The 132,781-nt window shown below is 40.9% G+C and overlaps 11 protein-coding genes across 25 annotated transcripts in view; 8 read left to right on the top strand and 3 right to left on the bottom strand.

Annotated features, from left to right (window-relative positions):
• Positions 1-1,592: 1,592 nt before the first annotated feature.
• On the top strand, positions 1,593-19,337 carry tbc1d8b (TBC1 domain family member 8B). Of its 4 annotated transcripts, none has more exons than XM_048231377.1 (21): positions 1,593-1,821; positions 4,741-4,851; positions 5,484-5,602; positions 5,834-6,059; positions 6,797-7,037; positions 8,417-8,624; positions 8,943-9,110; positions 9,493-9,624; positions 9,862-10,012; positions 10,142-10,356; positions 10,556-10,673; positions 11,125-11,410; positions 11,606-11,732; positions 11,857-11,955; positions 12,304-12,372; positions 14,063-14,303; positions 14,452-14,517; positions 14,822-14,911; positions 15,432-15,485; positions 16,309-16,406; positions 16,727-19,337. In XM_048231377.1, exons 1-21 carry the CDS (start codon positions 1,695-1,697, stop codon positions 17,297-17,299), a joined length of 3,519 nt encoding a protein of 1,172 aa, XP_048087334.1. In that variant the 5' UTR covers positions 1,593-1,694; the 3' UTR covers positions 17,300-19,337. The 4 variants fall into 4 exon arrangements, with proteins under 4 accessions (XP_048087334.1, XP_048087327.1, XP_048087342.1 ...); XM_048231370.1 differs by having other exon boundaries at positions 14,807-14,911; XM_048231385.1 differs by lacking the exon at positions 14,822-14,911.
• An 8,554-nt stretch (positions 19,338-27,891) lies between these two features.
• On the bottom strand, positions 27,892-31,815 carry gja2 (gap junction protein, alpha 2). Its single transcript, XM_048231692.1, has 4 exons — positions 31,761-31,815; positions 31,610-31,638; positions 31,434-31,511; positions 27,892-30,011 (listed from the first exon to the last, which is right to left on the bottom strand). The coding sequence occupies exon 4, from the start codon at positions 29,968-29,970 to the stop codon at positions 28,801-28,803; it is 1,170 nt and encodes a 389-aa protein (XP_048087649.1). The 5' UTR covers positions 29,971-30,011; positions 31,434-31,511; positions 31,610-31,638; positions 31,761-31,815; the 3' UTR covers positions 27,892-28,800.
• Positions 31,816-33,103: 1,288 nt separating this feature from the next.
• gjb1a (gap junction protein beta 1a) lies at positions 33,104-36,557 on the bottom strand. Of its 2 annotated transcripts, XM_048267021.1 has the most exons (3): positions 36,214-36,557; positions 34,858-35,163; positions 33,104-34,456 (listed from the first exon to the last, which is right to left on the bottom strand). In XM_048267021.1, exons 2-3 carry the CDS (start codon positions 35,033-35,035, stop codon positions 33,723-33,725), a joined length of 912 nt encoding a protein of 303 aa, XP_048122978.1. In that variant the 5' UTR covers positions 35,036-35,163; positions 36,214-36,557; the 3' UTR covers positions 33,104-33,722. The 2 variants fall into 2 exon arrangements, with proteins under 2 accessions (XP_048122978.1, XP_048122984.1); XM_048267027.1 differs by lacking the exon at positions 34,858-35,163 and having other exon boundaries at positions 36,214-36,553.
• Positions 36,558-37,132: 575 nt separating this feature from the next.
• mtmr2 (myotubularin related protein 2) lies at positions 37,133-46,157 on the top strand. Its single transcript, XM_048237907.1, has 15 exons — positions 37,133-37,454; positions 37,831-37,939; positions 38,035-38,128; positions 38,331-38,425; positions 38,526-38,630; positions 38,718-38,822; positions 38,965-39,048; positions 39,132-39,281; positions 40,359-40,547; positions 40,662-40,847; positions 40,996-41,202; positions 43,265-43,357; positions 43,637-43,750; positions 43,888-44,064; positions 44,464-46,157. The coding sequence occupies exons 1-15, from the start codon at positions 37,375-37,377 to the stop codon at positions 44,623-44,625; spliced, it is 1,950 nt and encodes a 649-aa protein (XP_048093864.1). The 5' UTR covers positions 37,133-37,374; the 3' UTR covers positions 44,626-46,157.
• A 794-nt stretch (positions 46,158-46,951) lies between these two features.
• Positions 46,952-56,384, top strand: fam76b (family with sequence similarity 76 member B). 2 transcript variants are annotated; one of them, XM_048237711.1, is made up of 10 exons: positions 46,953-47,462; positions 48,859-48,923; positions 49,028-49,082; positions 49,632-49,787; positions 50,019-50,206; positions 52,802-52,852; positions 54,114-54,191; positions 54,339-54,474; positions 54,752-54,853; positions 54,981-56,384. In XM_048237711.1, exons 1-10 carry the CDS (start codon positions 47,376-47,378, stop codon positions 55,068-55,070), a joined length of 1,008 nt encoding a protein of 335 aa, XP_048093668.1. In that variant the 5' UTR covers positions 46,953-47,375; the 3' UTR covers positions 55,071-56,384. The 2 variants fall into 2 exon arrangements, with proteins under 2 accessions (XP_048093669.1, XP_048093668.1); XM_048237712.1 differs by lacking the exon at positions 52,802-52,852 and having other exon boundaries at positions 46,952-47,462.
• Positions 56,385-59,597: 3,213 nt separating this feature from the next.
• sesn3 (sestrin 3) lies at positions 59,598-74,491 on the top strand. Of its 2 annotated transcripts, XM_048227473.1 has the most exons (10): positions 59,598-59,858; positions 66,067-66,132; positions 66,205-66,420; positions 66,697-66,879; positions 67,134-67,343; positions 67,698-67,830; positions 71,094-71,212; positions 71,322-71,512; positions 71,604-71,748; positions 72,131-74,491. In XM_048227473.1, exons 1-10 carry the CDS (start codon positions 59,778-59,780, stop codon positions 72,215-72,217), a joined length of 1,431 nt encoding a protein of 476 aa, XP_048083430.1. In that variant the 5' UTR covers positions 59,598-59,777; the 3' UTR covers positions 72,218-74,491. The 2 variants fall into 2 exon arrangements, with proteins under 2 accessions (XP_048083430.1, XP_048083422.1); XM_048227465.1 differs by having other exon boundaries at positions 66,067-66,420.
• Positions 74,492-74,900: 409 nt separating this feature from the next.
• Positions 74,901-83,089, top strand: LOC125283954 (E3 ubiquitin-protein ligase RNF4-like). 3 transcript variants are annotated; one of them, XM_048227561.1, is made up of 8 exons: positions 74,901-75,001; positions 75,948-76,037; positions 79,752-79,881; positions 80,425-80,501; positions 80,625-80,637; positions 80,876-80,981; positions 81,770-81,821; positions 82,485-83,089. In XM_048227561.1, the coding sequence occupies exons 2-8, from the start codon at positions 76,026-76,028 to the stop codon at positions 82,632-82,634; spliced, it is 540 nt and encodes a 179-aa protein (XP_048083518.1). In that variant the 5' UTR covers positions 74,901-75,001; positions 75,948-76,025; the 3' UTR covers positions 82,635-83,089. The 3 variants fall into 3 exon arrangements, with proteins under 3 accessions (XP_048083518.1, XP_048083509.1, XP_048083527.1); XM_048227552.1 differs by having other exon boundaries at positions 75,934-76,037; XM_048227570.1 differs by lacking the exon at positions 74,901-75,001 and adding an exon at positions 76,778-76,829 and having other exon boundaries at positions 75,934-76,037.
• An 815-nt stretch (positions 83,090-83,904) lies between these two features.
• On the bottom strand, positions 83,905-86,351 carry LOC125283921 (microfibrillar-associated protein 3-like). The gene is made up of 3 exons (XM_048227487.1): positions 86,087-86,351; positions 85,690-85,970; positions 83,905-85,584 (listed from the first exon to the last, which is right to left on the bottom strand). Exons 2-3 carry the CDS (start codon positions 85,952-85,954, stop codon positions 84,788-84,790), a joined length of 1,062 nt encoding a protein of 353 aa, XP_048083444.1. The 5' UTR covers positions 85,955-85,970; positions 86,087-86,351; the 3' UTR covers positions 83,905-84,787.
• Positions 86,352-99,693: 13,342 nt separating this feature from the next.
• Positions 99,694-107,333, top strand: LOC125283927 (reticulon-3-B-like). Of its 6 annotated transcripts, none has more exons than XM_048227533.1 (8): positions 99,694-99,979; positions 103,901-104,065; positions 105,228-105,504; positions 105,751-105,889; positions 106,444-106,513; positions 106,612-106,658; positions 106,845-106,903; positions 107,080-107,333. In XM_048227533.1, the coding sequence occupies exons 2-8, from the start codon at positions 103,912-103,914 to the stop codon at positions 107,126-107,128; spliced, it is 795 nt and encodes a 264-aa protein (XP_048083490.1). In that variant the 5' UTR covers positions 99,694-99,979; positions 103,901-103,911; the 3' UTR covers positions 107,129-107,333. The 6 variants fall into 6 exon arrangements, with proteins under 6 accessions (XP_048083490.1, XP_048083481.1, XP_048083474.1 ...); XM_048227524.1 differs by having other exon boundaries at positions 103,883-104,065; XM_048227517.1 differs by having other exon boundaries at positions 103,873-104,065.
• A 6,101-nt stretch (positions 107,334-113,434) lies between these two features.
• On the top strand, positions 113,435-127,158 carry oatx (organic anion transporter X). Its single transcript, XM_048266305.1, has 10 exons — positions 113,435-114,170; positions 114,330-114,433; positions 114,981-115,135; positions 118,217-118,385; positions 118,632-118,755; positions 118,949-119,064; positions 119,149-119,363; positions 120,254-120,362; positions 121,059-121,265; positions 126,078-127,158. The coding sequence occupies exons 1-10, from the start codon at positions 113,766-113,768 to the stop codon at positions 126,193-126,195; spliced, it is 1,722 nt and encodes a 573-aa protein (XP_048122262.1). The 5' UTR covers positions 113,435-113,765; the 3' UTR covers positions 126,196-127,158.
• A 3,316-nt stretch (positions 127,159-130,474) lies between these two features.
• LOC125289350 (arf-GAP with Rho-GAP domain, ANK repeat and PH domain-containing protein 1) overlaps positions 130,475-132,781 on the top strand; it is a 12,194-nt gene continuing 9,887 nt past the window's right edge. For both annotated transcript variants that reach the window (XM_048236113.1, XM_048236105.1), the window contains exons 1-3: positions 130,475-131,143; positions 132,454-132,557; positions 132,643-132,698. In XM_048236113.1, coding sequence (XP_048092070.1) covers positions 132,454-132,557; positions 132,643-132,698 — 160 coding nt within the window. In that variant the 5' untranslated portion in view covers positions 130,475-131,143. The remainder of the gene's footprint in view (positions 131,144-132,453; positions 132,558-132,642; positions 132,699-132,781) is intronic.

The raw sequence follows: 132,781 nt of genomic DNA, 5'->3' as shown, positions 1-132,781 counted from the left end.
TTAAACTTGTATGGAGTGAGTGATATGTATGTGTAGGATGTATTTCCTAATCTGACACCTTGCGAAATGTCTAAACTAACAGACCTGTGATATTCTTAGTAAAGTTTGATGGCCATGCAAATTACAGGAATTTTCTCCCCCCCCTACCCCTCACACACACACACACACACACACCTAACCTGCACCCTGCATTCATGTTACGCAGGAATCGGCAGCGGTACACAGGTTGGGCAAAAGCACAATAACTACTTTATTATTTAATTATCCTCGGCAGTATTTACATGGGCCCTGTGTTATTTGACTGAGGGGCCCCATTTCAGATATCAGGGGTGAACTAGAAATGCAATTCCGAGGAATTACATGAGGGGATGCAATCTGCTGGTTAGGGTGTTGGTGGGGCTGTTGAGCTTGCTGCTAGCTGGTTGGTAGGGTAATTGTGATACCTGCAAAGGTGCTTTTGGAGTAACCAAATTTGAATCTTGTCAAATTCTTGACATGGCATTCTTGAGATATCACACTCAAGGTGTTTTTGACCTTGACATTTGACCTTCAACCTCCAACATCAATTCATTTCACCTTTGAGTCCATAAAAACACTCGTACCAAATTTGAAGCATGTACGTCAAGCCTTTCTGGAGATATAATGCTGAATGCATGAGATATGGCTGGGATTTTTATTTTAACAAACAGGAAACACTTTAACAGGATGTGTAGTTCAGGTAGAGCTAGATTGTATGCTTAGAAGCTGAGACAGTTGGATTTCTCACAGATGACACCTGTGCCAGTGTTCTGATTAGCCTGGGAACTGCTCTGAGAACTACTTAACAAGCGCTGGCTCTATTATGACATCACAGCCCCCATTCAAGTCTATGGGGGAAAAATACACTTAATTACAAATATCTCAAAAAGTATAAACTTCTCAAAAATGAAAAATGGATGGGACGGTAAAGCCTTGGAAGATCTATGGAACGGTGTTTGAACCAAACTTGTACATTAAGCGGTTTGGGCTGAATAGCGCGCCCAAAAAGGTAAAAAGAAAAATAATAATAAGAAGAAGTCTCCGGATTTCAATAGAGGGGATGCATCCCCTCTAATAAGAAGAAGTCTCCGGATTTCAATAGAGGGAATGACATAAATAACATAGCCCATGTTACATGGTTGAGGGGCCCTTAAATGACAGGCCTACTGTACACTTACAACTGTAACTGTGTCGCAAGTTCGCAACTACTACTACTTTGTTTTTGTAGATGAAAGATGGTAGGTTAATAGGATAATGTGCTTTGTTTTTCACAAAATACTACGTCTTAATTTTTAACATTCATTTTAGTTTTCTATGGCTTGTTGCAAGTCAGAGAAGTCAGAGTTCTTGCGCGCACCCAAGCCATGAGCTGCCGAATGACCTGATCCTGGAACGGTTTTAGGAGTGTCCTCTGTCGTGAGCACAGAAAACATTATGAAAGCGTGGTGGATTATGGGTAATGCTGTTCGAAATAACACAGAGTCCGTGTTTCATAATCATTGGTTACCTCTCAGAACTACAATCCCAGAAACTCTAGGAACGTTGACATTGGCAAAATATCTGTCGACGTGGGGAATGGTTCCACGCGCAAACAAATGTCTACGGATACAGCTGCAGGAATGCAGTGCACATAGTGATATTCATGTTGCTGACAGGGTATACATTTAGATTTCAGCATGTGGCTTAAACCTGAAGAAGTGCTTTTGAAAAATGCACTGAAGTTATGGGCGACCGTGAAATCCAATGATTATTTCATACTGCAGAGACGACGGGGATACGGTGAAGGAAGTGGCGGTTTGGCAGGTAATGCTACAGTATATGCTAACATCAGCGGCAAGCTAGTCAACAGCTGGATAGTCACTTAGCCACCCCTGGAAGTTGAGCAAATTGAATATAATGAAGCCATACCACTTGGTCGATAATGCAAAGTTAAATGTGACTGTTAACGTGATGACTCCGGGTTTTGTTCATGGAGTGTAACCTCCTGTTATATGTTTCTGGAACATCTATCATAGCTTGATCGAAAAAACAGGGACGTTCACCTTAAGTACCACATCTGCACAGGCTGCACTTGACCAGTAAACACGGGCGTTTGCTCTGACAGGTTCAGATTATCTAGATCTGCTGCGGGTCAAATAGAATAATGTGTTGGCTAACCTCAGTAACGTTATGTCCAAACATTCGTTTCATGTTAGTTGTCATCAGAGTCATGCTTGGTAGTAGTGCTAACAAGTGACACGATTTGTCAACAAGTAAATGACATGTCATGCGACCTTTGACTTCATTCGACCTTTGACTTCATTCGATTTCTGACTGTTAGAGAACTTGTGTCAGAGGCGGTTGATAAAGGTAACTAGACAATCTTTGCTTATGTCCTCTCTCTTCTTGAAAATGAAGTACAAACAGAAAGAACAAATAATGTTAATGATACGGGGGAAAAACCATAGTGAAGGGGTTGATGAAGCCACAAAAAGATAGATGCCACAAAAAGATATAGGCTACTCTATCATGGGTTACATTGATTATTTCTAATCGCTATTAAGTGTCATTTAGTGCTCTCATGATCAGATGCATTATGGGATTGGGAACATGCCTTCAGAGACATTTCTTTTTCATTTCGGTGAACATTTCTGTGTGTATTATCTGTAAACGTGTGTTTTTGCCATGGCGTGGTGATTATTTTGGACATTGGCTGTACTCTGTCTGATACAAAGCATGACTGAGTTCCTCTTGCTCCAACTGTGAGGCAGAGCTATAATTGTTGTTAATGAGGGTCTTTGAAGGGAATGTTGCCCTTAATTGCTCTTCAAGCTGACAAAGTCAATGGCATCACCCGCTTACCCTTTCAGCTTGGTGTGGGCTACCCACTTGGTGTGTAGCAGCCTACATTTGGCTCTCTATCTAAAGCCCTAGATTTCTCTGAGTACTGTAATTTTTCATTCTTGGAAATCTGAAAACGGATACATAAATGTACTTGTTTCCATGTGGATTATTGTGCATCATATGATCTATCATTTTGATATCAATCAGTGAGCTGCACGGAATGGTCTAGGTCAAAACAGAGAAAATGGGCTTTCGTTTGACATTTAATCCTGACAGTTTGACTCCTGTCAATGAAGTTAGGAATGTGGCTCTGTATTTGATCATTTTCATCAGAATGTGTGTGCATTACATAGAATCTAAGTAGAGAGTCACCGGGGCCTTTATAAAGTGAAAGAATGTTATTGCTCATCTCCTTGGGTATAGTAACTTAGCGGTAATTTACTAGGCTGATCATCTCTGTTGGGCCTCTGTTTAGTTTGTGACGAGCTGATTCAATCACTCTCAATATAATTTGGATTAACAATTAGCCAACCGTAACCCCATTAGAATCCAATGGAATGTTTTCAGATCAGTCATGGCAGTAAATGTGTACTCCCTGTGCCGTCAGACAGAGCCAATGTGGGGAACCAATGCATGACATAAACAGCCTACAACCCTTTGTGCCCCGCGGACCCCTGCCTTGTACATTCCTGTCTGTGCTGGTCGGAGATATGACATTGCAATGTTTTTGAAGCGTGGAATAATTAATGAAGGGCACCTCTGGGCCTCGGTAATGTGACACACTTAGCTATGGCATCGCTGAGGCTGGAGGCTCAAATTGTTCGCATAAGCAGAATGGACCTGGTATGCTTCCCATCCCTTGTGTATCCAGCCTACCCTCTCATAACCCTCACAAAGGCAACACATTCAGCACAATATATATGACCAGTGTGCCATTGCTTCACTTCTGATAAAACCATTTGAAAGACACGTTTGTGTATTTTATTCAACATGTAAAACTTGCTGGATGGGAGGTGGTTACCTTCTAGTGATGTTCATTTGATTGATAGGACATAAGCTAGCACTAAATTGCAACCTTCACAATGATGTATTACTGATTAAAAATAGTGCCAGAATGTGTTTCCGCTGTCATGTGTATAGCCTACCCTTTTCACTTTCTCACACTCTGTCCTGGACTTCCCCCCCATTCTCATTTCCGACACTTCCCCTCAGCCTTTCTCTGTCCAGGACCAGCCCCAGACAGTTGGGCTCTGTGGTTTCAGCTGGATTAGTCAGATTTTGTTCCTTTTTGTAAGAAGGGAGTGGTTCTTGCCAGCTCTAATAAGAGAGGAGGCTAACACAGATGTTGGTAGTGAGTGATGACAAGATTCAAACAGTAAATAAATGGAGAAAGTAAGTAACACACTCTCAGAGTAGATCCTCCTTATACTCCCTCGCTAATGTGCTTGAGTGTTTGGACGTCTAGGTCTGTAGAGTACCTCGATATTTCTTTAAAGATGCTGTTAGCCATTCTGGATGACGTGACGTTTCTTGATATTTGAACAAAGCACCAAACAAAACACCACTAAACACCTCTTCCCTTACTTTCCCCAACCCCCTACCCCCTTTCGGGGACTAGCTGGAACAATTTGGTTATGGTTTTGAGGACCGGCTTGCTCCACTACAAAATCATGGATTACAGAGCGAGGGCTATGTATTTAAACCATGTTTTTGTTTTACAGTATACTGCTCAAAATGGACAGCTGAATTTCTTACAGTACCTTTAATTACAGATAAATGAAGCTGACATAACGACTGTAATGGATGGATAGACAGAACCGGGTTTGGGTATTTGAAACTCCCTCTCTCTTGTTAAATGTCAGCTTGATGAAATCTGGTTGTGGTTGTGTTGCCATGCAGGGCTCCTTGTGGGAACTCTGGATGCTGTGCTCGACTCTACGTCCAAGGTCGCACCCTTCCGCATCCTGCACCAGACCCCCGACTCGCAGGTCTACTGGATCATAGCATGTGGTGAGCAAGAGCCGGCCCTGTGTTAACTCTGCTCTGCTGCTGTTGTGGTATCTCACAGATGGCCTCACAGTTTAACAAACAAGCAAGCCATAAAGCATGTGGAGGATTACAATGATGCCATCATTCTCATTCTTCATCATTCAATGTCAGTGTATATCGCACTTAAACACACCCTGATTAGTCAATATTTATACAGCATGAAAAGGGGACTTGGAAAACCTGCACATCTAGGTATACGCTATATCTGAAGAGAAGCTTTATTTACAACCTTTCCATATTCAGTGTACTGCTCAAAGTTTCATCCATTAAAAATGTAGTTATTCCTTGCCGCCGTCGCCTTAATGCTAATGCTAGAGCAATGTTTCTCAAACTGGAGGAGTGAACACATTGCAAGTGGGATTCGAGGTCACTAACATCTCACTCGCAAAATGCATTTTTAATGACAGTAATAATAATAATAATAATAATAGTTCTTATTACATATCTGTCAAACAACTTAGTTATGGTGGGGGCGAGGTCAAATGGGGAGGTTGTATACTGTAGAAGTCGTTATATACTGTAGTCGTTATAAAAAGATTAGAGTTATCGTTGTGCTGTTGGGTTGATGTGTGTTCTGGTGTGGCTGTCCACAGGCGCTTCTGAGGAGGAGATCACTCAGCACTGGGAGTGGCTGCAGCAGAACATCATGCGAACTCTCTCCGTGTTCGACTCCAGCGATGACATCACCAGCTTCGTCCAGGGCAAGATCAGAGTAAGCCTTCGCATTCCATTGAAAAAATGGCATTTGTATTTGTATTTGTACTGATAGAACATAATAGATGTACATGATTTCACAGTGGGTTAAGGTGAATGTTTGGAAAGGCGATGTAAAGTCTACTGCGTGTAAAGAGTGGATAAGCTATCTTTGTCACACGCTTTGGTGACATGTCTGGGCAGTGCTGTGGGTGCCATCGGTCAGCGCTGTCATGTTTTGTGTGCGTAGGGTCTGATCGCTGAGGAGGGGAAAGTAAGCCTGGTGCAGGAGGAGGACCCAGAGAAGTTTCGTGAGGCGCTGCTCCGCTTCGAGTCCTGGTTTTCGCTGCCCGCCAAGGAGAAGCTGGTGACCTACTACTCGTGCAGCTACTGGAGAGGCCGCGTCCCATGCCAGGGCTGGCTCTACCTCAGCACCAACTTCCTCTGCTTCTACTCCTACCTGCTGGGCAATGAAGGTGAGAAGGAGGAGAGGGAGGACATAGCTGGGATTAGCCTAGAAATCTAGACGCACCCTAGCGGCCGCAAATGTAATTTGCTGCCAGGGTAGTCTAGCAACTCTCCGTTGGCTTGCGAGCTGGAAAAATTAAATTTCGATAAGGCCAATTACATCATGTATAGAGTCGGTAGGCGGGCTTAACATAATGATTGATGGCAGAGTTGCAACAGTTCGGCGTGAATTCCCTGCTACTTGAAAACGAAGAAGATGGATGTTGCTGTTGGCGAACAGCATGACACGAGTTAAGCTTTTTTTAAGTTGGCAAAAGTTTGAACTAGCCAACTAGCTCCGCTGGTGAGGAAACGCATGGGACTCATGAGTTGTAGCACTATCCAATTGCGTGCAGAGGGAATTTGAAAGACAATCGATTGTCCCGCCCCTCGTACTGAGCACTGCGAATGGTGAGTCCCCACACCCTACATCTTGATGTGGGTCTGGCTCGTCAGGCTAAGCTGGGACATGAATCTGGGTTCAGCATAGCAGGAAGGAAGCAAGAAGAAATTCAGAATTTTATGCAAAAAGTGCAGTTCAAACATTTCAGCTTACATTGGATTTTCCTCAAAAAGCATTGTTGTAGGCATACAACATTCAACCGTTGTTTTACTAAAATGGGTCTGTGCTGGTGCCAAGAGAATGGAGGTCCTGATGGTGTCTGTTTGTCTGTCTTTCTGTATGATTGGCTTCTTTGCCCTTCAGTGAAGCTGGTGATCTCGTGGGTGGAGATCAGCCGGCTGGAGAAGACGTCCAGCGTGCTGCTGACTGAGAGCATCCGCGTGTGCTCGGGTGGAGAGGACCACTGCTTCTCCATGTTCCTCCACCTGCAGCAGACCTTCCTCCTGATGGAGCAGCTGGCCGACTACGCTGTCAGACGGCTCATCGACAAGGAGACGTTTCCGAGCGACCACATTCTTACTGATCCACTGCAAATTACCAAAAGGTGCAAAGCCAACATGCACATACAGGACATACATGTATGTGTGCATGTAGATTGTGAGGGTGCTTTATTAACACAGCTCATAGTGGCTTCATATTTCGTGAGTTTTTTCAACAACAAAAAATCCAGAACTACCTGTCCCTTTTGTATTTGTGGAGCTACTCTAGTCATTGAGCATCTGAAAAAAAATAACCTAACCATATTGATAACCTTAGTTAAACCTTGACTCCTGTAGTTTAACAAGACAACCATAGACAGCAGTCACAGTTCCTCTTAAGAACCAGGGCTTAAAATTCATTTTTCAAAATGGGGGGGAATTCCCCCCTTAGGTTATTCATGTAGGGGGGATTTACACAATTTGGGGGGGAGGGGGGGTCGATTCTGATACCAAGTCAAGAATTGCGATTTCAATACTTTCGATACTTTTAAAAAAAAAAGTGTTTGATTTTGGGGCCCCACCACCCTGGCGTCATCAGTAATATATACTGTAGTGGGATCATTCACAACAGTGGACATCCTAGATTCTGCTTGACTCTCTCCACACACACAAACACACACTGAAAATGATAGCTTATGTGATATGTTTCTATCATATATTTTTGAATTCATATAGAGTGTATTTATTTAATAATGCATTTTTTAAAGTATAGCATTTTACTAGTAATTACTACTAGCTAAACATATTTAGTAATTTGAATGCCTCATATTGACGTTTAACCTATAACACTTAGGCATATCTTTAATGTGGTGTGTAGGTCCAATTGAGTGCACATTGGTGATGAGTAGGTGTAATTGAGTGCCTGTCACTTTAATAAAATACCTGAGAGTAATTCTATGGAGTAATTAGCCCCCTTCAACCTGGACGGTTTTAGGCTGTAGTCGCTAGTGAATAAAAGTTGTGCATAGTGCGGTATGTGTATGCAAATCAATATGTTTTCTATGTCATTAGATACAATAAATGTTGACATGTCGAAGACAATCTTTCTGGGATCAAGTGTTGACGTGACCTGAGCTAGCAGGATAGTTACCAAGGAGCTCTTTCCAGATGTAAAAGTTTGCCATGGTAGCGTAGCCTATTTGCGTAAGCACAAAGTGGTTCTCTCTCTCTCTCTCTCTCTCGTGTGTGTGTGCGTCTCTGCATGAGGCTATGTTCAATTCAACTCGGTAGTTGATCAGTCCGGTCAATAGCACCGCATTCACGCCACTTAATGATTAGGCTATATTAACGTCATCAGACAGGCTGTAAAAGTGTATGCGGGAATTTCTTGCATTATGATGGCTAGAGTTGCGGGACTTGAACAAATTATGCGCAATACCCGCAATCCCGCAGTGAAATTTAAGCCCCGAGAACCGTGGTTCCACCTTTCTTCATTCGCTTCCAGGGGACTGGAGACTCACGCCAGGAACGAGGCCTTCCGGGCGTTCTTCCGCCTCCCGCGCGAGGAGAACCTCCTGGAGGTCTACGAGAGCTTCCTGTGGGTCCCCTTCAGTCACTTCAACACGCTGGGCAAGATCTGCGTATCGGAGAACTACCTCTGCTTCGCCAGCCAGGACGGCAGCAAGTGCCACCTTATCATTGCAATGCGAGAGGTAAGCCACACATTACCACAGCGTTGAGGATTTTTCAGCCTAGGTGGTTTGTGCCAGTGCCCTATCTGAAGGAGTATGAAACGTTTTCTGTTTGGGTGAATGTTTTCAGGTTCAGTCATGAATTTGTCAGGGAGTAAATGTCACAGCCATAGCATACTGTCAGTTGAGTGCAAAAATGTCTGTGTTTGTGTGTATTTCTGTGTGTTTGTGACAATTGTGGGCTTATGCTACATTTGTCTACAATTAGTGTCTCATGGACTGTGTACGTGTGTGTGTGTGTGTGTGTGTGCGCGTGCGTGTGCCTGTGCGTTGTTTCAGATTCTGAGTGTGGAGAAGCCTGACCGCAGTAGCCGGGCCCTGACCGTGTGTATGCGGGGGAAGCGAGCGCTGCGTTTTTCCGAGGTCCGTGACTTTGAGCGTCTGGCCGGCACCATCCGCAGACAGTGTGGGAACACTGCTAGTCCCCAGCACTCCGCCTCCAGCCAGGTCACTGCTCTCCCCACGCACGCATGCTTCTGTGACTTAGCTCGGTGTCATACAATCCTAGCGTATTACAGCAGTCTCTAGGAAATGGGTGGTTATGGAATGAAACATACATAAAATGAAGGCTATGCTAAATTTATTTCATTTACATTTATTTGGAAGAGAAAACATAAATTATCTGATTGTGACAGAAACATTTATTTTTGTAAAGAAGCAAACAGCATGTACCAGTTGCATGTTTAAAAAAGGAGAAGGAAATAGCAAATGTATGGTTTGGAAACCCAATATGTAAGAGTTCTAATCACATGTTTGAAACTTCAGTGAGTCTTATTCAGTGAGGATATTCTGTGTGTGTGTGTGTGTGTGTGTGTGTGTGTGTGTATAGATGCTGCTGGAGTGTGGTGAGGATGAAGAAGGGCTGATGGTTGGCCAGAAGGACAGCAGTAAGACGGTCAGCACAGAGGCCCTAATGAATGTCTTCCATCCCCAGGATGCTGAAAACCTCGACCCGAAAATGGTATTTTGGATATCTATATACAGTAGTGTGTGTGTGTGTGTGTGCATGTTTCCTTCTGCTTTTGGAGTGTGTTAGAAGGGCACACCGTCTCTGACACTTATTTGGAATGTACTTGAATGTGTCTTGCTGCATTTAGTTTCCCATCTGACTGTACGTATTCATTGCGTCTGTCAGCTGTGAGATCTCTCTGTTCGAAGGGCATGAGATAATTTGGGCTGTAATTGCTGTGATTGACAGCTGAAAGAGAAGATGAAGGAGCAGTCTTGGCAGATCCACTTTGCGGAGTACGGACGTGGAACCAGCATGTTTTGCACAAAGAAAACCAGAGACCTTATTGTGCGGGGAGTACCAGAGTCACTACGAGGAGAGCTGTGGATGCTGTTCTCAGGTACAGCATGTGTGTGGAGAAAGATTGTGTCTCTACTTTCTACATCATTAGGTTTTCAATGTGGAATTACATGTGTGTTTGTTTCTGTGTGTGTGCGTGTGCGTGTTTGTGTGTGTGTATGTGCCTTAGGAGCAGTAAATGACATGGCGACCCACCCTGGCCATTACTCTGAGCTGGTGGAGGCGTCCCTGGGCACCAGCTCTCTGGCCACTGATGAGATTGAGCGTGACCTTCACCGCTCTCTGCCTGACCACCCAGCATTCCAGAGCGACACCGGCATATCAGCCCTACGGAGGGTCCTCACGGCGTACGCCTACCGAAACCCCAAGATAGGCTACTGCCAGGTACACACATATGTGCAGATGGACAGTCATTGACTAAACTTTATCTTTAACTTCTGTGTCTGGAAAGAGACTCCTATGGCACAACAACCCCCAACAACTCTCTCTCTCTCTCTCTCTCTGTCTAACTCTCTCTCTCTGTCTCTCTCTCTCTGTCTCTGTCTCTCTCTCTCTCTCTCTCTTTCTCTGCTCCTATATGCAGGCTATGAATATCCTAGCATCTATGTTACTGTTGTATGCCAAGGAGGAAGAAGCCTTCTGGTTACTGGTTGCTGTATGTGAACGGATGCTTCCAGACTATTTCAACCGCAGGATCATTGGTAAGACATACAAAATCTATAACATACACACATTCTCTACATGCAGTTATTCGAAGTGCATTTGAATATTTTGAGGCTGACAGATTAATCGATATTTGAACAAAATCGTAATTTGAACTAATGCAGTTAGCAATGATTGTGCTGCTCGCGACTGGGAGTATTTTGCCACTTCCTGGGGCAACATGATGAACATGTACCACCACGTTCAAAAACCCCATAGACGGCAGCACAATGAATGTACAGCAAAAAAGGCAAGCAGAAATAGTGCTGACTTTGCCCAAAAAGTCATATTTCAGAGTGATTTTTTTTTTAACATATCATATGGTGAATACTGAACAGAAGCTAGACTTTCAAAAATGATATTGCAAATTAAATCACAACGAATATAGATATTTTCCCCAAATTGATCAGCCTTATTTTGAAGAGTTGTCATTATTTTTCTTTCTTGTAGGCGCACTGGTTGACCAGGCCGTCTTTGAGGACCTGATCCGAGAGCACCTGTCCCAGCTGACGGAGCATATGACGGATCTGACGTTCCTGTCGTCGGTTTCGCTGTCCTGGTTCCTGACACTCTTCATCAGCGTGCTACCCATCGAGAGTGCGGTCAACGTGGTCGACTGCTTCTTCTTTGACGGCATCAAGGCCATCCTGCAGCTGGGACTGGCCACCCTCGACTATAACATGGAAGCTCTGCTCTGCTGCAACGACGACACAGAGGCCGTCACCATCCTCAGCAGGTGAGCTTCAGTAGACTGACCACCCCCCACACACACACACACACACCAGTGTTCTAAGTTTTTTTATCCTTGGTTGATATCATCTTGTTATCTTATCCTCGGCTGATTTATGCTGATGACTATTTTATTTCTTATTGAAGTTTATCAACTTCAAGTCAACTGTAGGTTTTCTGTGTGTCCTTTTGGCGGAGGCAGGTTTTTTGACAGTGTGGCTAATAAAGACAGTCCCCTGCCTGCCACTGTCCAGCAGGCCCCAGTGGGAAGCAACAACAGAGCGGCTCAGAGAGTGGACATCAGTGACCTCATCAGGGAAGCATATGAGGTAAACGCCCCCAACTACTCGCTCATTCTACTACAGAAATAGAAAAGGCACCTTTTTAAAGTCAAACCTACACTTACTGTACACACACAACACATAGATTTTTGCTGACTAATATTTTTTTTAGAAATATGGAGATATCAAATCCGAGGAAGTCGAGAGTATGAGGAGGAGGAACAAGCTGTACGTAATCCAAACACTAGAGGACACAACCAGACAGAATGCGGTATGTTCATCTTACACACTCGTTTTTTAAGACACAGTAAACAGCCAGGAGTAAGAAAATGTGTTAGTTAGACTTGTGGTGAAATGCAAAGCCTTTCTGGATATATTTAAAGTACCGTTGTAGGTTGTAATGGCCATTCATGTGTGTAAGATCTCAACTTTACTCTCCTTTGTAGTGCTATGTATGCTATGTGTTGTTTTACTTATCAATTTTATCTGGTTGGCGCATTTCCAAGTTTAACACTGCGTTTTGCCTTTTACTTCAAGCATAATTGTTTGTGTTGTTTTCTTGATTTGTATTGGGTGTGTATTGGTGTGAAAAACTTGTCTGATCTTTGTTTGTGTGCAGGTCAGGGTGGTGGCCCAGGAGGTCAAGTTCAGCGCTTCACACATGGATGAGCTGTATGTGCTGTTCAAGGTGGGTCAGTGGCGGAGTGTCCACTCTCAGCTCCCTCCGTCTCTCCCTGTAGAGAACACACGTCCCAATTAGCTGTCAACATTGAGCATTGAAAATAAGGGAGATTTCCCGGGTTTCTCACCCAAAATTACGGGAAAATGTCAACATCCGATGGTAGAACTAATGTTATGAGATTGTGAAAATATGGGATATTTTACAGGAAAATATTAAAACGGGAAGACAGCGGGAAACGAGTTAAAATACGTGAGAAACACGGAAAAAAAGGGAGGGTTGACAGCTATGACATCCCCATTAGCTGAAACCGCTATCTAGGCCATGAGGGCACAACGAAAGAGAAAGCAACTCCTCTCACAGACCATTAGTTTTATTCAGTGAAATTCATTTTCAAAAAGGCTGCAGTGGCTTCAGAGTGACTCTCGGCCCAGTACACTCAATAAACAAAGACCTCTGAAACAATGATGTAGCCTAGAAATCTAGACGCGCCCCTAGCGGCAGCAAATTACATTGAAGTACTGAATTACATTTGCTGCCAGGGCTAGTCTAGCAACTCTCCGTTTGCTTGTGAGCTCCAGAAATCGAAACTTAATCAGGCCATTGAAATCGTGTATAGAGTCGTTTGGTGGGCTTAACATAATGATTGATGGCTTTGATAATGATTGATGGATTGAGTTGCAACGGTTTGGCTTGAATTCCCTGCTAGTTGAAAACAAATATCCTATTGCGTCCTATTGCGTGCAGAGGGAATTTGAAAGACAACTGATTATCCCGCCCCTCGGACTGAGCACTGCGAACGGTGAGTGCCCAGACCCTACATTTTAATGTGGGTCTGGCTCGCCAGGCTAACAATGATGTACAATGAAGTGTGAAAGTCTAAAGGCCGTGGAGCTGTACAATGGCCCAGTGAGTGAGTTAGCTCTCCACTCAAAATGGAAGTTGTTGTTTAAAGAGTGATGCTTTAAGCAGGGTGAGTGGAGATGGACCAGACAGAAGCAGAGCTACACAGCACAAATAGCACAGCAACTGAATCATACAGTACTGAAGGAATGCACTGTGCGGCTTTTTTAACGCGAAGAAAGGCTGCTTTCACTTAGCTTGAGAAGGTTCACTGAAGTTGTTGAATGGAGTGATTACTAGTGGTTTAAAGAGATGGTTAGTGTGTCTGTCCAATCAGCGGTGGACCTTGTCTCCAGCGTGCACCTACCTTTTCTGGAATGTTGTTGTGTCTGGTGGTTGTGGTTTCAGTTTAGCTTTTGTCTTTTTAGATTTGACATTGTGATTCTCTGTTTGCCATTTTGGTTTGTGATTTGTGTAGTTGTATCTCCCATTTGTTGTTGTGTTTTGGACTTCAGAGCCACCATAGGGAGGCCTTTACATAAGGCAATGGTGATTCAGCACACTTTAAATAACTGAACAGTGGAACGAAGACACATGACTACTTGGTTTTACAGTGAAACTGCCTCAGCCCTAACTCCTAGAATAAGGGTTGAAATACAACAGCGTTAAACCAATCACAAGCAGTTTCTCCTTAACTTTGTGTCTTGCACTTTGTTCTAGGGTGATGTACTATTCTAAAGTGCTTCACATCATTTGGAGCAGAAATGGCTTGTGCTTTCTCTGATGTGTTGACCCCTCACAGTTCTTTTTGTTTTGCGTTTGGGTTTATTTATTTATTATTCCTTTCTTTCCACAGAGGCAGCACTTCCTGAGCTGCTACTGGACGGTGAGCAGCCCAGCGCTGCAGCACCATGACCCGAGCCTGCCCTACCTGGAGCAGTACCAGCTGGGCCGAGCCCAGTTCACCAGCCTGTTCCTGCTGCTGCAGCCCTGGAGCCCCGGCGCCTACACGCACACGCTCGCCCGCTGGACCTTCCGCCTGCTCGACGACAACAACGATGGCCTCGTCAACTTCCGCGAGTTCTGCCGAGCCCTGGGTAAGGTCGGCCAACGTGTCTTTTATCTTTCGTTCTTTTTTTTTTGCCAATACACTGATAGGAAAGAAAGGACAAATCAGGCCTTAATCAACGGTCAGATTCAGTGAGGATTCAACCCACAAATGTGTGTGTTTCTTTCCCTGTACAGATATACTCTACAGTGGTTCCTTCACAGAGAAGCTGAAATTCCTCTTCAAGATGCATCTGCCACCAGGTATGTGTAAACATGGGGGGGGTGCCTAGGGATGCTGTGTAAATGTCACAGACATGTTATTTCTCTGAACTGGCTTTCTGATGCATGTCTCAGTAATTAAGCTTGTAGAAAGGTTCTTCTGACATGCTCTACCAGCCACTCTTCTGGGTCTCTCTCTTTCCTTCCCTTTCTTTTTCTCTCTCTATTTCTCTCTCTCTCTCTCTCTCTCACTGCCTAACTTGTCTGTGGGGTTTATTAACACCTTTCCTTGTCTCTCGCATGCGGTGGGTGGCTATGTGTGTCTCAGTAGCTCCTGTTCTCTTAGCCTTCACAGACAGTGATGTCTCTAAAGCCTGCCAGCCTTCTCAGTCTGTCCCACTGGACGAAGAGCTCCCTAACTTCACCCGCCTGACTGGTCAGCTCGCCCTCTTCTCTTCTTTTCTGTTCGCTCATGTTCTCTTCTGTTCTCTTCACCCCACTTAGATTAAGTCAGCCTTGTAACCCTTTTCAGCTTTTTCTGGACGCATCTATTATTAGCGTGAGATGGAGGCTTGTGTGTGTGTGTGTGTGTGTGTGTGTGTGTCTAAGTGTCTAAGAATGCATTGGAGTGTGCCCTCACATTCATGTATGCTTCTGTGCTTTTCATACATGCATGCATTTGTGTGTGTGTGTTATATAGAGTTCATTTCATTTAAGGCATACATGCATGTCTGCTTTTGTATTTTTCATGTGTGGCGGGTGCGGGTGTGTGTGTGTGTGTGTGGTGGGTGGGTGGTGTGTGTGTGTGTGTGGGGTGTAGGTGTAGGTGTTTTGAGGTATTTGTATGCTGCCTGTTTATAACTAGAGCATTGCACAACACCGTGCTGTGTCCCTTGCTTACATCAGAACGAGGCCAGTCAAGTCCTTATCGCTGTCCTCTCCTGATCTCCTTACAGTGTGCTCTCCGGACAGTCCTGACGATGGAGTGATAAGGAAAAGCCCAGAGAAGGGTAAAACATTTCACCCTGCCTCACTGAACACACTGCTGCATAATGTTTTCCTCTTAAACTGTAATTTATGCCTTGTGTGTATCGATAATTGTAAACTTGGTATGACCCGCTGAAAAATCTCCTATGGTATGGAATCGAGTCAGGATTTGAATTGAGCCCAGTTATGCACCTGTTTATGTGCTTTATTAAAACGTTTGCTTGTATGTTACTTTGCAGGTTGCGTCATGTTTGCACCAGCAGACCTTTTGTACGATTAGGCCTTAAGGAGCTTGCACACTGCTCCAACAAACGCCAACAAACTCCAACAAACACCAACAAGTTGGGTCAGTGTGGGACGGTCGTCTGTGTTTGTTGGCGTTTGTTGGATGGAGTCGTTAAGAGTTTGACATGACAGTTGGTTTTATGAACATTCTAAAGACTACCACCAACAGCTGGTAGCTTTAGGATGTTGGAGTTTGTTGGTATTTGTTGGAGCAGTGTGCAAGCTCCTTAAAGGGTCATTCACACCAAGAACGATAACGATAACCATAACGATAAAAGCGTTCACACTGAACAACGATAAACAAAGTCTCTCCTTGTGTAAATTAATGTGACGGCTAAAATTTGATGGGTTCTGATTGGTTATTAGCCTTTTATCGTTGAGTTAGTGATTCCCAACGATATCGTTCTTCATGTCGTTATAGTTATAGTTTATGTGTGAACGTCATCATTCATATTAACAAGAACGATATTTGTTTATAGTTATCATTATCGTTATCGTTATCGCTATCGCTTTTGGTGTGAATGACCCTTAAGTGTCTTAACGGTGTCTTGTCCTGTTCAGGCCGCGGGAAGGTGGACCTGCAGGCTTATCTGAAGCAGTGGCAAGATGAGATCCAGAGGAAGGAGGAGAGCATTAAAGACTTGCCCAGAATTGATCAGGTACAGATTGTTTTACTTACTGAAAGATTGCAAGTCTTCTGTATCTTAGAAGTGTCTTTATTTCAGTGACCAAAGGCATTATCTCGAGGTGTGTTCAAATTTGCAAACCAAGACAAATGTTTGAACACTTGCAAACAGTTTGAGGAGGTAGTTCTCTGAGCATACATGAATACTGGATAGAGGATTGCCGTGGAAATAGAATAATTTGTAATATTTACATCCGTTCAAATTTAACTGTGTCCGACTCGAGCGTTCGCCTCTGTTCAGAGAATGTGAATGTGAATGCCCCTCTGGTGTGTCTGTTTGCGGTGCACCCTCAGGCCCAGTTTATCCAGCTGTCTAAGACTCTGTACAGCCTGTTCCATGGCGACCCGGAGGAGGAGGCGCTGTTCCGCGCCGTGGCCCGTGTCACCAGCCTGCTGCTCCGCATGGAGGAGGTGGGCCGCCGGCTGCAGGAGGACTTGGCACCCTCCCAGACCTCCTCCACCAGCCCACAGTCCCCCAGCCCCAGCAAGACCCCTAGCAGTGCACCGCCGCCGCAAACCGCCAGCCCTGTAGAGGGCGCTGTCGAGCAGCTACAGACCCTCCAGGTAGACCAGGACCCGTCCAGCCCTGGGCAAGTCACCTCGGACGGGGGAGCCCCCTCCTCTCCCGACGGAACCTCGGACCCCCCCTCATCCAGCACCATGGAAACAGAGCCGGCCAACACGCCCTCGGAGCACACGGCGCCGCCCAGCCCGCAGGCCATGGACTGGTCCTTCTCCTTCGAGCAGGTCCTGGCGTCGCTCCTCAACGAGCCTGTCCTGGTGCGCTTCTTCGAGAAGCCCGTGGACGTCCAGCGCCACCTGGACCGGGCCAAGAGAGACCAGCTGAAAGCACAGATCAACAAGTAAGGATCCGGCACAGACGAAGCTTCTAACTGCCCCACCTGAAAGCCATACACATGACACTCCAGCCTCAGCATTTTGGTTCCTTTTGTTCCCTTTAGCCTGGGAATGGTCGCTGTGCCCAGCTTTATTCTCTGGTAGAGAGGCATTGACATGATTAGGGTTTTTATTTTCCCACAATGACTAAAAAAGAGAATAAGAATTTAACAGTCATTGGTTTTTCATTACGTCGTGTCTTGTTGAGTACTCGTAGAATGACACCAGCCGGACTCATAACTCTGCCTCTATGTCAGTTAGCCTTAATACTCACTGCAAAGCACATGAATACACTAAAATACACACATTCACACACATATGTACAAACATTAAAACATTATCATGCTTTACATACTCTGTAGATACATACATACATACTTTGCCTCAACATCAACCTTGAACTGACCTAAACCTACTGTAAGCCTGTGTAAAGAGGGCTTGTTGTAGATGTGTCATATGTAGGTGGTGGTCGTACTGACTCTTAGGGTCTATGGTAAGTTCCTCGTCACATGATCCCTTGGTTTCGGTCATTCTTTGGTCAATAGTGACATTTCTTCAGGATTAAATCTTAGCATCACCGATCAGGTATGTATTGTTTAGTACAATAAGGGATTATTATGTGCTGTGTGTGTGTGTGATCTACGGTAAGGTTAGATGTAAATATGTGTCAATAAGGTGCTGAGTTTCTGGTTTGTTTGTTATGTTATGTTATGTTTTGTTTTGATTTGTTTTGTGTTCTGCTGTTTTGTTTACTTGTTGGCTCTGTGGCATGGGATGGTGCATGAGCATGCAAAAGGGAAAGGTCTGATTGGCCCGCTGTCATTGGACCAATCCTCTAAGTTGCCATCAGAGGCGCCGTAAACACCTTATCGGAACTCTATTATGAAAACCTGAATGCATTTACGTACATTCTTGTTAATATATTTTAATTGTATTTTATTGCGTATTGACATTGCATTCAGATGAGTGTACCTTATTTCTGTTATGTTTTTATTTGTCAGACTATAGCTTTATTGTTGATGAAAATCATTTATTTTGTTGCTAAGTGTGACCATGCGCATATGCTCATATGGGGCTGCTATAGAGTCTGCATGAGTTCAAAGGGAGTTTTGACTCTGAGTCATTATCAAAAATTATATTCCACAGTGCTTCCAATGGAGCTTGGCTCTAAGAGGACCAACTGCAAAAGTCACTCAATGCATTAAGCCATAGATGGAGTCCAGATAAAAAGACTCTCAATCAATTATTAAAGTTATAAGATGTTACAGAGATGTCTATGATATGAAGATAGATCTAATGTGGATTAATATGTAGAAATGTGTAGTTTCCATTTATTTATATGAAAATATAAAGCAGAGCCACTGAAGTTGGATCAAAGAATGCTGTTAATTGCAGTTTTTTTTTTTTATTATTATTATTTTTTTAATTAGGAAATAGACTACATGTTTTTCTAATTGAAAGGAGAACTTGAAATATGCTTTAGTGCATTACTAATACTGTTTGTATGGGGAGACCACTTACACATGTTTAGTGTAATGAACAAGTCCTTTCCTAGTGGACTGAAGGGGACATTTGATCAGATGTCCCTTTAAAATCACAAGAACAAAGTATTGTGGTAAAAACCTGATGAAGCTGTCACTTGAAAATGAAGCATTTAATTTGCGAAGGACCGTAAGATGTCTGTGGTCTTCACAATGGCTATACGGACAACACCCCACAGACTTTTGACTTAATTCAGACGTACGTGGAATATGTACTGTATATGTGTTGATAATGACACATAATTTGAAACATTCTCGTGTTTTTTTTTCTCATCAATCTGCTGTCAACATGTTTTGATTTACAGGTGCCAATTTCAGTCAACTTATCTGTGCAATGATTGTAAAATATCTGCAGACTTTGTTAAATATGTCTTAAAGGTGTTGAAATGTATCTGTTTGTGCCTATCACAGAAGTCACTTTATGTAGATGTCTCTTGTCTCTTATAAGGAAATAAATAAATACCGTCCTAAAATCATGGATTAAATTATTTCTCATATCACATAGACACTTGCATAGAGGACATATGAATAGAAGATGGGAATTTGTTCATTTCTAAGTGCGTTACCTCCACATCAGGGCTGTAGTGGAGGCTAAACGCCTCTGACATTTCAGAAATAGAGTTTATCCACCTTTTATTAGAGTTTATCCACCTCTCAAAAGAGTTTATTCACCAATTGCAACTTTTAACATTCAAAAATCACACTGTATTATCCACATTCACATGTACAATCATCAACACTAGGAACCATTTCATACCACCATCATTAAACATATTCTGAATGCCTTTTCAAATAATCCGATACCGCATGGCACAGTTCACCTCACGAGATCACAGAATTCATAGTTTACCCACCTCTTATTTTACCACTACACCCCTGCTTCACATACCACACTAAGCCTATAGTAGCAGGAGCCACAGGGTAGAGCTAGGATGGGAGGTCACCAGTAGAGGGCAGTGTCCCCCCATATCTCCCGTAGATGCCACTCTAGGCCAGCTCTGCATCCTCCTAACATAAACTGACCATCTGATGTACTCAGTTGCTCTCAAGCCATGATGGGTGGAGCCAGTGACAAACTATAAACATTGTGTGATGGACACTGAAATCCCCAGTGAAAAGAAGGCATGTGGGTATCGGAATGTGGTGAATAAAATTAATGTTTACCCTGAGCCTGCTGGCACCGGCGTCGTCCACTACTTTAGTTCTGAGCTTCATACATCTGTTAGTCATTTGTAAATCAGTCCAATAAAATGTATTAGAAATAAGTAAGCACTTTTTAATAGCAGTCAGCACGGCAGAACACACTGCTGTAATTATGCTATACATTCTTCAACTTTGCCTTCAGGGGCCAAGTATATGGACACACACACACACACACACACACAGATCAAGTGGGTTTATGTGTAATGTTCTGCAAACAAAAAAATGTTTACTGCTTTTGGAAGTTTCAGTATGTTGCCTTACTCTGAGACCACAGCTCAATTTACTTTGTTTTCTACTTAGTAAAAGTCAGAGTGGTTTTGGTAGACATGTATACGTACTACATGTCAGAATTGACTATATGCTGCATCATATATTGGGAATTCTGATAGTTGTGTATTGATACTCTAATGTAGAAAATCAAGTTAACTAACTGTATGTGCTTTAGTCCTTTTGATATTCATCAACATCTTGAAATAAGTAACCCAAATATCTGTGCTTAAATGTTTACCCATGTTTGTTGTTTTTCCAAAGTTTTTTTTTGTTTGTGTGTGTGTGTGTGTGTGTGAGGATTGTTTGAAGTGCTAAAACAAGCCATTTTTATATTTGTAACATGCTGTTTAGGCTCCTGTGGGCAGAATAACTGCAGAACCTTAGTAGGGCCTCCAGTCCATTTTCCCCTCCCCTCCTCTCCACCTCCCGAAAAAACACTCTCTTCCATCCTCTGCAAGTGTTTGATCTTACAGTTATGTCTGTTGAGCACATGATAACACAAGCAATAAATCCCTCTGACGGTCCAACAATTCAGAGAACTGAATTTCACAGTATCAGGAAGACAAATGACCAAAACAGCATGGACTATGCATCTTTAAAACTGGCATTTCTCTTAGTATTCAGGATAACCCCTTGTCTGTTACTAGCAACTGTAAGTGTTGCAATGAGATGTAAATGACTCCATGTTAAGTACTTCCTCATGGGTATTCTCCTTCTTTATCCATTGTTTCCTCGAGGCTGTTACGAGCTCCACATGTTGCCACAACCACCCAGCCTTCTTCAGACTCTTCAGCTCTTCAGATGCTTTAAGTGCTAGGAAATCAAGGCTGACGTGCAGACTGCAAACAGTATGACCTTATCAGAGTGCATGACCTTAAATACAGTTTTGAATCTGGTAAGCTACTTATCATGGTGGGTCAAGGTCAGATTATTTTATCCATTTATGAAATATTCCTCTCTCATATTTGTCAACTTCATTATCATATTTCATACTGTACATACATGCACCATTGCATGTACAATACATGCGATTCCTTGATATTGCCGTTTACTGTTTTACCATTGCTTGCAATCATTATGATCATTGCTATAAATCAACCCTTCCTCAGACATGCCACATTCTTCAGATGAATTCTACAGCTCATGTCCTTGGCTCTCTTTTCTGAGCTTTGAGTTGCATGGTGTCTTAAGGCTCTCTGATATGTCAAACTTTTCTGCCTTTCTTTTTTATTCGGAAGGCTACTTCAACCTAGAATTTGGCCATATAGAGCCGATATCTATCATATATGAACTAAGCCTCAGAACAAACGCACACACACACAAACACACACACACACATAAGCATGAACATATGCTTGGTTCAGGCTGTATAATAGGCTGTTCAAATTGTATACGTTTACAGCTTTGTCAGGTCAGTTCTCCCCTGCTGATTCCAGTGAAAATAGCGACCAGGTAAGCTTTTCTCTCTTGCCTTACACCACAGATAAAAACATACTGACATACAAGGCCTTTGATTGTGCTCCATTTACTGTAAGACAAAAGCTAAAAAATACTTTCAGAAGCAGGGGAAACTGGAAGTCAACCAGGAAGCAATTCCAAGGACTGACTTGCGCCGGCTCTACTGCATGTGTTTATTGTGTGTGTCACCTTCCCGCATGTGATGAGTATGAAGCTGTAAAGAGTATGTAGTAAGTAAAGATGGTGAAGATAAGATATGCATATACTGTCTGTATGTCATCAAGATGTGCAATGGGCAAGTACACAATGATTAACGTGATGTGATGTGCAGTGGTGGAATGTAACGTACAATTACCGTTACTGTACTTAAGTAAATTGTCCACGTATTTGTACTTTACTTAAGTAAAATTTATAGTGCATACTTTTGACTTTTACTTCGTTACATTTTACAGCAATTATCTGTACTTTTACTCCGCTACATTTCTACAACACCATCGTTCCTTTTTACGATACATTTTATGATCAGTTTTTTTTTCTCTCTGACAAACACGTTTGTTTTACCGGGGGGTTGCTACCAAAGATTCTGGAGCGCTACACTGTAACAAGATTCTGTGATTTTCACAGCATCACTGCTGTTTTTGAGAAAAATGTGTACTGTATTTGTGAATACAGTATGTTGCTGTAGTTTTGCTATGAATTATGGTCAAAAATGGTCAAACTACAGTAATAAAAATTTGCTGCGAATCATAACACAGTAATAAATCTGACTCCTCCCTCACTTGTCAGCTTTTTTGAAAATTTTGAAAACATGGCGGGAAAATCAGTTGAGTTTTCTGTTTTCTTTTGCACATAAATACAAAGTTAAGCTCCAGGATAGCAAGGTGACATTGATATTATGTTGATTTCCCATCCAAATCATCATTTTGAAAAGATATTGAAAAGTCATGGATTTATGGTTTACTGGGAAATTTTGACGTGGTGATTGAAACGTGCACCGCGCGACGACGTTTGAACTGTCCGGCGCTGGGAGATCATTTTTGAGCCACAGTTCAGTCAGTCAGACCAACGCTGTTCAGCACTCTGTCAAGTTCGCAGCTCCACCTTAATGGTAAGCAAGCATTTATTTATGTAACGTTAATGTTTCATTGTGAAATTGTACTACATTAAATTCGGCATGTGTACAGTCTATGTATGCGTTGTACTGTCTAACTTACAAACTCATCCATGCTTGTTGGATCAACTCTTTGCTAAGTAAGTAACGTTAGGCTAGCTATCATAGTTGCTGTTGCTGTGAAGGTGGCATTAACGTTAATGTTTTATGTTACGTTAACGTTTTGGCAGTCTCATTTATATTAGGCCTACCTTAGTTCTCAGTAAGTTATAGTTTATTATATTCATATAATTTATATAAAACATTCGCTAGTAGTACTAGGCCTAGTATGTTACTGTCACAATGTTAGGCTGAAGATGACTGCTGGTTAAGCTAACGGAGGTTTATGCTACCAGTTAACTCATGTAACGTTAACTCATCGTAATCAGTACATATATCTAGGCTATGTGTTGCTGCAAGCAAACATCATCAATGAGCTCACCCAGCTGGCTAACGCTTAGCAGCTAAATATACCCATGAAACTGAGTTATGCTAACACCATCTTCAGCCTGGCATTTTGACAGTAAACTCAAAAACATACAGTATATATATACATGATTATTCTAAAGTTTCACTTGTAAGTAGCCTTCAGTTTCAGTTGAAAATTGTTATCTAACACTGTTTATCTTTTTTTCTTCTATTTCTGCTAGTTGCTGCTTCACTCTGCTACTGGTGGTGGATCAGGCTGACTGCAACCGTTGGTCTAACGTTAGGATGCAGCAACACCCAGAATTTCTAAACGGAAAAAAGTGAATAAATGTACTTGCTTTTCAAACTGATAACAAGTTGTCAATGGTTATTTATGCAAGTTTGTGTAGCCTAAACCATACCTAGGCCTAGTCAAATTTATCCTGGCTGTAGATAAAGCAGGATATGAATTTCCCAAATTTACTGTATATAATATTACAGCACTGGTATTACTACTGTACTAAGTTACAGTATGATCCATAAGTACTGTGATTAAAAATACGGTAGACAATTCAATACTGTATACATTACAGCACTGGTAGTACTACTGTAGTTTGCATTTACAGTATCAGGCATAGGTACTGTGATTTCATATACAGTAGGTGTACTGTAGAGTGAAATACAGCAACTTGCTGGTTATTTGCTGTAAATTTTACGTTAAACTTTTTACAGTGTACGTGCAGTCTTAGAAACATAAGCTTCTAGTCTAGACCAGGCAAAGCGTGAGCTTGTAGCCATCTGCATTCGGTAGGCTATATTCACCAGACCCATGGCTACACTGTACATGCAACTGTGTTCTGTGCCTTTCTCTGTCTGTTATCTGCAGCGTTAGGGCCTCCTCTCCGATGAGATTGCTATCCGCGGATCAGCTGGTTACAGGCTATGCCCATGCTTCTGTCACACGCCTGATCATTTATGCACAAATGAATGGTAGACTATTAATGAACCGGTGGCCGGAAAAAACGTAACATTTTCCAGATTAGGAAATATTCTTTAATTGTGTGTGATTAAATAAAGATGCATAGCCTACAATTAGGGGTAGTAAGGAGCGAGCGCTCATTCAATGTCTATGCGCCTGCGCTAAGTGAAACTGAACTTAATCATAAAGACACCTTTCTCAGCAACTTTTCTGTTCAATCAGCATAATTGGCATTACGATCCACCCGACGTTTCCCTTTGTCTACCCCGTTAAACTTCAGGCTCTCGTGTTTTGCTGAATGATATTACTCAGCAGATCACCCTAGTAGATAACCCAATTACAGTCTCTAGAATTGTAGGTCAGAATGTAAACTGGGCCACAGATGGTAAGCACAATTGCATTAACTTGAAACTATCTAGTCGAGTATAACCTAAAACTAGCTTAATTAAAATGCCACAAGCCCATACTGATTTTTCCTTTTAGAATATATATATTAAGAGAATAAATCATTATGCAAATACTTTTACTTTTAATACTTAAAGTACATTTAAAAACAGGTACTTTTTACTTTTACTTAAGTAGGGTTGTCATTGTGGTACTTTTACTTTTACTAAAGTAAATATTTCTCTGTGTATTTGTACTTTTACTTAAGTACTGAGTTTCAGTACTTCCTCCACCACTGGTGATGTGCTGAAATGTGCATTTGGTGTGTAGAATGGATGTATTTGTATGTGGATGTGAGGAAATGTGCACATAGTGTGCATGCATACTGTGTGTGCATTAATATGTAGTGTATGCATATCTGTTTATACTTATGATTAAGCACACATTGTGTAGTGCACTATAAGAAATGGTTCTCGCCGTGTCCGGAGAGACAGGTGCTGGCGGAGACAGCTTGCTTGACCCTTTTGGCTGCACAGTTGGGGGATGAGGTCAAAGGTCAAACACCACCACACCAGTCTGCTGCCACAATCAGATTTAGGTGACCTGATACATGTGTCTCTGAGGTGAGACTAAAATACAGTATAGCTCACTCCAAATGACTGACTACTCAAGACAGGAGGTTAGTGATTACAAGGTGATACTGGATACGTTTTTTTCCGTTTAATTACTGTAACAAAAGTCCTCTTTTAGTACTCATTCTAAAACAGCCTCCTGAATGATCCGTACTTTACCCTACTGACTGCGTACAGGAAGTAGTGAAGACAGTCGTCACATGATAATTGCCTCCATTGGTCCTTCTTGAAATAGGTTGACCCCAAAAAAAACATTGCCGGGGTCATAACCTCAATGGGGTGGGATAAGGTTCACCTGTTTGGAGGCATACAGCCTTTCAACAGAGAGGGAGGGAGACGGAGGCCTTTCCACCCAAATTAACTCTACACAACTCAACCTGCGATGACAGAGAGAAAAAACTGTCTCAGCTCAAAACTGTCCCCACTCAGCTCTTTATTATACGGTGCACGGAGACGCAGGAGAATGAAAAACTGTGGTGTAAATCTTCAATTGGCTGGCTACATTGAGATATCATACAGTTACGCAAATAAAGGCGCACTTGATTGATTTGAACACAGTTGAATAGGGTCATGTTAGTTAAACATAGATATATGCAACAGGAAGACTAGAACTACGGTGACTGGCAGGCAGGATGCTGGGCGCATGGCACCTTTCCACATAGCGCAGTATAGCAGCAGAGAAGGTGAAGGCCTCCGTGGTGTTTATTTGGGCTTTAAATTGTCTGCAGGAATGTGACAGTTGGGCAGACCCAGTCGCACTCCTGCAACACGTGAGATTCCCGGCACCAGGAGTCAGTCAGGTCTCCTGTTTATTTAAGCCTCGTACGCGGATGTACCCGGGGAATGTGTTCATGTCTGCCACTGTCGTCAGCTTGATACGCAAGGGTGTATTTGTGTGTGTGTGTGTGTGTGTGTGTGTGTGTGTGTGTGTGTGTATGTGTGTGTGTGTGTGTCTGTGTGTCTCTGTGCGTTACCTACATGCTTGAAATTTGTTTCTGACATGAGACCAAAGAGGGCACCATGACATTGTCCCTGTAGTGTGACAGTAGGGTCACGCAAGCAGACGGAAATCATACTGTTCCAGGCCGCTTTATTCATGGACAACATATGGCACTTGGTGAATTATGAGAAAAGGAAATTGTTAACATATTTTGTCCAAGCCTGAAAGTCCAGTATATTTCAACCTAAACTATATTTATAGGTTGTTATATCAAACATTCTATATTTTATCTAAAAAAGTCATTTTAATATTGAGATTGGTGAAGTGTTGAGTTAAAATGCGTAGCCCATCCGGCTATACAGTGGAAGATTATGGGCATGAGGGAACCATAGAAGTAAACCAGTTCTTTTCACCACTGAAATAGGCTCAAAATGTCATTAAAAGTGCATTAGTGGGGGTGCTGTGGCGCAACAGGCTACAGCGCTCATGCCATATACGGGTCCAACTGGCCATGGGGACTCAGGTTCGAATCCGACCTGCGACCATATCCTGATCCCACCCCATCTCTCTCTCCCACTCACTTCCTGTCTCACTCTTCACTGTCTTATACGAATAAAGGCAAAAAGCCCCTAAAAAAAAGAAAATACATTGGTAACAACATCTCCATCTACTACTTAAGTGTACAGAAACTTTAGAAAATGATTGTTAAAGTCAATGCCTCACCTCTATCTTCTCCCAGGTCTCTACTAGGTCCCTACTAGTCGATTCAGTGTATGTTGCCCAGTAACGAGAATACAGCTCCCATGTAACAACTTAACACTAACAGGGACTCACTGAGGAGCAACACTGGAGGAAGACAAAGGTAGGTCACTGACTACAAACACTCGTTTTAAACAGTTTCTTTACATTTACTGAAATAAACAGACAAAGGGGAGATCCTGTCCATGTTGGCCGACACTTGAAAATGACATGTTGAGCCTAGTCAGTGGTGAAATAAGAGTTTCACTTTGATGTAACAACATACCCCAAAGGATAGTATTGTGTAGCTGCTTAGCCATAGTAATATTAGCAAGCTAACTCCATACTGCAGCGATTTTCATTGTTTTTATCTCTACTAGTCTGGGTGAGTGCATTTTAATTTGTTCTGTAGATGCTTTAAAGTTGTTCATATAGACAAATGTGAACTGTTGATATTTCTCTTTCCAATTGTCTTTTCACACACATATACTGAAATATTGATGTCTCTCCTTTCCCCTTGTCCGTTGATTTTGTCTCACACACGTCTTGTTATCAAATGTCTGAACTTTTGACTTTGTGCATCTCAGGAATTGAGAGGAAGAACCAAACAGCAGCAGGATGAACCACAGCCCTGTGTTATGACTCTTCATAGGAGTCATAACACAGGTGTGTGTGTGTGTGTGTGTGTGTGTGTGTGTGTGTGTGTGTGTGCGTGCGTTTATGTGTGAAGTGTGAAGGGTGCATGTATTAGATGAGATGTCCTGATGAAGTGATTAATAGGACAAATTCTCAGTCTGGAGAATGCTAACATGATTTTAAATCAGGTAAATATGAGAACTTCAGGCCATTGACACTATGCTCTTTCATTCACAGTAAACTCATTTTATTTCTCTGACAACCATCAATCAGCTGCCATTTTAAGTCACATCCACAATGTCTCATTTCAATTGGACCGGTGTAAAAAGAAAGAACATGAACGCCCCCATCCTAATAATAAAGACAGTGTGTGCACAGCGTGTTTAAAAACTCAAATGCTCAAGGCATTCAGTCAACCTCTCAAATTCATATACTAAATCTATTTACTGACAAACCTCCCACAATGTGCTATTGCATGGCACAGTAATATGATCTGTTGCAGGAAACTTGATGTCTGTCCTGGTATGCCATGTGCCAAAATTTATTGGGCCTTGGTGTGCACCCTATACATACATTTATGCAACTCAACATGTCTATACGTGCACATCTGTGTGTGTGTGTGTGTGTGTGTGTGTGTGTGTGCATGTGCGTGTACCCATAACCACTTAGGCAAGAAAAATAACGCAAAGCATTCAATATCGAAAGTATCTGTCCAAACCTTCAATATACTTTCACTAATGTTAGGATCTCTCATTCTACTTCTTTGTTAAGATCCACCTAAAAGTATCAAAATGTAATGTAATGTAATGTAATAGCAAATCCCTAGACAGCACAGCTTTACTCACATTCCCATAACAAATGCCCAAATAGGAAAACAAATGTAAAATCTGTACATCAGAACATCAGAAGTGAAACAGAACAAGAGCCTGTCCTCTCACTGCCAGACAACTTCTGACAAAGATTTCATTGTTCTGACTCAGTTTTCAAGTAAATCTTTAATGTTCAGGATAAACTATCCACAGGCTGTAACACTCTTTGCTGTTATTTTCTCATTAAGGTAAAGGCTCTTTGTATGTGCCAAGCCCACCATTAGGCAGCTACCCACTATTCCAGTTTCCTTTTGCCCCCCGTATCAGATCTTGAGGTCATCCAGCCGTGTTTTGTTGTTGCTGTGGCGACTGGAGCGGCTGGGCCGACGCTGGTTCTGCATGGGCGAGCCCGGGGCCGAGCTGGAGCTCCTCTTGGGCTTCATCTCTGCGGTGTCAGGCTTGGTGCTGCCGCTGCGCTCCACCGCCAGGTTGTCCCTGTTCTGCTTGTAGGCCACCTTGCTGCTGTAGGGCTGGAAGGCCGAGTCCGGCTCCGTCATGCCGTAGTGGGACTCGGAGGTGTAGGGCTCGGGCGCCGTGGCTGGCTGCGGGTAGTAGCTGTAGCTGGGCACGGCGAAGGGCACCACTGCCTCCGTCGTGTTGCTGGGCGGCTTGTTCCCTCCGCTGCCACCGGTCAGAACTGACTGCGTGCGTCGGTATTTCAGGCCTTGGCGGCACTTGGTGAAGCCCAGGTGATACATCTCCACCAGGTTGAGCAGCAGCGAGATGCACGCCACCACCAGCATGAATAGGATGAAGATGGTCTTCTCGGTGGGGCGCGAGATGTAGCAGTTGACCACGTTGGGACACGGTGGCCGGTTGCACGTGTACAGCGGCTTGAGATCGAAGCCGTAAAGGAAGTACTGCGCCACGATGAAGCCCACCTCGAACAGCGTCTTGAAGATGATGTTGAAGACGTAGGTGCGCAGCAGCACCCCCTGTAGGCGGATGCGGCCCTGCTCGTCGCGCACTGGCGCCTTGCGGCCCTTGGCGATGGCGACGGCAGCGTCAGGCGCCAGGAGCAGCAGCTGTTGCTTGTCGCCGCTGGCGTGGGCGGCGGCAGCGGCGGTCAGCTGCGCCTCCTCCAGCTGGTCGGCCAGATCCTTCTCCCGCTGCTTCTGCTTCTCCTCCATGCGCACCAGGTGCAGGATGTGGCCCAGGTAGATGAGCGTGGGCGTGGACACGAAGATGATCTGCAGCACCCAGAAGCGGATGTGCGAGATGGGGAAGGTCTTGTCGTAGCAGACGTTCTGGCAACCGGGCTGCTTGGTGTCGCAGGTGAAGCCCGACTGCTCGTCGCCCCACACCTTCTCGGCGGCTGCGCCTAGCACCAGGATGCGGAAGATGAAGAGGACGGTGAGCCAGACCTTGCCCACCACCGTGCTGTGCTCCTGGGCACTCTCCAGCAGCTTCCCCAGCGAATTCCAGTCCCCCATGGCTCCACCACCACACGAGCACTAAACACACTCCCCAAAACCTGCACCACACAAGGACACACCACAGGAGCGTTTCCATTGTGTTAAGGGATGCTAGGGAAGTACAGACAAAGCCTGCAGCAAAAGAAGTATTATGGCGTCGGGCTATTCATGTAAATGGGAAACATGGACTGTGATGATTTTTACAATATATAACCTGGAGGATACCCTTACCTTCTGAGCCAGTGCTTTTATGGGAAGAAACAAAGCTCGTTTTTTCAGCCAAAGCTTGTTTTTATTTTGGGCTTCTATAAGGGTTTTTCTGCTTCTCATCACTATAAACTGCAGATACTGTAAATCTGCTCTGGAATTCTGTGAACTCCATGTTTGGAATGGAATATCGATGTATGTGTGCTATTATCATCATTAGATTTAATGTGCTAAAAATGTGTTGTAAAGCAACTATGCATTACACACACACAAACCTATGCATTACACACAGACACACAAACCTATGCATTACACACACACAAACCTATGCATTACACACAGACACACAAACCTATGCATTACACACACACAAACGCACACACACACACACACACACACACACACACACACACACAATTCAGTATTGACATAGAGCAGCAGCAAATAACTTACTGAATTCTTTGACATAATATATGAGAAACATCTGGGTGTACTTTAGGCATGTGTGTAAGCATGCTTATTGCACTTCAGCATACTAGTTACTAGTCAGGTCATATTTGTATTGTTTTATTATTTCTAGGTTTTTTTTGTGATGTCCTGTCTTTTTAGTGCTATCGGAACTGTGTTGTTTTTGCATTCCTGCATTCTGTGACTGTCCACAGTGCACAGGTGTATACTCACACTTACATTACAACATTCCTCAGGAAATAGTCTGTCTCAAGTATTAAAACAACTCCTCTGTCTGGACACCAGGGGTAAGTTTTCCCTCTGATGTAGGACTATATACAGTAGCCAAAACAAACAATGTGTCTGACGGTATTGCAACCAGGAAACCACAATTAATATATCTACAGAAATTAAACTTGTTATGTTGACCAAGGTCTACAAATGTCAAAATAGTCAAGTGATCTAATGATTAGAATAACTTACAATCAGTCTGTGAACTGAGAACCGATATAATGATTAAGACCATTATTAATGAAAGTAAGAATATGGCTGTGCAAACAATACGAAATTAGGCTACTGTTTGAATTTAATTAATTTAAATTTCAATGTCCCCTGGTATGATCGTTTAGTATTAACTTTGAGAAAGATGATAGAACAATGATAAGAGTGATAAGACAATAAAAACTGCCTTGTGTATAAAATGTATAATAACAATTTTAGATGTAATACTTAATGCCATATATTTGCAGATAACTATCTCATTAGTTTCCTTTAAATAGCCTTGGTGACTCAGGGTTTGTGTAAAGTGTCAGATGATTGAGACTCACCTTTTCTAAGTCCTCATCTCCTATGTGCTGTCTTCTTTGGTAAGCATGGGCAGTCTTCATACACTCCCCCTGTATGTCCTAAAGGCACAGGATTTAATAAAAGTAAAAGCGAGTATGTCCATAGAAGTGAGAGAATGTCATGTAAGACGAATCCTCAAAAGAACAATGCAACTTACAGCTCACAATGCAACTCACAGCTCACAACCTGTGTGGAAAAGGACAGAGAAAAGGAGGAGAGAGAGACAGAAAAGGAGAGAGAGCAAAACAGATAAAGAAACAGAAAGAGAGAGAGACAGGAGAGATTCTTTTGGTGTTGGCACCTCTTACTTCTTTTTCTAGAGCCCCCTTCTGACGGTGTGTATTTGAGGGAGTTAATTTTGGCAGGGTGCGCACACACACTCCCTGTGAAGAAGTTTAAAGCCAAACATTTGGCCCAGACTTGTTCCTACTTGTTGAGGGACAGCTAGACTGACCAATGAGATTGAGCGAAAAGTTCTACGGCAGCGGGCTAAATATAATTCACTCTTTACGGTGTCACTGTTATATCTTTTTTTCACATACACTCACACGCGTGTGTACAGACACACATATACATATACACACACACACACACACACACACACACACAAACTTAAACAAACACACACCACACAGTATACAAACATCATTATGCTTACTGTACATGAAATACATGTAACAAATATATTTGATGGCTATTGTAATCCTACTAGGCTATACTGTAGGCACAGAGACTTTCTGTGACTTGCACACAAAAAAAGAAAGAGAGAGAGAGAGAGAGAGAAAAAAAATCATGATGAAGATGACTCCACATCAGAAGTTTCCCATATATCCAGACGTGGTATAAATGGTCCTGAACTAACCCTAACCTTAACCCTGCTGACCTTTTGAAAAAGAGGCTCATCTCTTTGAAACACCAGCTCTCCTCTCAGACCTCTCCATTGGCTACAGCTGTTCTTGGGAGGGATCTTTGTGTTGGGCAAATGAGTCCTCTAGGACTTCTTCAATGATGACACCTAGAGGCCACTGAATATGTGCCTACGTATGTAATGGGCAGTAGTGTGGGTGGAGGTGGTGGAGGAGGGGTGTTACAAGTATGGATGTTTTGCATTCATTTGTGCCTTGTACACACAAGTGCATGTCTGTGTCAGTGCTTGTGGGCAACCATGCATGCTTGTGTGTCAAATGTACATGTGTTAATGCTGCCTCCTTGTGGGCACTGTCAGTACTGCAGTGAGGTGTGAAAAACTGGACACATCCTGCCGTTATTGTACTGTAATATGAGTCTGGATAACTCTTCAGTAAGTTACACAAATGAGGAAGTACTACTTTTGTTTGAAAGAATTAATATTATTTGAAGATGTCCACACAACACTGTAGTATACACATGCCTACTGTCTTCTCCCTCTGCATTTTAATGAATAGCTTTCCATTTGGCAGAGCCTTTCTTTTCTCCAAAGCAACTTACAAGTGATGCGTGATTCAAGCAAATAGGTAACCACAGGGTAAAGGTAGACAGAAAAGTGGTATAAATTAACATTCAATTTCACTGAACTGACACACCAGATGAGCGAATATTTGTAGCCTGTGTAGACATGAATGAGTAAGAAACAAATAAAGCCCAAGTTATAAATAAATATGACATCTATAGATAAAGCATCAATTTCATTTTATTTTAAATGATTAAATAAAACTGGAGGTATATTTGCATAAATTGAAAAAAAAAACTAAAATTAGTACAATCCCCGTGCTGAATGACTTTTAATCAACAGTACAAAGCATGTAGTATTACAGACTGCCTCTATTTATATGACAATATGCAGTGCATTACCTCACAAATATTATACATCATTAAAGTCATAGTTTAATACTCTAGCAGTAAACAACAAATTATTTACCCAGTATGTAGAATGGTACGCAAGTTAGGCTTGACATGTTACAACACACATCCTAATCTGACATATCTTTCCATTAATTTGACATTAAAACATTTACAATGATGGATGAGTGGATGGACGGGTGGATCAGTGTTTCCTTTTCACCTGCCACACCCACACCAGTTCAAAAGGGGGCATCCATTTTACAGATGTAGTCCTATACAGATGCATTTGCATGTGTGCTGGTACGATGGTAAGCACCTTGGAGGAAATAACACTAGCTCGGAGCTAAGTGGTTGTCGATAGACCCAGATTACAACTGTCACAAAGTGATCCTATTAACCCTAATGCACTTGATCCACTTTAGTGCCTAAAGCAAATCTAAGGAGGCATGTTAAAAGGAACACAGTTTCTGTGTGATCCAGGCTCCAATAGGAGAGTCTTTAGCATTAAGATGCCGGTTGCTGGCCCGTGCCACCAGGTAGCCCACCTCGGCAATGTTGAGTAGGATGCAGATGCCAGAGACGGCCAGCATGAAGACTGTGAAGACCGTCTTCTCGGTCGGCCGAGAGACAAAGCAGTCCACTGTGTTGGGACAGGGGTAGGAATCACACTTGACCAGCCGAAACATCTTGTAACCAGGATAGATCTTGTAGAACAGATACATGAAGGCTGACTCGAATAGCACACGGAAGAGGAGACTGATGATGTAGGTCCACCACAGGGCGCCGGTGATCTTCATCTTCTGGTTCTTGATCTGCTCAAGGTCCTTGGGGCTGGACCGGCCCGACTGGCGGTACAGACGCTTGTCGACGTGGCGGCGGTGTGCGATGTGCATGGCCACCAGCAGGGCAGGAGTGGACACCAGGATGAGCTGCAGTGCCCACAGGCGGATGTGGGAGATGGGGAAAAAGTGGTCATAGCAGACGCTGTTGCAGCCGGGCTGCTGCGTGTTGCAGGTGAAGTGGGCCTTCTCATCACCCCACACGCTCTCGGCGGCCACCACCAGCACCAGCAGGCGGAAGATGAAGAGGACGGAGAGCCAGATGCGACCGATGCCCGTGGAATGCCTGTTTACGCCGCTGAGCACGGCATAAAAGGACGCCCAGTTCATTTTTGGTTCCAGCTCTAGGAAGAGAAATTCAAATGCAGGAATTTTAAAAAAGCAGGACGGTACGGATCAAACTATGCTTTGAAGCTCTACCTGCTATTTCTACTTAACACATGTCCTATTTTAAGATATCTATCAATTGATATAATTATCCTTATAATTCCTACCTCATGCTCCATGGTGAGAAAAGGTTAAAACTAAGATGTAATCATGAATTTTGATAAAATCCCATAAGTCCTTTCCGACATTGATCCTTGTAACTTAATTATTTTCACTATCACTCTTTTCTTTTAAAAAAGTTCTCAAATTAATATTTCAGATGTAAAAAAAAAACAAAAAGGGAAAAAAAGAAAAAGGAAAAAGGAAAGGATTGTTTAGGAGGGAGTGAGGACAGAGGAGAAGGGAATAAAAAGGTTACCAGGCTCAGCAGGTGATGTTAGAGGCATGGGCGGGCGCCCGGGTGGAGGGTGACGTGGACCCGCCGCTGAAGGATGGGCATTGGGCAAGACTCGGCATAGAGACGACCCCTCTGTGCCTGCCTGACTGGTGCGCGGCAGCTTAAAAGCAGAGCACCAGCGCCTGGCACTGGGAGTCATGTGACCTTCCAATGGCCAATGGGACGCTGAGAAATCTGGACATCCTTGGCATGAATGCGAGAGTTGGCATGTGACCTGAGGGTTAGGCAGCGACTAGCAACAGAGTGGGCTCAGTCCAGGAGCTTAGTCTGGGTGCAGCACAGCGAGAGGTGTGGGCTTAATCTGATATTAGTGACACTTAAGCTTTCATATGCATGGATGGGTGGCTGTGGACATTCTGCCAAGAAAATTCCTCAATGACCACAATCTCCCATTCCATAAACATACTGCATAATACATAAAGGGTCTGAGGGTTTTTTGTACCTACACAATTTCAGTCATTTTCCCCATGCAGCCATTTTCTCCAGTTTCACTTTGTCCTACAATACTCTTTTGGACTAGTCCTTTTGCACCTCTCACACACTAGACAAGTAGACAGTGAATATTTGCATCCACTACAGCTGTCAGTTTTCACAACAATCTGTTTTGTTTCTTCATTAGACCATGATTTTTTTTTAAATAGCACTGCAATGTGGCTTTATCTTCAAGCTTAGCCAGTGCACTTGTTTTAGTATGACTGAGGGATACAAAACTAATGTCCAGTTAAGGTGTCCAAAAGAGGGAAGGGAACAAGTGTATGACAGATGGGCCTATTTATGGCAATAAATGTATAATGCATGTGTGCTAAACATACTATGAGTGTATGAGTTTTCAGGTGTTCTGTATTTTAAGAGTGAGGTGTGACATGTAGTTAAACAGTATATTTTGTGTGCTAAGGGCTTAACAGACAAATACTGCACCACAAGGGCTTTTTAATGTACACTGTAAGAATGCAAAGTGCTGTCTTTTTAATATGAACATATGTTAACATGTCAACATGTTCATGTACTGTGGCGAGTATCACAACATACAGCACAAGTACAAACAATGCATGGATTTTGACAACTGTGGCCCTAAAACAGCATGACAAAGTAGCAGAAAACCGATAAAACTACATGATGTCGAAATTAGAAAGATTAGAAAGAGACAAATAATTAAATTCAGTGAAGCAGGGTGCTCTTACTCCAAGATGTACAAGATATTATGTAATGAATCTCCAAACTGAAACAATTTATATCACTTCGACACAAGAAATAGTTTAGTGAAATAATTACAGTACAGATATTTGCCTCGAGCATGTCCATGAAAGAGATATTTACCTTTAGATGTCCAAAACCCAATCGGCTACAATGGAGTTAACATTAGAAGAGAAGGGGTACTTTTCACCAGGACGTCTGTGAACCAGAGCACCATGACTTTGCATTGCTAATGATTTCCCTCACACTAGCCTCTGTCCAGCACTGGTGCAGTCATATGCCCTTATGATGATCATTTACACACAATAGCAGCCTTTACTGGGCTCCAACAAGCCTCTTTAGAATTCCCACCCAATTCGACCTAGAGTTCCGCCTACCCATAGTTCAGACTCGATTACTCTGACGCACCACAGCTTGTCCACCCGCACAGGCTTTGACGCAACATAACATTGTTTAAATACAAAATATAGCTGTTTGATAGAGATTGAGACAGAGACTGTTGCATGACTGCATGTCACTGCGTATGCATGTGTGTGTGTGTGTTTGTCACTGTGTGTGTGTGTGTGTGTGTGTGTGTGTGTGTGTGAGAGAGAGAGAGAGAGACAGAGAGAGAGAGATGGTGGGGGGATTAATACAGTCGTTATTAATATTGTGATTATTAATGGCAACAATTGAGTCTAGCCATTGTCATCTGTGTACATTAAGAAACAAATCCAATTGGTTTTATTGCTTATTATTTTGTTTTTTGAATGTTTTGTTTAATATGTAGGCTAGCTTATAAAATATATATGCATGTAATATGTAGAATTTGTGTTGCTTCAAATACGAAAGAAATGAATATGCATTTAATTCAAGATGAATAATTTATGGAATGAGTTAGTTTCACTAATTTACCATTATTGTGCTGCACTGAAGGTTGTTCAAGTTCAAGATGAAATGGCGCGAGTATCTAAACAAAGCATAGGCTATTAGTTAAAATGTCATAGGCCTACATCAAATTAGTATCAGTTGGGCTTATTTAGGCACTATGCTTTGGTGTGGTGCGCTTAGGCTTTGATGAACAAGCAGGCCACTGTGTGAGGTTTGTGAACACCCCTCTCTGTTCACGGATCTGTCAGCGGAAAACAAACCACACCCCTGGATTAGGAACTGTGGGAAAAGATGGCAGCTTCCTGTTCCTTCAGCAGGCTAATTTTCCTTTGAGGACAAAGTAAAAACTATATATAAAAATCAGATAGCCTATTTTTACCTTAACTTGGCGAAACTTGAAGCAAGAGCTTGAAAATGGAAAAGAGTGGTAGCGTCGACAGTTTGGGTTCCAAACAATCATCCTCCCGGCAGCCGAGTGTTGATTCTCTATCCAGGTGGGGCTTAACCAAATTAGTTGGCAACTAGCTAGGTTAGCATAAGTTGTATGGAAATGTTTATCCCAGTTAAAATGTTGTTCTGTACACTAGCGTGAATAACATGAGAACTAGTCAACCAACACTGGTGTTAGCCTGGCGTTAACAATCACTGCCACAACCAGCTTTGTTTCTTCCATATCCTTATAACGTTATTACTAATATTAACACTGCCTTCCTGTATTCTGGTGTAATTGGAATAGCTAGCCCTAATGTTAGCAAGCATTTATTTACGTCGAAATGTTTGTAATTCATTTCTGCAAAGAGGCAGTTTAAGATAGAAAACGTCCTGACGTTTTCTAAAAGTTAACTGACTGACCAATACACTTATTCACAGTTCCTCAACGTCACGGTCTGACCGTTCCTCTCAGGCAAAGCCTCCTTCAGCTATATCCTCGGATTCTGTGTCGGTGTCAGACTCGCCCTTGTCCCCCGAGCAGCTTCGGGTAATACATTGAACAATTTTTCCTTTTGATCAGAAATTACTCATTGTAGATTTTGATGATCTTAATTGTCTGTTTTGTCCTTCACCACTGAGTAGTCAAACATAAGAAACAAACCAGTCCCCAAGGTGTTCAGAGACTCACATAAAGATGAACCACAGTTGTTGACCAAGGAGACTGTTCAAGATATGGGTACGCACATCGATATTAGTAAATTACACAACTTGTTGACGCTTTGGAATTGTATAGCATGTAGACTCCAGTTTGTGATGAAAAAAATGTACAGTAGGCCTAGTGCAAATATTATAAATAGTTGTTGCGTGTCTTAGTTTTTTCCACTCTTATATTTTTATGTTGTCCTAAAACTTGTATGCTCCTTCTCTAAACATTTCAGCCAAAGACGTCACTTACATTTGCCCATTCATTGGAGCACTCAGAGGGACCTTGACTGTCACAAACTATCGACTGTTTTTCAAATGCATGGACAGGGTATGTACTCATGACATGCACATTCACAAACACACTCTGTATCTCCTATGGACATAGTTAATAAAGTTTCAATGTTGACATGGGTCCATATTTATAACAGGATGCGGGCACAGTTTTAGATATACCTCTTGGCGTTTTGAGTCGTGTGGAAAAGATTGGAGCTGCTACAAGTCGTGGAGAGGTGTCTTATGGGATCATATGTAAAGTAAGGAGAGAAACTGTGTTTAAGCAACTTGTCCGTAAGAATGATGGACCCAGATTACCCTAACCCAGATTGTTTTTGTTTTCCCAGGATATCCGAAATTTGCGTTTTGTACATAAACAGCCAGAAGATACTCTGAAGAAGTCGATCTTTGAGAACCTCATGAAATACGCCTTCCCTGTTTCTAATGGACTGGTAAAGCATTTTTTTGTGAACATTTAAACCTATTTTGTTAAAAGCTGTCAGCATGTTGGGTGTGACTTTTCAGCTGTAAGTCTCTTCACTTCCCTACTTCTCTCCCTGAACCACCTGCACTTTCTCCTTGTATGTCTTTCAGCCTCTCTTTGCCTGTGAGTATGACCAGGTTTTTCCTGAGAATGGATGGAAAGTATATGATGCCCTGGCTGAATATAAACGACAGGTGAGCGATTTCTGCATAAAAAAACACTGACTGGTTTTAGCAGTTTTTTTTATTTGTTGTTTTAACTGGTTCTTTTGTACTAGGGACTCCCCAATGAAAGCTGGAGGATATCTAAGGTTAATGACCATTATGAACTGTGTGACACATACCCCTCCACCCTCGTTGTTCCGGTAACCATTCCCGATGAGGAGCTGAAGAGGGTATCAGCCTTCAGGGCCAAAGGCCGCATTCCAGTAAGTGACATTGCCCATTTATATTTAAAGGAGCGATTTGTAGAATTGTTACCGAACGTTCTGTAGGCCAAAATCAAAACACTGGTGAACGTTCTCAAGACTACCTAGGCGCGAGCCTCTTCTGGGTTGCCAGATGTAATGCAGACTAACGTAGTTGATCTGCAGCTGCTTTAACATTTCTCCAACCATGACCCAGCTACACATTACGGAAACAGTGAAAACAAAACATACCTCTCTAACCAACGTAACATATTTAGCTGAAGTTAGCGATGCAGATGAAGTTTAGCCTAGGCTTCCTGTCGTGGAGAAATATGGCCAGCTCTGCGTCAGACTTGATATTCTTCGTTTGACCAAAGATCCTTTAGAACCGTCTCTGGTTGACGAAGACGTCGCAGGAAGCTCCTCCGATGTCCACTTAATTGGTTTCTTGTTTTAATTTTGGAAATTTGCTCAGCTGTTGACAGTTGGCCTTTGCCAATTTGGCAACCCAAATAGGAGGACGCGCTAGCCCATTATTAATACGCTATTCTAGAATTAATCGTTCAAAACATAAACGAAAATTCCAAGAGATTCCGCCCCGTAACTCATTTTTTTTCACGGGTTTTACGGGTTTTTATGGGTTATAGTAATGTTGTCAAATAAGCCATTACTTCAATTCATCGTGTTTTCTTACCCTCTGACGATATATGGGGACATTTTTGGAATGTTTACAATTTATTTTCCATTATTTCCTACATACTGGTCCTTTAAATTAGATTTAATTTATACTACTCTAAACCACCTTCTGTAAATCAACTGTATACTACTATATACACTGCACTATATGTATTGTCCTGTCTATGCACTACCTGCCTATACTTTGTATATCACATTGCACTGCTTTTTTTTGCACTTCTGGTTAGACGCAAACTGCATTTCGTTGTCTTTGTACTTGTACTCTGCACAATGACAATAAAGTTGAATCTAACCTAATATAATCTAATTTGGCCATCAGTCCAGTTCTTACAATTAAAGTTGAATCTTTATCTTAAAAACTAACATGCTCACCATACAAATGGCCGTTTGCTTTTCCTGAAGGTGTTGTCATGGATACACCCAGAGAGCCAGGCAACGATAACACGATGTAGCCAGCCCATGGTGGGAGTGAACGGGAAACGCAGCAAAGAGGACGAGAAACTTCTGCAAGCCATCATGGATGCCAATGCACAGTCCCACAAGCTCTTCATATTTGATGTCAGACCAAGTGTGAATGCAGCAGCTAATAAGGCAAATAGACCAGATTATACAATACCAAACCAGGACTAGGTGGACATACAGTATGACTTTTCAAATGAACAGAACAGAAGATGGGTTCTGACATTTTCTACTTGTATTTCTTAGATGAAAGGTGGCGGTTACGAGAGTGAAGATGCCTATCAGAATGCAGAGCTGGTGTTTCTAGATATCCACAATCTCCATGTTATGCGGGAGTCACTACGAAAACTGAAGGAGGTGGTGTATCCCAACATTGACGAGGCTCACTGGCTCTCAAACTTGGAGTCCACCCACTGGCTTGAGCACATCAAGGTAAGAGTCAACCCAAAGGCAGAAAGTAGGAATAAACAATTACTGGGAAAATGTATTATGAGACTTAAGTATATGATACAGATATAGCATCCATTAATTAAATTTGACATGATGATTCATTCCTTCTGTCACTCATTCTGATGTCCAGTCTATCCTGGCGGGAGCACTGCGGATTGCAGATAAAGTGGAGTCTGGCAAGACCTCTGTGGTGGTGCACTGTAGTGATGGCTGGGACCGCACTGCTCAGCTGACCTCCTTAGCCATGCTGATGCTGGATGCTCACTACAGAACCATCAGAGGCTTCCAGGTGCTGCTGGAGAAAGAGTGGCTGAGCTTTGGTCACCGCTTCCAACTGGTATGAAGACCAATGCTTGGCACATAATTATGTATTATTAACCATAATACTAGACAAGTCCTCTCAAGCCTTACTTAGACAATACTAAACATATTACCGGTATCTCATTATCATTCCTCAATGACATATGCTGACATAGATTGTTTGTGTACAGTCACTTATCCAAACATAGTTATAGTTGGACAGAGCGGTTTTCAGTATAGATAGACCCTTTCAACAAGAAAAACAAAAACAATGCTTGAATGTTCTATTTTGTTCCCAATCTACTTTCAGACAGACAGACAGACAGACAGACAGACAGACAGACAGACAGACAGACAGACAGACAGACAGACAGACAGACAGACGCAAAGCTAGAGACAGACAGACAGACATTGGTGAAAAGCTAGAGATAGAGAGACAGACAGACAGACAATGGTGCAAAGCTACAGACAGACAGACAGACATTGGTGCAAAGCTAGAGAGAGAGAGACAGACAGACAGACAGTCAGACATTGGTGAAAAGCTAGAGATAGAGAGACAGACAGACAGACATTGGTGAAAAGCTAGAGAGAGACAGACAGACAGACAGACAGACATTGGTGAAAAGCTAGAGAGAGAGAGAGACAGACAGACAGACAATGGTGCAAAGCTACAGACAGACAGACAGACGTTGGTGCAAAGCTAGAGAGAGACAGACAGACAGACAGACAGACATTGGCGAAAAGCTAGAGAGAGAGAGACAGACAGACAGACAATGGTGCAAAGCTACAGACAGACAGACAGACGTTGGTGCAAAGCTAGAGAGAGACAGACAGACAGACAGACATACATTGGTGAAAAGCTAGAGATAGAGACAGACAGACAGACAATGGTGCAAAGCTACAGACAGACAGACAGACATTGGTGCAAAGCTAGAGACAGACAGACAGACAGACAGACATACATTGGTGAAAAGCTAGAGATAGAGACACACAGACAGACATTTGTGCAAAGCTAGAGACAGACAGACAGACAGACAGACAGACAGACAGACAGACAGACATTGGTGCAAAGCTAGAGAGAGACAGACAGACAGACAGACAGACAATGGTGCAAAGCTACAGACAGACAGACAGACGTTGGTGCAAAGCTAGAGAGAGACAGACAGACAGACAGACATACATTGGTGAAAAGCTAGAGATAGAGAGACAGACAGACAGACATTTGTGCAAAGCTAGAGAGAGACAGACAGACAGACAGACAGACAGACATTGGTGCAAAGATAGAGAGAGAGAGACAGACAGAAAGACAATGGTGCAAAGCTACCGACAGACAGACATTGGTGCAAAGCTAGAGAGAGAGAGAGACAGACAGACAGACATTGGTGCAAAACTAGAGAGAGACAGACAGACAGACATTGGTGCAAAGCTAGAGAGAGACAGACAGACAGACATTGGTGCAAAGCTAGAGAAAGACAGACAGACAGACAGACATTGGTGCAAAGCTTGATAGAGACAGACAGAGGGATGGGGCAGAGAGAAAAGATGAGGGGAAGGAGACTTAATCTGTTCTTAGATTGTTGTCTAGCCATTTTGTCTTGTGGGTGGTGCTTCATCCTCCGCCTTTAGATGCTTTACACGCTACGTGCACCATTTTTACCCACACATTTCACACTGTTTGCCATAAGTAGGACACGTTTATCATTAACAGTTCATAAACTATTACTATATCATAAACTATTTTCACAGTTGTATTTTTAGGTGATGATGCATGCGGCAACTTTTTGAGCAATGTTTCTCTTCAACCACATAGCTGTTGTTGGCCAAAATCAATGAGAATGTGTCAGAACCACATCACTCAGGAGCAATGTCCATGCAACATTGTTTCAAAAGTTAATTTGTGAATCGTCAGCTTTAGACATTCTTAAACAACATACAAGTATCAGTGCACAAATGGCAAATAACATCAACCAAATGGCAAATTTACATCAACCAATATGGAATGTTAAAACAGAAGCCTTGTGGAAACAACTATGATGCTGATAATGGAACTCTCTTGAAACGGTCACTATTCCTTTCTGTTACTTTTTTTCCTCGTGCAGAGGATTGGTCATGGAGACAAGAACCACACAGATGCTGATCGCTCTCCAGTCTTCCTGCAGTTCATCGACTGTGTTTGGCAGATGACTCGGCAGGTGAGCTAAAAGTTATGCATCTGGTCCCAGATGTCAGCCTAAATAGTAACTAGTTGTAGGATGGTTAGAATTAACAGTCAATTGAGGAAAAAGTGACATATTTACGGTTAAGAAGCAGTAGTTTAATTATTTTTGGACTTCTTCAGATTTCACTAGTGTAAACAACCAACTTAGTGATTAGGAAGTAGATATCGATATAAACTGATTTTAGGAATATAATCTTAAAATGTATAATTGTAATGAAATTGTTATATTTATGTGATATCTGTCTTTGTGTAGTTTCCTGCTGCATTTGAATTTAATGAGTACTTCCTCATCACCATCCTGGACCATCTATACAGTTGCTTGTTTGGGACCTTCATGTGTAATAGTGAACAGCAACGACTCAAAGAGGTTTGTAAGGAGTGTGTGTATTACATTGTGTGTTTATTGTGATGTAAATAGATGGCAACTTGTGCATTTATATATTTATTAATACATATATTATTTATTAATACATTTTTGTTTTCGTTTTTGTTCTCGTTTTCCAGGAATTACCAAAGAAGACGGTGTCACTGTGGTCTTTAATTAATAGTCAGCTTGAAGAGTTTTCTAACCCCTTATATGTGAACTACTCCTCTCATGTACTGTTTCCTGTAGTCAGTATGCGCCATCTAGAGCTGTGGGTGGGGTATTACATCCGCTGGAATCCTCGCATGAGACCACAGGTCAGTTTCAGTAAATACACCTCTCTATATGCTCACTTGCACATAGTTTGGAATTCTTGTTAACTTCCTAAACAAACATCCTCTATTACACTTGGAATTCATGCTGATTCATCAAAAAAATAATTTGTCAGATATGACTGCCATTTTTCATTTAAAGGTGTATCAAATTCAGAAGGCCTCACAGGCATCTAGCTGTCCATTCTGCATGCATGTTAAAAAAAAAAATAAGCTCAGGGGTTCTCACCATCTTGGCTTGTTGAAAACAAACATAATGGCTCAGTCCAAATCATAAACAATTTCAGCCAATCAACATGTTGCTTCAGGAGTATGGGAAAGAGGGCTATAATCTGTCTGTTGTTCTCTCTCACTCATCTGTTTTTGTTTTTTGTTTGTTTGTAGGAGCCTTTGCACCAGCGCTACAAAGAGCTTCTAGCCAAGCGTGCCGAACTTCAGAAGAGAGTAGAGGAGCTGCAGAGGGAGGTGGCCAATCGGGCGGCCTCGTCCTCCGAGAGAGCTGGGTCTCCCACACGCTCAATCACACCTGTGCAGACTTTTGTGTGATTGTACAGGTGCTTTAGGAGAGGGGGAGAGAGAGTGTAAGGGTTGATCTGGAGGCTCCTAGGTCTCAAACATGGCCGCTTCTTCGACAGCAGTAGTGTGGGTCAGGGACCCACGGCTGACTAAACGCCATAGACTGCCTTTCTGATCCCTCCATAATTTGCTGTCATTACAGCAACAGACTTAACAAATGGAGAAAAATCCTAGTGTCAAGGTTTCATTTAAATTAACTAGTTACTAGAGGCAACTCAGTTCATTCTAGATGAAGGCTACAAATGGAACTAGGTGTGAATTACATTTACATTAAAGTACTTATGCACTTGTACAGTTTTATTTTATGTTTGACATGCTTAAATAGGTCACAGAGAGAAGGTAGTTCAAGTTTAAGTAGTGGGCAGCAGAATGTGTCCGTCTTTAGGAACGGATGTACGCTGAGGCAGGGTCATCTGATCTCACACAGACATACAATAGAGGAGGGTTTTCATGGAATTCACATATTAGTCAGTGGTTGCGTGTAGGCCTTGCAGAGATTTACTGGCAGGAAAATGAATCAGCTTTACTTGGTTTATCAGCTTTAACGATACATTTACTAGGAAAAGTGTGTGTGTGTGTGTGTGTGCGCGAGAAACAGGTCTGTGTCAATAGAGTGAGATATATGCGCTTTAGAATTCTTCTTCTCTTTTGAGGCCTATAGCCAATAGAAGCTGTAACGTTAATCTTTAAGCCAGTGATACATTCCTAGTAACAAACAATTATCTGCACAAGGCAGGCTAATGTTTCTAATGCTGCTCTAACCCTTGATCCTTATTACTATATTTCTGACCTTAACTTTAAGGGGCAAATATTCATATCTTTAATGCTGGACTTCCTAAACCTTCTAAACAAAGTGAAAGTTGTTACTATAGCATATGCAGGATAGGACCGTTTCCGTTTTTGTTTCTCTGACTGCTTGCCTTATTCCCAGGGAAGGGAACTTTGTGAAAGTATCAGGGAGGATATTGTCCTTGTGTCTTTTGTCAGTGCTTAAATGTGCTTGCTTTTTCAAGTGCATCTTATTAACAAATCAAATGCTGCATTTTTTCCATGTTGTAAATATTTGGTTGACATGCAGGCATTCTTGTCAATACGGTAGCATTCCTTATACTGCATACATCAACCACACCAAGAATTATACCAACATACTCCACTCTGTTGTAAATAAAACTCATGCATATCACACACAAAGCTTGTTAACGACTTTTTATAAGAAGTTGTTGACACCAAACCATCCAAATTGTAACAAATACACGCTAGTCAGCCAATGTTATTAATTCTTTAGGATATCAAATATTAGGTATTACATCTTCAAACACTGAAAATAGCAACCTATTCATAAGACCACTAATATAGAAACAAATCCATGGAATTTGTACAGTTCTGTGTCTATGTCTACAGAGGTTAATACAATGATAATGTAAACTGGTCCAGTCATCAGTTGGCACTACATAATTTTGTGTACTGCAAAGCCATATGAAATAAAGTTCTGTTAAATGGAATTCAGAATTGTTTTGTTAAGTCTGACTTCTTCAACAACATGCTATTATTGAATCCATAAATCCGTGACCTCTGTGAAGGAATAATGGATTACTGTAAATCACAGGATGGACAAGCTCAGACATGATAATATGCCGTGGCCACATGGCCTACTGACTGACTTGGCATGTCCAATACTGTTTTATGCACTGCCTACCCGCCGGACTTTCTGCATCGGCTCTGTTGCTCCAAGACTGTCATTCATACAGTGTACAGGTCAGGCACTTTGGTGAACTACCAACTGGTTCCCTGCTTGCTACATGGGATGGCCATTGACCATCACATCAACGCCCGCAGGAGCCTGCATGTTTTACACCAGAAACTTTTACAAATAGGAGTGACTTCTTTACACCAAGTTAAGTATTCAATTCAATATGATGGTTAAACTGAAATGCATGTCCCAAAAGAGGGTACTGTATATTTGATGGGACCCCACACCTCTGTACATAAAATAATACATTCAAGAATTCTGATTCAGTGTAGTAGGGATATGAATATCTGTTTAGATCAGAATGCCTCCCTTGCTCTCTCTTTGGTCACATGACGTAACAAGTACCAACTTGATACCTTATAATTTCTGCTCGTAAAGTTTGTGAACTGAGTTCGTGGCTATATGGTTCAACGTGAATGTTTCAGAAATTGGGCTGGACACATTTCAAAGAAGTGTTCTTTTTCATACCATTGGCTTAAACAATTCAAATGCCGATTCCCGCCCACCTTGGGTGGATCGTGATTGGCTTTCCTGCCCATCCTTTGTCGTTGCTGAGCGTTTTCCGGTCAGCGTGACGACGCGGATGCGCTGAAGACGGAGAAAGGGAAAATAACAGAGGGTTTTAACTCCAGATATTGCTATTTAAACAGATAGATAGCGAATATGATATTTGAGTGGTACGGTGTGATCCGGTTAGATATCTGTAGGGAAACAAGCTAGTTACTCATCAAATCAAACAATTAGTTACTTAGCGTTAGATGTTTAGGAAGCTAGCATTGCTAGCTAAAAGTAGCTGTCTACATAGCAAAGTTAGCCCCAGTTGTAATCTCAAATCATTTTTGGCTCCTTTGTTTATTTTCAAATTGGATTTGTCTGTCAGACCATCCAGTTGACAGACTGTCTGGTATCGGTCGTGTGGCTTTCTGACAATCTTGGAGTTCGACTTGGCGTGTTTTGTGTTTTTGTGAGAATGGCAACATCGGCCCTTTACGCGTGTACAAAATGTAACCAGCGATATCCGTTCGAGGAGCTATCCCAGGGACAACAACTGTGCAAGGTTTGTATCTGTGTGCATGCTCATACTTATATCTTCCTTTGGGAAATATTCAGATATGTATCGATCTTAAATTAAGCTTTTATGATAACAGTTGTTTGAGACACAGTAATTAAAGTACCCCTGCGAAAAAGAGGGTTTTATCAGATTATGTAATGTCAGTTTTCCTGGCTAGAAATAGCAACAAAGCTACTCTAGGGTTAGCATGCTATGGAAGGACAAATGGCTGTATGTTCCCTGGCTAGCAGGTACATTGGATGCTAACGGTACTTACCGGATGATGGCTAGCCTTGTTGAGGTAGCCATCGACTTGATGCTGGTAACGTTAGTTTTTGTGAACACTGACACAGCAGTATGTGATATTTGTCTCAAACAGTCCCAGTAGAACGCTTTACCAAAAGGTCTTGTGTTATTTCGTTTCCATATTCTTGAAATAACCCAAATCAGCCGTAAACAAACTTGTGTTTTCTCATCAGCAGCAGCTAACGTTAGAACTTTGACGGCTAACAGTGCTACGTTAGCTAACCAACTTAGTGTTTTGTTTGAAATGCACCAGTATGAGCTTATGATTACTGGGTGTAATGCTAATGTTCATCGTACGTTGTCAAGTGTAGCATCCGATGTGGTACCAGTGGTAGAATCTCGGCCGATAAGGTACCTGCTCTTTTAAAATAATAGGCTGATTATTGTAGCCTATACGAAAGTTTAACCTGTTTTGTCGATCCTCTGCTTCTTACGTCTTAAATGGATGACTTGTGCAATACAAAGTATGCGGAATTGAGATACAATGTTGTTGCGTATACACAGTGCAAGGCGTAGGCCTACTCAATTTCCCCAATGAACACCTTTTAGTAACTGTGGCAGCTGTGGTTAACAGTGAAATTGTTTGCATTGGCATCTTGTGTCGGAACTGCTGCATGAGTCACACTTGAATGTAGACATTTAGAGTTGTGTTTACATAATCTGTTTAATGAGCAGTAGTTAAGATGCTGCAGTAATCAATTTAAGAGGAGGAGGCACGTAGTTGGTAAAGTTGTAGATTATTATGTATGAAATAGCCTACAGCTATATGAATTACCTTTTATATTCACACAAGAACTGGCAGTAGCAGTCAGCATCCAAATGGTTAACATGGACTTATCTTCTATAAATACAGACTGTTCTACTGTAGCCTAATGCTTTAGTCTTAACCCACTGAAGACTGATACAGCACTGAAAGCCGTATAGATGTCCTGTCAATCTCATAGACAGAAGTTACCTAAGTAAATATTTGAACTTATATTAGAATATGTGAACTTATATTTTGTTTTGTAGCCTTAGATTGGTGTGGTAATTAACTGACCAAAGACGGTTGTGTCTGTTATGTTGCATTCAACAATTTTTCTTGTTTTATATACAGGAGTGTCGAATCGCACACCCTATTGTTAAATGTACATACTGCAGGTCTGAATTTCAGCAGGAGAGGTAAGTCCTTGTTTTGTTTTTATTATTATTTGTATAACCCGTTAGGCCAATATTTTCGTACACATTTTCAGCACTCACCAAGTGTGTGTCTCTCTGTCTCACAGCAAAACAAACACAATCTGCAAGAAATGTGCCCAGAATGTTAAACAGTTTGGGACGGTAAGTTATCCTCCTGGGTTGCATCTGCTCAAATATCATTATTGTAATATGTTGGTTCCAAAACATTTATTGACTTTGGGTTGAGCAAATCCTTTATTTGGTCAAGGGTAGGGATAATTTAATCAGGGTCACAGGATTCTCATCAAAGTGCAGAGATTAAACATATTTAAGGAGGTAAATATTTATGCAAATGATAATTTGATGGTTTATCACAATTTGAACAGGGTCGTTTTGGGTCACACTTTACTTGGATGGTCTGCTTTAGACCACAGATGCTCAGATTATAAAGAAAATGTTGACACCCCATTAACAACCATTTATGGTTAAGGTTAAGGATACAGGTTGGGTTTGGTTAAGGTGATGTTCAGTATTGTTCAACAATGATTTCATAGACTGAACTTGAATTTCCACAAACCACATGTAAATCCAAGTTTAAGTGTTTCCTAGTACGGTTGTACTTGAGTATTGAGGATTGCATTGAGTTACCATTCTGCGGTGTACCCGAGTGACTTTACCCTTACACGTTGTGTTATGTGTGTGTTCCTCCAGCCAAAGCCGTGTCAGTATTGCAACATCATTGCTGCGTTCATCGGAACAAAGTGTCAGCGCTGCACAAATTCTGAAAAGAAGTATGGCCCTCCACAGACCTGCGAGCAGTGCAAACAGCAGTGTGCCTTCGACAGGAAAGAGGAGGGGCGGCGAAAGGTGACATTACCGTTGCCTCAAATTTCACCGGAGCACTGCCAAAATGTTTACAGTTTTTTTTCGTAATTTGATGCTCTCCAAACATCATTTGTTTTCTAAACCAAAGCATTATTTACTATTTATTTTGTTTTGAGTGGCTTTGTTTCACAACTTGGCAGAAAGGTCTGAAAGGCTTATGCAGTGAGGTTTGTTTATAGTGTTCCCTCGTCTTGTGTCGTCTTCTCTGTGTAGGTGGATGGGAAGCTCCTGTGCTGGTTGTGTACTCTGTCATATCGCCGTGTGCTCCAGAAGACCAAGGAGCAGCGGAAAGGCCTGGGCTCGTCCCACTCCAACTCGTCATCGCTCAGCGAAAAGGAGCACCCGAGACAGCAGCACCATCACCACCACCACCAACACCGCCACAGCAGCTCACACCACAAGTAAGCCGTTTTACCTGCTTTGCCGTCCACCCGCTCTCCCGCAGAGCAGATTCATGACGGAACATGCAGTCATTATGTATCCTCCCATTGTTTTGTGGCAGATATTAGATGGATGGGAGTGTTTGGAATTAACTAGAGAAATAGAGAGACATAGTCTATATACACTCACAGGCCACGTTATTAGGGACACCTCTTCAACTGCCATAACATGGCAGCAACTCAATGCATTTAGGCGTGTAGACATGGCCAAGATGATCTGCTGAAGTTCAAACCAAGAATCAGAATGGAGAAGAAAAGATTGAATGTGACATGGTTGGTGCCAGAGGGGCTGGTCTGAACATTTCAGAAATTGCTGATCTACTGGGATTTCCACGCACAACCATCTCTAGGCTTTACAGAGAATGGTCCGATAAAGACAAAATCTCCAGTGAGCAGCAGTTTTCTGGGAGAGAAAATGCCTTGTTGATGCCTGTTGAGGAGAATTGCCAGACTGCTTTGAGCTGATAAAAATGCAACAGTGACTCAAATGACCACTTGTTACAACAGTGGTATGCAGAACAGAAGAGCATCTCTGAGCGCACAAAACGGTGAATTATGAAGCAGATAGGCTACAGCAGCAAGACCACACCAGGTGCCACTCCTGTCCACTAAGAACAGAACTGAGGCTAAATTGAGGCTCACCAAAATTGGACAATAGAGTTTGGAAAAATGTCGCCAGGTCGGATGAGTCTCGATATCTGCTACCCCATTTGGATGGTAGGGTCAGAATTTGGCATAAACCATATGAAAGCATATTCTATTCTGTGTAAACGATTCAGGTTGTTGGTGCTGGTGGTGGAATGGTGTGGGGGATTTTTTTTCTTGGCACACTTTTGGCCCCCTCATACCAATTGAACGTTGACACAGTCTACCTGACTATTGTTGTTGACCATGTCTGTCCCTTAATGACCACAGTGTAGGCCACCCATCTTCTGATAGCTACTTCCAGCAGGATATGTCACAAAGCTTGAATCATCTCAAACTGGTTTCTTGAACATGGCAATGAGTTCATTTTACTCAAATGGCTTCCACAGTCACCAGATCTCAATCCAAAAGAGCACCTTTGGGATGTGGCAGAAATGGAGATTCGCATCATGGATGTGCAGCCGACAAACCTGCAGCAACTGTGTGATGCTATCTTGTCAATATGGACCAAATTCTCTGATGGAATGTTTCTAGCACCTTGTTGAATCTATGCCACGAAGAATTAAGGCTGCCCGAAGGACACACGGGATCACGGTGTACCTGAAGGAGACACAGGAGCGCAGTGTACCTAATAAAGTGGCCGGTGAGTGTAGACCTGAGTATCAACTGGCGTGTAGCTCATTACTTGACTTATTGTGTTGTATTGATCTCAAAAGTTTTTTTTTTTCATATTCTGTTAGAAATTGGTCTAGTAGTGAAATTATAGTCAATCTCAGGTTTGGACGTGTCGCCATACTGTGTCATCTAAGCTGCAAATCTTCACACTAGTATTGCTGACTTTATCTGTTCAGTGTCTCTTTGGTATTCTGCTCAGCGACTTTTGTTTTCATGTTGACGCATTAGCCTGCAGATTAGCCTTGTTGCTGAAGGCATTAAGTGTAGCTGAACTTGGCCAACATAGTTATGTAAGCAGCAGAACTCTCAAGCCGCTTACTGTAATTAACTATTTATTCTGATAGGAAAACTCTAAACAACAACTGTCCCTTTTTGAGCTCTTGGATGTGCTCTGTAGGCGACATTTAAGATGATGGTGTGGGAAAAGAGGAAAAATTTCATGGAAATATAGATGTGGCTCATGGCAGATAGAGTTGTCTGGGCTTATCAGTGTGTTGCTGCTATTAAAGTCTTTTTTTGCGTCTTTTGTCACTGACACATCATCTTGACATTTAAAGTAGACTAGCTGTGTTCTTCAACATTGATGCTATACAGACTTTATCTTTCACGTCACTGTTTGGCTGTTTTTGTTGATGCTCGTCATGCATCTCCTGAATCACAGTTTGGGCACACTTGAGTGTCGGGACATCTGTGGACGCTTGACAAGCTAGTGCCTGTGTTCATGATGGGTCCAACCTGGTTATATACTGTTTTAATCTCCCTGCTAAACAAGCATTTAAATGTTCACGACACATTGGTGCACAATTTGGAATACACAAACATAAAACTGCTTTCATTCTGGTGTCAAACAACAAGAGTTTTCCTGACTGAATTGCATATGGTCTGTGAATACCCTTTTTAGTATGACAGTAGAACTGTTTGCATGCATTGCTTCTATTGGTGTCAACAATGCTGTCCAATAGCATGCATTTCTTGAGGTCCACAGTGCAATTCCAGTCTAGCACTGTTAGCCTAGAACTGGCACTTGACTCCTCTGACATGCAGCAGCATTCATCATAAATGCCGAGTATCTGGGGCGAGATGCCATGCGAGTGAATGACTGGGCAGTCGTGTATTGAATGACTCGCTGAGAGAATCCACAGTGGAATTGAGTTGTTTACTCTCTTCTCTCTCTCTCTCTCTATCTATCTATCTCTCCCTCCCTCCCCTTCGCTCTGTCTGTGGAACATCTTCTAGGCTCAGTGGTAGCCTGAGTCCAGAGCAAGAGCAGGGATTATGGAAGCAGAGGTGAGGACCGGACGCAAATACTCACAAATGCGCGCGCACACACACACACACACATAGTCACAGTCACACACAGTGATGCTCATAAAAAAAAAGGAGATGCATAGAATGAGATTTTAAGCTGGAACATTGATTAATCACCCTTTCAACTGCATAAACAAACATGCGTTCCAAAGGCATTTCCGGTGGCACATACCCGGAATCCCTCAAAGAACAGATTGAAAGGGTCTATTAGTCTACAAACAGTGTAGGCCTTTTTTTTTTCAATGGGCCTCATACAAGGACCACTCTTGCAAACCAGTTTGTTGTGAAAAAGCTCATGCAAGGTACATCAGAGACCATGTCAGATTTAATGGTCAGGATCTTGCAACTGTATACAAATGTCTTATGTCTCCAATGCCTCTCTCATCAAAGGTTAAATAATTGTTTTTGATTGATTGTTGATTAATTAGTCCATTACATCTTGTAAAGATTTTACTAATTTTGCCATATGATTATCCTTCTTAAGCATTTCCTGATTTGCGAGATGTATTTCCAGTTGTAATTTCTCATTTACATTATAAAAGCAGGACTGTAAAGTTAGGAGACAGTTGAACTTAAGTTTGTGATGAGTTGCTGTTGACACATGATGATGCCACAAAATGTCTACTCCCACTTTCAAAAGAAAGACGTGTTTGAACAAAATTACTGTACTACTGAATAACACATGCTGTCTGCCAAAGCAGACACACCAAATATCACACATTGATGATTGTGCAGGATGTGCAATAAAACGTGAGCAGAGAAATTGATCAGATATGCTTCAGAGAATACAAGAAAATATCTTTAATGCAGCACTGCCACTTACATTTACATTTTGGGACCTAAACGGGTCATTTTATAACATATATTTTGCATCACACATAAGCGGTAGTTGACAGAAAGGGGGGTGGGTTGTTAATTTACACTACCTGACTGAGTTTAGTGTATGCAGTCTTACTGGCATAATTATCAACAGTCTCTAGCAGAATGATTGTTGCGAACCTTCCCATTGACCTATTACAGTTTCTCTGTTGGACCACAATGCTTTGTTCTTGCATGAGGCCCACTGACCTGAGAACTGATACCACCTCTAGTGTTTGTTTGGTGACAGTATTGAGAAGCAATGTTTTTTCTGTTATATCATGTTATGAGGGATGTGTTAATGAAATAGCAAGTATATAAAGGTTTTTGTTTGTTTTGTCTTCCCATTGTAATCAAATGTATTAATTATGTATCATCACAGCCACAAATCATCATCCATTCAGAAGGAGACTCCAAAGAAGAAACCAAAGCTAGAGATGAAGCCATCAAATGGAGACAGGTACTAAAGCAGATGCAGGCATGCTATAATGAGCTTCCCCTGTAGAAACCTCCAGACCTCTCAGAAGGTTTATCAATACATCACTGTTTGTGTTCTTCGCTCCTTTAAATCATAGTCTGTCCTTGCATCCATGTGTAAATCCTGCAGCAGCTCAATTGCCCAGTCTGTGGATTCAGGAGGAACGGACAACTTCATCCTCATCAGCCAGCTGAAGGAGGAGGTTCTGGGTCTGAAGAGACTTCTGCAGCAGCGAGATCAAACCATCTTGGACAAGGACCGGAAGGTATTGATTCTTCCCTTTAAGTTCCTGGATGGAACCCTCAATTATTTTATTTTTTTTTTAACTCTTGAGGATAGTCTGAATGAGTTACCAAGTTATGGAAGTTTCTTGTTTGAGTAACGGAAACAAAATGAGATCAAAAGAGATGGTGGAGATGATTATTTGTTGCTGCTCTGTGTAAGTACACAGTGAGGTAGATGAGGTCTATACAATATGATGTAAAAAAAAAACATGAAGGGGAAAAAAAATATGCTCTTTTTTTGTTCTTTTCTGTTCGTAGCTCACTGAGCTGAAGGCAGATTTTCAGTACCAGGAGTCAAATATGAGGGTGAAGATGAACAACATGGAGAAAGCCCATAAGGAGTCCATGGAGCAGCAACAGGTATGTCTCCTCACCACAGGGCCAAACAGACTGGATAGAAGAACACTATAATTATGCCCCAAAATATCGTAAACATTTGGGAACACGGGTAACTTTCACATTTTTTGTTTCATGTAATATTTTACAGGCCAAAAATCGTGAGTTGATGAAACAAGTGGCTGCACTTTCAAAAGGGAAGAAGTTTGATCGCTCTGGAAGTTCACTCCTGTTGCCGTAACACAAATCAATGGCATGGAGATGGGCTTCACCGTATTGTCGCTTTGAGATAAGAGGCTAAGCCTCTGTGTGCTCTCGAAGCTTGATCGTTTTCTTTTCCTCGTTCAAACAAACAGAAGCTGTCACAGATTTTAGATTCTTTTAAAATATTTTTGACAGGATTTTCATGGAATTGCTGACGTTTTTTTCGACCAGTAAGACATGTCAAAGACCTCCACAGATAGTTGGGTAGACTGTAAACAGCAGAGACGGGTCAGGCTCACCCACCATTTTTTTAGGTTCTGTCTGTATTTATTCATTTATGTTTTAATGTCTTTACTTCAAACACTTCATATGCAAAAAAAAAGATTTTATTGTTTTTTTCTCATTTGTTTTCTTTTGGTTTTCCGTTTTAATCATGTATACATCTTCACTCGTATTCCTGAATCATGGAAATGTGGAAGTGGATATTTTTCCCCCACTTCTTTTGTCCAGCCCAGGACCTTGTATGCAAAGACAGCTCATCATGAGAGACTGGTAGTGTCTGTTGAGCATATTTTTAACCTTCACTCCCAAACCCCGCTTCCCTACCCCCCAATGTCTCGTACACTCTTTCTGTCGTGGAACGATTGTATAGATGCATGACTCCTGAACGGTATTGTACTTTTAAGCCTGTTATTACCATATTATTCTGTTGTCTTTGATTTGTATGAAATATCCACATGATTTTATTTGGTAGTGTGGACAGCCTTATGTATTTATAATGATGGGTTTAGTGTGTCTATACTGCCAGGCAGACTAAATAGTAGTCCAATAGGAAACACTTTATAAAAGCTCCCTCTGTCTTATTCTTTCACTTTTAAATACATATTATTTCCTGCTCTGTACAAAACTACAGTTATGTATTCTCTCCTTCCTCTTTTCTACAACTGTCTTTCTCTCCCCTTTCTCATTCTCTATCTGCGTGTGTGGACTGAGGGATGAACTTCTTGCTGTGGTGTCTAGGATCACCTTTTTTTACTACTTCCAAACCCAGGGATATTACATCTGAAAACTCTACTGCATTTCTCTGTGTGTGTGTGTGTGATTGGCACAAATAGGCACATCCACAGTACTCTGGAATTGGATCTGTAAAATAGTATTTTAAAAGTACATTTTATTTGTGAATTTTTTTTATGGTTTTAAGAAGCAGACATGTAAACAGACTTGAGTCAAATTTCCCTTTTATTTGAGCATTTGTATGTGATACTGCAATATACAAAGTATTTGACCATTTCAAAATAAAATCCAGAAAATTATGTATCCTATTTCATTTGGATACGCAAATACAAAACCATTCATATTGTCATGTGAATGTATTCCATATGTGAGTATAAATGAATCTAATAGCGTCTTTGAAGATATCCAAAGCATTTTATACCATTTAGGACAGCCCAATGATAATTTGCATCCTTCGGGATGATCAAGTAATAACTTCTCTATGTATGTGTCAGAATTGAATCTCTAGTGTCAAGACAATAAGACACATTGCTGATATTAACCACAATTTTGGAAGCCTAGTTTATGAAAAGACCAGGACGAGAGCCCCTTTTGAACACTTCACATACAAATACACATTCTCTAACCTTAAAAGTGTAAGGAAAAATGAGCAACAGTTCAATATCCATTTAACATTCAACGTGTATTTTCTCGACTTCAAATATTTGATATATCAGTGGTTCTCAAAATGTGGTACGGGTACCACTGGTGGTAATCGGCCCCTTAACCACACAATCACTAAAGTTAAATGTAAACTATTTTGTCTTTCATAAAAAAAAGTAGCCTATATTCATTTTTATATCAGTCAATAGGAGCCAATAGGCATACTAGGCTAGGAGCGTTAGCAAATGGTTGACAAGCTAAGCTGTGATGGCAAGCAAAGGAAAAAGAACATGATGGATCAAAAACATTCATGCAATCATGGCTCCAAACAGGAAGTATTACAAAGAGAAGTGCGGTGAGTATGTCAAGCAGAAACTGAATTTGGTGACAATGAGCCCAGCACAAGTGACTATCGAAGCTCCATAGCATCTGCCAGCAACAAATGACTCAAAACCGTATGTACAATATACAAAATGTGAAATTGGCCTACACTACACTTTAATGGCAGTAAAATGTGACTACGAATTAGCAATCAATACATATTTCCCCTGCTAATCAGCAACAGAAAAACTAATACATACACAATAGTTCTTGAGAATTAAGCTGTTGTATGACCAGGGCTCTACACTAACATTTTTTTCCAGGAGCACTTGTGCGCCCAAGTTAAAACATTTAGGAGCACATAGAAAAAATTGGGTGCACAGTCAGTTCTGTACTTAACTTAAACATAATCTAACATTACACTGCAGCTAACACTTAAACATGCCAGTGCACCAATTGCGAATATTAAGAATGACTGACAACATTTAGGCTACAGGAAATAGGATTTTAAAGATCAGTGCCTACTTTATTTTCAGTCTGTTCTATTTTCCTACATTTTGTTAATGTAAAATAGTATAATACATTGCCATATTTACATTTAGCCTGTATATCAAGTATCCTGCCAAATAGGCTAATTTATTTATTTGTGAATCCATCTGTAGCTAATCCAAATATGCCCATGGTGACCTATCTGACTGCATACTGCCTAAAACAGCTAACTACATTTTCTCATCCACAAAACCCAACATAGGCTAATCAAGGATATATATATTTTTTATACTTTTACTTTTTATTTGAAATATCTGCATTGATGGGGGCAGTAGGCAAACGTTAGGCCTCCTTTCGTTTTGCACTTCAGCTTGTATTCGGTGTAAACAAACAAGCATGCGTGGAAGCCTGGAGTTGTCAGTAGCGTTCTACCTTTGAATAAAATGGGAGTATTACGGGAAGCTACTGTTGTGCCTGTTCGCTACAGCTATATTTTGCATATTGCAGCCAATACGTCAACTGGGCTAAAAGGCATGTTAGGTTACCTTTTCTTCTCTCACTGCATTCTTAGAATCTCATCCTGTTCCTCCAAAATCCGATGAATTCGGTGGATAGAAGAACTAATTTCTTCAATCTTTGCATCTTGGCTGGCTAGTCTAACTTTCCACCTTTTCTGCGTGCTCTTGGATTTGATAGAAGCGACTACTAGCGAGTCACAACGCGAAACTGCTAACGTTGATGGGAGTTGTAGTTTTTATGCTGCATTCGCGACGTGATTCTATGGTTTGCACCAGTAATGTTTCTTAATGTTGCGGTGTATTTTGTAGACAAACATTGACATGGTTAGAAGTCATTCGCACCAGTGCGCCTAAATATTTTTTTGACCTCGCACGCCATCATTTTTACTCGCATGTGCGAGTGAAATGGGCGCACTGTAGAGCCCTGATGACACAATAATTGTTCTATTTGGGAGGGATGGCCAGACCTGATTGAAAACTGTGCTGGTTAGTTAAAAATTACTGCTGTCTTTTTATTTTTATAAAATTCTGCTGACCCCCTTTATTTGCTAACTTTGTAAACACGTTTCCATAATCTTTGCATCTTAAAAAATATGCCATTACCTTTAGGAATATTTCATAACCCAATAAAGAATATATTTGAGTGAATTTAATAAACCAATATCATCTTGAAAGAATATATCTATTATCAGCCTACCAGTCAGCATTTCCTCCATGTTGTCATAGCCAAAAGCTATGATGACTAAGAACATGCTAGGCCTGTTTATCTTCAGTCAAGACTATAAGGGAAGTAGTCTTGTCAAAGGAAGTATGCTTTGTTTGAAGTGGAGATGTGGATGTTATTCAGTATTGAAGATGCAGTGCATGCCGTGTGGTTTATGGTTTGTAGGCTATCTGATGCAATATAGTGCTAGGCTACTTATCACAGACATTGAAGGTTAAATTAACATTAGTTGTGCTGGCTATGGTAGCAATTAAACAGGCCAAATGGGTTTGCTGATGCATTTATCTCCTCTTTACTACTCTCTACCTAAAATTCAAGCAATAACCACAACTTAGCCTACCATATATTTTGCACAGTTTTGGTTGATGTCTTGACCAAATTATTCATTGATCAACATCTTTAAAACAGACCAAACAAAAAAAAAAACGAATTTGCATTGTAGGCCGAATGTATACTACAGATACTTTTTGAGGTCATGAAAAGCTTTAAACTGACTCTTTTTAATTAGTTCAATTCAAAACATTAATGTAGCCTTTTTTCCTTAAAGGCCTCCAAGTGTTTGTGTTTGAAAGAGATGGACAACTGTCTGGAGATGGATGGCCTACTGTAAAACTTGCAGGGAGGTCATCATCAAGTGTCACAAATGCTATTCATTACGTTATAGCCCCAATGGTCCCTTAAAGTTTATGATATTATTGCTTGATGGCCACTTGATCATACTAACGATTGGATTTAAATCCAATCACCCACAACTGGCGGGGGGAGGGGGGCGTGGATCTTGGTGCCCAGGCCAGGGGGCGTGGTGTTCACGGTCCCCGAACAGATACGGTGCACTAGCGTTGATTGCCTGCAGAGAGCAGAGGCCATGCGGAGGGGAGGCCGGTTGTCCGAATCACCTCAAGTCAACAACTTCCTCCCTAACATCTCAACGGCTTTCCCTCTCTCCCTGTCTCTCTCCTGTGTGTGCCAGCAAAGGTACTGGAGACGTAACACAAATTTGCATAATTATTTGTAATCGTTGGGCGACAGTCTCAGAATGAATGTGAACGCGGACCCTCATGCCTCCCCAAGCACCTATCCCATCTGCTCGGTCTGTCAGAAAATGATCTTCGACAAGGTAAGTGATCTCCTTTCACATACACTGTAATCTGTATGAGTTACACAAGTTTCAGACAGTTGTTGTGTAAAACTAACAGTTATGATAACTCCTCATAAAGAACGAGGAGTGTGTGATTGACTCGCGAGAAGAAGTTCGTCACCCAGTTCACTTCAGCCAGCCAGCCAGGCGGTAGGGCTAACATAGTTCAGGATGCAGTGTTTTTTTACTGGTGCATTCACAGGTGGTTTCTTTTGATCCTGTCAGCACTTTGTGCGATTATCACCTAATGATTTACAAACTAGCCGTGCTATATATCTACAAGAGTGAGCTGGATGAGCTATCCTGGATTTGTGCGAAAATCTGGTGTATTAGTCTCGACAGTACAAGGTCTGTTTATCTCAAAACGTCAAAAAACACCAGAGTATTCAATCATGATTTGTTGTGCATAACTGCATGGGCAGTTTTAAAAGGGAAAATGTTACTTACAATACAAACATATTTTTTTGTCCAAAAGAGGTGACTGCAGCAGAATAGTGAGACGTTGAGGGGGTGGGGTAAGGTGGTGGAATTCTCAGCCTGGCCTTCTTTTCTGAGGTGCTATTCTAAGAGGTCATTCATCACTCTGAAAGTAGTGCACATGACCTAGTTTTAAATGGTTAGTAACACCAGCACATGCATGACAGAATATAGCAGTTGAGTTGGTGGGTGTACATCACTCACCAAATGCTGTGCGATATATTCATTTTATCACATGTACTTCACAAAGTATCTTAGATAGATACTTTATTGATCCTCAAGGGGAAATTCATTCTTTAAGGAATAACATCAAAGTCTAATTGCATATTAGTTGACGTGGAATTTTCATCATATTGAATTGAATGATAAATGTCCTGTTGTTTGCTCTTTGTGATCTGTTTGTGTAAACTTTATCATGATACTTTTATATTTGAAATAACTAGTTCCTTGTGGTGAAACTGGTTAGCTTTAGTCAACCACATTAGTTACCGCTTTCCGTCATTAGTTTTCCAAGTAGTGTAAAAGGCTGATAAAAGACCATTTCCCTGTTGTGCAAAATGGAGGCTTCCTTCTTGAACTTTTTGACATTTTTTTTGTAGGTGTTCGCATATACCTGCAACTTGTAGTAAGTCAGACGTGTGGTTATTTTACATGGACATTCCAAACCGAATATTTCCATTGCACTCCTACTTGCCTTCATACAACAGAACTCTTCCATTTGTTTCACTGACATGGGCACTCATGTAACAAACAACCTCCTACCCTATCACCTCTCATAGGACACAAGTGTGTGAATAGGGACTTCAGCAAAGCCCTTAAGACTGGCCAGATGTCCTATCAAGCATGCTTTGCTTTGTCATTGTCATCCTTGCAATATGTTGCACAACACTGCAGTTTCTTGGAATGGATTGTTCTTGATTACAGTGATGTTGCACCCATGAATCTCCAGACTTAATGTGAATAAGATTGGGATTGTTTCTATGTAGCACTGATGATACTGTACTGTGGGGCATCATATCTTTTGCACTTCTGAGAGATATGTTGGCACAGTATAAATTCAGCCCAGAATTATCTAGGTCAAATTGAATCAAGCACCTTGATTTAAGTTTTTTGCCTATTCTTCCAGCTGTGCTTGATTTGATGCATGAGGCACTGACCCTGATTTCAGGTCAGCAGACGTACATACAGTAGTTCTGTTTCATGGGACTTGCATTTACTTGTGTGGTACAGTGCAGAACTCGGGAGAACTCCTGGGTCTATGAAACAATGAAATCTGCCAGCATGAAAGCCTCAGTACAAAAGATTGCCCTCGGCGGATAAGAACCAGAACCTGAATGTCCTGTAATAATGTACTCACACTAGGCATAATTTTATCATGAAAACATTTAGTACAAAGCCAAGACAGATCAATACATTCCACAGCAGTGGGGGAGCACCAAACACTGTGACACCACACAATCACATGATGTTGTTTAAGTTATATCTCAGTGAGGACAGAAAGTCACATTCCAGCGCATTAACACAGACAGAACACTGTGATTGGCTTCACTCCAACTCCAGCAACATCAAAAGTGCCAAGCTCAGCCCTTCAGCAGCCTCACTCTGGCATATCACACAAGCTTAAATAGAGATCTAAGTCATGGACTAGGACTGTATGACAGCAACAGGATTTATGATTTGAAAATTAATGTTGAAGAGTATTCACCAATGTCTGATATATAATTCACTTATTACACTAAAATGTAACATCATTGTCGTTTTATTTTAAATAATGCAGAAAAAGTATTCTCAGTAGTATTCGAAGACATGAAACCTAAAATGTAGTCTAAAGGAAGGCTGAGGGGCATATTCTGCACATGGTTATGGAGCACTGACTGTGTCTTAACTGAGAATTTGATATAACTGTCCACGTTGCTTATATAACACGCATCAAAGATATGAATGTTATCTCAAAAAAGCCAGCATAATTTAATTTGTGTTTAGTCAACCCCTTGTGTGCAGCCGGTGAGGCTGCACAGGCTGTGTGTGAGCTAGATCGGTGTGAGGGTGAGTGTGTTTGATGAGAGGAGTTACCTAACCGGGACATATGCCGCTCGCACTGCTTACACACACAGACGCGGACACACACTGACACACTTCTACACATGGTGCGAATATGTTGATACGCGTGTGTGAATGCGGTCACACCACATAAAAGCTAGCGGGGGCCTTACAGGCCCTTTTGTTTGCAGTGTCTGGGCACTGGGACTGATGTTCTACTGGCTTAATGTCTGTTTGCCTTTCAGACAAGTCCATTGAGAGAAGGGACCAGAGTAAACTGTACATATGCGCGTGTGTGTGTGAGAGAGAGAGAGAGTGTGTGTGTGTGTGTGTGTGTGTGTGTGTGTCAGGGGGGGGAGTTCTGTGTAAACATTTCTGACGCAGGATCACGTCCCTGTTACATATCAGACCTACTAACTGCTTTCATGGACCATGCCATACATATTCTAGCCTACTTGTTGAGGGTTATCAGTTAGAGTTAAAATTCTAGTTAGATGTAATGTATTTGTTACATGTATGTAAAAAAAAAGCAACAATAATTTGAGACATTAATTTCTATCTTAATTTGTACTGTCTATAGAATTCAAGGCGTGTACTAATGAGAATATTTGGGTAGCTCTTTCCCTCTGTACATTTCAGGCTGTTTGGCATATTTCCACTGGTAACTACTCTGCTGTCAAAGTGCTGGTACAATGTTCAGTTTCCAGTGGACTTACAGCTTTTTATGGCAGTCTGCTGTGCGTTGGCTTTTATGATGTGAGGTAACTGAGGGGCAGCCAGTGGTTAGATGCTGGAAAATCATCTCAGCTGATATTGCGTTTATCTTATCTTTTCATTTATGGGGCCTTCTAGAGAGCAATTCTACAGGGGCTCATACAGTAGATTTAATTACACTCTGGCTTTGAATCACCATTTGAACTGTCAATGACGTATGAAGAAGCCTACTTTTCACAAAATCACTAAGACTAATTCTTAGGAGTTTAGTTCTTAGGCATATTGTTTGTTGTTGAATAGGCTAGTTATTGTTAGAAGTGACATGATGGATAATATAATAAGCACTACTTCTGCTCATTACTGGTGCCAGCTAAGTATTGCTATTGTGCTGAATGTATGCTGATGCTTTGTAGAGGCATTTTGTAGTCAGTTCACAGTAAGGTTTGAATAGCACAGGATTTCCGACCTATGACTAGAGCTGAAAGATTAATCAAATTTATCGAAGAGACATTGCCATTTCAACTAATGCAATTAGCCAATCGCAAAGGCTGCAATTATTTGATCAGCTAGCGACTCTGATCCAATGTTCAATACTGTGACATATGTATGTTTTTTAAGTTCATGTCTCCTTATGTGATCCTCAATAATCAGAGGCCAGTGTTTCCCACAAATTGTATTCTATTTGTGGTGGTAGGTTTGCAGAATTAACTTGAATGCAACAGTTTTAACAAATTAGCGCAGCGTGGTTATGATGCTAACCAGATTTAAGCACAATGTAGTACAACCTGGAAAATCATTGTGTGGTGGTCAATGTTGATTGACCACCGCCACAAATAAGTAAATGTATGGGAAACACTGGAGGCATTGTGCTCTGCATGCTAACTACTCAGACATGGCCCATCTTATTTTCATTTTCATCCTTGGATTAGTAGATAGAGCTGTTCATATTTCATTGTGGTCTTAATTGGCAGTCAATCTTGAACTGAAGATTTGTGTTCATATTCAAAGGAGAGGCTGCAGTGTTTAGCCTGAATAGACTTGCATGTTTTTTTTTTTTTTCATTCTTCATATTACTTAACCGTATATGTGTGAAACTTAGGTAGTGGTAGTAGAGTTTACTGTTATTATGACCGCCGCGCAGCGAAGCGGCGGTCATATAGGTTTAGTCAGTCTTTTTCGCATGCCCAAATTTCCGTCAATGATTCCTGGGACACTGAAAGACTGGGATACACGAAACTTGGTGGGCATATAACCCCACATGGATAGCATGGAACCATCGTTTTTCTGTAGCCCCCCCGCTGGACTGGACCCCCCGAAAGGAGGGTAGGTCAGACACAGTTTTCTGTGAATATCTCGAAAACCGTAGGGTTAAGGAAGACCTTTTTTTTTTTGTATGTTGATCTCAAGGGGCCATGTCAACCCATTCCATAACCACTCATTTCATGTATAGCGCCACCTAGTTAAACACAAAAAAGTAAAAATGAGGTGTTGTAATTGAAGGTATCTGTGACCTAACATAGTCAAAACTGCACGAAATTGGAAGTGTAGGATCATTATGACACCCTCTGTATGCACGTCAAGTTTTGTGGAATTCCGTTCATGGGGGGGGGCCACACAATAAATTAATTTATGTTACTATACACCAACTGGCCTGTAGGTGGCGGAGACAGTTTTCTGTGAATATCTCGAGAACCGTAGGGCCTAGGAGGTCCACCTTTTTATGTATGTTGGTCTTAAGGGGCATGTCAACCCATCCCATTACCACTTATTTCATGTATAGCCACCTAGTTAAAAATTCAAAAGCAAAAAATTAGGTGTTTTCATCACAATATCTCTGGCTGACAAGGTCAAAACTGCCGCGAAATTAAAAAAGTGTAGGATCATTATGACACCCTCGAATGCATGCCAATGTTTTGTGTACTTTTCGTTCATGGGGGCCTTACAATAAAATAATTTATGTGTACATTTAGTGACGTACACCAACAAGGATTCCGGGACACTGAAAGGCCGGGGTACTCAAAACTTGGTGGGCATGTACCCCCACATGGATAGCATGGAACCGTCATTTTTCGTTTTGTTCGTATGTTTGCCCCCAGGGGTCATGTTAACCCATTTCATGTGCACACATGTGCACAAACAGATACACACACACACACACACACACATACATTCACAGTAATCATCGCATTATGACACATACTCACACAGTAGACATATGTACGCTTGCATGCACAGGCACACATACAGGCACAGCACAACACACACACACACACACACACACACACCCACACACATAACATAAACATAACACAAACAATCAAGAATTTCTCAGAATTATGAACAGGCAAGATGGAGGTGGGGTTGTGAATTTAAAATGAATTTTACATGTGAAATCTATGAACTAATCATGTTTTGGTACTTGTTGTCTAGCAGATACCAGTGAGAATTGAGTGTGGATAATGCAATTTAGTGAGACAGTTAGAATCCTATAGGCCTTTCAACGTGATTTCTTTTTGTGGAAAAAATGTGCTGGACTGGGCGGCGGTCATATTTTGTACCGCTCTGCGGTACATCTAGTTCCAGATGGTCTTGGAATTTTGATGTAGGTTAGGGGAGTTGATAACAACTTTGTATCAGGACAGATTTCATCTTTTGAAGATTGTGAGACTTAAAATGTTGGCCAACATGCACACGGCCAGTTAGTGAGTCAGACTTCCTGAACTAAGTAAAGGACATCGTTTCCCTTATGAATGCTTGTGCATCTCAGGTTTGCACAGGTTTCCCCATTTTAATTGCATCACTTCTGATGTACTTCCCATTTGTAGCTGGTAGGGTTGAGGTCTGTGACGAACAGAGTAACTCCACACAATCTGCCATGATTTCAGCTGAGTCATTAACTAAGGCATTTTGATAGACTGTGAGTTAATATTGAGACACCACTCTTGTGTCTTCCCAGGAGCCGAGCAGAAGTATCCATCGACTGTATTCCACTGGCCCCAGCTCCTTCATACCAGAAGAAGAGGTAAGAGACAGCATAAGACACACACACACACGCACACACACAAACTCACTACCCTTCTTTCTCTGCATACAGATAGTGGAGGCCTGGTCTCTGGATATGTGGGTGGTGGAGCCCCACGCTGAACTGCTGTTAGCCGAGCTCTGCTCTCCCACTGGCCGGCTGGATCACCTGACCCAAGTGATGGGCCTGCATCCACACTACCTGCAGGCTTTCCTGCGCTGCCAGTTCTACCTGCTGAGGAGAGACGGGCCCTTACCCCTCCACTACAGACACTATATTGCCATTATGGTGAGAGCATAAAGTGCAGCTGGTTTATACAGCATGTGCTGTTAACTATTAACAATATGACAGATTACCACACTGATTCTTCACTTGTTATTGTTTTTGAGGCACATTGATCTTATTGGTGGAATGGGTATCTTTCACTGTTATCTGCTTTGTAGCATTTCACTTTGTATCTTTCATGTGGGATATACTGTTAGTATCGCTGGCAATTTATTGGTAGTTTGTTTGTAGTTCATACTCATATTAAGTGTGTGTGTGTGTGTCTTGTATTGAATGTAGGCAGCCGCGCGGCATCAGTGTTGGTTCCTGGTTTTACTGCATGTGCAGGAGTTTTACCGGATAGGAGTTTGTTTGGAGTGGCTGAAAGGACTGCAATATGCCAACGAGAAATTAAGAAATCTCAACACTCTCAACAAAATACTTGCGCACAGACCATGGCTCATTACCAAGGAACATATAGAGGTATGGTAATGTAATTTATGCTTTCACTGAACTATCTACTGTCCAATCATAGCAGAGTATGAAGGTGTAATGGATATTATATCAAGAACATAGTCATGCATATTTTAATACACCATCATCACACATACTCAGCCAGTAATACATAAAAAAAACTGAATAAAGTCTGTCAGACCTTGTGAGTGAATGAAAGATTGCAGATTGAAAGATGGCAAACAATATCCTTACACTAGTGTTTCATTGTCATTGTTTTTCAGGCCCTGTTGAAGACTGGGGAGAACAGCTGGTCTCTGGCTGAGCTGGTCCATGCTGTTGTTTTGTTGGCGCACTTTCACGCACTGGCCAGCTTCATCTTTGGCAGTGGCATCAACCCTGACACGCTAACTCCGGTCAGTTCCTACTGCACTTGTGAGCTTACTGGATTTGGCCAATTGGAGCAGGATATCCTTCTCAGCAAAAGTCCGGAGGTGAGTGCCCACTCACTGATGAGCAATACCAGCGTAAAGCCTGGTAAGATGTTCTGGTGAGATAGTTGAAACACATAGTCTATGGGTCAATTCAATACACTACAATGAGATTATTTACCCTGGATGTCAGTTCAAATTATTATGGCAAAGTTAGGTGTTACATGTATGATGGCGACTCATATTTACATGGAGAAACAAAAAATGGACAGACCGTGACAAAATTGAGCTCTGATAACTGTAGTTATCTTACATCACCCATGGTGTGCAAGTGAAAAGAACGACATTGGTAAGGTGTGTGTGTGTGTGTTTTGGATGTACACATAACAGGATTGAGCACCACTGTGTTTGTTTTAGAGCGAGTTGGAGTCTCTTCTGGAGAGGATGAGGAGGCTGCGTGAGGAGAAGGAGGAAGAGGAGGCCTCCGAGGAGGAGATGGTCATCCGTTTCGAGAAGGAGAAAAAGGAGAGCCTTTTTGTGGGGTCTACAGGTACCACAACAGACACATACACTATGATACCACAAAAAGAATTGAACTTGTTTGGAAGTTACAAGAAGCTTTATGTGACAAAATCAAGTCAAGTCAAGTCAAGTCGGCTTTTATTGTCAATTTCTTTACATGCACTGGTCATACAAAGAATTGAAATTTCGTTTCTTACTTTCCCATGCAGACATAGACATGCTTTAAATACAGACATAGACATACTATAGACATAGCCATAGACAATAAACATTAAATTAAAGTGCAAGACTGAAAGATAGAACATGTATGTATCAAAATAGAAATATAGGACATATATATAAAAAAAATAGAGGTAGTTGTGTTGTATATTTATATAGTCTTAACAGTTACATGAAGTTTAAACTTGTGCTTGTGTGACCTGTATATTTACATTGATATGCAGTATGCAGTAATTTCAAGTATATCAGGCTTGATGTGAAGCAGCAACCACGTTAGGCTCTTGCGCAGTCACAGTGCAGTTCCACAGGGCGGTGTGTGTGGGTGGGGGTGGGGGGGGGGGGTAGGTAGACAGGATCCTAGTTTCCTGGGTTCCTGGCTGGCTGGTGGAGTGGGGGGCTGTCAGTGATGGGAGAGTGGGTAGAGTGTTCAGCATCCTGATTGCTTGGTGGATGAAGCTACTTGCCAGTCTGGTGGTGCGGGGAGGCGGAGGCTCCTGTACCGCTTTCCAGAGGGCAGGAGGCTGAACAGTTTTTGTGTGCAGGGTGGGTTGTATCCTTGACAATCATTAGTGCTTTCTTGGTGAGGCGGGTGGTGTAAATGTCCTGCAGGGAGGGAGTGGTGCTCCAATGATCCTCTTAGCTGTGTTAACAGTGCGCTGGAGGGTCTTCCTGTTCTGATCTGTGCAGCTTCAGCCCCACACTGTGATGCTGCTGGAGGCGATGCTCTCGATGGTCCCTCTGTAGAATGTAGTCATGACAGGAGGCGTGGCACTTGCCTTCTTCAATTTGCGCAAGAAGTAGAGGCTGCTGGGCTTTCTTAGCCAGTGATGCTGTGTTGGTGGTCCAGGAGAGGTGGGTTGCTGATGTGCACCCCCAGAAATTTTGTGCTGCTCACTCTCTCCACAGCATCTCCGTCGATGGACAGTGGTGGCAGTTGTTTGTGGCCTCTCTGAAAGTTGACAACAATCTCCTTGGTCTTGCTGACATTTAGCAGGAGGTTGTTGTCTTTGCACCATTTAGCCAGCAGGTCTACTTCTTCTCTGTAGTGAGCCTCATAAGCCCTTAGTGATGAGGCCCACCAATGTTATTAATAGATCCGCAAACTTCACCAGATGGTTGGAGCTGTGAGTGGTTGTACAGTCATGTGTTAGCAGTGTGAAGAGCAGGGGCTGAGCACACACCCTTGAGGGCCCCCGTGCTCAGGGTCAGAGTGCTTGAGGTGTTGTCCCCGACACGTACTGCTTGTGGTCTCTGCAACAGGAAGTCCAGCAGCCAGTTGCAGAGGGAGGTACTGAATCCTAGCTTGTCCAGTTTGCTGATGAGTTGTTGTGGTATTATGGTATTGAATGCTGAACTGAAGTCTATGAACAGCATTCTCACATATGAGTCTTTATTGTCTAAGTGGGTGAGGGCTGGATGGAGGGCAGAGCAGATTGCATCCTCCGTGGATCGTTTGGCTCGGTATGCAAACTGGAAGGGGTCCAGGGTGGGGGTAGGGTGGCTTTGATGTGTGACATGACTAGCCGTTGAAGCACTTCATGATTATGGGTGAGTGCTACAGGACGGTAGTCATTGAAGCATGATGATGGTGATGATTTCTTTGGCACGGGTATGATGGTGGCATTTTGAAAAGTGATGGGATGACTGCTTGCTCCAGAGAGGTGTTGAAAATGTCTGTAAAACATCCTTCAGCTCTTCTGCACAGTCCTTCAACACTCGTCCTGGTATGTTGTCTGGGCCTGCTGCTTTGCGTGGGTTAATGGTGGCTAGTGTCCTCTTCAGCTGGCAGAGGACAGGTACAGGGGTTGGTCGTGGGGGAGGTGGGGTTTTCTGTGGGTGAGTGTCATTTTGTGCTTCAAAGCGGGCGAAAAAACTGTTCAGGTCATTTAGCAGAGAGGTGTTGTTCTCACAGCTCCGTGGGCGCAGGCTTGTAGTCAGTGATGGCCTGTATGCCCTGCCATAGGCTCTGTGCATCTCTGCTGTCTTTGAAGTGTGTTGTTATTTTGTCTGTGTAATCCTTTTTGCCTTCCTGATGCCCTGGGACAGGTTAGCCCTCGCTGTTCTTAGGCCAGCTACATCTCCAGCTCTGAAGGCTTTGTCTCTGGCCCTCAGCAGTCTGTGGGCGTCTCCTGTCAGCCATGGCTTCTGGTTGGCCAGTGGTGATGTGTTTTATTTCTGTAACATCATCGATGCATTTGGTGATGTAGGAGGTCACAGTGTCTGTGTATTCCTCAATGTCAATGTGGTTGTTGTGGGTGGCAGCTGTTTGAAGATATCCCAGTCTGTTGTTTCAAAGCAGTCCTGAAGTTGTGAGGCGGCCCCCTCCGGCCACATTCTGACCTCCTTCAGAACCCGGTTTGGTGACTTTTGCTCTTTGTCTGTATCGGGGGCAGCAGCAGGATGCTAATGTGGTCTGATTGCCCAATGTGGGGGAGGGTTTGGCTTTGTAGGCTTCTTTCTGTGGGGTGTAAACAAGGTCCAGGCTGTTTTGTCCTCTTGTTGGGAAGTTTACATGTTGGTGAAATTTTGGTAGTACAGTTTTGAGATTGGCGTGATTGAAGTCTCCAGCGATGATTGTGAAGGCATCCGGGTGTTCACTTTGTTGTTCACTGACGGCCCGATACAGCTCATTCAGTGCCATGCTCCTGTCACTGTTTTTTTTTGTTGCTGGGGGATGTACACGCGACCAGCAGAATCGCTAATGAATTCCTGGGGAGGTAGAAGGGTCGGCACTTAATTATCATAAACTCCGCCAGTGGAGAGCAGTGTCTGTGTACTACCATAGCGTCTCGCCACCAAGCATCATGTGTGTAAACACAAACTCCTCCACCACGTCTTTTGTCTGCTACGGCTCGGTCAGCTCGATAGCACGTTAGCTGCTCCAGGTGTATAGCAGAGTCGGGGATGTTATCGTTGAGCCATGATTCAGTGATAAGTCACGCAGCAGTTACTCACTGTCTTGTTTGCTGATCTTAGCAACCGAAATGTAAAAAATAATAAATGATCACTTTTCTTATCATGTATCCGTCTTTTTGTCTGAGGTGAAATTAGTGTCTGCTTGTGCCTGAACAGACTTTGATGACCAAATGATTTCACCGTCCAGAGTTTCACGTTTTGTCGAAGATGCTGCCTTTGGTTATCAAGACTTTGCCCGACGAGGAGAGGACAACCCACCAACATTTCGCGCACAGGTATTTTAATTGTGTACTGTCCAGCATATGTACATCTGTGTGTTTTTACAGGTATATTAGAATAAAATAATAATTTGATTGTTTAAGATGCATGCCTCTTACTTTGTAGGACTATTCATGGGAAGATCATGGATTCTCGTTGGTGAACAGATTGTATTCAGACATTGGCCTGCTCTTGGATGAAAAATTCAGGACCGCTTGTGATTTAACCTACTACAACATGGCCAGCCGAGAGGGTGTGGACACCAGCATGCTACGGAGAGCCCTTTTTAACTATGTCCATTGCATGTATGGTATCAGGTAAGAAACACCAACATGGTAAAATGCATCAGATGAGCAGCACTGTTGCCTTTGATTATGTAAGTCTAATTCATGGGACCTCTGTGTGTAGGTATGATGATTACGATTATGGAGAGGTGAATCAGCTTCTGGAACGCAACCTGAAAGTTTACATTAAGACTGTGACCTGCTATCCTGAGAGGACCACACGTCGCATGTATGACCGCTACTGGCATCAGTTCCGCCACTCTGAGAAGGTGTGTTTCAGTGTGTGTCTGTGTGCCTGGATGCGATTGTGTGTCTGTGTGTCATTGTGTTTGATTGTGTGTCTATGATTTAGATTTGTGACATAAATGATATGTCTCTATAGGCTCATTGATTTACACATTCTAACTCAAGGAAAAGGAACCAATTAAAATCAATCATTCATGTATTCATTCATTCAACCCTTATTTATTCTCTGAGGTTCGGAGAGTCCTCATTTTCAGTGAAGCTGAGATTACAGTAACAATGAAATAACAACAGACATCGGATAATAATTGTGGTAAAAAGTAAACAAAGTAAATCACATATTGGCTAGTGATACTGATACTGTCTGAATAACTAAATGACCTTCATTTTGCCGTTCCCCTCCCCAAGGTTCATGTGAATCTTCTTCTGATGGAGGCTCGAATGCAGGCGGAACTGCTTTACGCTCTTCGTGCAATCACACAGTACATGACCTGACAGGACAAAAAGGCATTTCTGAGCTACTTCCCTCTGTCACTACTAACCTAGATGCCTGTTTTTACCGCCCCACACTCTCTTTTTTCCCCCTTTTTTTGTGTATTTTATCTCTACCGGGGCACTGGTGGTTTGAAACACTACAAGAAGGAAAAGCCCTCCCATTTTTTAAAGCCCAGCAGTCTTATGCCGAACACTATAAGTGTGAAATGAGGGTACATTGAAGTGCTGGTATCAGTATTATTTGTGTACTGAAAAATGTGCAAAGTGCAATATTTCTCCTTAGATTTTTTAAAAAATGTATATGGTAAATAAATACAAGATATTAAAGTTGCCTGAAGAGTAATATTATTTAGTTAATGAGTTTCTTCAGAGACCAGACTGAACTGAAAATAAAGAAAAATGACAGCAACGAGCCAACAAAGATAATAGTCCTGATCATTCACAGTATTTGTGATGGACTGGCCTTATCTACCACACCTTGTCCAGTTCCTCTGGAATTTTGCTAATTGTAATTACAGATTCTCGTAATATTGCAATATCACTGCAAAAATGCTGTCATGGAATTTCTGCATTATTTCTGCAATTTTCAAGAATTCCTAAAGGAGATTTTTTGTCTTCAATATTCACAACAAACCATCTGAAGATACTGGAGGGACTGATGTATCCATTTAAAGGGCAGTTGAACTGATGAGTATGTTTAGTCTGAAAAAAGTTGAGCGTGTAGTCTTCACTGGAAAAAAAAAGCTTTTTTTCTTTCATCTAAATACCCACTGAGCAAATGATCAACAATGACCTGCAACAATGATGTATCCCTTCTTCTGGCCACAATGAACTTTTAATTTAAGTTAAAATTTCAAGCTGTTAACTGCTGAACTTTGTGGTCACTGATACATGATATTGACCTTCAGATCCTTCTCATCCCAAAGGCGAACTAATAAGATCCGGGGTCTATGGTTGCCAGGGTAGCTAATAGCAGTCATTGTCATGTTCATGGCACTAGAATGAGATCCTGTGTGCTTTGTTACATAATCTTGGGGGTGACCACTTGAACAGGGTAGACTAGTGGTGAAGGGATGTGCACGGTCAGATTGTGCTCGGTTAATCCTAATGGGAGGGTAGTGTGTACCAAGAAAACATTCCTCACACCAGCATTAGTCTGTACATACTGTATTGTACGAGGCAGGGTAGATGGATTCATGTTGTTTACAGCAAGCCAAAGTAAAAATTGTCATCTGTATTGTTGCCACAGACATCAGAGCAGAATTTCCTTAGTGGTTTAATTTCTTTTCCCCCCAACCAAATGCCCAAATTTAGCTTTATCTTCTTAATAAGCATGAGTGGAACCCATTGTTAGCCACAGCCTGTCGCTGCTTCAGGTTCCTACATGTTGGCCATTCAGAAATGCCTCTCTGCACCTGTTTTGAGCATTGGTGGCCTGTATTTGATTGCCTTATGAGAGACATTTTATGTTTGTTTTTCCCTCATACATCCATCTCTCCTTTACTGCACAATTACTCTAAATATCGAAAGAATGTAATGTTTGAAAACCCTGAGAGGGCAGCTAGACATCCCCTTGACCTCTTCGACTGTGTTTCTGTGTTTACGTGCCTTACAGCCATATGGTTTGGAGTTCACACAGAGATGTTTTGTTTAAATAAGCAGGTGTACTTGGGGGATATCAGTGGACTATGTGTGTATTGTATCGTATAACTGATGGATAAAGATGCTGTGAACTCAAAATTTGCACCAAAGGTTACGACATTTGTAACATGCTGTGATGACACTCCACACAGTGACCATATAATGCTGCTGTTGACCAATTATTTGCTTTTCATGTGCAATGTAACCAAACCAAAAAAATACTTCTATTCTTTTTCTTCTTTCTTATGTGTTTGTCCATGTTCAGTATTTGAATATTTGTTTGATTGTAAATTATTACTAAGCTGTATTTATCACTACAAAACAAAGCATAACACAGTCTAAGAAGTTCTTATTTTGAAAGTTGTGGTGCACAGCTAACACCATCACAGTTGCACATTTGATGCACATTTCATTGTATATTGTTAAAATGCGATATCCAGAAATAAATTCATGTATATGTTGTACATATCTCTTCTGTGGTTTATGGTTAACGTGTACCTGTCTACCACTACCAACAGTGCCGCCCGCCATAAGTTTTTTTCTGTATAGAGTGTAAGAGTCTACCAGTGGCATTTTTTCTGCCTGATTATTTTACCAAAACCAAATTAAAGACCTGTAATAAAAGTTTTCGCTCAACTTTTGCAGTGCATCATTGAGTAATTAACATAATATATTGTTTTGTTTTTTGAAATAATATCTGCATAGACATTGTGTATTAAACTTTGTATTCAACATTTGAAAGACATTGCCCTTTAATTCCAAAGTGGCATATGACCACATATGCACCCACTATAACCAAGATACTTTATCAACTGTCTGGTATAACTGTTTAGTAAAGGATGATATACTGACAGAAGCATACACATACAACAAATAATTGATAGCAATGACTGTATAAAACACAAACCTATATATCATATATACAGTCTACTCTGTTATTGATTAAAATAGGTACCTTGCCCATCCCCTGAGGGAAAGTTTATGCCATTGCCATGGCTACTCCAATCCTGACGGTGGCAGTAAATGTTAATTTACACAGTGGCTGACAAGCTACAAGACTGACAAGAACAAGACGTAGTCAGAGTAGTTTTTGAATTTTCTGACGTTAGAGACTACGACAAATGGATTGTTTCACGACATAATGTAAGTTGCCAGATTAAACACAATTGTTTTAAATTGTTATTTCTAATTTATTTAGGTGTTAATGAAAGAAGGATGGCCTTGTTGGTTATTAATATTGTCACTGTCTCACTTAATTTACTGAAATACAATGTCACTACCAGTCGCTGCTAACATTAGCTGGCTAGGTCGTCAGATGGAATTAGAAGAGATAGCCAGCTAGCCTTACAATTCATAACGTTGCTGCGTTGTGTAAGCAACGTTAAACTCGAGAAGGGATGCAACACGCAACTCATGGATATCTCAAACATAGGCTTAGATAGTTTGTTTGAATTTCTTACCTATCGTAACTTAAAGAAGCTAGTCTATACCTTTTGTTGCCGATTCGAGGTTGTTTAGGGTTAGCTAACGTTAGCTGCTAGCTAATGTTGCCTACAACCTGGAACACTTTGGATTTAGCTGTAACGTTACCTAATGTTACTTGTGTGTTGATTAACATTAGAATGATATGAAGATATTTATAACCCCTGAGTTCAATTAATGGTCCCTGCCACGTCAACTATTTCGTTAATTGATGGAATAGATAGCTTTAGCGTTAGGGAAAACAAAACTGAAAGACAAAGGTAACGTTAGCGTTAGCTATGTTGATTAACATTAACGGAACGGTTGATGTTGATGACTAGTTAGTCACATTATCGTTGAAATATAGGGTTACCCTTGGGCCTACAACACTTAACGGTATGCTGTAATTGACATCTTGAAATACTGTCAGGGAGGTGTCTGTCAAATATGTCAAACTAATAGTAAGCCACCTTAGCCAGCCACTTCAAATGCTATAGTTGAATGCTACCTAAATTGATATTCATCAGCCTTTGCCAACTGGATTTGGGCTGCCTGACCGAGGTGGTTTGTTGACACAACGTGTTTAATTTGATCTGTATGTTTATTCTAAGCAGTTGTTTCCCCCCAGTTGAAATATTTCAAGTGCCCACGGAGGTGACAAGTTTCCTGGATATAAAGCATCCAACAGAATCTACATGACACTGACATGAGTGGCACCGTAAGTATTAATGCAAACAGAGCGTTCAGCTTTGAGACACTGCATTTTGAGTCATTGAAAATGAGTTAGTAGGCCTACACTTTTTTTTACCTAAGTCGTTCAATTTTCTGCACAGAAAGGCATATGTATGTCTAAATAAATTAACTGTAACTTATCTGGGTACTAGTAATATCTGGGTATCTGTAGTCACTGCTCCACTCCCCTCCCGCCCACACACACATCTACACTGTGATCACTCACATACATCTTACATACAGTACTCTGCTTGCAATAGTAAGTCCCTTCACCATACTTGCAGTACACTGCCCCCCCCCCCCTCCCCTACATACACAGCACATTGTCTCATGAGGAAGCTTCCCCCCCCCCCATAAATGCACAAATAGGCTGACACCAGACATAATTTCACTGCATTTCTTACATCCAGTAACTATATGCATGTGACTATAAACTTCCTTGTATCCTTGTACTAGTGTTGCGTGGGTCAACCCGTTACCCGCGGAAACCCGCGGGTCGGGCGGGTGCGGGTAAGCTTAATCGGAAAATATTGCGGGCGGGGCGGGTCAAAAATTGACAAAGCACTTCTTCTCACAAAGTTCTCAGTTATTAATAATGTAGGCTACAGAACATAAAGTGCAACACACACCTTCTTGCAATCTCTCTTAACTGCATAAAACAGGTTACGATATGATGATTAGTCTACAAGACCTTCCATCTTCTCTTCCCCTCTCCCTCTCACACAGGCGCGTGACAGAGGGTGCGCTGCAACCTGCATTCCTGCAACAAGTGCATCAAGTGAGCGCGCTTTTAGCTCAGCTGCTGGTCAGGTGCTGGAGGCGCGTCGAAATAGATTATATCCTGGAACGGTGGATTCCATTCTCTTTTTACACAGCGCAGCCAAACAGCTAACCTAAATCAAACAGGATCGTGTATACAGATGCATTTTTGTTAAGTTCGTGGATGCATGTTATAGGCCTAATGATAATTTCAACTTTCTTTCAACTTTCTGGTCTAGTTCATGAACATTTGTAATTTAGGCAACAGACAGATATCAAGGGTTTAAACCGATTGAACACGTCTGTGTCAATGTGTGTGTGTTTGCCCGCGTCAGGAGAGAGAGATTATTTATTTAGTAGGCCTAGCCTATGTCCATGAAGCTAGATCAGGGGTCGGCAACCTTTTTTGCCTGGAGAGACACTTTTACCAAATTTATTTATTTTTAATCTCAGAAGAGCCTCATAAAGACAATTACAAGAAAAAGTTTGGATATTTAACATACAGTTACTTTCATTCAACAGAGGATGTTTTAATACATTTTCTACTAGTTTTAAAAGTAATGTGCAAAAGTAACTTGAAATGTAAAGTGGAATGACATAAGTATACTATAGGCCTTAGGCTTCCCATGTAGGCTAAACACCACCCCCTATTTTGCCAGTGTCCTTTGGTATGCAAAGTAACATCATAGTTCACAATACAACACTCAATTTTCATTGACATGTCATTGGCGAAATTCAACATTAGGCCTACCAGAGATTAGATTTGGTGATGGCCTTGGAGTCTGGCCTGCTCATATTCAGTGAGGTGAAGTGTCATGCAAGAATTGGCTGTCATCATTTAAGGGCAACTCCACTCAAAACTCATATATCCATAACGCCAACTAAATACCATGGCATTGTGTTGCCGTTATGGATGTGACAGTTTTGCGCGGAATTGCCCTCAAACGTGAGCGCAGGTTTGTCTTTATATTTTTCATATGTGAGAAAGATTTCTCACATGCAAGTGGAATAGTACGGAAGCCGAGTGAGGCCATGTCATATCATTATTTTTTTCACCTTGTTATCTTGAGATATCAAAATAATTCATTTGTGATCTCGGGAAAACAACACAATTAATTCATGATCATGGGAAAACAACCGAGACGACTAGCTACAGTCACAACCTCAGCGTTTCCATCCAACTCATGGGAATTAGTGATGCACATCCGTGGTAGCCTAATGTGCATAAATAAAATGCAACACCTATTGATTCCAATTATGGGACACTTTGCCTACGTTGAGTGAAATGGACACCCTCTCTGCGGTCACAATTTATTTACTCAATTAAAACAACACAACTGCACTTTTATTGATATTACCTGAAAAACACAATTAAATAACATGACTTGGATTTATAGCGTCTTAGAAAAGAGCTCTTCATATGCTAGGCTATATCGTTTTAAGACAGTCTAGCCTGTCAGCCTTTATGTTAGGTAAAAATACTTTGTGCTGCATCCATGCCACATGAAGCATGCTGGTAGAAAAGCACTGTTGATCTGTGCATGCCATGACCAACTTTTGATTTTTTGATTTGGAAAGGAAGTTCATTGTTTTGGGCTGCTATTACAATATATTACAATTTCAGCCCAAAGTTGGATAACATGTAGAATTTTGCTGCAATTTCAAAACCGGATTACTCGGGATCCGCTTACTGTACAGAGGAATGCTTCATATCCTCTTACGGCTCCTACACACAGTTGCGTTCTTTCTCAACGCGAGCAACGGGAGAAACGCGACGCAACGGACCCACAATTCAGTTCGGCAACGGATGACGTGAGCCCATGTAAAGTGAATGGGATGCGTCTCCAGCACCGCAACGCACGCAGCTGTGTGTAGGAGCCGTTACGTTTCTCCCGTAGCTCGCGTTGAGAAGTTCAGCTGTTGCACAGACAGACGGCAGCGGCCAATCAAGCCAATCGACGGACTGCACCAACCAATCAAATTATGGTTATACTCAGTCATTTGCATAGCTACCGTCGGGAACACCCACTGGCATGCGTTGACGGAACGCAACTGTGTGTAGAAGCCGTTATTTAGTAAGGTCTGCTGTTTATTTCGATATATAGTTTGCTATGTTTTGACCAAGGTGTTCGTGAGATATACCACTTAGAGTAATGGGTGTGGAGATGGACAAAGCGGTGTGTGCACAATGGAAATATTATTAAATGTCATGTAGCCTATATCCAACGTTCATTTTCTCGCGAACCGTTTATCACAACACCTAGCCGCTAATATCATTGGAAAGCTCAGGTTCTGCTCTTTCACATGTGTGATAAGTACTCCGTGAGCAATTCAACAGAATAATGGGTGTGAATTTGGACACATTTTGCCTCCGTCGGCCACATAGCCAGGGTGGCCACAGGGGTGGCCAGAGTTTCTGTTGAGGTGGCCGTGGCCACCCCGTGCCACCCCTGATCCAAATCACTCACTGCATGCGTGAAAGAAACAGTAACGTGGGACTTGGACATCACAATAAATGAGGCTACCGGTCAATAAAACTGCACTGATAAGAGATTAGTAGCAAGGCCTAATTGACAGAAATTAGTCTAGCCGAGGCGAGTGGCACTCCCGTCTCCTCTTACCTGCTGATCCAGCATATTTCTTCATCTTTAGCTTTAGCTGCTTGAAAAGTGTCTCATAACACATAATCCTTATCTGCTGCGTTGCTGTAAAAAAGTTTGGTTGCACCTGAAAAAGTGAAACGTTAGTCTTGAGCCCTGCTATGGAATTGAATTTCCCTGTGGGGATCAATAAAGTATCTATCTATCTATCTAATTTGAGGTATAATTGAAATGAATTTGTGGATAATGTGTTGCAGGGAACATATAGTTTATACAGTTGTCCAATGTAACCTTTCACTACCTTTCCTGATATAATTGCATACATTTGTTTATCATGACAGACTCAGAGGAAAAAACGGGTTGGTGATGCATGCTCAAGACCAGGGTCCAAGAGGAGTAGACGTAACACCAACAGCATGACCTCGGAAGAACCTCCAGAGACAATTGATGTTGAGAATGACAGACTTCGTGGTAAGTTCCTGAAAAATACTAGTGGAGTTTTGCCAATGTGTGATTAAACTGAAATTTTATCATTTTTTAAGCTCTATTTTGCACAGTATTATCTAAGTTACTACATTATACTGGTGGCACAGTAGGTTACAGGTATTATTTGATGGGAGTATTCTTATTGAATACATTTTCCTTTCAATGCCCTATGGTGGTGTTCTTCAAACGACTAAAGCAGAGTCCAAATCAATACACATTTTGTCATATTTAGCAAATTTCTCATTGTGGTCCCCCAGTTTGCTCTTTTTGTGTGTCAGCTCCAGAAAGTATGTTACACAGTCTTGGCTCTGTTAATGGAAGACAAACGTAATGGCTCAGTCTCAGCCATAAACGATTTCAGCAAATCAACACCTTGTTTCAGAGCACAGGAGGGAGGGGTGTAATTTGATTGACTATTTAGTGTGATCGTTATATATCGATATTTTGATGTCAGAATAAAAATAAATCATTTGTTTAATGTGACGTTTTTGGGGGTTTTGTCAGTTGTGTAATTGTATTCATGTGCAGGTGAAGAGGTTGTGGACCTAACAAGCGAAACCCCTGAAACATCGGTGGTTGACCTCACAAATACTGACTGCGTGGTGGTGGGTTTCAAAATTATCATTATAAATAATCCATCTTTGGACATCTGTTGAAATGAATTTAATGGAGATTTGTCTAATAACATATTTTGTCTCTTTCATAACTGATGATCACTGCTGTGGCAGCTGGTGGATGAAGGTAATGAATAAATATTTACAAAGATTGATTCTTGGAAAAATAGCTTTTTAATATATCAGTGTGCTCATGCCTGACAGCTTGCTTATGCAAAATAAAACAAGAAAATGACTGGCCTTAAGCCATATTAATAACAGAACAATAATTTATTATATTGTATATAACTGATGAACGCACCTTGCCAGTAGGGGGAATTTTGAGTGAAATTGGATAAATCTAGATAATTGTAAACATTCCTCAGGTCCACGGAGCCATCACAACATAGCTGCTGAAGGCTATGTTTTAATCAGTGATGAAGAAGAGACCCCAGTCACCACTACATCTCTCCGAGCGAACTCTAGATTAAGGTAGCCTCTTAAGACATGTTTTCTGCATATTTCAATGTTTGTCATTAGAGTAATTATACAATGCAGGAGTAAGGTCCGGTACATTCTGGAGTGGGAATTTCCCAGGACATCCTCACTTGGACTTTTCACTGCTAGTAATCACTCTGATGTTCCATTGATTCAAAACGAGAGGGCAGTGGTTTCATAATGTCACTTTTGACAGTTACAGGGTGATAAATGGAGGAAATGGAATGGAGTGAATATTCAATTTAGCATGTGACGTATAGAAGTAGGCTATACAAATGATTGTACGCACAAGCACATAAGCTTTCGGCTCTCGAGTGATGTGCAGCGTCTAAGATTGAAACTATTTGAAATGAACCCGTGGCTGTGGTTACTTGTGGCCAAACCACAGACATGGTAATATTCTTACCAACCCACTCTTACTCATGCCATGTTCCTTAATTAGACCATGTCTGAAAATGTTGCCTCTTGGTGTCAATGATAAATAATTTTTGTGTGTGGACTGTTTTTTTTCTTTTGTGCATGGAGTGCTATACTGACCTGCTGTGTATTATAAGGTGATGGGATTGAAAGGCGGATGGATCAGATGGATATAGAGTTTCATGTATAAGGACCTTAAATATTTTAGTGTGACCAAGAACATACATGTGCTTATATGACTTCATGGATTTGATCACTGATATGAGGTTAATAATGGTTATCTTAGGTTAATGGATAACATGTAGGTCCGAAGTTAATGATTCACATCGAAATCCTGGATAATAAAATCAGATTGTGTTTCATAGGTCTACAACAGGTGAAGTGAGTTGTCAGGTATGCTTCAGTACATATGCTGAGGTAAGTACTCGCAGCAAGGTCCAGTCTTCATCCACCCTGTTAAAATGGATAAGCCCGCCTTAACTATGCAAACAGAAACTGTGTTGTTGTTGGAATATATTTAGAAATTATTGGCCTTAAAAAGAGTTTCAATATTAATGAAAACCTTTAGCATTTTAGTTATTTGCTTAGTTTAAAATGTATACAATACATAAACAGACCAGACCATATGTTAAATGGAAAATCGGTATACATTTTCCTTTTGAAGTAGAAAACTAATGAATCCAAGTTCCATTGTTAAAATGCCGGTAGTTGCACTCGGATGCCTGTAGGTCACTGGCTTGAGCATGATAATTTTTCTGTTATATCTGTGCTTGTCATGTAGGATTCAAGTGATCTTGAATGCACCATTTTGTTCATGACTGCACTCTTCCATTGACTTGCATAGTATTTGATCTGGTGCCTCACATGGTACAAAGTGGTATAACAGGAGAGTGGGCTAAGCTCTGTCTGGTTTGCATGCTAACTTTAGTGGATATCTGGACAACACAGAGCTGAGGTGATTTATTTGACATCACATCAGAAGGATTCCGTTGCTATTTCTAGGTCTTTTAATGTTTCAACTAAAAACTGCACTTAGTTCCTTTAATCTCACTCTGAAATGTTTTCCTTTTTCCCCTCCAGATTGTGCAGAGGGGCAGAGGAATGGTATCTACTCTGTGTGGCCACATGTTCTGTAAGGAATGCCTGTGCAAGTCCCTTGACCGGACCCACGCCTGCCCAAAGTGCCAAACCAAGCTGACACGCAAACAGTACCATCCCATCTATTTCTGACTTGTGTAGGAGGATGATGTGCATATATCTGTAAATATGTTTTATCCCATACTTGCCACCACAACACACACATGCACAAAACCAGAAAGCAATACCTTGTCCGGAGGAAAGAAAGTCACTATAATTGGTCATCTTGTCTTTTCCTTTTGTAGGCAAGTTTAAAAACCTAGTTGGTGTGCGTGGGTTGTGCATTTGTTTTTCAGAACGCACTATGTGTTGTTCTGTGTGTTGGTAATTGTTTTGCATTTCTGTGATTATTTTTGTGTTTATTTATATTTGATGATTTCTATTAAAAATTAAATATAGTTGTATTAATGAAAAACATACGAGAATTAAACATTCTTAATTCAGTTCAGTGTTTCCTTCATCTGGTGATGCTCTGGAGTGTTTTGTGTAGTGGAATTGTGTGGGGGTTTTTTTGCCAATAAAATCACCCACCCCGATGGGAAAAGATTGCTCAGTTTGAGCTGCTTTGAGTTGAGTTTAGTCAGAACTGTATTTTTTTGCACAGACAGAACACTTGAAGCAGCAATTTGAATTGGCTGAATGAATTTGATTATAATTAGATCTATCTTTAAGATAAGATAAGCAATGATCACTGAGTTAGTATGTTATTGTATAAGGGTAAAAGCCATTCTAACATAAGTTCCTTACTCTCCTATATTTTTTTTTAACTAGGGCATGTTTAAAACTAACCCCCAAGTCCCCTTTAAGATTTTACTTTCTATAATGCAAGGAATCTTAGAGCTGGATCCTCACTTCAGGCAAATTTGTCATTGCTATTTGCATTCTACTGGCAACCACATTTCAAGTCCTTCAAAACCATAGAAAGTACTGCATCAACACTGAAGTATGCAGTGTTGATGCAATGCAACCCAACCTGTAAAACCAGATTGTCATGAAAACCTGAGTCACTGGAACTTGAGTGGAACCGAATTCAAGAATTTTAGATCTACTTTATTCATAGCCACGTGATGGTGACATGTGCACTATACCGTGCACGTTTGCTCTAGCTGTCTTGTCTCAGCCTCCCTCGTTAATAAACCATAGAAGAAGCACCTTCAATGGTTGGTTTAAACTCTTACAGTGGTGACTGCTTTCTGCAAGGCAGTGATTACACTGTGAGATTGCATCACACACAAATGGTACTGAATACTAAATTATAAATGAGCTGGTTGTCCCATTCAACCCCCCACATTTTGTATTTGACGCTAAAAAAGATAAATCTATGCCACTGATCTGTAGTGGCTAAAAAATAGGAAAAACAGACTCAGGTATATTATTTTATTTTGTCCTACGGAGGCCCTAGAATAGAGGAGAAACAATACAAAACCACTCCATGCTTAGGTTTTAATGTCTTCCAAATAGAATTCACATTTTAGCTATAAACACATGCAATGTGTGTGTATTACATTACAAAATGTTTAGTGGAGTTGCGAGTTGCCATATTTTGGCATTGCTGGTCATGCTTTGGCTAAGTAGATGTATGATGGCAGATAAAAAAATATTACATATGAAAAAATAAGTTGTTCCAGTAAGAACTAAGCAAAGGTTTGGCCAGTGGTCTTCAACAGACATCCACAAATGCGAACTAGAGAATAAGGTTCAGGCTGGTTGGCTTCAGCCACTAGGTCATTCGGCCAATGCTAGACTTAAATTATGACGGTAACAATAAAGTTTCCCATTTATTTAGAAGAATATTAAGAATTCAAATTCTATTTAATATAAAGAAGATAAGCCGTATATGTCTCCCACCAAGTTTTTGCACAGACCAGATGACTCATGTGGCAGGCTCTCATTTTAGTGACTGGTACTAACTCCAGCAGTAAAGGTTGGCATCCCCTGTTTGTGTACTACCAAGGCTGAGAGCACGTACTCCACAACTGGGTAAAGGAATACTAATTCATTATTCCATTCAGGTCTACAGTACATGACACCCCTGTAAAGAAAACACTGCACAGTGGGATCACAACATAATCACTGCAAATAGCTAGCACTTGAACGTTTTTTTTCTCACATTCACAACAATCACCAGAAAAAAAGAAACCCATACATAAACAATCAACGACTCTCTTTGCAGAGAATAACCTCCTGCAGCCATGTCCCTTTCATCTTAGTTGTGTCAGCACTCTTTACTGAGGCCTACAGAAGGCCTATGTCTTCTGGTCAGAGTCCTCCTGCCCAGCAGTGCTTGACTGTAGCATGGGTACTGTGACGTCAGACTCATTCTCCTCGCTGACAACCACAACAGCCTCGCTGGAGCTACTGGGGTGGACCGAGACCGTAATGTCGACGCTGTTCACCACTGGGGTTTCCTCCTGATCTTCTTCGTGGTTCTCCACGTCTGGTCCATCTGCTGGAGGGACACTGCAGATCACCTCCCCACATTCACCAGCACAGGGAGGAGCTTCTATGGCCCTCTGGGCCCTGGGCCCTGCACTTGGTGTTGCCAGATCTATATGGACAGTCTCCAGAATGTCATCCACAAAGGCCTTGCAGTTCAGAATGAGCGGAGGTAGTGGGACACTGCGTGCCAGCTCTTCAATGTGGCGGGCAAACTCCATCGTCTTGAACTGCGTGACCTTAGCCAGTTCCAGGGTCTTGGCGGAGGTGATGATGGGTATGCGTTTGGCAATCTCAAAGGCCTTCTGCAGTTTCTCTGCCCCCTCTGTGCGGAAGAACTCGTTGATGGCACTCTCTGTCTTCTTCAGGTGTGTGCTGACCATGCAGAGGCGTGTGATGTTCAGGATCATGGTGACCGTGAACGTGACAAGGCAGACGATCATGTAATAGAGTCCCAGACCACTGTGTGTGTAAGCCACACGCAATCTGATGGTGTAGTTTGATGTTCCATTCGAATTTGAGGCGATACATGTATACCTGCCGCGGTCCTCAAAGGTCACTGTGGTGATGTTTAAGATTCCCTTCTCCAGTATCAGCCATTTGCCATCTAAAATAAACACATGTTAAATATAGCTATCCATATCAATCGATTTGAAAAATAAATAAAGCAATAATGTAAAGGGGTAGGCTGCTAACCTATAGCCTTACTTACCTCCCTGTTCATCCAATATATGCCCTTTTGAATTGTACCACATAATATCGTCGTGACTTCCAGTAACATTGCATTCAATGAGTGTGCTGCTTCCCTCTTTCACTACTATGTCCCGTGAGGTTGGTAAATCAGCCAGTCCCTTCACGGACACCAGTGATGTGTTCCGACTGGGGTCGATGTAGGCATCCCCCGTCTCTACTATGACAAGGACTAGGATACAGGTGAAACTGCAGCAGCTGTACGTGTCACAGTTCAGTTTAGCCATATCGCTCCTGGTTATTCTGTTTCAGGGTGTAACAATAATGATGGGACAATTCAGCCACTGAAACCTTAGCCTACGAACAAAACAGGATAGGCAGTAACCAATTCATGTGTTAAAGTTTTTATCTGCACTCACCGAAGCTGTGACAGAAGCGCTGAACGTTGAAGATGCAGTCCCGAAGATGCAACAGGTAGGCCTAGCCTGTTAATCGTCCTAGTCGTGGATCGCAATGACTATTTCGCATTAATGTTTATAAACGTTTGTAAGGATTTGATGTCGATTCGTTTAGAGGTGAAATGGTAATTAATCGTATTTGGTTTACCTCGCCACCATTGGCAACAGCTTCCTTGTTCAACAGACAAGGGCGGGATCGAGTTTACGCGTTATCACGCTCATCCACTCACTGACTGCGTGTCAGCAGAGCCCGTCTTATTAGACATCTCTTGTGTCAGGTGCCAAGAGCCGCGTTCAAACCAGATAATAGGGTGAAAACAATGACATGAATGTTTTTCCCTCTTTTGACATTTAGTTCCTCATATCTACGCACAATATACATTATGAAAAATTCCAAACAAAATAAAATAAAGTAGCCTAACGTAATGGTAAGGTAGCCTTTAACTGCACGTCATTTGGCCCAGCAACAAAATGAAAAGCATTTTTCTGTCCTTTAATTTTCTGTATTATATTATCATAAAACTGACATAGCCTACATAACTGAAATAAAATAGCTGAAGAGACTGACTGCTCTTTTGCTTTGTAGTGTCGTCAAATAGCATAGGCTATACGATTTCCAAAAATGGGCAGGAGATGGCGCCAATTTGTCATTGTGTTAGTTAGCCCAGGGGTTCCCAAACTTTTCCACGACAAGGCCCCCCAAATACCACTAGGTTCTGGCCAAGGACCCCCTTGATGTGTTATTAAACAGATCGACAATATACGGCAAATGTAAAAATACATTAAGCTAATCCTAATAATTATTTTAGCCACAAGCACTTCGCGATGGAGCACACAGTGTGTAAAAATTGCATTTGGGGCTTTCTGCTATATGAGAGCTATATCACTTTACTATTATTCCCAGTCATTATCATGAAACATATAATGTTCAGATATGCGACAAATTATTCTAATGCCATTGTATAACATCCCTCATAGTAAAAGGTATATTTTACATTTTTCAAATTTATTTATTTGTTTCTTTTATTTTTCCTTCCAACTTGCTGAGGCCCCCCTGGCACGGGTCGCGGCCCCCACTTTGAAAACCACTGAGTTAGCCTACTAACCTAGGCCTATTGTTTTCGATTCAGTATAAAAAAATGTGAACATTTTGACTCACTTAGTCCAAATGTGTAAATAGAAATTTGAAATGTGGTGAGAATCATAATAAGGACCCTTGTCAACAAAAGATTGTGCAAGTTAAGTCTCGTTTAACACAGTAGCCTACTGACAGCCTACTGAGGCAGGGATGGGCAACTGGCGGCCCGCGGGCCGCATGCGGCCCTCCTCCTCACTCAGTGCGGCCCGCGGATCAATTTTGAGATGTCATTAAAATGTTTTTTTACCACATCTGAACAGGATCCTTATCGTAATGACACGGTCCACCGATAGGGGCGCTTCCTATATAAAACATTTTTGAATTGACTTGCCAAAAAACATTATTTACACGCAGCATTGGTATTTACTGAGTTATTAGCTTTCCCCCATTACTACTTGCATGAGTGGTTGCTTGTAGTTACCCCTACCTGTTTTTTTATGTCCATTTTTTGGTCATGGAAATTCAGGATTTTTGTCGGGGAAGTAATGGAATTTTACATTTGACAGAGTGGGAACCATGGTTAAGATACACTAACAATAGCCTTTTTACAAAAGTTTATTACCCATTGCAGTGGGGAAAAAGGTTTATTGTAAATGTGTTATCTTTTAGTTTATTTCACGTTCCTTGGTAAATAGAAGCAATAATAAAAATGCATTTGAGTATAGAAAATATTAAATTAATGCATGCTGGTTTAATAAACCGTGCAGACATAGGCTCCTGTATATTCTGAATCCTGATATCCCAGTGGTAGACATGAGCGGTCACATCTGGCCCTCTGACAACGACAAGAAAATTTTGTGGCCCTCTCTATCATCAAAGTTGCTGGCCTATACTCCTTTCTGATACTGATACTTCTGACAGTAGACTGTTACCAAGGGCTTGTCCACACGGAGACGCTTTTTAGGTTAAACGCAGAGGTTTTGCTTCGTCTTGGCCGAGCGTCCAAACGAATCCTGTAAACGCACTGCCCGAAACCGCACTTTCTTGAAACCTGGTCCCAGAGTGGAAAAATCTGAAACCGTAGCCCGTTTGAATTCGTTTAGACAGCGAAACCGCACATCCTGCTTGCGTATAGATGATGTCATCGCCACACCTCAGCTGCCCTGGAGTTGCACTTATAGTATTGCCTAACAATACTAGTTAAGTTAATAATAAATATCACAACTGGTGCTGCGCAGCGCCGATAGCTTATGACTTGGTGGACTGAACGAGCCTGGGTGTTCCCATGCTGCCTTGCACGCGATTTGATTCACGCTGCTAAGGCAGCCTGGAGACCATGGAGCAAATTTTCGCCTGAGATAGGGAACCAATCACAGAACAGGTGGGAAAGCAAGACGATGATGAGCTATGCACAGATGCATTTGATAGACATCCGTGGCACCCAATAAACGGATCTGGGCATTTTTTTCAAATATGAGAAAATGAACGTTTGGTTCCCAGACCACGTCTCTTTGAGAAGTGGTGGCGCTAGCCAGGCTAGGACTGAACACTGTTTTTCCCGGTGTTTTTTTTTATGCATTCTAGCTACTGTCAGTGACACGAGAGAACTAAGTTATTAGGAAAGTGCGGTGTAAGTTTAGGCTACATTAATTTGTGCGTAGTGCCAGTGTCATTCATTTATTTTACATGTCTTACAACATATATACATGCATTCACAGTCGAGTGAAATCAGATATAAGCATACAAAGACGCTTAGAACTCACACTGTAAAAAGTTTAATGTAAAATTTACAGCAACTTGCTGGCAGCAAATTGCTGTATTTCACTCTACAATTACACCTACTGTATATGAAATCACAGTACCTATGCCTGATACTGTAAATGCAAACTGCAGGCTAGTAGTACTACCAGTGCTGTAATGTATACAGTATTGAATTGTCTACCGTTTTTTAATCACAGTACTTATGGATCATACTGTAACTTAGGTACAGTAGTAATACCAGTGCTGTAATATTATATACAGTAATTTTGGGAAATTCATATCCTGCTTTATCTACAGCCAGGATAAATTTCACTAGGCCTAGGTATGGTTTAGGCTACACAAACTTGCATAAATAACCATTGACAACTTGTTATCAGTTTAAAAAAAATTACATTTATTCACTTTTTCCGTTTAGAAATTCTCGTGTGCTGCATCCTAACGTTAGACCAACGGTTTGCAGTCAGCCCTGATCCACCACCAGTATCAGAGTGAAGCAGCAACTAGCAGAAATAGAAAAAAAAAAAGATAAACAGTGTTAGATAACAATTTTCAACTGAAACTGAAGGCTACTTACAAGTGAAACTTTAGAATAATCATTTTATATATATACTGTATGTTTTTTGAGTTTACTGTCAAAATGCCAGGCTGAAGATGGTGTTAGCATAACTCAGTTTAGCAAGGTATATTTAGCTGCTAACGTTAGCCAGCTGGGTGAGCTCATTGATGATGTTTGCTTGCAGCAACACATAGATATATGTACTGATTACGATGAGTTAGCGTTACATAAGTTAGCTGGTAGCAGCTAAACCTCCGCGTTAGCGTTAACCAGCAGCACATCATCTTCAGCCTAACATTGTGACGGTAACATACTAGGCCCTAGCACTACTAGCGAATGTTTTATATAAATTATATGAATATAATAAACTGTAACTTACTGAGAACTAAGGTAGGCCCTAATATAAGCGAGACTGCCAAAGCGTTAGCGTAACATAAAACTTAATGCCACCTTCACAGCAACAGCAACTATGATAGCTAGCTTCGCGTTACTTACTTAGTTGATCCAACAAGCATGGATGAGTTTGTAAGTTAGACAAGTACAAGCGTACATAGACTGTACACATGCCGAATTTAATGTAGTACAATTTCACAATGAATCATTAACGTTACATAAATAAATGCTTGCTTACCATTAAGGTGGAGCTGCGAACTTGACAGAGTGCTGAACACCGTTGGTCTGACTGACTGGAAAATCACGTTAATGCCGATGGTAGCAAAAAAAACAGAAAACACTGAATGCAAATGCGACGATTTTGTTATGCAGGCAAAAACTGTAGTTTGACATTTTTGTTATTACAGGAACCTCTCATACTGTATTCACGCATTGAGCGTGACAGTCACAGAATCATTTCAGTCGTTTTGTCACGGTCTCCTGAATGCAAATTGTATTTCTCACGCAGAAAAACTATTTATATATTTAGTAGCCTATGCTTTTGCCTCAGCGCCCAAAATTTCTCTATTTATATATTTGGCCGCGCCGCGCGCCGCTCTCACCCGGCAGGAATCAAGCGCGTCTCCCCTGGAGTTGAGCCTGTCACTTATCAGCCAATCAAAAATAACGAGAGGGGCTACACAATAGCCAATCAGAAAATAGCACTATTGTATCTGGGTAAGATTTAACGCAACAACCAATGAAAAAACGCGTATCCTGGAATTGTTGAACGTGAATTATTGAACGCGAACCTGTTTCGTTCACCTTGAAGCTTCGAGCATCAGTTCATGGTTTCAGCACAGAGTAAGTCATCTTTTAATGTTACAACAAATCCACAACTTGTTTGACACAAACAATGACAACGTGACTGCTAGAGAATGTTTCCCAGACAATTAGCATCAGTTGTTCATGACTGTCTGTACTTAGCCAACAGTTTCACAGCCTGTTCATTGACAACACTTGCTCAGCCTATGCCTAGTCATAGCCTACTTTCGTTCACACGATGACTGACATATTGTCACATTCTAAACATCTCTCACTCCAAATAGGCTTAATCATTTTATTAGCACTAAACAAATTAAAGTGTATTGCATAGCCTATTGTTATAGGTCACTTTTAAAATCATCATATAATTATATCCTGGCCATGGATGCATTAATCATTGCATCTGTATTCAAAAATGTCAGGTAAAAAGCAATAAAGCCTCCTAAAAGGTCCAGGTTAGTGGATGCTCAGAGGTGGTGAAAAAGCCCATTATTGAATTGTCAGTGCCATGTGTCAAATCTTTTCTTTTGCAAATCTGAGCAATTATAAATTATACTTTTGCCCCATTTTGACTTAGGAGGGCATTGCTCCTTACAAAGGCTAGATTATTATTTTCTTTTTCTACTAACAAGCATCTTTGAACTGACCACATTTCAGCCCTCTAGGTCTTGACTTGATATGACTTGAGTCCTAGCATTAGGTCTTGTCATGCTGTGTGCAAAAGTAGATCAATATAGAATGACAACATGAGTACTTTAGACCATTATTTGCCAAGTTATTGCCAAGATCATGCATTTTGTAAAATGGCCTATGAAAACTCCCCATAGGACTTTGGGTTATCCAAAATGCATACAGTAGGCTACTGGCAATCAAATGCCTACTGCATATGAACCCCTTATAAGCATAATCTTGGCCTTAAATGAAAGGTAATACTCTGAAGTTTCATGCTTGCATTTGGATTGTAGGCTACTTCAGGTTCTGATATAACTACAAATATGGAATAATTACAAAAAATACAAATCTTTACAATTTCTATTTCAATTCAATTGGTGTGTATAAGATGGGCTATATTTCTGCACAACTAATATTGGATCAATTGTTGACTGACCTGGGGCTGGTGTATGCTAGCTGGTGATGCTAGTTGCGCGTGTAAATCCTCACACCCCTAACCTTAAGAACGGCTCTAACCGCTGAGTTGGAAACTTGGGCTTTTAGCTCAGTGGTTAGAGCGCTCGACTCCCATTCCGGTGTGTTGAGGTGGCGGGTTCGAGGGCCGTGAGCGGCGGATGAAACAACCTCTGGAACACCTGAAGCAGGGGTCTCAAACACCCGGCCCGCGGGTCAAATCCGCCCGCGTCCTGCCCAATTCCGGCCCGCGACATATGACAAAATAATAATGTAATCCGGCCCTTGAGGCTATTAATTGCGACAAACAACGATACTGATTAAAATAGACGATAGATCCAGGTACGGTGACAAATCTCATTTGTAAGCCTACTCTGCTCCACTATGTGCAAGACATCCAGAGCTTGATTCAAACCTAAAATCGCTGCGCAAAGTTTTCAGGAAATACTTGTATTACACGCGAGAAACACAAAGACGTGCATATGTAATGACGCGGAAGCGATGCAGGCCATAGTGTTGCATAAATTGAAGCAGAAATTAAGCAGAAATAGGCTAGGCCTACACCAAATGTTGAAAAACGTTCACGTGTGATGAAGTCTTAGGTAAGATATGTTATTCACCTATTCTAATTCTGAAGGAGAATATCCTTTTGGAGATTATGATCGATCGTCTATGACAGTGATAGTCACGGTGCGTCTGTGAATGGAGGTGCGTGTATACAACGGTGTCCACTAAGCATACCATGCTTGTTTCGACCCTCTGCCCAACATAGCTTGGAGGTTGCAGTGGTAATCGTGATGATAGTGTCCGTAATGGATGTGGTACAGACAGCAGGGCTAGTAGAAATAGGGCTCTAAAGAACTACAAAGTCACCCACAATATGATGCGAACTTCTGGGTAGGCTACTGCAGATTACCCGCGATAGGAACTGTTTGACCAGAATACTTTATTGTAGGCCTATATTGTAGTAATCTATTACTAAACCACAACATCTTAGGTGTTGGCATACATCTTAGGTGTTTTCCTGTTCATTTGTTATGTGGGTAATATGAAAAAAGGAAAGTAAACCTGCTTAAATATGTTCATCCAGTATTTACTGAAAGGTGCATAATTTGAGGTGCTTGCCATCCAGTGACAAATTAGATGGGTAAATTTACCCCCTTCATAAACTTTTGTTTTACTCAAAGATTTTTACATTTACAGTAGGACTTTATCTCTGACCACTTTCAAGCCATGGCCTTTTGACATTTTGATATAAAAATCCAATGGTGTTGGCAATGGCTTTCTTAACCCTGATGCCTAGTTTGCCAGGTTTAAAAAAGTTATGAGAGGAAATATTTTTATTTGGTGTGAAACACACACACATACCTGTTTTTATGTTTTTCATTTATTGTCGATGGGGAATGTCACTCTTGCTTGTCCTCAAAACTTGAGAGCCCTGTGTTATTAACGAAGGTTTTATAGCAATATTATAAATGCCAAAACTAATGTGAATCACAGACTATCCTACAACCAAAGAAAGTAAAGGTGATTAGTAGGCCTACCTGTGTTAGCCAAATAAAGGACGGGACTGCACCCTTCACAAACCGTAAAATAAAGTGTATTGGTTTTACAGTTGACTACAGTTGACAGTTCACCATCAGTCCACACAAACAATTCTGGTTCCCTTCCACTAGCCATTTCGTCGTAGCCTATTCTGTCTGTTTGTAAAGCGCAAGTTTTGGTCAATTTCTGTAAAGAAACAGTGCCACCTATAGGCCTGGGGTAAAAAGTAATGTGTTGAGTCGTGTTGAGATGGATCCGCTTGGACGCAAATATTCTTGATATGGTTCCAGGGAAGACGGAAGAAAAAAAGATCGGTTTGGTACGTGTGGACTAGGCCCAAGTCAGAAGAGAAGCTGAAAATCAGGATTTGAGTCTCAACCCAGCCCTCCTGTTGTTTGATGACTAATACAAAGAGGCTGAGAGAATTTGAGGGGCCTCTTTGGCTTGTGGTCCCTGGACACATTATTTATGCATACTATCCTACTACTATTTTGAATTGAAATAGTTTTTTACAGAAAATTATTTATTGAATTGGGACCTTTATTATTTTGTTATATTTTCAACAGTTTTTAGTTGTGGACACCTGGGGGCAGTATTGAGAAAAAAGGGGGAATGCATAATTAGGTTCTGCTTTTTTGCTTATGTGGAATAAACTTTCCTTTCTCTGTCTCTCCTTGTCCCACACACTCTCCGTCTCCACCTTACCATTTCTAATGAACCTCCACGGTGCGTGCCCCCACCACCACCCATGTTATGCTACATCATTTTTGTAGTCAAAGTCAAAGTCAAAGTCAGCTTTATTGTCAATTTCTTCACTTGAAATTGTGCATAGACAGTCAATAAAATACTAAATTGCTATTGCTAGTGCTATTGTAGAGCCAATAAGGCTGTGCATACGTTTATGGACGTAGGCACGCTTCAATTAAACTGAAATACACATTTTGCGCATCATGTACAAAAATCCGGGACATTCAGTGTCCAGGATTTTTATTTTTATTTTCCTGGACAGACCATGAAAATCCTGGACAATCAGGAAAATCCTGGACAGGTGGCAACCCTATGTAGCCTTCATACTGTACGAGTCATATCATCAATCATTAACCTAGAAATACTTCTTCGTACATTTAATGAACATTGTGCGTAATAATTCACAGCAAACTGAATATGGTGGTCCAAGAGCAGACCATGCACCGGTCCATGCATCAGGATGGCAGTCATATACGAAGCACTGCACAATGTTGCTAACGTTAACGTTAACCGCTTTCACACACACACACACACAATATAAAATACACGATGGTAAATATAACATTCAATACCAAAACACTATTATTTGCACGATTACTCCTGAAATAACTGCTATTAACTGCACATTCACTATATAAAAATCACTGTTTGAAGGACAGGGTTCGCGTGCTGTCGCCGGTTGGAAATGATTTCGCGCTGGTTCGTGCATTGCTTATATATTATTCAGTGAGGCGCGGTGGTTTATGGGATGAGTAGTTCCTTCGCTCGGAAATGAAAATATGTACACAGTCTTGTACCTTTGACTTTTTTTGGACTTTCTCTTCGTTTTTTCACTCGAAATGATATGTTGTATGCTTATGAGTTACTCCGTAGCTGATTAGCCTAAGACATGCTCTAAAACTCTTTAGATACGGATTTTTCCAAAACGTCAATGGGAGAAATGAATGGGAAATTTACTTCCGGAAACTAAGCTCTCTCGGAGGAGGGGCGGGACTGTGATGCTCTATTGGAGCTGTTGAGTGAAGCGAGAGTGCGATCACCTGTGGACGACGCTGAGTAGAACTAGGAAGAATGCTGGCGGGAAGATAACTTTTGGATTATGTTTTCTATTGGAGCTGGGCTGCATGGTTCCGAGGATTGAGGAGCATTTTAAACTGTTTTGGGTGTGGTCCTACTTTGGGCCTTGGATTTTATTTGGAGTTCATTATTTGGACTAAAGCAAGCAAATTGGTAAATGTTGCACAAGACAGCTGGCTGCATAAGAAAATACTGTGAGTAGCCTATTTGATAACCGCCGTCATGCTATCCGGCAAAAGATTCTTTGGACGCCGCTATTTATGGATTTTCGGCTCCCATTGACTTACATTGAACACATGTAAACAAAACGTCAATTATGTGCTCAAACTAACGCCGCTGACTTATGAAAACCACCATTCCACTTTGATACGAAACTACATAATTGTACAACATTTATACAACAAAAATCACAGAATTTGAATCAAGTAATGTGGAGAAATCTTATGCAAAGTGTCAACCCCTAACAATGTGCCCATTGCCCAAATTTATGGTCGACTAATGTCGAATGTCAGAGTAATGACATTGAAAAAGGTACCTTAATGATACACTTTAATTTATAAAGGTACGAAGTATAAAAAGAAAAACACAATTTATCAGATGGATTACCCAAATAATTTGTAACAAAGTACAACATTTATTCGAGGGCACATCTATTCCCAGAACTATAATGGGTGTTAAATATTCCACAACCACTAGATGGCAGCATGACACAGCACATAAAGTACACCTACGTGTCGCTGCGACCTGAAGGATGGCGTAGTTGAATCAAAGATTGTTAAGGCGGAGCAAGATGTTTCATCAGGAGCCACTTCCGGGAACCCGGATCGCACGAGGGGGGGTCAAAATCCCCCTTTATGCAGAGCAGAGGCAGCGACTGCTCCATTGAAGTCTATGGGCATAGCTCAGAATTTCACCACATATGCTAAGGTCTTGGTTCTATAGAGTTAGGAATGTGAATTTCGGGCACGTTTTCACGATCCTCAAACCCTTTTGAACATTTCAGGTACATTTTTAGCATTTTTGAGCATTCCAGTCTGGAGAAAATCAACCTTATATCAGGTGTGCGCTGGTTATTTATGCAGCTGCTGTTGGCCGGTTGCAACGTACGCTCGTCAATACGTCATCGACACGCCTCTTTATGCAGACAGGATTCGATCCCCATTTCGCGCCCATAGACATGAACTACGACGAAGTATCTTGCTCCGCCTTAACAATCTTTGGTTGAATATCCACTTCTCCTGCACTTCGGGTCTAATAGCGGGTGAATTGTATGACCACCAGATGACGCCATTTCACTGCACCTCGGGCCTAATAGCTGCTGTAACTTCGTTTAAGTATTAAGCCTCGAGGAGCCGACGGTTACACTTGTTTTATGGGCGTTGTTAGCCACGCTGCGCAAGCCGGGTAGGCTACAGAAGAAGACAATAGGCTACAGTCGCGTGTGTTTGTGGTGATTTATTCCATGTATTAACAAAATAATAATGTAACATTAAAAAAATAGCCAACATAGATAAAAAAAACTAAATAATTACACCAAAAAAGTAAAGAAGCTTTATCATTGATATATAAGCTTACTGAAAATCAAATATAGGCCTAGCCTACAATTGTGTTGCACAGACAATATGTCCTACAGATAATCACAACAGTAAGAACATAGGCTAACCTAAGTCATGACGACACGAGGGCTTAAGTCTCATGTTGGCCTATGACTACGTAGTCTAGGCTACCAAGCACGTCTGTGTCTGCGACAGTGAAATAGCTCCAATATTAATTGTGTCGCCAATAAATATATGCTAACATGAATCTCATCAGTCACCTATAGATAAGGGTTAGGCTATAACATATGTAGGCTATAATGTAAAAATAGGGTCATATCATATAATGTTGACTTATTAAGATGGGGGAGAGAGCTGGACATATTACACTGAACTAACTGTTCATTGTTGAAAATCAATCAAAAGTTTGTAGTTGATCCGGATGTCATTGGTCGCAAGGACTGTTAATGGGTGTATCCACAATTGGGACCTTGTTAGTTGGTCTTTCAGCTGCTAATGCAATCAGTGGCTGTCAGAAAACATGTTAGACAACTGAGGAATGAGATGCCACACATAAAATGTACAGTCAAACAGAACCCACAAACATCAATGGGAATCAACCAAACACTGCAGGGAACCATGTTATTGTCAATCAGCACTCTGCCACGCTAAATCAGACCCTGCTTATGTTTGTGCAGAACAGATATTTGTAGATATGGTGCAGGACCTGTTAAGAGAGATTGGCAGCTCAGTCTCCCTCATATTAGTCCCTACGGTGAACGATGTAATAGCATAGTGCTGCTGCTTCTGATGTGCAAGACAAGACAGGGTATATATTCATAATGTGACAGGCAGCATGTATTTATCATTATGTTACAACCTCTGCACAACTACTATTGATGTTAGAAGAACAAAACAATACATCTTCAAATGTTCATTGCTTATTACATGTGTTATAAAAACAAAATCCTTGTCTGCTTTCTGTGTTTTTGCATGCACCTGTCTACAGGGGTGTAAAGACATATTTGTTCACCATGCACTTAGGCTGTTCTGAGTCATTGTTTGTATGTTATAGTATTTGTTGATTTCCATTTATTGCCCATTGATATTGCATTCACATTATTGTTTATTATTGCTATTCTCCTTATTAATGTAGTGTCACCAACATTTAAAATAATATCAACTGACATTGTTATTCATAGCCATATTTATTCTGCTCTTATAAGGTAATACAGTGCACATATTTATATTTCATTTATACTACTCTAAACCACCTTCTGAAAATCAACTGTATAGTACTGCACCATATTTCTTGACCTGTCTCACCACCTGCCTATACTGTAGGCTACTTACACCACCTTACTTAAAACACTTTGAAGAGCCAAAAACAAAGCTCAGCACACCTGTTCTGTGCATCAGCAAAGTTGGAGGGTTAATTTATGAACCATCACTTCTAGCTGAAACATCACTTCTAGTAGGCTACATGTGACGTGTAGGCTAGAATAGAAGTCTTTATTGTCCACTACTGGGGGAAATTCATCGACAACACTTTTATTTTAATGTGTCGGCTGTTACAGTGTACCTACATGTACCTAATTAGGTACAGTGGTACAACCTGTGTAATAACATGTACTATCATTGTACTTGCATTATGTATTTGTGGGTACCTACATAGGCTATAGTTGTTACATTGTAATACTGAGTGCTTTTACCAAACTTTGCCAATTTGCCTACATTTTCATCAGCTGACCTGAGACCTGCTGGATGGGGTAAATCTGGTCATGATAGATTTGATATACAAACCATTCTTAGCTCCAGTCAAGGCCTCATTGTCTTCAGTGTACATGTAACAGCTGAGCTGCTACAACCTTGTTACTCTTTGATACAGTGGAATAAACCTATTAAGTGTACCAGTTAATTACTTACATGCACATATGACATGTATGTTGTGTCTTCGATGTCTTGAAACAGGTCTACTAATTCACATGTACTGTGTGGTGTAACAGCAGACACGTTTCAACACATCAATTACAGGATGCATGACATCATTGACAGGATGTATATAATATGTACATGTATATGTACAAGTACTTAACTGGTACACTTTATTTGAATGGGTTCATTCCACTGTATCAAAAGAGTAATAAATAACACAGTTGATACATGTACTACAGTATGTAGGGTAATGGCAGACATGTTCCAAGACACCAATGACACAACATGTTATGTAATATGTAATTGTAAGTGGGCAATTCCACGGAAAATTGACTTTTTGTCACATCCATAACGCCAGTGAAATGCCTTGGCATTTGTATGATGTGAATGTTACTATTCATTTTTTGTGCATTTTTCTCATGTACATTCTTCAGCCAGAAATAGCAAATGCTCAAATTTCATGTAATCATTCACATCATACCATACCATCACATTTTATTGGCGTTATGGATGTTAGAAAAACGTAATTTTCCATGGAATTGCCCTGGGGAATTAAAAAAAAGTACTTAGTACTTATGCCACTGTATCGAAAAAGAGCAATAAGTGTGTACCAACACAGTTGATGTAGTGAATTAGTAGACCTGTTCCAAGACATCGAAGACACAACATACATGTCAGATGTACATGTAAGTAATATATATATATTACTAATATACATATATGCACACACACACATTACATACATACACATATAAATGTAGCGTGTGTGTTTACATGCAGCACTAACTTCAGTTCAGACCGACAACCTGTTCTGTATTCTCTCTCTCTCTCTCTCTCTCTCTCTGTATATATGTATATGTATATATATATATATATATATATGTATATATATATATATATATATATATATATATATATATATATATATATATTATATATATATATATGTGTGTGTTTGTGTGTGCGTGTTATATATACATATATATATATACATACATACACACACACATACAGTATAACCATGCATACATATGTATTGTATGTAGTATTGCATTACTAGCCTATTCTAATTTGGTTTGTTCTATTGACATGGAATGAATGAACAGGCACACGTTACTATGGAGTAGGTCTACTTCACAATTCAGATTTTCAGATGATGCGTTGTGGCTGACAACGGCCTTAAAATCTCGAGTGTCTAGGTTTATTGTTGGTTCCTGGTTGCTGTAGTGCAATGATGTCATCTGCTGGCCGTGCCGCGCAATAGCGTCACAACACATGTAATTTCACTGGACATTACGGTAAAAATCTTGTTTTTCCTTACTAATATTCGTGTAATCCAGCAAACATATTGCTTAATTCTTTTGACATTTCGTTCCTTTATAAATTGTAATGTAATATAAAGGTACGTTTTTGAATGTCATTACTCTGACATGTGAGGGATAACGGCCACCGACGTGACCTGTTATACGTGACTCATGGACAAGGGGAAATGCCATTAACTCGGCTTCACGCAGCGGCAATTTTCTTAATATCGATATTTCTCCACATTACTTAATCCAAATTCTGTAATTTTTGCTGGATAAATGTTGTACAAAAATGTAGTTTCGTATCAAAGTGGAATGGTTTTTGTCATAAGTCAGCGGCGTTAGTTTGAGCACATAATTGACGTTTTGTTTACATGTGTTCAATGTAAGTCAATGGGCGCCGGTATTCGGCCAATGGCGGCGTCCAAAGAATCTTTTGCCGGATAGCATGACGGCGGTTATTTGATAGGCTTACAGGTCCAATGTGGTTTTCATTTAGCTTGTTTTCATTTGATTTTATGCTCCTGTTTATATAGCTATAATAACAGCATGGGATAGCCTGTCATTAGAAATGTTGGGACAAAATTGAATTAGGCCTACTAAGGGTGGTGGTATTTGCAAATGTGTAAATCAGGGGTAACAAGTATTAAGTAAGGGGGGTGGGGTGGAGTTTGGAGGCATCTGGTTTTTGCGCCTTATGGACCATGTGTGGGTGTGGATATTTCTTCTTTTTTGTTAAAAGAAGTTTGGGGGAACCTGGGTGGGGGGTCTCAGGGTTTGTTCTGAGTGTTCATGATTGTTTTGTTGTGTTTATTAGGATTAGGTGTTTTGTAGCTTGCACAGTGAAGGCTGTAGATGGGTGTTCTCCTCTTCTATGGGCACACATTCAAATGATAGAAGCATTACCTAATGGCTAAATTGATCAAACCGTGATTGGGTATAGGGCAGGTATTTCATAGCTCATACAGTAGTAAGAAGAATGGAGTGGCAATACTGGTGCACAAAAAATTAAACTTAGTCCTGCTTAATCAGAAGAAAGATGATGAGGGTAGGATGATTTGTATTCATGCTGCCATTGATGGAGTGAAAATTAATATTTGTAATCTGTATGCTCCAAACAAAGATGATATTGACTTTTTTCATATAGTTAATAAGAGTATTGGGGAACTTGAAGAGGCTCAGATAGTGATGGCAGGTGACTTCAATCAAATACAAGATGCCCATTTAGATCGAACTACATATAAATCTGTGCCAAGAGATAGATTAGCTATACAACTGATGATGAAAGACCATGGTCTGATAGATATATGGAGGGTGGTCAATATAGAGAAAAAGAATATACTTTTTTTTCACACATGCATAAATCATACTCAAGGATAGACTATTTTTTAGTTTCAAGAAAAATTACTGATGTTGTAGCTGATTGTAAGATTGGAGCCATAGCTTTGTCTGACCATGCTCCAGTAGAGTTGATTGTACAATTTCAATCAAGTAAGCCAACCGGAAGCAGATGGAGACTAAATACGTCCGTTATCCAGGACCCCACACTTAAGGCATCTATGGGCATTCACCTTAAGATTTTTTTTGATCAGAATGTGGGGTCAACAGAGAAGCTTTCAAGTGTATGGGAAGCTTCAAAAGCGTATATGAGGGGCTATTTCATCTCACAGTCAAGTTATTTAAAAAGAGTGTCTTATTTGAAGATGAAGGATTTAGAATCTCAGATCAAAAATAAGGAAACCATGTTGTCACAATGTTATAGTGAGCATGGGTTTAAAGAAATATGTAACCTGAAATATCAGCTCAATGAGATTTATAATAAAAAAGCAGAATCGCCCTTTTCAGGTTGAAGTCCAGTTTTTATGAGAGCGGCGAGAAAGCTGGTAAACTGTTGGCCTCACAATTGAAGAGAAAGGATGCTAGTCTCTTAATCCCAGCCATCAATAATGACAGAGGGGAGGTGGTAGCAGACAATACAGAAATTAATGGCATATTTAAGAATTTCTATGACAATTTATACAGATCAGAAATGCCTGTTGATAAGGATAGGTATGCAGAATTTTTTTCAAATATAGAGATCCCTGTTGTGTCTCAAACACAAGTAGATATGATGGATGCACCTATAGATGAATCAGAGGTTAGAGCCGCAATTCTGTCAATGAAATCTGGAAAGTCACCTGGTCTTGATGGCTCTCCAGCTGAATATTATAAGATCAACATTGACTTGCTGGCACCCATTTTAACAAAGGTTTACACAGAAGCATTGGAGGAGGGGCTACTCCCTCCTACTTTCAATGATGCAGTAATAACTATACTACTCAAAAAAGATAAGGACCCAAATGAACCAAGTAGTTATAGGCCAATTAGCTTGGAGAACGTGGATTGTAAAATTTTGTCTAAGATACTGGCAATGAGACTGGAGAAAGTCTTACCAAGAGTCATCAATGAGGACCAGGTTGGATTCATTAAAGGTAGATCTTCTGCAGACAACCTTAGGCGCCTATTGCATATTATGTGGTTAAACTGTGAGAAAAATTTGCCTGTTGCTGCTTTTTCTCTTGACGCAATGAAGGAATTTGATATAGTAGAGTGGGGATATTTAATACATACACTAGAGGCCTTTGGCTTTGGGAAAGGATTTATCAAATGGGTAAAGGTTTTGTATTCAGCACCGCGGGCAGCTGTTCTTACAAATGGCATCATGTCCCCTTTCTTTAATTTAGGAAGAGGCACAAGGCAGGGGGACCCATTATCCCCACTATTAGTTTCTTGAAGCTCCCTAAGATGATGCAGTCATCCTCTGTTTTTTTATAAAATGGCTGCTAATGCTCTTTATGGTAAAAGTGAGAATCTGAGGTTATTATGGCAGAAGGACTTAGGTCTTGAGTTGGAAGAAGAGGTTTGGGATAATATTGTGCATAACATGGGTTGGCCAGTGAGAGATATTAAGACAAAATTTATACATTACAAAATAAATCATAAATACTACTCGACACCTGTTAGACTTAAGAAACTTGGTTTAATTAAAAGCGACAAATGCTGGAAATGTAAGAACTATGTGGGTACTTTTCTACATCTCATGTGGGACTGTCCACTGATCTCCCCTTTTTGGGCTCAAGTGATTGGAGCTATGGAGGAGTGGCTGGAGCAGCCCTTGCCAAGTTCACCTAGGCTATGCCTGCTTGGTGATCAAACAGTGCTAACAACTGGACTCACAAAGGCACAGTTTGGGCTAGGCTTCCTTAATGCAGCTAAGGTTATTCTAAGGAAATGGAAAAGTATAAATACACCTTCTTACAAGGACTGGATTGAGCTCATGGCAAGTACTGCCTCTTACGAACTAATGCTTGCTAAAGTGAGAGACTCAGTGTCAAAGTTCTCTGCTATGTGGGGTAGTTTCCTGACATATATTAAAGATGGGGATCAGTAGAAAATAAGTTGTGATAATAATTGATCTATATGATAATGTGTGATATTGTGTATTATGGTTTGTGTTGGGGGAGAGGGGGAAGAGAGAGAACCTGTTGTGCGGCTATGTTGTGTATGTTTTTTTGTTTGTTTGTTTTTTTGTTGTTGTTGTTGTGTGATAATGTAGTGTGTAAGGATGTACTTGATATCATGTATTACAGAATTGGTTTAAATACCTAGAGTGTAACTGTTATTTTGCACTATGTTTGAAAATAAAAAAATGGGAATTACAAAAAAAAAGAAATACAGAAAACCAAAGGAAAGCAGTGTAAACACCTTAACTACACAAGGGAATAAAAAATAAAGAATTTCAAAAATGCATACATTCTTTTGACAGCACACACACTATGTGTAATCTTTCACACCAAATGCCCGGCCCCTAGGAACTATGAAGACACGCCTCCACTGAATGCTTCAAGTAATTTTTAGGGAATATGTGAGGTTCAGACCTGGTGCGCATGGTGGAACGTCATACCCACCTGAAAATCCAGAGAAGTGACACTCAGCTGTGTTGCTGCAGCAGTGACAAAATGGCAGAGGCGACGGCTCCGTTTGCTCAGAACACATCATCAGGGCTAAATTTAATCGCGTCACTCCAAGATTCTTTAACAGGTAAGTTTTAAAGTCACTATTCTTGTAATAATTCTGTTTTACTGTTTTACTCAGTTGTAATTGTGACAAGTCTGAAACTCTTTACCAAAGAATAGAAAATACTTAATCCTCTATCCAATCTCAACAGTCATGGAACACAACAGAAGTCTCTGAAGTCAATGACATATCTGTATTTCTGATATTCTGTTTGTGAAAATACATCATTGACTTGTTTATGCAGGCCCCTAAGGTTCCAATTGACATAATGACATGAAACAATACCTCCATGAAAGCTTGTCATTAAACATTTGCATTATAAACTGGAACATTTTTTGTGAATGATTCAATTATATGACTATGATACTTACTTGTTATGATAATACTTTAATCTTAAGTAAAATGCATATGCTTTTGTGTCTTGTGTAATTCAAAAAATATTACTACAGAGCTGGTTGGAAAAGGAGCTCTCCAAATGATTGGAGAGCTTAACGTGTCACTCTTTGTTTCAAACTGACCCAGTTTCTCCATAATTTTAAGGCCTAGCACATGACTTTCATTCCAATGTCTTTGTTGTGTTGGTTGTGTGTATAAATCTTTGACCTGTACTTTGTAACAAGGATAATCCTTACATAGGCTAGCTCTCACATGCAGGACTCTGAGCAAGTCACCAAAATTGCCATTTTTTTTTACCATGGCCACTGCTTTTACTAGTGCATCAGTAGGACACATGATTGCAGAGACCCACTTAATTTAAAGGGTCAGTTTCAACAATGTAAGGGCCACAAACTGTGGGCTCAGAGTCTTAAAACGGCATACTGGTTACCCACTGATCTGAACCAACATATCCTGTTAAGTGTAATATGATTTTTTATATTCATAAAATACATTAACAAATATTTGGATTTCTCCAGTAATCTTATAGAGAAGCTACATACAACCAGTGGAGATATCACTTACTCAGGAAATATATATCTATACCCTCCTCCATCACACCATGAGTTAAGGTTCTGCTCAAGGTTTCTTCTTGTATCAAGGGAGTTTTGCCTTCCCCCAATTACTCTTGGGTGTTCTCTGTTATGCACCTTGAAATGATTATACATTGTTTTGGCACTATATATATAAAAAATGGACTTGAATATGTAAGCTTATTGAAGTAACACATGGCCTGATCTTGTCTCCGCAGATGGACTGGACTCTGTGGAGGAGCTAGCGTCCCTCTCTTTTCCCATTCAACCTCCATCTCTCTCTGCAGTGCAGGAGCTGGTTTACTGGCGTGAGCCCAAGAAGTCGGCCACAGTGTTCAGCAGCTCTCTGCTGGTGCTTTTTGCCCTGGCCACGTGCAGTGCCATCACCGTCGTGTCCTATGTGCTCCTGGCTGTGCTCTGTGTCACAATCACATTCCGCGTGTACAAGTCGGTCATACAGGCCATACAGAAATCTGATGAAGGACACCCATTCAAGTAAGTGAGGAGGAGGATCATCAGGGTTCCCAAAGAAGAGATGGTGCGGGACTTGAGAACTCTGTACTCTATTAGGTGATAGCAGTGGTCTTATTGGTAAACACAAACAAATCTAAATCAGATTGGGATAACATTGAAGACTGATAATCAACTTGAGGTCTGTAATAAACCTGTGTGGTCCACAAAGTATGTGGTTCTATGTTTGTGTACCTATTGTTAATATGTAGCTCTGTATTCTGTTCACAGAAATCTGATGGCAAGAGACATCAGTATTTCACCACAGAAGTTCCGGAGGCATGTGGACTATGCCTTGACCCATATTAACCGAGGCATTTTAGAGGCTAGGAGATTGCTCCTGGTGGAGGATGTGGTGGATTCACTAAAAGTGAGTTTCTCTTCACTATACTGTTGTGTTCTGTCTTAAATCCTCTGAAGGAATGAAAAGAGATGCTTCTCATTTGAATAGTTTACAAAGTCAAGACACAATAAACCTAAGGGCTCACTCAACACACAAACACACACACACACACACACACACACACCACCACCACCACCGGAATATAATAATCAGAGAGGCAATCTTGTGATTAAGACGTGTTGGGGGGCACAGATGCTTGGCTGATTAAAAGAATGAGATTCAGGGAGCTATGGATATTGCACAAGTTCAGTGATTAGTTTTGTTATGTGGGTCGTGCCATTGTGAATTATTTAATTGTGAATTCATTCATTCATATGTGTAGGTTTGGCTGTATTTCCCAGGTTCATATGTTATATACTCAGGAAAGCTGATCATGCCTCAGAAAGAAGAATGTGAGGGTGGCATGCAACCAACTCACTAGATACATTTAAGAAGGAATTAGCTTACAGCCCACAGATCAAACACATACCTCTTAAAAACAGAACAAATTTGAACATTTCATTTTAACGCTGCACTTTCAGTTGGCTGGTGTGATGTGGCTGTTGACGTTTGTGGGAGCTGTCTTCAATGGTATCACTATCTTAATTCTAGGTAAGATGAGAAATGGTATAGGCGACGCTAATTTTTTGACAATTACTGTACATGTTAATGTTCATACAAATTAATTTCATTTGCTACTGTTTCAACAGCAGACATCATTTTCTTTAGCACACCTCTAGTGTACGAGAAAAATAAAGTAAGTGTTTGTGTGAATATTACTGCAATGTTAAGTCATCATAGTATTGTTTAACTCACTGTATGGTTATTTCAGTTTATATTACATACTTATACACATATGCATATCAAATACTGAATGTACTAAAAATATAACATGTATTTAGAACATAACTGTTGGTTGTCTCATTTCTATTTCTTTTTCTAGACACAAATTGATCGTTACATTGAACTTGTTCGCTCTCAAATTCAAAGCAAGCTGGCAAAGTAAGTCTTTTTTACTTTACTTTTACTTTTGACTAATCTAATTCAACATCTTATCATCAGTTGAATATTTGAAAATTGAATTCTAACATAAATTGTAAGGTTTTTATAGGAAAATACAGTGGCTTATCTCAGTATGAACTGAGATATTCACTCTGATACTTCCCCCTCGTGTCTAGGTTGCAAGATAAACTCCCGGGAGCTGTGAAACGCAGTAAAGCAGAGTGATCTGCTATTGCATCCCAAAGACCAGTGTTCTCTGCCAGATCCAAACGGCATTTTTAGCCTGACTTTGATAGGACCAAAATGTTTTATAAACACCGCTACTGCAAATATTGCCAAGGCTGTTGTAATGTTTTATTTAAACCACATATTTGATAAACCTTTTGAATCATTACTCTTTGGGTTAAATAAATGTGGCACTTTAAGTCTATGTATTGTAAAGACACAATTTTCATTTTACAAGGTATTTCTGGATTATGATTCCAGTTTCAGGCAGATACATCCATCTTTCCACATGTACTTCTGTGTTCATCATGGTAATAATCATATTTAGTATGTAAAAGCATGAGCACTGGTGGTGGGAATGCTGGAAAAGTACGAATGGTCTATTGGTTATTGGAAATGGTTATTTTCCTCGTGCTTTGTATTAAGGCTTAGTATAGGCTACAGCTATGGGGAGATTGTATGAATTTGGCAATATGAATTATCAACCGTTTTTAATTAAGGGAACATAACACAATATAGAGGCCTACATGACATCACAAAATAGAAGCAGTGCACTACTTCTAAATTTAAGCAATAAGCCCCGAGAGGCAGTAGGTTCCAGTGATTTTACAACAGCTAAGGGGCTTGTTAGTGAAATCCTGTGCAACACTATGCCTGTTGGAATCCAGATTAATAAAAAGTACAGGAAGAATGTGTCATTACAAGTTAGGTAAGAAGAAAGAAATGACCATATGTAGTATAACAGAGCAGCAACAAATGAATGAACTGAGTATAGAAATAAGTTCATTTAATGTAATATTTCAGAAAAGCACTGAGGCCACCTCTTCTGCCACTTTTGGACAGGAAAGTGGCTGCTTATATTCTCAGAGATTTCATATTAGAACTGCTTTCATTAATGCTAATCCTAGATGATCGGCAGATCCATGATTAGAGAATAGTTTTCCCTTTCCATCCTCTGTTTGTACGACTGATGGGAGGTACCAATTTTAACTAGGTCCCGGTGTACCATTGTCATGAACCATTGCACTGCATTATATCTAAGAATCGTTACATTCATTACTGAATCAGGGCAATTCCGCGCAAAACTGTTACATCCATAACGGCAACACAATGCCATGGTATTTAGTTGGCGTTACGGACGTGACAGTTTTGCATGGAATCATGGACGGAATATGAACTTTCGGGCCCCTGGGCCCAGATGTATTAAGGTCACCCATTAATTGTCGCATATATGGGGGTGGGGGTTGGGGGTCCTCACCCAGAAAAAAAATAATTTGTTGGATGTGATTTCCTGTATTCTGGTGCATTTTGGGGATGGCCAATACTAAATTCAATCAGATTCATAGCCTACATCCTGATTTGTCGATATTGAGGCAATGATTCCATGCAAAGGCATGGCTTGGGCCCCTGGGCCTGGGGCCGGTAGGCCCGTGCAGTAATCCATCCCTGCATGGAACTTTTTTTTAAGTCTCAAAGAGAGTTAATGCATCAGTTACAATGCTACGCAACAATCTACAATTCTGACCGTAGAAATATGTGCATTTTGTATCCTATGAGGTTTATGCCAACAAAAGCTGGCGTGATTCTGTCAGCTATGGACAAACACCATAGTTATACAGTTTACGAGGAGGATAAGTTTGTGAGGAGAATTTCCATTAAATAACTCAAAGTGCCTATTTTTAACTCCCCATAACACCTAGTTTGTACTAAAGGGTGACATTTTGGGGGAAAAGGTTAGAGGTCATAGTTTTAGTTAGCCTAGAAATCTAGACGCACCCTAGCGGCAGCAAATTACATTTGCTTCCAGGGCTAAGTTTCAGTGGTTCCATTTGCAAAACAAAGTTGACTCAGAAATCTCACACTTAAAAGTATTAAAATGAATAAAATGTTTAATCACACATTAGCATAGCAGCAAGACATGGGCTATCTATAGGACAGAACGTAAAGGACATAAAAAATAAATATAATAATAATAAAACATTATGGGAATGGTCCAGCTTATGGACATCTATTTAATGACTTTAAAGTCAAGATTTTGTTTTTGTTTCAGCAGGCTAGATCTAGCCATGTCTGTTTCTCTGTTGGGAGCAGAAGACTGTCAAATGCAAGATTCTCAGTTTCGGTGGGAGTAGCCTTGATATGTTTGCAGAGGACAATGATTATCTTTTGGGGTTACCGAATACAGGTCCACAGAGCAAAAGTGCACAATAGAGCCTGAAACTAAATTAAATGACCAAAAGTAATTTTCAAAGAAAGGAGTGAGGGACTCAATTTCCCTACCAGTGCCCCACAAAGAAAAGAAAAAAAAACTTCAAGACTTAGGCTACGTTTATACGGTGACGATGAAAAGAGAAGACGCAGAAGTGGCGTCTTGTCTTCATTTTTTTGGCCCCTTAAGCCCAAAAATAACAGGCCCACACCAGAGTTAACACAAAGTCAAAGGTCCATTGGACACCGACCTTTGACTGTGCCAGTCCTTTCACATGAGACAGAGGTCTAATACCCATGCTGAAAAAAACAGCCTGACCAGCTAAAGGTGGTTTGCTGGTTGACCAGTTTGTTAACCAGCTTGTTTGACCACCCTATGATGGTTGACCTGCTAGACCAGAAAAACTCTTGCGAAAACATACTGTCACGGTTGCAAGGGCTTGGCCCAAACGTAGGGGAAAGTACGGCAAGGCACTCTTCAGAGTTGCAAGAATCTTTATTTTAAACACAAACCACATAGACTAATAACCGACAAAGACTGAGGGGAGACAGAGGGTTTAAATACACAGGGGTAACAGGGCACAGGTGGACAATGAACAAGGTAAAACAAGACAGGTGGAAACCATAATTAACAGACTAACGCGGATCAGGCGAGGGGCTTTGACACGGGCACAGGGAACAGAAACACATGGCAAAACAAACAAAGAAACACATGGAACAGGACACAGGAAGTAAACAAGAGGAGCAGACATGAAGGAAAACACTAAACAGGGAAAACAAAACACGACAGGACCCTTACACATACCTTCAGCTGGTTTTCCTATGATGGTAATTCAGCTGGTTTTGCTTGTCGTCCCACCTCAAGCTGGTCATTTTAGCTGGTGTTGCTGGTCTATAGTGCTGGTTTAACTGGCCATGCCAGCTTATGTTGGTCATTCTAGCAAACCAGCATGACCAGCTTGACAGGCTGGTCACCAGCATGACCATCTTGCACTAGCTGTATCCGACAAGACAGGCTGGTCACACCAGCATGACCAGCTGGTGGCCCAACCAGCTACACCAAGACCATAAAGCTGGAAAAAAAACAGCAAAGACCAGCTAAAACCAGCTACCAGCATAAGCTGGTTTCTAGCTAGTTTTTTCAGCATGCAGGGACCAAATGCTGTGGAGTTTTGACACCTGTCCATTGGCACTAATCAGTTTCCATATACATCTTGCTGTTGCTACACCTAATACCCAGATACATTTTTTTTTGTTTTGTGCGTCTTGATTTATTTTTGGTCTAATACAAGCAAGCACATATCCTTATTGTCCTTCATCAATATACGGTATGTTTATGTTATCATAAACCTCTTGGAACTGAGATGAAAATGAAATTTAAAGGTGGGACATATCCTTATTGTCCTTCATCAATATACGGTATGTTTATGTTATCATAAACCTCTTGGAACTGAGATGAAAATGAAATTTAAAGGTGGGATGGTCTATTATTGTGCCTTAAAAAAAAAAAAAACCTGAAAAACATAAACACAAAACTTCACTGTTCTCACAATAATGTGCTGTGGGTTTTATCTTACATGGAATGCACATATAAATAAGACACAAGTATTGTAGTTGTGTCTAAAATCTGTGCAATACAAATAATAAATTATAGTGCATATAAGAATTATGTTGCATGAACAACACAATATCCATTTTGCCATGTCACTATTACAAGCCTTTTGTGTTGCGCTGTATGTTGAACATTCTAGCCAAAGAGCGTTGAAGTTAGTAATCAAGGATCTTTGTTCTAACCTTTAACATCAATGTAGCAGGACTTTGTCTTTGTCTTGTTTAAACCAGTATTTCATAAAACTTTTTAACCAGAGCATGCAAAAGTTCCACTAATGTTTTATGTAATGATGACTTTTTGCATTAAATGTGGGATGAGGCAGTACTCTGTTTGCTTCACTACTCCATGTTCTATGCCTGTCAGACTGAAAAAGTGATTTTCTGGCTATTTTAATCATGGTTTTGAAATTACCATAATCTAATTCAGGTATTGGGCAAGCTTGTCTTTAGGATAAGCACTGTAAATGCACAGAGTTCTGTATACCTTTGGCAGTTATGTATAACTTTATATATTTTAAATGAATGAGTGTTTATACTCTGACATCAAACAGGTTGATCTTTGTTAGGTACCATTTTGTGTTTCTGTTGCAACTACAATTTACCTTTTTATGTTTCGCTTGCACCTACCATTTCCATCAGTCTGGAACTATCCTTACTTTCATGCTGTAGTTCACTGATGAATGTTTTCATGAAGCAAGGGAACATGTCTCTTTTGTGTTTAACTGTCTGTTGTGTCTGCTTGTGTTGTATTTTTGCAGTGCACAAAATGCGTTGACTGGCCATAAATCACAAATATACTTTGAGGCCAAAAATATTATTTTAAAAACATGCTCTGGATTACGCTTTAGCCAAGATGACTCATTTGGAAACTAACTTGACAGTCTTTTACCCATTATGGATGCCTTGAAAGGGTTTTTGGTTCTGTGTACACTAAAGATAACATGATCTGATGTTTTTGTCTAAACACGCTCACTTTGCCTATATGAAAATGGAAGTTTGAAAGGATGCCACTAGCACAGTCCTACTGCCGTGGCTTACTGGTTAGCACTTCGGACTTGTAACCGGAGGGTTGATGGTTCGAACTCCGACTAGTAGGCATGGCTGAAGTGCCTTTGAGCAAGGCACCTAACCCCTCACTGCTCCCCGAGCGCCGCTGTTGTTGCAGGCAGCTCACTGCGCCGGGATTAGTGTGTGCTTCACCTCACTGTGTGTTCACTGTGTGCTGAGTGTGTTTCACTAATTCACGGATTGGGATAAATGCAGAGACCAAATTTTCTCACGGGATCAAAAGAGTATATATACTTATACCAGTGTTTCTCAAACTTTTATAGACCAAGGACCACTTAACCATTAGAAAAACCTCACGGACCACCTAGCTAATAGACACAATAGGCCTACTCACTGAACCACCTTGCTTATTGTCTTTGCACCTTGCTTATTGTGTCAGAGGATTCATATGATTTAAATTGGCATAGCTTACATAGGCAGTGTTGCAGAACTGTTTGGATTTACATACAAGTTGGTTCAATATTGCAAACAACTCATCTATATTATTTTTTTACAACGTCTGCTCGCGGACCACCAGTGGTCCCCGGACCACACTTTGAGAAACACTGACTTATACTTATACTCTCTCCTGCACAGGAGGTCAGTGCTTTGACCAGGAGATGGCAGCAAAAGTCTGTCACTGAGGGTAATCAACAAGCATTCAAAAAGTCAGGAGTCAGGTATTCAGGAGTTAGCCAGTTCTTTGGCATGTAAGGGCATTGAGGAGATAGAGTCATACTTCACTAATGAAGATGTTAAACATGTCACGTTAGAGTCTGCAGATTGTCATGTCACGGCTTTCTGGGAAGTCAATCATGAATGATTCCTCACCAAGTTAGTTGTTAACTGAGGGTCCCTGCTATTCAACTTCTATAGGCTAAAAATGTGCACGTAAGTCCTCAGCAAATGGGGGTAGGCCTATAACACTAAGGAAAATTAAGCAATACAAACTGACAAAAAAGGACCACACAAAGCAGGTCAGATAGGCTACATCAAAAAGTTGAAATCTTAGCCCACCACCAACCAATCAAGTAAAACATTTCCACCAAAATAATGAATAGGCCTACTAAATATTGTATAGGCTACACTCATTGTAATCTACAGTCAATTCTCTGAAGTTGGTTTATTGGTGGATTATTATGTCTGAGTTGAGTTCTGAGTGCTTATTTGTCCGGCACAAGCGCTTTATAGAAATTCCATCGAGGGATTTATTTTTTTTCTTTTTACCACAACAATAACACGATTACCGAATTTTAATTACAGAGAAAGTGCAGAGGAAAGCGTTACCTGGTGTCAACAAAAATGTAGCCTATACTGAAACGAATTAACAATTTAGAAAATTTAATAAATTTAGAAATGAAGGCGACTGCCACTGCTAAATTTACAAGTCGATCAACTTGGGCATGTTTCTTCAGTAAGGGACAATGGTGCTAATGGAAAGATAGGCATCTTCAAAACGGACCATGACCCCACACTAGCCTACTGCGCTTCAAATAACCATTAACCCTGTAACAGAGCATTTGTGGTGTTTCAGTCACTGTACAGCCTCGAGGTGTGACAACCCCATTATAAAAACTGGAGGCCATTTAAATTAAACAATCGTCCCCCCAAAAGCAAAGGATTTGAAGGGAATGGAGTTCTGCAGAAGCCTACAGGACAAATTGAATATTCCGACTAAGAAAAAATAGAATACCAAAAATATACAGCTTGAATGGTGCATCTAAGACAGTTTGATTAAAAATCGTTTTCAACTGCGGAGAAGACCTTCAAGATGGGATTTTCGGATATTTTGGACGAAATTGGCGGGTTTGGACGGTTCCAGTGGATTCACGTCACATTATTGTCTATTCCCGGTCTTCTTATGGCTAGCCAAAATTTGCTTAACAACTTCACAGCTGGGATTCCAGGACACCACTGCACCATACCAAACATCACCCACACAAATGACCAGAATATCACTGTGGAACCCCTCGGTACAGATGAACTTCTTCGCGCATTTATTCCATTCGATAAGAGCTCGTCCAAGTTCACAAAATGCACAAGATATGTGGAGCCGCAGTGGCATCTTGCAAGTGTTAACATCACTGGGACTAACATAACAGAGCCTGAGGTGGAGACATGCCAAGATGGTTGGACTTATCAAAGAACTGAGTTTATCTCCACAATAGTATCAGAGGTAAGTTATTGCCACTTGTTGGAAATAGCAAAAAGTCTATTAGCGCATTTTATTGCCTTTAATTAATTGCCTAATTGTTAAAATATGGTCTGATTTCACTATTAAAAGAATGCGTATAAAGGATTATTATACAAGTATTCTACTTTTTGTCGTCTTCAGTGGGATCTGGTGTGCAAATTGCGCCCTCTGAAACAGATGAGCCAGACCATTTATATGGGGGGGGTGCTTGCAGGTGCTATCATATTCGGGGGCCTATCAGACAAGTAAGTCTCCGGAATTTCTGAAAAGCTCTAATTACATTTTCTTATTAACAGCATTTTATCAAACCCTCTCCTTGTGGATACAACTGAAGAGGGTCAAGTTTAGCCAATGGCCCCCTTTCAAATACTCTTACAAATAAATATAAATATTGTTTTCAAAAATGTTCACTGACATGACACTCCCCATCTCTGTTCCCATTTAGCATCACTGTTTTAATCACTTTTCACCTTGTTATAATTGATGACCCATAACGGAAACTAAAGGCTGAACTGTAACTGATTTACTACAGTCACACAGGAATAGAAAAAAACCATTACAGCAAAGCATTAAGTGGCTAATGACCTAATAAGCCTCAAAATTAGTGCTGAGTTCTGTCAAAACGAAATACACGACAAAGTCCAAACAGTGGAAGCCTAATTGAGGGTCATACAGTGCACACTTTTACATTACACTTTCAACAGTAGCTTTAATGAAAAAGCATAGCAATACATCAGGCTTGGAGCTTCATTTTCTTCAAGGTCCAAATGCTGTCTCCTCTGTCCTTTTCAGGTTCGGTCGAAGGATTGTGTTGGTTTGGTCCTATTTCCAGCTAGCGACACTGGGGACGTTCACAGCACTGGCCCCCTCCTACCTGGCCTACTGTGTGTTCCGTTTCTTATCAGGCATGGCCGTGTCAGGGATCATCCTCAACTCTGTCTCCCTCAGTGAGTGTCCCCAACCAGTCCTCTGCTGTCTCAATACCCATTTGGTCAGTAGGCGGGTCAATATAGGGTTCAACGTCAAAAAAATTGATACAAAAGGTTTTTTTTATGGATTCTGGTACTGTTGGACATGCTAAATAACATACTAAAAATCTAGTAAAATCTGACCTTGGGAAAGGGGTCATTTTCAAAATGGCTGCCAAAATGGCTGTCAACAGGTTAGAATGGCTATATCTCAATTACTATTCAGCCTACAGGGGTGAAATTGATATCAAATGATGGTCAAATTAAACAAGAATAGGATTTTAAATGTTAAAATTGAAAATGTTTCAATGCTCTACCTTTTTCAGCCATAAATTAAAATCAATGCGTTTTAATACAGAGCAAATGCAATACAGGATTATTAACCATCTCCATGGCATGGAGGAAGATAAGACATGTATTAACTGGTGTTATATCTCATCTAGAGGTTATATGCTTTTAGAAAATATATTGTTTGGGGTGTTTAATCTGTTTTGCCTGGACAATATAGGCTAAAATGTATCCCCTTTACACTAGATTCGCCTATACAGAATAGAGGGCAATGCATTGTTCATGGCATAGAGGAAGATGGGACATGTCTTAACTAGTGTTATATTTCATCTGCAGGTTAAATGCTTTCAGAAAATATATAGTTTAGGATGTTTAATCTGTTTTCCCTGGACAAAAGAGGCCAACATGTATCCCCTTTACACTAGATTCGCCTATACAGAATAGAGGGCAATGTATTGTGCATTCATGTAGGAAGATGGGACATGTTTTAAATAGTGTTATATCTTATCTACAGATTATATGCTTTCAGAAAATATATATTTTAGAGTGTTTAATTTGTTTTTCCTGGACTGTACATGCCAACATACAGTATATCCCCTTTACACTAGATTTGCCTATACAGAATAGAGGGCATTGTATTGTGCATTCATGGAGGAAGATGGGACATATTTTAAATGGTGTTATATCTTATACAGATTATATGCTTTCAGAAAATATATATTTTAGGGTGTTTAATTTGTTTTCCCTGGACTTAACATGCCAACATATATCCCCTTTACACTAGATTCGCCTATACATTATAGAGGGCATTGTATTGTGCATGCATGGAGGAAGATAAGACATGTCTTAACTGGTGTTATATCTCATCTAGAGGTTATATGCTTTTAGAAAATATATGGTTTTGGGTGTTTAATCTGTTTTGCCTGGACAATATAGGCTAAAATGTATCCCCTTTACATGTTATTTTGTTGATTAATGTTATATTTCATGTACAGGGTATATGCTTTTACAATATGTAGAGTAGCGTTTGCGAGTAAGTGGCTGTTTTATGACTTTAATGAACCATGACCCATGTACTATATAGGCATGCATTGTATATTTGTGTAGATCAATAATTGTTGGCATCTATCATTAGGGGGAGCTAATTAAACTGAATCTTAAACTATATGCATAAGTAGATCAGAAATAATTATTATATCATTATTCATCATCCTCTGACTCCTCTGAAAGGAACTTGTGTGGATTGTCACATTGTTCATTTTGACACGTTCCACAGGCAGCAGTGCAAGGCAATCCATATCTTCTACACGAACAGCGGAGTGTCTTGCAGAAATGCACACAATTAAGAACAGTTGACTGTCTCTGTACTTGGATCTAACATGAAAGAGTATTTGATTGAGGTTGATTCCATTCCATTCGGTAATCAGTATCTGAAAGCTAAACTGAGGGAGCGGTACGGGAATGAAAATGCTTCAGATATAGCCAAAATTAGCCTCTGGTGGCCATCTTGGATGTCATCTTGAAAATGACAAGTTATTTTCCTAGGCTGAATAATGCGTCAGATATAGCCAAAATTCTAAGTCTTTGAAAATGATGATCTGATACTTTAGTGTGACATATATGACTCAGTGACCGCTAAATCTGATTAAACATGAAAAACACTTTCCTAGGCTGAATAATGCGTCAGATATAGCCAAGATTAGCTTCTGGTGGCCATCTTTGACGCCATCTTGAAAATGATAAGTCTTTGAAAATGATGAACTGATATTTTAGTCTGACATATATGAATCAGTGACCTCTAAATCTGATTAAACCCGAAAAACACTTTCTGGTGGCAAAATTATAATCTTTTGATGATGCTTTAGTGTGACATATATGATCTAAATCTGATTAAAAATGAAAAACACTTTCCTAGGCTGAATAATGCTTCATAGCCAAAATTAGCTTTTGGCCATCTTGGATGCCATCTTGAAAATGACAAGTCTTTGAAAATGATGAACTGATATTTTAGTCTGACATATATGAATCAGTGACCTCTAAATCTGATTAAACCCGAAAAACACTTTCCTAGGCTGAATAATGTGTCAGATATAGCCAAAATTCTAAGTCTTTGAAAATGATGATCTGATACTTTAGTGTGACATATATGACTCAGTGACCGCTAAATCTGATTAAACATGAAAAACACTTTCCTAGGCTGAATAATGCTTCATAGCCAAAATTAGCTTCTGGTGGCCATCTTGGATGCCATCTTGAAAATGACAAGTCTTTGAAAATGATGAACTGATATTTTAGTCTGACATATATGAATCAGTGACCTCTAAATCTGATTAAACACGAAAAACACTTTCCTAGGCTGATTAATGCTTCAGATATCCCAAATTAGCTTCTGGTGGCCATCTTGGACCCCATCTTGAAACCCCCTTTACTGGGGTCAGAGTTTTTAATATTTTAATATGTTATTAAGTACATCTAAAGGTATCATAATCAGTTGAAAAACCTTTTGTATCAATTTTTTGAGGTTAGGTTCATATATTGACCCGCCTACAGATTGCACTTTGCCATAAGTGTCATTAAAACATGGACAGAAATGCTGCGTGTAACATAAAGCGGACATCCAGCTTGTTGGACTTGTGAAGTAAGCTTTAGCAAGCCAGTGCAACTTATTGCTCTTGTACTTAAAACTACTTAACTTTGGACTTTGGTCGGTATGTGTGTGCAATTAAACCTTTCACTGATTCTGAACTCTGTGAACTTGTCCCCCCACCCCAGAGGTGGAGTGGATTCCTACCAAGACGCGCACTGTGGTGGGGACGCTGTCCTCCTTCTTCTTCACCTTTGGCCAGATGGTCCTGGCTGGAGTGGCGTACAGCCTGAAGGACTGGCGAAAGCTGCATGTGGCTGTGTGTGCTCCCTACTTTGTTTTTGCCCTCTACAGCTGGTGAGGCCACAAGTTATTTGGGGTTACTAATCTCTCACTGTTAGCATTCCACAACACAAGATTCAAAAGTGTTCAATCACAAATGACTGCATCATCAGTATTATAGAGTATTGTATTCATATATATAAATTAAAGATTGATAGATTGACTGATGTACTGTTTATCATACAGTACAGTAATCAGGTAATCACAGTAATCAGGTTCCTGCAGATTGACAGAGTTGCTGTGTGTGTGTTTGTTGTGTTGGTGGTACTCTGAGTCTGCACGCTGGCTGGTGCTAAATGGACAATCTAAAGAGGCCCTGAAACACATCCACAGAGTGGCCAGAATTAACGGCAAGCCAGAAATGGTGGATAAGATCACTCTAGAGGTTAGTGACTATGGACTTAAATTCATGAGAGGTGGTATGTATGTATGTATGTATGTATGTATTTAGGTCTACATACAGCTACTATATGTATGTGTGCGCGTACAGTATAGGTCCACATGGTACGATGTATGTTGTTAAACATAAATTAAGACACTCATATTATTCAATACTGTGTGTGTGTGTGTGTCTTTAGGTTCTGGAATCTCACATGCAAAAGGAAGTGCAGTCCAGTAAATCAACCTTCACTGCGTATGACTTGCTGCGCACACCTGTGATGAGAAGAATATCAGTATGTCTTGTAGCTGTTTGGTAAGGATTGTGATCATCTTTGCACAAATATAAATGACATATCATAATGAAAAGTCACAGAATTGTCTTATCCCTCTTTGGCAGGTTTTCTACAAGCTTTGCCTATTATGGATTGGCCATGGATTTGCAAAAGTTTGGTGTAGATATCTACGTGATGCAGTGTATATTCGGAGCGGTGGACTTCCCTGCCAAACTGGTTGCACTGATGATGCTGAGCTTCCTTGGACGGCGCATCACCCAGTCCACATGTCTCTTCATGTCTGCTATAGTCATCTTTGCCAACATTTTCATCGCAAAAGGTTAATCCATGATGTATTGTATGTCTGTAAAGACTTTCAATTTCTCAATTTGCGAAACAGTGTGTTTTGTTAAGATGGTAATATGCATTAAAAAATCAATAGATATTGCAGGCATACAAATTATAGTTATACCCTTGTTTACATTCATTTTCTTTTTTAGTCATGAGAAGACTGCAGGAATATTATTAAATCGTTCTCTTTCAGCCGAGTTCACTCTTATGTTAACCAATGGGAACTTATTCACGGGTGACGTCATTGATCTGAATGAATCTCCAATTCACGAGCTCTGCAAATTCGGACCAGCTTGGGTACACCTCCCTGACCCACGTAGAGCCCCCCCAACACTTCCACTCTCGGATGTCCGGTTGTCAAGTGTTGATTGCACATCAACCACCAAGGTGGACTGCGCGCTCTCCACAGCTCTGTCACCTGGCGAGGAGACTGCTGTTGTAGGCAGGCATACATCTATCTTGTATACGTGTTCCCATTGGTTGACGTTGAGTAAACTCGAATGAATGAGAACATATGGTTATAAACATAACCTCAGTTCTCTGAAGGAGAACACAACATGAACCTTTTCTAGTCTTATTGGCTCTCTGGACCTGGTCCATTGGATTGCTTCAGAATGCCAGAGGTCCTTTGGCTATAAATAGGCAGAAGCCCACAATAAAATCCCTGAGATTAATTTGAGGATCAGATCGATAACGTAATCTGAGAATGACTTCCCATTGGTTAACGTCTCATGCTCTCCTACAGAGAACAGGAGAGAATTTAGAGGTTATATTCATAACCATATGTTTTCTAACTTTTTGTTATGATGTTCATGTAGATTCATTTTATTGACTGGGTACACCCTATTAACCTTATTTGAAATCTTTGGTCCACCACAGAATACCACACTGTTCGGACAACGTTGGCGGTTCTTGGGAAAGGTTTCACCTCTTCCTCATTCACGTGTGTCTACCTGTACACTGGTGAGCTGTACCCAACTGTCCTCAGGTACAGTGGCTAAGTCAATCTGATGTGACTGTTGTAACTAATGACATAGTAACGGGCCTTAGGTATATGTTTCGTCTTACATATAATAGGACCAGGGGTTAAAGTGGGGGGAACGGGTAGGAACGCAGTTCAGCCACCTCAGATAAATGAATAATAAAAATATTCTTTCATACCAACAATATAGTGCGATGATATTGTTAAAATAAATGATGAGTTAATTTTTCGCATACAGAGGTGACCAAGAAGCTAGCAATTAATTGCTACACCACTACATATTGCTACACCACGATGCTCAATATGTTGTCCAATGGGGAGTAATTTTTCCCTGTTGCACCGACACTGGATTTTAGGGTCACTTTAACCACTGAATAGGACACTATTGCTTTATACTGTCTGGTATAAAATATTAACTTGAAGGTGTTGTCCATGGTTATAGTATAGCAATCCATTTTGTGTTAAAGGTGTACACAAAGTTCTGACATTTATAAACGGGTAATAAACAAAGTAGCTCGGACTAAGCCATACTCTATTCCAGCTAATCAAACAAATTGCTTTAGGGGCATGTGAAGGGTGTAACTGGCTGTTGAGCTCAAATTTCAATAACCCTCTGCCAGAATAATGGCTTGCACCTTTAACACAAACATATCATTATGGTCTTGTTCTGGTCTACATCAGTGTTATCTCTCTCTCTTATAGACAGACAGGTATGGGCTTCACCTCCACCATGTCCAGGATAGGCTCAATGGCGGCCCCTGCTGTTCTAATCCTGGACGAAGTGTTGCCTGCCCTGCCCAGCATCGTCTATGGGGGGGCTGCTGTGATTGCTGGAGTGTTTGCTCTCTTCCTACCTGAGACACTCAATGTTCCTCTACCTGAGACTGTAGATGACGTTGAAGAAAAATGGTAATGTAAAATTGCTGTATTTCTATACCTTAGTCTCTTGTAATCTATGGTCTTGTTAATGAGCCTAAGATATGTAGAATATTACACATATCTACTAGGGCTGTCAAAATAACTGATTCATTTCGATTAATTAATTTGAGAAAAAATAACTTATTAGTGCAGATTAATCGATTCCGTATAACCTTTGACCCCGAGCTGTTCTAGTCAGTAACCATTAGACTGTAAAATGAAGGAGAGAGTAGAAAATGTGCTGCCTAGATCATTGATTGGAACATTTTCTTTAAAAACAGCCTGATGGTGTTGATAAAAAAATAAAGTGTTGATTAAAGTCCTCTGCAATTTCTACAGCAAGGAATTTGCATATCACTGGAGTTCGTCAACTCTAAAGTCGCACATCAATGCAAAGAAATAGTGTTGACATTGAGGGGAGTGTTCATTTATTTTCATTGTGTCCCATAGGTTATATCTGTGGCCTGAAATGCCTTGTATGTGAAAAAAAAAAAACTTCTTCCCGTAGCACTTTTGAATTTATTTCCTCAGAATATTAGGTCATATCCTAGATTATTATGGCCATTATTTGAACAGTGAAAATAATAAAAGAGTTTTTGAACTTTAATGTCACTAATGCTAATTATTCAATGATTCATTTGAATATAAATATTTAAAATACTTTCACAGCAAAAATTATAATATGCGATCAATTTAGATTAATTAATCACAGAGTATGTAATTACTTTTTTTTTTTATGTATGTAAATTACACATAACTACTTGATGACTGACTTTAAGAGATTATTCAGTAATTCTTACTGTTTCTCTGTACAAGCCAATAAGGTAAAATTGTGTACCTGACAAGTTTTCTGGCTACCTTGCCTCTTTTTATCATTGATGTTGGTGTGACGCCGCCTGAGCTGTGTTATATGGAGTTTTCCATCCCACCTGATGTGGTGGGATGGCCGGGGCTCTCCAGGGGGGGGCCCTCTGCTGTCTGGTGGTTTTTCATACAGCCGGGGGCGGCCCTGCAGGACTGTGTCCCAGGTGTGGGATAGCTGGTAGGCTCCTTCATCCCGGTTCACAGTCTTTGGGGCCCGCTTCCTGATTTCAACCGCCTCTTTGATCCATCGATGGAATTTGTTGCTTTCCCGTTCTGATGACCTTGGCTGCGCCCCAGTTCATAAGATGGTTTTCCCTCTTACAGTGGTCTGAAATGGCAGATTTCAGATTTTCTTTGTGTTGCTTTCATTCTTGTTGCACAGGTTAGCGTTCCAGATGTTTCCTTTTCACATTCTTTCTGGTGTTCCTTTTTTCGTGTGCTGAATTGCCGGCCTGTCTCTCCTATATACATTTTATTGCATGTTAGGCAAGGGATCTCGTATATCACATCACACTTTTTTCTCAGGGGAATCTGATCCTAGGGATGTACTAGGATTTGGCGAAGCTTGATGTGTGGCTTCACTGGTGTGATGATGTGGTGTTTCCTCATCGCCGCTGTATGCTGCGTTCTGTGACCCCTGGACGTATGGGAGGGTGACCATGCCTAGGTTCTCAGGCCTAGAACCTTTTTTCTTTTTCTCCTCCTTGTTATTTCTCTGGACCTCTCTCTTGCCTTTGTTTATGGCCCAGTTTGGGTAGTTGCAAGCTTTGAGTGCCTGTTTTATGTGGTTCTCCTCCTCCTCTCTGTCATGGTTGTCAGTGATGACCTTGGTACGGTCATATAGGGTGCGGACCACTGATAGCTTGTGTGCTGTGGGGTGCTCTGATGCCCATAGTAGATACTGGTCTGTGTGTGTGGGTTTTCTGTATATTTTTATCTTGATGCTACCATCCTCAATGTGATGTATTTTCATGTCCAGGAAGGCGATGGATCTATGTTCTTCCTCCTCATGAGTGAATTTTATGTTTCCAGTTTCGTCTATGGTGTTTAGATGGTCTGTGAGTCTTCGTGTGTGGCCGGTCTTGATCTTCTCCAAGATGTCGTCCACATAGCGTCTCCAGAGGGTCAACCTACATTCTTTGGGAGCGGTGGCGATGGCTTTGGCTTCCAGGTCCTCCATGAAGAATCCACTCATGATGGCTGAGAGGGGGTCCCCCATGGCAAAACCCTCCTTTTGTCTGTATATGATCCCTCTGAAAAGGAAGTATGTGGACTTTGCTACAAACGTTAGCAACTGGACTATGTCTTCAACTTTTAAGTTTGTTCGTTGGCGGAGTGTTGAGTCTGCTTGTAGACGGTTCTGCACTATATTTATTGTGACGTCCACTGGAGTTTTTGTGAACAGAGAGACTACATCGTGGGATATGAGTATCTCGTCTGCCTCTACTTTCACTGTGCTTAGTTTCTGTGCCAGTTGCTTTGAATTTTTACAGTGTTGCTTTTGTTCGGCCCAGGAGAGGTTTTATAATCTCAACTAGGGCTTTCGAAAGGTTGTATGTTACTGAGCCTATGCTGTCAACAATGGGACGGAGTGGAACGTCTTTTTTGTGAATTTTGGGGGTGCCATATATTCTGGGAGTGATACTGGCTGTAGGTACTAAGTACTTGTAATTGTCCTTGTCTATTTTTCTCTCGTCCACTAATGGGTTCAGCAGGGTCTTCAGTTTCTTCTTTTTCTCCTCTGTAGGGTCCCTCTAAGATTTCATAAGTGTCTTTTTCTCCTCTGTAGGGTCCCTCTTTAAGATTTCATAAGTGTCTTTTTCTCCTCTGTGAGGGGTCCCTCTAAGATTTCATAAGTGTCTTTTTTTTTCCTCTGAGGGTCCCTCTTTAAGATTTCATAAGTGTCTTTTTTTTTCCTCCATTAAGATTTCATAAGTGTCTTTTTTCTCCTCTGTAGGGTCCCTCTAAGATTTCATAAGTGTCTTTTTCTCCTCTGTAGGGTCCCTCTTTAAGATTTCATAAGTGTCTTTTTCTCCTCTGTAGGGTCCCTCTTTAAGATGTCATAAGTGTCTTTTTCTCCTCTGTAGGGTCCCTCTTTAAGATGTCATAAGTGTCTTTTTCTCCTCTGTAGGGTCCCTCTTTAAGATGTCATAAGTGTCTTTTTCTCCTCTGTAGGGTCCCTCTTTAAGATGTCATAAGTGTCTTTTCTCCTCTGTAGGGTCCCCTTTAAGATGTCATAAGAATGTCTTTTTTCCCTCTGTAGGGTCCCTCTTTAGTGTCATAAGTGTCTTTTTTTTTGGGGTAGGGCCATGTCATAATTCTGGGTCATGATGTCTTTTTTTTCTCCTCTGTAGGGCTTTAAGATGTACTCCTCTGTAGGGTCCCTCTTTAATTGTCTGTAGGGTCCCTCTTAAGATGTCATAAGTGTCTTTTTTTTTCCTCTCATAAGTGTCTTTTTTCTCCTCTGTAGGGTCCCTCTTTAAGGGTTCATAAGAGTCTTTTTTCTCCTCTGTAGGGTCCCTCTTTAAGATTTCATAAGTGTCTTTTTTCTCCTCTGTAGGGTCCCCTTTAAGATGTTCATAAGTGTCTTTTCTCCTCTGTAGGGTCCCTCTTTAAGATGTCATAAGTGTCTTTTTCTCCTCTGTAGGGTCCCTCTTTAAGATGTCATAAGTGTCTTTTTCTCCTCTGTAGGGTCCCTCTTTAAGATGTCATAAGTGTCTTTTTCTCCTCTGTAGGGTCCCTCTTTAAGATGTCATAAGTGTGTCCATGATGTCATAAGTGTTTTTTCTCCTCTGTAGGTTCCCTCTTTAAGATGTCAGGGTCCCTCTTTAAGATGTCATAAGTGTCTTTTTTTTTCTCCCTCTGTAGGGTCCCCTCAAAGATGTCATAAGTGTCTTTTTCTCCTCAGGGTCCCTTAAGATGTCATAAGTGTCTTTTTTCTCCTCTGTAGGGTCCCTCTTTAAGATGTCATAAGTGTCTTTTTAGCCTTCCATAGGGTCCCTCTTTAAGATGTCATAAGTGTCTTTTTCTCCTCTGTAGGGTCCCTTTAAGATGTCTTGTGTCATAAGTGTTTTTCTCCCTGTAGGGTCCCTTTTAAGATTTAAGTGATGTCTTTAAGATGTCTTTCAGGGTCCCTCTTTAAGATGTCAGAGTGTCTTTTTCTCCTCTGTAGGGTCCCTCTTTAGTTAAGTGTCTTTTTTCCCTCTGTAGGGTCCCTCTTTAAGATGTCATAAGTGTTCGCCCAGCATGTCTATCATTTGTTTTTTAGATTGTTCTGTGTCCATGAACTGTTGCTTTGTCTCTGGGTAGCACTTTGATGGTTTTGTCTTTGGCTATTGTTTGTTAGCCTTCCATTCTTCCCTGCTTGTGTTCCTGTGTGTCATTTGACTTCACTCTATTTCATTAAGTGAAAACCAGCTTTGTGTCGCCTTGGTTTGTTATCTTCTGACATGCTAACTCTGTTGCTACGATGAATTCTTCGTATGGGATGTTTATTGGTGTTGTGGCAAAGTTAAGACCCCAAGACAACACACTGCTTTCCGTTGCTATTAGTTTTCGTTGTGAACACAATTTTACCTTATTGGCTTGTACAGAGAAACAGTAAGAATTAGTAAAACAGGAGATTATTCAGTGTTTCCCATACATAGACTTATTTGTGGGGGCCCACCACAATATCAACATTGACCACCACACAATGATTTTCCAGGTTGTGCTAAATTGTGCTTAAATCTGGTTAGCATCATATCCACGCTGCGCTAATTTGTTAAAAATTGTTGCATCAAGTTAATTCTGCAAACCTACCACCACAAATAGAATTCAATTATGTGGGAAACACTGTTATTTATCTCTATGCATTGTAAAATGAATAGCCTTGACAGACCATAAATGACTCCATAAAAATAGGCATAATGAGTTCACTTTGTCTGCATTTTGATGTAGGTCAAAAGAGCCTCATGTGCAGAAACAGGCTGAAAAGGAGAGCGTGGCCCTTAAGGACATGAAAGAAGATGGTGAAGAATGCGAGGATGGGAAAACATCTGGACTTAATGCTTTATGAGCACTGGTAGTATGCATACTAACAGATTAACTGATGTAAGTGAATTGGAATGGAATCAGTATTAGCAAGTGTGTGCACTGCAGGTGTCCTTCACCCAAAGGGTAATGTATAAATACACAGTTCCCTCTGAAGAAAGGATAAAACCAATTGTTCTTGGATTAAAATGGTGCGTGGGGTTTACTGATAATCCACTCTGCCTTGGTTGTTTTCTAAACATTCCTTGCATAAACTGCCAAGAAGTCATTTAATGGGACTAAACTCACCATTCCTTTTTTAACATGGTCTTAGATGAAATTACTATGTAAGAGACATGTTGCTTAGATCACTACTGACATTTCTCATCTACCTTTTGTAAACATTGATTTTCAGATTTTTAATCTAATAATAGGCTATTTGTATCTATGTTATTTGCATGCTTTAGTGGATTCGAGCTGATGTATTAGCCGCACAGGCAAGTTGGCCTATTCTGTTGCTAGAATAAAACTGTCTGTTCTTCCAGTTTACATAAGCTACTTTATTTTATTGCTTCTATAAATAATGATGTATTATTATTTTGAGTGACAACATTCTAGATTTATATCTCTTGTGGTTTTATGTCACATCCTGGATGACATATTTCTCCCACACGTTTAGAAAAAAAAGATTGGTATTCAGTTGGCTGCAATTCAGCAATCTCACCACTATGCTACACACTGTGGCTGTAAATATATTTTACTGAATGATTCTATTAACCCTCCTCTGTGGATACACCTGCTGGACCAGGTAATGATGGTGACCAGCGTATGATGATCATTCTAGCTGGTTTTGCTGGCCACCAACATGATCAGCTTGATAAGATGGCCACACCAGTACAACCATTAAACCACTGAAGACCATCTTAGACCAGCTCAATCCAGATACCAGCATAAGATGTTTTTTAGCTGTTTCATTAGGCATACATTAGGCCTATTTATTTAATTATAGCCAGGTGCATAGGCGTGCATACATAGACACTAGGTGGTGCTAAAGCACTAGGAAGTTTGCCCTTTATCAACGAAAATGCCCTTTTGAAACTTTTTTTTTTAATTATTAATATAATTAAGATTTTACTAAGGTCTGTTTTGAAAAAACTGAGCCATTAAAAACGACTGAAACAATGCCCCGAAATGCCCCACCTCCTTGCGCACACCCGACCAACCTATCTCTCTTCCTTTGTCACGTGAACTCGCGCAATCGCGCGAAGGGCACGCCAGATGCGCAGCACCGTAAGTGTCTTCAGATAGCAGGCATGGTCGCTGACAGGCTGCTTCTCCCGTGTCCCATCAGCCAAGTAACATACAGATCAAGCAAAATCTTACATTTTGCCCTCTAAGCCCAGCATGTAATAATTTTGTTGTGCAGTAAAATGTCTCATTCAGCACCAAACAAGCATTTTTGCCGACTGGTCACCTGATAAACTAGTTAGATGAAGCTAGATAGTTTTACACTGTAGCCCAAATCAATAGGCGTGTTCGACTTGAGGCAGATCTGACTTGGTCTGGCTTTCTACGTAAATGTGATCTTCAGAGGCTAGCCGGGAGGAGCTACAACAGAGGGCAGCTCATCCCGGACAGACAGGCTACAGTCTGCCTGACATCACGGGAGATATCGCGGAATTTTGTTTGCAATAAATACAGCAGAACTTTTCATTCTTACTCATTAAAATGAGCATGATGACTGACAAAATAAATTCTTATGATGTAGTTTAAATAAACCACTGTTGTCATACAGTTAACAGGCCTGCTTAGCAAAATAAATTCAATATCAAGTGTTTTCCCTATATGTGTGTCTATCTATTTAACCAACAGCAGAAAATAACAGAATATCCAAATGTTTTCAGTAGGCTAGCCTACCATTGTTGCAGAAATCACGTATAAGAAGGTATCCCTTTGATTTCTGTTTATTTTCGCATATTCCAACATAAGGAAGCACGAGACTCCCGTCAAAATCGTCATGAGGACATTCCTCCCAAATGGCCCTATCACGTCTTTGAACTGACGTCATGAGGGCGTGTTTTAGCTTGTGCAGCTCGTGGAAGGCAACTGCAAGATCTGACTGCAGGCTAAGACTCCCGCGATATTTTAAGGTCATGTGACATGGTGTCACGGTGGTAAGTCCCTCCCCGGCTGACAGAAGTCGGACAGAATTTCTAACCAGCAACAGAGACGGGCCAGAGAATGTCTAATAGACTAATCTAAATCTCCGTAGACGGGCTCTGCCAGCAAGCATTGCGTCCATCCCAGCATGCATCACATCAAGTCAGATCTGCACAGATCTGCCTCAAGTCGAACACGCCTAGGGGGTATTCCATCAACCTCGCTAAAGGCCAAACCTGGCTTATTTCGATAAGTCTCACTAATTTTAGTGAGAATTCCGTTCCATTAATGAGGTTAACGTGAATCCCAGTTTGGTAACCATGGGAATGTATGCCACAGAACTAACCTGCTCCGTAGCAGGTTAACTTTCAATATGCCAAAGTTGTTTTTGAGTTTATACTATTTATTCATTCACTCTTTTTGTTCAAGCATAGACTGTATAGTCTATGTGTTCAAGAGTGAAGCCAATCAAACTCGCAATTGATTTCAAACCATTAGCATTGTTATTTTAAATGTATGCTTTCATTATTCTCCAATTTCTGTAGGCAATCTATTATATTTTTCTCTTGATGTTAAATTTGATGACTTTCGATGAAAATCCTGTAGATGGCGCTTGCCTATCGAACAAAAATCGTCTAGTATTGTCTTAAAGGTCCAGTATGTAGGAAATAATGGAAAATAAACTGTAACCATTCCAAAAATGATCACCATATGTTGTCAGACAGTAAGGAACCACAATGAATTGAAGTAATGGCTTATTTGACAACATTACTCTAACCCGTAAAACCCTGTAAAACCCATGAAAAAAAAAGGAGTTACGGGGCGGAATGTCTTGGAATTTTCGTTTATGTTTTGAACGATTCATTCTAGAATAGCGTATTAATAATGGGCTAGCGTCCTCCTCCTATTTGGGTTGCCAAATTAGCAAAGGCCAACTGTCAACAGCTGTCAGTTGTAGTCATGAACGCCCACGAGAGGCAGGCAAATTTCCAAAATTTAAACAAGAAACAAATTAAGTGGACATCGGAGGAGCTTCCTGAGATGGTGACGTCTTAGATCAAACGAAGAATATCAAGTCTGACGAGAGCTGGCCATATTTCTCCACAACAGGTAGCCTAGGCTAAACTTCATCTGCATCGCTAACTTCAGATAAATATGTTACGTTGGTTAGAGAGGTATTTTTTGTTTTCACTGTTTCCGTAATGTGTAGCTGGGTCATGGTTGGAGAAACGTTAAAGCAGCTGCAGGTCAACTAACGTTAGCTAAGTCTTAATTACATCTGGCAACCCAGAAGAGGCTCGCGTCTGGTAGTCTTGAGAACGTTCACCAGTGTTTTGATTTTGGCCTGCAGAACGTTCGGTAACAATCCTACAAATCGCACCTTTAATTTTACGACATATATCGTCTTTTCGTCAATCTACTGTTTTGGTCTACTTTTCTACCTCGTGCACGAGCAGAGATGAAGCTGAACTAAACCTCGCTTGAATAAACGAGGCCAAGATACCGCTACCTTGAGTTAATGGGACGGCTTCAGCCCCAAGTGAAAGTCTACGCTAGTTCAAGCCAGGCTATTTCTGTTAAGCGCCGCCTTCATTAGCGAGGTTGATGGAATATCCCCCTAGTGACAGATAACGTGACGACCACATACAAATAATTTCGGTAGATTTGGCAAATTTATGTGTTAAGAATAACGTTTTCTGTTGTAGGCCTATATGTTTTGTTAGGCACGTATTAACACATTCATTTGTGACAGAAGAAACGGGAAGTTCCCCATTAGCCTACCTGTGAAAAATGCCCAACTGCATTCATGTAACTCATTGAATGCCAAGCTGTTTTCGGGAGCTTTGTCCTAGTGCCAGCAATCTAGACCATTGTTGATGATTTTTGTACAGCCACAGCATATTCTGTGTTATAGCTATGAACACATACAATGGCTCGATTAAAAGGTGAGACTTTAAGCTCTCGGTGTGTGCAAACCGTGTATTTCTACACGCCTCTGTTCCTGAGAAATCCCAAGCTAAACAGTGGCTAGTTTTCATCAAAATGCTGTTTTTTCTAGAAATGTCTCATACAGCATCAAACAACTAAGCATTTTTAGCCGACTGGTCACCTGATAAAGTTTTACGCTGTAGCCCAGGTCAATGACAGATAACGTGAGGACGACCACATAGGCTACAAATAATTTTGGTAGAGTTTGCAATTGCAAACCATTGTTACGAACGTTTTGTCCTCATTTCTCCAGCCAGTCTCCAGTGGTCATTAGCCAGTTCGACTGCCCGTTGGCACAAATGGTCGCAGAGGACGCTGCCATCTCATTTCTCCTGTCGCGATTGTTTTTTTATAAGACTGATTGGTAGGCTATGGAGTAATGAATAGCAGAAGCAATTTCTGAAAAAAGAGGTGCTATTGTCTGCCAGACCTTGAAGTAGCCTAACCTAACTAACGTCATTGTCACTCTGACATATTATTTTGGAGACTAAAGTCAACTTTCAATTTAAAACACATGTGTGACTCATTCTCCAGATCTCTTTACAAGCCGAATAGCCTACTCTATGGGAAATTACATAGGCCTACAACATCCCTTTTTATTTGTTATCTGGAAAACACATAGTCTATGTTGTAAGAATTATCAGTTTCCATTCCATCAGTGAATTACGAACTCCTAGCCCAACCCTTACGGGAAGCCGCTGAACAGGTAAGACAGGTGAAACTTTTTTTTTTACCTCAAATCAACGCTCCGGAAGAAAGTTCAGAAGGAAGCTGAAGTTGCTGTGCACCTTGTATCATCCAAAATTTGAATCCATCAATCAATCAATCAATCCACTATCCAAACGGTAAGTTGCCTAAAGTAAATACTATTTAATCCGCAAGAAATATAATATTTAGTTTGCAATGACGTCAGTGACAGCCGTCTGTAGCCTAGCCCATTTGATTAACAACTCCTTGACAACATCAAATTGAAAATTGTAGGCTTAGGCTAACCACTGTGATGATAATCATATTGTTTTGGGAAAATATCTATGTAATTTCCTGAACAGCTTGACACAGACCTTGTGTTAATAGATTATTTTATTCGAGGTAAAATGTTTACTGCCTCTCTGGCTGACTTGTTTGATAAGGAGCTTTTCTCACCTTTGAACGCAACCGATGGTAGCCTGTGTCTTTTGTTGAGTACTTTGTGTTCTTTGTGTTTGACTTTTCAAACTGGACCGTGGTCTAGGCTACATGTTATTTCAGGAATAGGCCTCTGTATGCCTACGTCTGTCATAGAAATAAACATTTCTATGTACAACATTTCATTTCTATGTACGTCTGTCACGATTTTGTAGCATGTTCTAGGTAGGCCAGGCCTATTTATTTAATTCTTCACTTTCTTACTGAAACGAAAACTCATACATGTTGCTTACCTCACATTGAGGGTTTAGGCTATGAGGACATAGCTGAGCTCATAAGTTTATGAACCCATGAAAGTTGACTAAAAATAGGAATAATAAAAAAAAAAACATCTTTTGGAAATTGATCTTAATGCCTTAAGTAAAAAAAAATGAGGAAATATCCAACCTTTAAGGACACCAATTTTCTTTGTGAATGAATAATGTATCGTAAATAAATAAACGTTCTTCCTTAAAATACAGGGCATAAGTATTCACACCGCTCTGTTAAATTCCCACAGAAGCAGGCAGATTTTTTTTAATGGCCAGTTATTTCATGGATCCAGGGTAGGCTACTATACATCCTGAGAAAGTTCCCTTGGCCTCTGGAATTAAAATAACCTCACATCATCACATAGACTTTACCATATCTCATGATTGGCATGTTGTACTTTCCATAAGATCATCTCTCAATGCAAATCAAACCAGCTAAGCTAACTGAAATAAAACCATCCCAATCTCTAGGTATGTTGAAGGGTATGTGATGATGATACATTATTAATTCACAAAGAAAATTGGTGTCCTTAAAGGTTGGATATTTCTGCATTGTTTTACCTAAGGCATTAAGATCAATTTCCAAAAGATTTTTTCATTGCTCTTTTTAGTCAACTTCATCATGGGTTCATAAACTTATGAGCTCAACTGTAATTATCCGGAGCCAGAATAAGGTAAACTTAACTTCACAGTGACTGAGCATTTTCTATGTCCAATAGATGTCTTCAAACATCAATCAAGCCACTTTCCCACCTGTTCCCAAACCTCGTGCACGATATAAATTAAAAGTGGGACTACAAAGACAATCAGCATATCTAGACAGGTGAGCAAATAACACTGGTTAATGTCTTAAGGAGTTATTTTTCATACTAACAAATTTGACATGATTTCTACTCCTATTTTAATAGTGATTCTGTGTGGTATGATTCAGAGGCACCATCAACACAAGTTGTGTCCAATGAGGGTAAATAATTAATGTTATACAATCAAATAATGATGGCATAAGAAAAAATAAATAAGTAGCCAACATCATATGAGTGTTGTGAC

Source organism: Alosa alosa, chromosome 2, assembly GCF_017589495.1.
Source record: "Alosa alosa isolate M-15738 ecotype Scorff River chromosome 2, AALO_Geno_1.1, whole genome shotgun sequence".
In the NCBI taxonomy this organism is placed as follows: domain Eukaryota; kingdom Metazoa; phylum Chordata; class Actinopteri; order Clupeiformes; family Clupeidae; genus Alosa; species Alosa alosa.
Note: the sequence above shows the minus strand (reverse complement) of the source record. Positions and strands in the feature narration are given on the sequence as shown.

Excerpts from the sequence above, each read along its gene's own strand:
- tbc1d8b (XM_048231370.1), top strand. The coding sequence starts at position 1,695 with ATGTGGCTTAAACCTGAAGAAGTGCTTTTGAAAAATGCACTGAAGTTA. Across the intron at positions 1,822-4,740 it reads AGGAAGTGGCGGTTTGGCAG|GGCTCCTTGTGGGAACTCTG; the intron begins GTAATGCTACAG and ends GTTGCCATGCAG. Across the intron at positions 11,956-12,303 it reads ACACAACCAGACAGAATGCG|GTCAGGGTGGTGGCCCAGGA; the intron begins GTATGTTCATCT and ends GTTTGTGTGCAG.
- gja2 (XM_048231692.1), bottom strand. The coding sequence starts at position 29,970 with ATGGGGGACTGGAATTCGCTGGGGAAGCTGCTGGAGAGTGCCCAGGAG.
- gjb1a (XM_048267021.1), bottom strand. The coding sequence starts at position 35,035 with ATGACTCCCAGTGCCAGGCGCTGGTGCTCTGCTTTTAAGCTGCCGCGC. Across the intron at positions 34,457-34,857 it reads AACATCACCTGCTGAGCCTG|AGCTGGAACCAAAAATGAAC; the intron begins GTAACCTTTTTA and ends TTCTCTTCCTAG.
- mtmr2 (XM_048237907.1), top strand. The coding sequence starts at position 37,375 with ATGGAAAAGAGTGGTAGCGTCGACAGTTTGGGTTCCAAACAATCATCC. Across the intron at positions 38,823-38,964 it reads TCCCTGTTTCTAATGGACTG|CCTCTCTTTGCCTGTGAGTA; the intron begins GTAAAGCATTTT and ends TATGTCTTTCAG. Across the intron at positions 43,358-43,636 it reads TTTGGCAGATGACTCGGCAG|TTTCCTGCTGCATTTGAATT; the intron begins GTGAGCTAAAAG and ends GTCTTTGTGTAG.
- fam76b (XM_048237711.1), top strand. The coding sequence starts at position 47,376 with ATGGCAACATCGGCCCTTTACGCGTGTACAAAATGTAACCAGCGATAT. Across the intron at positions 49,083-49,631 it reads ATGTTAAACAGTTTGGGACG|CCAAAGCCGTGTCAGTATTG; the intron begins GTAAGTTATCCT and ends GTGTTCCTCCAG. Across the intron at positions 54,854-54,980 it reads AGTCCATGGAGCAGCAACAG|GCCAAAAATCGTGAGTTGAT; the intron begins GTATGTCTCCTC and ends AATATTTTACAG.
- sesn3 (XM_048227465.1), top strand. The coding sequence starts at position 59,778 with ATGAATGTGAACGCGGACCCTCATGCCTCCCCAAGCACCTATCCCATC. Across the intron at positions 66,880-67,133 it reads TTACCAAGGAACATATAGAG|GCCCTGTTGAAGACTGGGGA; the intron begins GTATGGTAATGT and ends ATTGTTTTTCAG. Across the intron at positions 67,831-71,093 it reads CCTTTTTGTGGGGTCTACAG|ACTTTGATGACCAAATGATT; the intron begins GTACCACAACAG and ends GTGCCTGAACAG.
- LOC125283954 (XM_048227561.1), top strand. Across the intron at positions 80,982-81,769 it reads CGAGCGAACTCTAGATTAAG|GTCTACAACAGGTGAAGTGA; the intron begins GTAGCCTCTTAA and ends TGTGTTTCATAG. Across the intron at positions 81,822-82,484 it reads GCTTCAGTACATATGCTGAG|ATTGTGCAGAGGGGCAGAGG; the intron begins GTAAGTACTCGC and ends TTTCCCCTCCAG.
- LOC125283921 (XM_048227487.1), bottom strand. The coding sequence starts at position 85,954 with ATGGCTAAACTGAACTGTGACACGTACAGCTGCTGCAGTTTCACCTGT. Across the intron at positions 85,585-85,689 it reads TATATTGGATGAACAGGGAG|ATGGCAAATGGCTGATACTG; the intron begins GTAAGTAAGGCT and ends TGTTTATTTTAG.
- LOC125283927 (XM_048227533.1), top strand. The coding sequence starts at position 103,912 with ATGGTGGAACGTCATACCCACCTGAAAATCCAGAGAAGTGACACTCAG. Across the intron at positions 105,890-106,443 it reads ATGTGGTGGATTCACTAAAA|TTGGCTGGTGTGATGTGGCT; the intron begins GTGAGTTTCTCT and ends CTGCACTTTCAG. Across the intron at positions 106,904-107,079 it reads ATTCAAAGCAAGCTGGCAAA|GTTGCAAGATAAACTCCCGG; the intron begins GTAAGTCTTTTT and ends CCTCGTGTCTAG.
- oatx (XM_048266305.1), top strand. The coding sequence starts at position 113,766 with ATGGGATTTTCGGATATTTTGGACGAAATTGGCGGGTTTGGACGGTTC. Across the intron at positions 118,386-118,631 it reads GTTTTTGCCCTCTACAGCTG|GTGGTACTCTGAGTCTGCAC; the intron begins GTGAGGCCACAA and ends TTTGTTGTGTTG. Across the intron at positions 118,756-118,948 it reads TGGATAAGATCACTCTAGAG|GTTCTGGAATCTCACATGCA; the intron begins GTTAGTGACTAT and ends GTGTGTCTTTAG.